Source organism: Chenopodium album, chromosome 3 (genome assembly GCF_948465745.1).
Source record: "Chenopodium album chromosome 3, dcCheAlbu1.1, whole genome shotgun sequence".
NCBI lineage: Eukaryota > Viridiplantae > Streptophyta > Magnoliopsida > Caryophyllales > Amaranthaceae > Chenopodium > Chenopodium album.
This window is the reverse complement of record NC_137836.1, coordinates 18499871-18637300: the sequence shown is the minus strand read 5'-3', so window position 1 is coordinate 18637300 and position 137430 is coordinate 18499871. Positions and strand designations below refer to the sequence as shown.

General features: G+C 39.0%; 3 protein-coding genes, 1 long non-coding RNA gene and 1 other non-coding gene across 5 annotated transcripts; 2 read left to right on the top strand and 3 right to left on the bottom strand.

Annotated features, from left to right (window-relative positions):
• The first annotated feature begins 14490 nt into the window (after nt 1-14490).
• LOC145624917 (uncharacterized) lies at nt 14491-15966 on the top strand. The gene is made up of 3 exons (XM_081678002.1): nt 14491-14895; nt 15136-15229; nt 15590-15966. Exons 1-3 carry the CDS (start codon nt 14491-14493, stop codon nt 15964-15966), a joined length of 876 nt encoding a protein of 291 aa, XP_081534128.1.
• Nucleotides 15967-70275: 54309 nt separating this feature from the next.
• Nucleotides 70276-90593, bottom strand: LOC145612305 (uncharacterized). The gene is made up of 3 exons (XR_014106570.1): nt 90463-90593; nt 71284-71382; nt 70276-70774 (listed from the first exon to the last, which is right to left on the bottom strand). It is a non-coding gene; the product is annotated as an uncharacterized LOC145612305 (long non-coding RNA).
• Nucleotides 90594-95949: 5356 nt separating this feature from the next.
• On the bottom strand, nt 95950-97404 carry LOC145624916 (uncharacterized). Its single transcript, XM_081678000.1, has one exon. It carries the CDS (start codon nt 97402-97404, stop codon nt 95950-95952), a length of 1455 nt encoding a protein of 484 aa, XP_081534126.1.
• Nucleotides 97405-97623: 219 nt separating this feature from the next.
• LOC145624915 (uncharacterized) lies at nt 97624-98595 on the bottom strand. Its single transcript, XM_081677999.1, has one exon. The coding sequence runs from the start codon at nt 98593-98595 to the stop codon at nt 97624-97626; it is 972 nt and encodes a 323-aa protein (XP_081534125.1).
• A 35456-nt stretch (nt 98596-134051) lies between these two features.
• On the top strand, nt 134052-134158 carry LOC145625861 (small nucleolar RNA R71). The gene has a single exon (XR_014110760.1). It is a non-coding gene; the product is annotated as a small nucleolar RNA R71 (small nucleolar RNA).
• The last annotated feature ends 3272 nt before the right edge of the window (nt 134159-137430 follow it).

Below are 137430 nucleotides of genomic sequence, written 5' to 3'. Positions count from 1 at the left end.
TTAAGGGCTCTGAATTGTGTGGCATCTTCCCGTGGTGACACGTGTCACCCTATAACTGGGCCACATGTCACTATGGGATTGGTCCACGTATACGAGGTATTTTTACCCTCAACAAGCCTCTACTCGATTCTTATAGTGAAAAGTGATTCCTGCGATCTCAAACGCATACAAACAAAAAATCAATTTGTTCCAATCTATTATTAAGCTAAATTGGTTTAATATTAATGCAACACATAATTTTAAAATATTGTGATCACTTGATTTAATAACAAGATTAAAAAGGAACCTAAACCGGTTGTCCAAATTATCTTATTAGGCGTGATTTTCAATTACATATTCCCTTTAAACATGCAATATAGTGATCATAAAAATAATAGAATAACATCAATATTGGAAGCAATTTAACAATAATATCATTAGTCAAATCGAATAATAAATAAACCTAATCATGATACTAGCAATATAAAAATAATAAGTAATTAAATTAATTAATTACTCACATTCCGCATGTTCCTTCTAATTGCTACATCATGAATAAATTGTTAGTAACTTCAATAAAAATATAAATTAAATTGAAACAATTAAATTAAATAAATATAAATTTGATTTGGTCCAAACCCTCAGTTAATTCTACCTTTTCATGCCTTGGTTTAAGTATAAAACTTTAGGTATTGTATGAACTCCTTGGAGTGCTTAAGGAAGAAATGATAGAATAGGGAGGTTAATGTTTAGGATAAAGAGGGAGAAAAGAATTATTTGATGACCAAACTTGTTGATGTTTGAAAAAAGGGGATATATGACCTCTATTTATAGAGAAAAAAGAAGGGTCGAAAAATTAAGATAAGATCCGAATTAAATCGGAATAAAACTCGATAGACAACAGTTTTTGCGGTTTTTGTTTTTATCATATCTTTTGATCCAGAAATTGGAATAAGATGAACAAGATATAGTTGGAAAGCTCTTGAAAGCTACTTTCTAACCCAATTATAATCAGATTAAAATATTTTATAAAACAAAAGATATAGCCGAAATAGTGAGACAGTGTCAGTTTTGGATAGAGTTTGACATTTTATTCATATCTTTTCCGTTATAGCTCGGAATTGATATTATAATATATCATTGGAAAGATAATTTCAAGGGATATACAACCATATAAAATTTGGATAAAAACTATGAGGCACGAAAATAATATCTGTCTATCTTTGAACGTCTTTCAATTCGAATAGAATTAGGACTTTCAAAAAAAGGAGTTTTATTCAATTTCAAACTATTTAATCTTATCTTTTCAAAAAGGATAATTAAGATCTTTTAGAAACTTATAGAAGCTTCCAATAATCCTAATTGGTTTAGGAATGGGATTAAAGCTTTTGGACCCTCCATATGATCATTGGGTCGTAGGTGAGGTGGGCTTAGGTTCGGTTTGGGCTCAACTTAATATTTTGGCCATAACTTATTCGTTATAACTCGGATTTAGGCTTATAATATATCGTTGGAAAACTATTTTAAAGCCCCATCCAACTATTTAATCATTGGACCCAGATAATGGACCAAAATAAACTGGATCAAACATTTTTATAAAAAGGACACGAAATGAATGATTTTAAAGGACACGAAATGAATTATTTTGGGTTTAAAGGCACGAAAAGAGGAAAATAAGTTATGGTTTGGGGAAATTGGCTAGGAATTGGGTTGGTTTTATGAAATGGAAATATGGATTTAAGCACTCCAAGATTAAATACTCAACCCGACCACTAATGGCGGTGAAAGGTTGTTCATCATCGAGTTTGGTTTTGGGGAGACATTTTTAGGTGTCTACACTAATATAAACTTTTTATAAATTTATAATTATTTACTAAAAGAAGTTAAAGGTCGGGACATTTTCGGGTCAGGTCAACTTCGGGTCTCGGGTCAACTTTGGGTCGGGTCGTTTCGGGTCTCGGGTCAACTTCAGGTCGGGTCATCTCGGGTCGGGTCATTTTGGGTAGGGTCATTTCGGGTTTTGGGTCAATTTCGGGTCACTGGTTTCGGGTCGATTTCGGGTCATGGGTTGGGTTATTCGGGTCGGGTTATCGGGTCTGGGTCAGGATTGCCAGGTCTTATGTAGCACCAGAAAGACTAGATGATGATGTTAGGTGTCCAGTCATTTTGCTCACAAAAGAAGAGAAGAAGGCAATGAGTAAACCCTGGAAGAGTACTTTTATAATTTGAATGTTTGATGAGAGCCTGGAATTCATGGGTCTCGTGAAATGTTTGAAAACGAATTGGTAATTGAAAGGTAATTTATCCCTTGCGTATATTGGATGCAAGTATTTTATTGCTAGATTCAACAATCAAGACAACTACAGTTATGTGCTTACCCAAGAACCATGGCTAATCGATGACAAGCATTTTAACAATTCGAAAATGGTTTACAAATTTCATCCCAAAAGAGGCATCTTTGAATGTTCTAACTACATGGGTAAGAATTCTAAACCTATCAGTGGAATATTTTGGTAAGGAAGTCCTGAAGAAAATTGTAGCAAAAATAGGAAAGTCATACGGGTTGATAAATCCACGGCTTTTGATGAACGAGGCCAATTCACTAGACTGAGTTTTGAGATTAACCTTACAAAATCGCTACTGTCAAAGCTTTGGCTAAAGGGTAGAATTTGGAGAATCTACTATGAAGGTATTAAGATGATTTGCTATAAATGTGGCAAGTTAGGCCATGTTGAAGATCAATGTGCATCGAAAAATCCTAATTATGATGACATGCTGGCTGTGGAGATGAATTCTCAAATTGACCAAAAGCATAGAGAAGAAACTCCAAAGCAAGCTCCCAACCCTGAAGAGGAACAAGACTATGGGTCTTGGATGTTGGTTAAGAAACTGATTCGAAGAGAAACCCGAGGCCATAAGGAGCCTAAAATACGGGAAAGATCCTATGCAAAGACAAAACAGGGGAAAATTAAGGAAACAAATAACAAGAAAGCTGGAGGTAGCGATGGAATTGATATCAGTTCCCGTTTTGAAGCCTTAAATCAATGAAATCCCAAAGCTGAAGATGTGGATGCTGTGCTAAATCTAGAAGATTTATCTTCAAAAGATATGATGACAACTACCAAATCTTTATCTTGAGTTAGGTGTGGAAATGATCAACTTAGGGGATAATTCTAAAAAAGTATCTCAAAATATTGTTGGAAAATATATCTAGTAGCAAAAAAATTATGTTTCCTATATTCTTGGGAAAAATAGCTAGGAAAAAAAAGATAATAATTTTGGTTAAAATAAAGCAGAGGTAATTTACCAAAAAAAAGTCATCCAAGTGACCCCACTCCAGAATAGTTTCGCAGCAAATTCAATTGTGGTTATTGAAGAGGGTTTCTCTACAAGGTCAAGAGATAGAAAGGAAAATAATCCTTTTGTTTTCCAAGATAAAAAATACAGAAGCCATTCAAAAGCAAGTAAACACAAAGGATTCTTCAGAGGCACTAAGCAAGCAATCAGATGGACCCCAATGTGACAATTATCGAATCGAGAGCAATATTGCTCAATATTCCACTATAGAAAATCCTTTGCATAGGATAAAGGATGGAGATGCCTTACTTGGGCATAAAGACCCTCTGATGAACGTGTTGGAAGTGAGGATGGAAATGTGATTCGAATTGGAGCCAGAACCATCAGAATTGATAATCGCTCTATTAATTCCAAATGAGGTTAGACGATTGATGCCCCTTATTTCGGATGCATATATGAGAACCTTAAAAACTATTCCTGTTTCAATGGTTGATACAATACCGAATTTGAATCATGATTTTCTACCTATTACTTGTATGGTATGGAACGTACAGGAAGCGGGTAGTAGACCTTTTATTTCTGTCCTTAAGGAATTAATTCTTACTCACAATCCAAATGTTCTAGCCCTAATTAAAACACACATGGAGGTTAACAAGCTGAAAATATTACCACTATACTTCGATTTGGAGGTCACACAAGGGTGGATGCACAAGGCTTCAGTGGTGGTGTAGGCGTCGTTCGAAGTGCACCTACGTAAAATCATGTGGTGAATATGCTTGACACTCATAGGAAGTTGGACTTGACATAATACGATTAGGGACAAAGAAAGTAGGGAGCTTCCAACAAGTTTTTAAGGAACTTGTAAACCGTTCACGGATCATTTAAGGCAACCACGAATAAGGGACAATGAAGGCAGCAATAATTGACCCGTGAAGGTTACACCCCATTCATAATCCATGAGATTACTAACTCCATATGGTTCGGAACCACAAAAGGAGGATCGGGGATGATGGTACAAAGTGAGTCATGGAGTCACATTCGCCCGTATTGGCCTCTACTCGATTCTTATAGTGAAAAGTGATTCCCACAATCTCAAAGGCATATAAACAAAATATTCAATTTTCTCCAAACTATTATTAAGCTAAATTGGTTTAATATTAATGCACCACATAATTCTAAAATATCGTGATCACTTGATTAACACAACAAGATTAAAAAGGAACTTAAACCGGTTGTCCAAATTATCTTATTAGGCGTGATTTTCAATTACATATTCCCTTTAACATGCAATATGGTGATCAATAAATATAATAATTGAATAAACATTAATATTGGAAGCAATTTAACAATAATAGATTTAGTCAAATCAAATAGTAATAATAACCCTAATCATGATACTATCAATATAAAATAATAAGAGTAATTAAGTGAATTAATTACTCACTTTCCACGTTTCCTTGAATTGCTACATCATGAATAAACTGTTAGTAACTTCAATAAAAATAAATCAAATTAAAACAATTAAATTAAAAGTAGAGTTGATTTTGTCCAAACCCTCAGTTAATTATACCTTTCACGCCTTGGTTTAAGGACGGAACCTCGGGTTAATTATGAACTCCTTGGAGTGCTTAGGGGAAGTATTATGAAAAAATAAGATGGCTAGTATTTAGGCTAAAGAGGGAGAAGAGAATGATTTGTGATCAAGCTTGTTGATGATTGAAAAAGGGGAGATAGGACCTCTATTCATAATTAAAATGAAGGGTCGAAGAATTAAGAAAAGATAAGAATTCGAATTGGAATAATACTCTTGCGATAGACAACAATTTTTGCGATTTTTGTTTTTATCATATCTTTAGGTCCAAAAATCGGAATAAGATAAATAATATATCGTTAGAAAGCTCTTGAATTCTAATTTCTAATACAATTAGAATCAGATTAAAATGTTTTTTTTATAATAAAAGATATGGTCGAAATAGTGAGACGGTGTCAGTTTTGGATAGAGTTTGGTATTTCAATCATATCTTTTTCGTTATAACTCGGAATTAATATTATAATATATCATTGCAAAGATAATTTCAAGGGATATCCAACCATATTGTATTTGGATAAAAACAATGAGGCACTAAAATCATATCTGGCTATCTTTGAACGTCTTTTAATTCGAATAGAATTTAGACTTTCAAAAAGAAAAGTTTTATAATTAAGATATTTTAGAAACTTATAGAAAATTCTAATTAATTCTAATTGGTTTAGGAATGGGATTAAATAATTTGGACCCTCCACATGATCATTGGGTCGTAGGTGAGGTGGGCTTATTTCGGTTTGGGCTCAGTTTAATATTTTGGTCATAACTTATTCGTTATAACTTGGATTTGGGCTTATAATATATCGTTGGAAAGATATTTTCAAGCCCCATCCAACTATTCAATCATTAGACCCAGATTATGGACCAAAATAAAATGGACTAAACATTTTTATAAAAAGGACACGAAATGAATGATTTTAAAGGACACAAAATGAATTATTTTGGGTTTAAAGGCACGAAAAGAGGTAAATAAGTTATGGTCTGGGGAAATGGGATAGAAATTGGGTTGGTTTATGAAATGGAAATATGGATTTAAGCACTCCAAGATTAAATACTCAACTCGACCAATAATGGCGGTGAAAGGTTGTTCATCATCGGGTTTGGTTTTGGGGAGACATTTTTTTGGTGTCTACAGGTGGTATCTGGATTTACTGGAGATCGGACTCGTGACGATTAAACCCATAATGAAGCACGGTTAATTTATCACTCTTGATGTTAAAAAGGTTGATTGTGATCCTTGATTCCTTGGTACTTTATGGCGGTATATGCTAATGGACCCGACTAAATGTCATGATTTATGGAGGGAACTCAAGCAGTTTGCTACACTCATAATATATAAACATTGGATGTTTTACGAGGATTTGAACGATATGAGGTTTGTGTGGGAAAGGAATACTAGTTATGCTGAAACAAATATACATTCTTCAAAATTTAATGAATGGGTAGAGGACATGGACTTGTTAGAAATTAAGTTCTCTGACTCCTCTCACACGTGGTCAAGAGGCACAAATGTTAATACTTGAAAGAATCCTCGCTTTGATAGAGCTTTATGCAATGGGGATTGGAGTCTCCGTTTTGCTAATGCTGCTATTAAACACTTACCGGCCACTCAATTTGATCATTGCCCCCTTTTGATCTCACCGAATGGTTTTTCTCCAATCTCAAGCATTAATAAACCTTTCAAATTTCAGGTAAACCTCTTAGTTAAAAAATGAAGAATTTCGTGAGTTTATGGAGAAAAAGAGGGATAAAACAGCCCCTATTATCCCACATTAAGAGCAACTATTCACTAATTTGCAAGAGTGGAACAAAAACACCTTCCATAACATCTTTAAAAAGAAGCGTCAACTCATGGAAAGACTAGCTGGGGCGCAACGAGCATTAGCTATTCAGCGTACGAGAGATCTTATTAAGTTAGAGTCACGCTTGACACAAGAATTGGATGAAATTTTGGAGCAAAAAGAAATTTTATGGTATCAATAAAAATCGCGTGTTGAATGGATACGGGATGGGGATATAAATACTACTTTTTTTTAATTAAATACTATTACTAGGCGTTGGAGGAACAAGATTAGTTCCATAAAGGAATCTGTTAAAGGTCAATGGTTGCATGATAAACAAGCAGTTCAAGGGAATATTTTGAACTACTTCATTCAAAACTTTGTTTCAAAAGGAACAACAAGAAAAGTTTGCTGCAAGACCTTCGGGTATGGTAGTTTCCCAGAGTTTACCTCTTGTGATTGGGCGCGATTAATGAGACCTTTCACTAAATGTGAAATTCAATTTGTGGCAAAAAATATGGGATCACTAAAGGCCTCGAATTCGGATGGCCACCAATCTTTATTTTTTCAAAAGCATTGGGATCTAGTAACAGAAAATGTACATAAGCTTGTGTTGGAGGTTCTTGAGGGTAAAGGTTTACCGGCAAATTTAAATAATACCTTTATTGTGTTGATTCCCAAAGTTGATCATCCGGAGCTAGCTAATTAATTTCGTCCTATTAGCCTTTGTAATGTAATTTACAAACTCATTACGAAAGCTATTGCTAATATGATAAAGCCTATGATGCCTCACTTGACTACTTGTACGTACCCAAACTAGTTTCATTTCTAGAAGGCAGATCACGGATAATATTGTAATTGTTCAGGAAGTAATTTATACAATGAAGAATAAACAAGGTAATATAGGATTCATGGTAGTCAAAATTGACTTCGAAAAAGCCTATGCTAGGCTTAGATGGGATTTCATCCATGATGCTTTGTATGAAATTTGCTTCCCGGAAAGATTGATTGAGGTGATTATGAAGTGTGTCACAACCTTGTTGATGAAAGTTTTATGGAATGGTGAACCGACTGCTTTTTACTCCAAGTAGAGTTATATGGCAAGGAGACCCCCCTCTCCTAGTATCTCTTTGTCCTTTGTATGGAGCACTTAAATCAGATTATTGAAGAATCAATTATTGCGGATAATTGGAATCCTATACAAGCTAGTAGAAATGGCCCACAACTTTACAATTTGTGCTCCACTGATGATATTATTTTATTTAGTGAAGCAGTGTTTCCAAGCCGAGAATATGAAGGAATGTTTGCAATGCTTTTATAATGCTTCACGGCAAAAAATTAGCTTTGCTAAATCAAGAGTCTATTTTTCTTAAAATATGAGTTCGGATTCCACGAGAGTTGTAAGCAATGCTTTGGGGATTCAAGAGGTCGATGACCTTGGGACTTACCTTGGTATGCCAATGCTTACGAGCAGAGTTACGAGGGCAACCTTTGGATACTTATATGATAGAATTGATAGATGATCAACTTGATGGATGTCGAAGTATCTTTCCGTAGCTGGCAGAATAACTCTTGCCAAATCCACTATCTCTACTATGGATTCATATGCAATGCAATCGACTAAATTACCGTGTAATGTTTGTGATAATATAGATAAAAGAACTAGAAGATTTGTTTGGGGTGGGGCTAAAAAGGGGAGAAAGATTCATTTACTTTAATGGGAATGTCTTCAAAAGCTAAAGGAACAAGGTGGACTAGACTTACGTTCCTCTAAGTAGACTAATTCAACCTTTCTTTTCAAATTGGGTTGGCATATGTTGACAAAACTGAACGCTTTATGGTCTAGGGTCCTCTATATATAGAAAGTATTGTAAAGGACGTTGTGATATGACATGCTCGAGTCTAAAGCAAACATGTCAAATGTATGATGGGGAATAACCGAAAATGATAAGATTTTGTGTAAAGGGGATCGAGAGTAGCAATAAGTAATGGAAATAATACCCTTTTTTGGGATCATAGGTGGGCTACAAGTAAACCTTTGAGAGAGATAGCTATTAGCAAACTTCCATAGGACCTAGATGGAGCTACTGTGGCTGAAATGTGGGATAGCTCGGTGTACACACCTGATTGTGTCTCCCCAAAATCCAAACCTAGTGATGAGTACTTTTCATGTCATTGAATATCAAATAAGGTAAAATGTTTAAGAGTCTCGTGAATTCTTCTATTTTCTAAAATGTTTTAACATAAATAATTCATTTTGTATTTCAAAAATCATTCATTTCGTATACTATTTATGAAAAATGTCTAATCTAATTTAGTTTGGTCCATAATATGAGTACAATAATTGTGCAGTTGGATATGGTTTGAAAAGAGCTTTCCAACGATATATTATAAGCCCAATTTTGAGTTATAATGAGGAAGTTATGGTCAAAATACTAAACTGGGCCTAAAATGGTTTTATGGACAACCTAATGATCATGTGAAGGATCCATTAATTATGATTGTATTCCTAAATTCATTAGGATTTATTTTATCATAGTCTTCTAGAATTATCTAGAAGGTTATATTGAGTTCTAAAGGGATTATGATTAATAATTATTATTGATAAAAGAATTCTACTTCGGATAAAACAAGTGTTTTAAAAGGATTAAATCTTATTCAATAAAAGATAAGGACGGACTCCTTTTTTACCGTTTCGATCGATTTTTCTCTATAAATAAGGTCGATTTTCCCCATTTTAAAAAAACCCACAATCATCATCTCTCTCTCTCTCTCTCTCTCTTGAGTTTTTCTAAGCCTTTCTACACCGTTTTACAAAATACACCATTCTTCATTCACGAGTCTTAGACACACCAAACCAAGCTCAAAGTTATCTTAGGCCTCGACATGAAAGGTTGATAAATCTGAGGGATTGATCCCAAATCCATATTTCAATTGATATTATTTCAATTGTTTGATTTAATATTGCTCTTGAAGTTACTAACGTGTGTATTGTTTTGATAGAAAGAAATACGAGACATCAAAGTAAGTAATTTAATTACTTAATTATTCTTTTGATGTAGAAATCATGCTTAGATTATTTTTTGTAATTCCTAGTATCATGTTAGGATGCCTTTATTGATTCCAAGTATCATGTTCAGATCCCTTTATTGATTCCTAGTATCATGTTAGGAGTAAATCTTAGCTTTGATCTTTAATATTTAGTGACATGCTAGGATTTGTTATTAATCTCGTGAGTATCATGCATAAGATCTTGCTAATATTATTATGCTTTGATGAGATTGTTATGATGATGATTGTTGTGTCAATATTATTATGTTGCTTGGTATATTATTGTTATTGCTTGATCACGCCCTCTTTTGTAGGTTAAAAGGGAATTTGTACTTAAAATCACGTTTAATAAGATAATTAATAATTTGAATTAGGCTAATATGATTTTAATTCAAGTGATCGCCAATAATAGATTTATTTGTGCATTAATAATCAACCAACATAAATTAAACAAGTTTAGGATTAATATATTAATTGTATGTTAATCGAAAAGCGCATATGAATATGAGAAGAACAAGGTAGAGGTCTATTTAGGGCGAGTTTAATCTCTTTTAGGTTGAATTTGTACTTTCATCCCCGAATATCCAGTCATAGTTCAGGACCACTATGGAGTTAGCGATCTCTGTGATCGTGAAGGGGTGTAACCTTCAACCCGTGAACGGCTTACAAGTTCCTAAAACTTGTTGGCGACACTTTTGCTCTAACTTCCTTCTCTTTGGACGCCACCATGCTTAAATGCATGATCACATTGGGCTCAAAGTTGATGCTCGAAATATTCCTTATAGTTTTTTGGCGACTCCACTAGGGAGGATTTCTATTTTAGTTCCTAAAATTTATTTTGGCAATTGATTTAGAATGAGTGGATGAGACTTGAAAGTTAAAACATTCTAAATATTCATGTGCGTAATTTGATTAGCATTATTGCATAAGCATAAAAAGGTCTGCAATTGAAAGACCATATATAATGCGTTAAAAACATAGGATTTTTACACGTAGGAAAATTGGAAAATATCTTTCACAACTAAAATCGAAAAAATACTACAAAAATCGGAAAACCCCGAGAACACAGAAAGCCGCCGAGGCATGTAGGAACTATTGCGAGACAACATGTTCCATCGCAGTGCGATGGCCTTGTCGCGATGAGATAGCTTTATCGCGGTGCGACAGAGCCATCTTCCCGCGATAGATACTGTTTTCTCGCGTCGAGTTCTTCCAATACTGAGCCAAAACCCGCCTTATTATTTTGACCGACTCGAGTACTGTTTGGCCGATTTTACTTTTTGAATGAATTTTTTCCTTCTAATCCGAAACCCATATGTGTTCAACATGTGGCTTTAGTCCTTGGGAATTCACGCTTCATCTACCTAATCAAACGCTCCGTGCAATGAAGGGTACATTCGGGTTTGTGAATTCGCCAAATCATGGAAGCAAGTTAAGCTTGAGGGGTCTCATCCATATGCGCCAACCCTTCCAAAGGTAAGGCTTCTGCGGGATGTATCCGAACTGATAACCATGGACCCTCTTTGACTACCATAATCCTTGAACTTTAGAGAGCTAGAGCCATGGTTAGGTTACAAACTCATTGCATCATATTGTGACTACTTGATTACTTGTGCATCCTTTGCTTGTGCATAACCTATGTGTGATTAAGCTAACCATTTGTTTGACTTGTGATTAATAATAAGTCTAAATAAATTGATTTGATGACTAAAAGACTTTGCTTAATTAATTAATAATTACTTAATTCGGATTATTAAAGTAATAATATTCGACTTAACATGACTTAGCACGACTTTAGGTTCACCCTTTTCAAGTGGAATACTGGAAACAGGTTCAAACTGAAGTTTAAATGTCGACGCGAAAGTTTGGCTTGTGATGCAAAATGTCAGGGCCCATCGCAATGCGATAGTGATATCGTGTTGCGACAGTGCCATTGGTCACGCGATGGTCCAGTATTCTGCTCAGGTTTTCGCTTCAAGTCTAATTTATTAATTAATTAGTAACCAAGGTCATAATTTAGTCGTTTATCGAGTCTAGTCACATGGTCATGACACGAGTCTTGAACATATCACTTACACTCACAAGTCTTCACACACTTTGTACTTGATTTTTCACACCATGACCATGTCTCAGGTTCATGCATGATTCGTCCTTTCGGTCATTCGAGTTGGGGGTCTATCTCATTTCGGAAATTTCTATAGCTTTACACATTCTTTCACATCACTTTCCATACATTACATACCTCACAACTTTCTTCTATAACACTTTCCACTTTCATCTTACATGCTTTCTCCATACATATCATTCCCCTCATACTCCACGATCTTTCCCCATCTATGCACGGCGAATTGAATTTGAGTCAAATAATTATGGGAAATTCTTTTTGAATGGGTAAACCTCTAATTTTTATTATTCTCAATGGTGAATTGTAAAAAAAGTTATTATCCTTGGTGAACTATATTTTAAAAAATTAAGTCATTGGTAACATTACTAATTGTAATTAGGATTTTATTAACCATGGTTAACTATTCTAAGTAAAAAAAGGTGTGATGTCTAAAATACCCCCATTTAATTTACCCTAACTACATATGTCAAATCATTTTAAACGCTCAGACTTCTCTTCATCTTCATTCTTCATCTTTCATCCTTCGACATTGATGATTGCTCATCTTCTCCAAAATTATAATTGAAATTTTGCATGAAAAATCTAGGTTTTTTTTTGCAACTTTGATCTGGGTTACTATTTGTAGTTGGTAGTGGTAATTAAACACAATTTGAGTGAAAATTGAAGATAGTGTGAGGGATTTTGTTCTTGAATTGCGGGTTCTAAAATTCGTGTTAGGGTAAGACGATCGACATCAAAGTTCGAGCTTTTTGGGAAAAATACCACCATTTAATTAGACTGAATTGAATTCAGGTATGTATTTTTGGGTAGTAAACATTTTCCTATGCTCTGTTTTTTTTTTATAAGTACAGCGGGGTTGAATATGAAATGATGTTGATGGTATGGGTTCATTTTATCTGATTGTTGATGGTAATTGTTAAAGTTCACCTTTTTCTTTGTTTAGGGTTCTGATTATTAGGTAATTCTTGTTTATTGTTGGACTGGTATGCTATTTTAGGGCAAATTCTTATACAACTATTTGTTGGATGTTCTTTGGTTTGATTGATGCAGAATGGTTGATAAAATTGTGCTACAAATTCAATATAGGGGTATTGATGTGTCTGTTCTGGTTGATGATGTTGACAAGGTTAACTTGATAGACCTTGTTGTAGAGTATTTGGAAAAATCTAAGGAGAATAATGTTGAAACACCCCAAACACCCATCTTTTTAGTATGTGGATAAAATGAGGCATGTTAAACTTGAAAGTGATGCTGATTTGATGAAGATGTTTGCAAATTTGCCTGATAAATTGGAGATATACATATGGGTTGGATGTGGTGTTAAAGATATAGTAAGCTTGTTGCAGCAGCAAGATCATTAATGGATGGAAAGCAACAAGTAGGTGAACCAGTAGCTAAGGCAGTAGTTGAACTAGTAGGTAAGTCAACAATTGAACCATAAGTTAGAAATAGGAAAAAACTCACACCTAGAAAGAAAAAACAACCTGAGATTGTGGAAGATGAAGTTGTTAGTCAGGATGATTTTGATAGACATGTCAAGGGATTAGGTAATTCAAACACCGTGACTAGACTTGAGATTCTAAATTATGACCCAGATGAAACTTGGGCTGAAAGGGAAGCAGAGTTGGCAGCAAACCCTCAACCTAAGGGTAGAGGGAGGGGGAGAGGGAATGAAAGAGGGAGAGGGAGATATTCTGAAACAGAGAGAGGGAGAGGGAGAGGGTCTGGCAGAGGGAGGGGAAGAGGGAATGCCTTAAAGACATGGTTCAACATTTCCCCTACTCCCTGGCAGAGTGACCAGCCTAACCAACAGATGAACCAGACCAAAGTAATGATCTAAATGCAAATGATTTTCAGATGCCCCATGACATCATCACACAAGACAGTCAAGCTCAACCACAAACCCAATCTTTGATTCCTCCCTTGCAAAACATAGGTGAGTTTGGGACTAAGCCTAATTCAGGTGAGGGTGATTCTTCTACATCTTCTAGAGTGTCAGCCTTTTTTCAAAAGAGATTACCTAGGACAACTGCTAAGAGAAAGAAGATTGTGATTAGCACCAGTCAAAGTGGAAGAGGGAGTGAACAACAACTAGGGGAACAAAATAGGATCAGGACTCTAGCTGTTAGCTTAAGTGAAGATGCTGTGGACACTGGTATACAACTATTTGATGATGAGGATGATAGTGAAGATGATGGCTCGTTCCCTACTACTAGGTTTGATGAAGAGTTGAGTGATGAGTCAGATGAGTTGAGTTTAGAGGATGAAGAAGACTTGCCTAAGGATGAGTATGGGCCTATGATTGAAGACAGCTATGACCCTTTTGAAGATGAGAAGTTTGAGTGTGAAAATGAACAAGACAATTATCTAACCAAGTTGTACAACAATGGAGAAGTTTATAAGGATGAGGGATTTGGGAAGATAGTTTTGAAGCCTGGCAGCTGTTCATGGATTAACAAAACCTCAAGGATGTGGTGAAGGATTAGTGCATTTAGTGTGGATTTGCAGTGGTTATTGACTTTGCCAGCAACAAGAGATATTTTTCTAGGTGTTCAGATGTGAACTGTGGGTGGAGATTGCATGCATCAGCGCTTCCAGATGGTACAACTTGGGCAATAAAAAAAATACAAAGCCTAGAGCATACTTGTCAAGGACTTGAGATAAGAAACAACATGGTGAATGTTAAGTGGGCAATGAGGGTTTTACTTGAAGACATCAGGGGAAACAATGATGTTCCAGCCAAGGCTCTGAATCAGTTGTTATGGAAAAGATATGGAGTTACCATGGCACAAAGCACCTTGTATAGGGTAAGGACAAAGACTTTAGTGGAAATTCATGGAGGCCATGATGTTTCCTACAAGGAATTGCCTAGATACTATGATGTTATCAAGGAGCTGAACCCTAACTCATTAGCTTTCTATGCATGGAACAATGTTAGTCCTGACAGACCTATGGTGTTCAGATCCATATTCATTGCATTTAAAGATGCACTTGATGAGCTGAGTGTTGAGTGCAGAAGTCTGATTGGTGTAGATGGAGCTCATCTAAAGGGCAACTATGGCGGGGTCTTACTTTCTGTAGTTGCTTAATAATGAAATATTTCCTATATCTTGGGCAATAGTTGGAGCAGAAGATACTACTAGCTAGAATTTTTTCATATATCACTTGAAAAATGCTCTACAACCAAGTGGCAGGGGTGATGATTGGGGCATCATTAGTGATAGGCAAAAGGTATATTGGTTATGCTATCTTATAAGTTACTTTAATTATAGTACACTATGCAATGTAAACCTAACACATGATGTTCATTTGTGCAGGGTATTGATCTTGCAATTTCTGAAATTTGGCCTAAAGTGGGCAGAAGGTTCTGCTGCAAGCACTTGATCAAGAATTTTAAGAAGGAATTTCCTGGTTTATTGATGTTTCAACTATTCTAGAAGGCTGCCGGAGCATACAATCCATTCACATTCAAAAAGGCAATAGAGGCATTGCAAAAGGCCAATCCCCTAGCTCTAGTTTGGCTCTCAAAGCTTGGACCACAATCAAGATGGTCAAAGCATGCCTTTAATCCAGTTGTGAAGTGTGATAGCAAGTTAGCAACAAATCTAACTTTGTTGAAAGCTTTAATGCCACCATGGGCATTGATAGATGCAGAACAGTACTAACTTTTCTTGAAGGTACTTCACTAGGCCCTACCTAATTTTAAGATTTAGTTTTATAGTAATTAAGAAAGCACTACAGCTAATTTGATGGCATAAAATTGTACTACAGGTATTAGAAGACTAACTATGGTTAGAATGGCAACCAGAAGGGAAGCATGTGAGAGCTGGAGAGATGATGTTTGCCCTAACATCATGAAAAGGCTGCAAGTGATTAGCCATGAATCAAGGACATGCAAGTGTTTGAAATCTGGAGATGGAGAATTTGAAGTGCTTGATGGAAAGTTTGTGCTTCCTGTCAACCTAAAGGGAAAAACCTGTGTGTGTAATGCTTGGCAACTGTCTGGATTGCTATGCAAACATGCTATGAGGGAAATATTGCATGACAATCATGACCCTAGGGCCTACATTAGTGAGTGGTACTCTGCCAACAGGTACAAACTGGCTTATGCCAACTCTATCAAGGCCATACCAGATGTGGAGCAATAGCCCGAAAGCAATTATCTAGATATTTCCCACCAGCAATGAAAAGAGGTATAGGCAGGCTTGCTAAGAACATGTGGAGGGAAGAGGGTGAGCAAGCAAAAGGGAAGAGGTTCAGAACTATAAGGTGTGGAAAATGCTAACAATTTGGGCATAACTCACAGATGTGCCAAGGTGGCTTGACAAGATAAGACAAGGCTGCCTTAGGTGAAAGCTCAACTGCTCAGCCCACAGAAAAGCAACCAAAAAAGCAGAGAAAAGGTGTATCAATGAGCCAACCACAACCAGCAAAAGTGGCATCATCTTCAAAACCATTAAAAGTCTCACCAAGGACAAGGAAAGCAAAAAGAGGTGTTTCAGCATCACAACCTGCATCTTAGTGTCTTAGGGAAATTTGTTCAAAACAGTGCATGTATTTTGAGAATGCTAAGCTAGTTATTTTGCTTATAAGTTAATTGTATGTGTCACACAGTCATATAGTGTGTGTTTTTGGACAACTTATGGATTAATGTAATCTTTTGCTTTTGACAATTCTCAATGAAATATAAAGCATTATTATTAAGTAAAGACATTGAAAAAACTCATACATTGTGCACAAAAGTAGTAATACTAATTTCATTCAACCATTTGCATAACAAAGTACATCAGTTTTAATTCATACTCCTAATACATTCCCATCGACATCAACATTCTAATTCACCATACTAATCCCAATCTAATTCATCATTTTGTAACAACAAATAACATTACAAAATACATAAACAAAGCCATCTTCACAATTAATTTAATGAAGTTTAGCAATTCATCCAGCCTTGAATTAACAGCAATAAGAGAACCTTGTCCAACCTCCAATTTGCCTCCAACCCTGATTATATCCTGCTCCTTCAACCAACAGAAAAAATCGAGTGCCCTGCACTTGTCAAATAGTCTTCTAGGGTTCTTTGTTGTCTCTTAAACCATCACTGCAACAACTTGGGGGGGGGGGGGTACACAATTGCAGCGCATATGCTTGACCCTAGCAATCCGATCGTCCATGGTGATTGGCTTGGAGAAAATCTTACTGTTCTTCATGATATCAAAGAGAATTTGGGGAAATTCGTGAAATTAGGGTTTGAATAAAAGGGGGAAATCGTGAAATAAGGGTTTGAATAAAAGGGGAAAATTGATTAGGGATATATAAGGATGAGGAAATCAATTTAGAGGGAAAATCTGATTTGTTAATAGAGTAAATTTGTTATTAGGTCAGTAGTCACCATGGTTAGGCTTAAAATCCTAATTACAATTAGTATTGTTACCAATGACTTAATTTTTTAAAATATAGTTCACCAAGGATAATAACTTTTTTTACAATTCACCATTGAGAATAATAAAAATTAGAGGTTTACCAAAGAGAATTTCCCAATATTTAACAATAAGTATCCATAACTTCCCCTTCCACAACACTTAGCCAAGGAGAGAAGGGCGTCTAATCAAGGACAATACTTTTGTTCAAGTATTACTCTTTGATAAACCGATTTGACAAAGAAAAAGGTTCATAATAATGGCCAGTGAAGAAGAAGTTTTTTTAGGAGATACCGGGGAAAACGCGTCAAGTCTAAAAGAGGACGTTCATAAACTACGAAATGTTATTGTCATGCTTAAATGTATGATCACAGTGGGGATCAAAGTTGGGTGTTTGAAATATTCCCTACACTCGGGCACCTGGAATCGGAATAAATTCGCTGATTTATTTGTAGGACATTAAATACTATAAGCACAATTACATAAATCACATTCATGATCATCTAAACACTAAGATCAATGCATAACACATAAAGAACAAATAATAATACCTTTGAAGCGTGAATCCACGTTCAATCGAGCAAGAACAACGAGAGATATAGAACCCCAAGTGTGATTCCTTTACTTAGTCCACGGGCACAGATTAAACCTCCACTAATGCTAGTTAGTTGTGATTGAATGCTTTATTCAACCTTCAATAGAGAAAAGAGAGACACGAACTAACCACGATCCACCACCACGAACACCACGAGCCACCAAGGGGGTGGCCGGCCTTACTAATAGGGAGAGGGAGGGGAGGGCAGTGAGAGTGAGAGAGGGATTAGGGTTTAAGACTTGGTTGCTTGAGTTACAATTAATTGACTTGTGAATTTTTATTTCAATCAAAGTCATGGATCTTATTTATTGATAATATCTATAAATAAGAGTTCATGTCAAGCCCAAACTCTTTATCCTAATCAATACTCTATCCCATCACTCCATATGGTATGTCATGATCTCATGAGGCCCGTGAATGGGCCTCTTACTTGTTTGACCCAATACCCTTGTTGTGTGACCTTATAGGAACCATTCTATTAGGCTTTGGACTATTTAACTATCCCAAAGATCATTTGCCATATCTATCACCAGACAATGACGACCCTATAGAATGAACTAATTATCTCCATAATAGTGATCCTTGATATATCTAGTAATTGCACTTATCGAAGACATAATTCCTTCAATCTCCCACTTGTTTGAGATTTGATAATATGATTTCATCTCAAGTCGTGATCATATTAATCTACAAATCTTTTCTTGAAATCTGAGTTAGAATTACAAAACAAATGATTATTGTGTAATCCATTTGAGCACGGCCATGCATTTTCTGAATTCTCCCTCTTTAAGAGGCCAAGAAACATTCCTAATTAAATAGGTAGACTCTATCCAATCTTGTGAAACCAAAGCTCCCACTCAATTCTTGAAGTAATCGGGAAACGTCCTTTATAGCCCCCTTTTATGACATGACGTTTGAATGTACCATAGTTAAGACAATTATTGAATGGAGTCAATGTTCCACTCATGTCAAAGGAATCCACTAATATATCAGGAAGCTCTATATTTGAACTTCAAAGTAGGTCTGTAGTTCGATCATGCATCATTCATTCATATGTATGTGATTGACCGAGCATTATCACTATGCCCGTATAGCCTATGAAACTGCGCTATCCAATCAATCTTACATGCTAGTCAATTTAATGAAATTATTTATGTCCAATTTAATGATTTCGAACTAGGAACTTAAATAAATAAATGGATTTTTTTCACCTGTGGGGTTTCATTCACCAGGTCATCAACCTGATGAGCCCATCAATCCATGATTATTTTGGACATTTTATTTAACATTAAAACCATAATTAAATAAGATAAATAATAAATTTCTAATTAAACTTAATTCTGCAAATGAATGTATTACATATGTAATAAGTTTTTCTCAAAAACAAATACAACTTAAATTACATCATTAGCTTCAATCTTGTAGCTCTAGCATGACTCTCACGCTTGGGCTACGAAAGGGGTTTAATAAGTGGATTAGTAATGTTCTTATCCGTATGAACTTTGCACATCTTGACATCTCCTCTGCAAACGATCTCTCCATTGAGATGATACTTCCTCTTAACATGTTTGGATTTGAAGTGTGACCTTAGCTCCTTTGATTGAGCAATGGAACCATTGTTGTCACAATATATACAACTCAATTCCTTCCTGAGCACGTACTTGGTACAATGTCAAACTATGTGAGGAATTTCTTAATCCAAACTGTTCCTTAGCTGCTTCAATGGCAGCCAAATACTCTGATTATGTCGTAGAGTCTGTGACAGTGCTTTCATTCGAACTCTTCCAGCTTATTGCTCCTCCATTCAGATAGAAAATGTACCCTAATCGGGATTTTAAGTCATCTATGTCTGTTTGGAAACTCGTATCCGTATATCCCTTGACTACAAACTCATCTTCGCCGCTATACACTAGATACATTCATTTAGTCCTTCTCAAGTATGTTCTTTGCAACTTTCCAGTGTGCTTCACTTGGATTTGCCTGAAATCTGCTACACATACTTAGAGCATATGCAACATCTGACCTTATACATATCATGGCATACATGATTGACCCTATTGCCAAAGAATAAGGTTTATCAACAATACGTCTCATCTCTTCTAGCGTTTTAGGGCACTGAGATTTACTGAGCGTAATGCCATGAGACATGGGCAGAAATCCTCTCTTAGAGTCTTTCATCGAAAACCTGTCAAGAACTTATCAATATAAGTCTCTTGACTTAGTCCAATCATCCTTCGAGATCTGTCTTGATGGATCTTGATTCCCAAAATATACTAAGCCTTACCCAAGCCTTTCATGGAGAAACAACTCTTCAACCATTCCTTGACTGACTCAAGCATTGGTATGTCATTTCCCATGAGTAGTATGTCATCTACAGACAAGACTAAGAAAAGCATGCTGCTCCCATTGGATTTCTTGTATACAAAAGGTTCCTCTTTGTAGACATCCACTTTTGGCCTTCTGTCCCGACAGGAAGTGCAATGACGATAAATAAAACCATCTTTGTGTTGGATCGAAGTGAAGAATGCTTATGGATGAATGGCTAAACCGCAAAGACACAAAAAGACTGGCCTAACCCAAAACAAATACAAAACAAGGTCCAATTAACTAAATTCGATCATAATTAGGCTTAAGCCCATGCTTAAGACCCAATAATGATGGATTTAGAGGCGCTTAGGTTAAATTTAATGCTGCCGTAGAAAAAGGCGTGCATCTCAATGAGTTGCACTGGCTTGGCACGCGCAACTAGTTCAATTATGCGTAACACCCAGCGCAACTTCTAGAGATGCGCTCGCGGAAGATTCAAAATTTTGTAAAAATATAAAATCGAATATTACCATAATACCGCGTGCAACACATTTAGTTGCGCGACAGATTTCTTAAAACCCTAATTGCACCCATTCCCTAAAATTGGTGCTTAATACGAGGCTTAAACACACAGAAATAAACCTAAAATCCTGGCAGGAGCTCTTATGAACTTGTGCTACCAAACCCTTTTGTCCTAAACACTCATTCCTCTTAATCTTTGGTACTATGATGGAGGTTCCCGAACAAAAAGAAGTCCATAAGTGTTCTAAACGGAGATCTAACAAAGAGAAGTGGTAAATTCCCGAGCACTTAGATAAATCACTGTAGACACCCATTTGTGTCTCCCCAAATGGAAATAAAATAACCCTTGACTTGCCTCTATACTCGTATTTAGGTTTGTTAAGTATTTATAAATTTAGTTTGACCGAGGGAAGATTAGATAACGACCTAGTTTTCCCCTCGTCAAAATGGCGCCGTTGCCGGGGAACGGTGTCTTTGTTTGAGTGTTTTTGATTGCTTGAGTCTAGGTCTTTGTGTATATTTTTACTTTTATTTGATTTTTGTTTGTTTTGTGAAAAAAAAATGGCATGTCTATCATTTCCTCAATATAGCAATGAGCCTTTTTGTGAATATTTCATTAGACTTGAGGGATTTTTGGACTATAATTGTTGTAATATTTGGGAGGCTTGTGAGATTTGTTATTTTGGTTTGAATGAGAAAACTAGGGATGAAGTTGAATGTATGCATAATGGTGAATTTAGAGCATTGTCAATTGATGATGCTTGGGATTTTTATGTGTTGTTTGCTAGGGATGTTTATGATAGGGGTAATCATGAGTCTAATATTGATATGCAATTTCTTGATTCTTCTAATATTAGCATGAATTTCCATGATATGTCACATGAGCCCTTAAGTGAACCTAGAACACATGATTTCAACTTTATTTCTCCTTTTGTTCATGATAATGAAGTGCAAGCTCAAGTTGATGCTAATGGTGTGTTTCAATATTCTTCATTATTTACCATGCCTTCTTGTGATGTTCTTCATTCCCTTAATGATGAATCTCATGTTATAAATTGTGCCCCCACTCCCCAATGTGATGTATATGCTCATGATCTTAATGTTGATTCTTCCTATATTGGTTGTACTTCTTCTTCTCTTGTTGAGCCTCAACCTTCTACATCTTTTGAATCTCTTGTTGATACATTTGAGTCTCAAATTAGGCGCATTGAGCTTGATAATGAGTTTGGGCCTAGTAAGGAGATGATTCTTAATTCTATGAGAGGTCAATTAGAGATAATGGAAAAGAATGAGGAGCGTATTGAGGAGGAAAAAAGAAGAGGGGAAGAGTTAGAAAGCAAATTGTCATCCTTGATGCTTGTTTGTGATAAATCCCAATTTAATGTGTGTGTTGAGGATGATGATGATGATTTTGAGCAATCAAGAGAGTGTGAGGATCCCATTGGTGAGCATTTGAGTGATGGTGAAGGAGTTGAGAATGAAAAGAGTGTTGATATTGAAATTTCTAACCCTCTTTCCCATCTTGATGAGTCTCATGTGCATGTTTGTGACTCTTCTATCCATGAGTATTTCGACTCGATTGAGGTTATGACCAATGCATTCTTTGAGAGTCAAAAGAAAACCCATAGCCTTTTAAATGAGTTCATTGAGGATGCTTCATGGGAGAGAGATGAGTTTGAAATGAATTTGCATCCATTCATGCATGGTTTTGAGACCTTAGGCTTTAAAGTTGTTGAGGGAGTTGTTGTTCATAGTTGTTATGGAGGGGATTATGTTGTTCCTCTTGGAGGTTGGATGTTTGAGGGAGATGGATATCATGAGTGTTCTTCTTTTGAGGACTCTATGATTGATTTCCATGCTCTTATTAGTGATTTGAGGCATGGTGGTGAGAAAAATTTCATTTGGGAGACTATAGCCCCTTTTCTCTTTTCTCATACCCCTTCTTCAAGAAGATTCAACCATATCCCTTACACTCCTATTTCCCTCTCTTCTTTTGTCAATGAGCCTATTGGGGACCCTATTGTCTATGATAATTTGAATGAAGCTCATTCGTCCCAAATTGAGGAAAAGGGTGATGTTGCCACCCAAAAATATTTTGAGGAGAGTTTGCCTTCTTTTTCTTCTTTTTCTTCTTTTTCTTTTTCTTCATATTTTGTTAAATTTTCTTTTGATTCTTCCTCTTCCTTTTCTTGGCATCTCTCTCCTCATTTGTGTGCACTATCCTTGTTGCACGTACTCTTCGCGTCATTTGCCTACCTTCTCTCCTATGAAATGTGTAGTAGTGCATTTGACAAGCTCTTGCGCGCGTTGAATTATTATTTTCTAGAGCGGTCAAGCTTGGACCTTAAGCAAGCCTTTCTCGGGAAGTAACCCGTGTTTTATTGCTTTCATTTTCTTTTCTTTTTAGAATAGATTTTATCTCATGGAAATGTTTGTGTTCCTTTTGCTAGGTACATGACTTGATATACTTTGGTGCTTCTATTTGGATCAAGAATCAAGGAAGATTGGCACCACATTTGCTAACATATAGAAGGCAAGATTCAATATTAGAGGTTGTTAGCTTTGAAAGGTTAAAATTGGGTCATTTGCGGTTATTTACACCCACCTAATATCCGGTAATATCCTTCCTTGCTCTTTCTCTAGTAGATGATGACTTGTTGGACATATGTTGGTTTGATTGGATTAACCTCCTTGTTTTTCCCCTCCCGTGGAATATTTGATTTAAGTTTGAGCATGTTGTCTCATTCAAGCTTGGGGGAGGGTATTCTATCATGTTTGGTGGAATGTTGATTCATATATGTCATGCACCTTTGTATATGCTTTTCCATGTTCTCATATTTTGAAAAAAACTCAAAAAAGATTTTTGTTTCTATCAAGGCAAAATTGCATTGTGTTTTATTTTGTTATTGCTTTGGACATAATAACATTTAGACTTGTATACTTGAATGCTTTTCTTCCTAAATGGTAGTGGTGTGCACGGTTTGAGATACGTTTGGTTGATTCTAGGATAAAGCATGCTAAGGTAGTTGTCTAGAACTAGGGGGATCATGAAACCGGATTTTACTTGTTTGTGGCATGTTGGTAGTTGCTCCCTATCTTCGATTTGACAACCTTAGTGAGTTTTTGCTACAATCATGTGAGATTTATATTTGTTCAAGCTTTCATCATATTCTTGCATGAGCGGCATGGGGTCCTTGACTTTGCAAGCCTAATCTATAAAGTTTGATGTATGATTCTTAAACCGAGACCGAGCTATCTAGGGAGGACAAAGGCACCTTTTTCGTGGTGGTATTTTTCATTTTTAGGTTAGTTTGATTCATATTTGTTTTTGGGTTTCCATTTGCCTTCTTGCAACCATTTGAGCCTTATACCTTCTTTTCAAGCCACATCTTTAGTTCTTTGGCCTTTTGTTTCATTTTCTTTCTATTCTTGGTTTTTTGTGAAGCAAATTGATCGCGTATGATGGAGTTTGTGGTGGATAAGTTGGAAATTTGGTTTTTATGAGTGCTAGTTTGTGATTAAGTCTTCTTTGTGAATAATGGCAAGTGTTTGAGTAAAAGCCGTCCTTAATCATAAAAGGCATGGACTAATAAATTGCATTATAGAAAAAGCCGTCAGAATTTAGCAAAAGGCGAGGACATTGCAAGTTTAAGTAAAAAAAAAAAGAAAAAAAAATTGAAAAAAGTGAAAATTCAAAAATATTTTGATGTATTCTTTTCTCCTTCTAAGCATTGAGGACAATGCTTCATTAAAGCTTGGGGGAGAAGCGTTTATGCTTTTTGTATATATTTCTTGTGAGTATAGCTTCAAATAAGCTTCGGGGTGTTGCTTTTGCTTGGTGATTTCTTGATCGTGTTGTTAAGGATTGATCACCCTTTTGCTTCACTTTTTAGGAAAACCTCCAAATTTTAAATTTTAGCCTACCTTCACCCTTTATGCCTTATGTTACAACCTTGGGGAAATACCTTTCGACCTAGAAAGTTGAGTCACTATTCGGGGGAGGGAATCATGGGTCATTGCCTAAGGAAAGGGGATGCGAAGTCAAGATGTCGAGTAGCCCAAAAATTTGATCTTTTTCCGTTTCCTTCGCGGAATCTATGAGATGCTCACTATGGGGAGATATGAGATTAGTAGGGGGAACGCGGTAAGACCGTTTGGGATGAAAGTGGAGTGTGATAACTAGTTCCTATGCTTAGCATTTTTATGTTTCAATCAACCTTAGGTATCTTATAGCGTGCACTCCCTTACTTGTTTAGAAAGATTTGCATTCATTGTGCTTGTACATTTGCAAAAGTCCTTTCATGAAGATTTGTTTGCTTTTCTTGTATTTTGTTTTCCTTTTCATGCTTTGCCTTGTTTGTATTATTATGAGAGTTATGGGTAAACTCTTAGGATACCCTTACGAGATCATCACTCGTCCTCTAGGGCGATCTAGGGGTTTAAATGGCTTGTCTTTAGTTGCTAAAATTGACCGTGATTCCTACGAAAGTGAGTTAGTGTATATTCCCATCTTCTCTAGTTTTCTCGTTTCTTTCTTTGCTTGAATAATGTCATCATTTTTCCCTTGGGTTGGATTTTGTTTTGCTCGAGGACGAGCAAAAGTTTAGCTTAGGGGAATTTGATCCGTGCCATTTATGGCACCTTTAGGCTATGTTTTCTTTATATTTCTATGCTCCTTTGTAGTCGTTTATGTCGTGTTTTTAGAGAATAATGCTCGATTCGCGTGTTTTTGTGTTAGTTTAGAGAAATGCATGCTTTTAATGGCTTTCTTATCATTTTATTCATTTCTCGGCTATTTCTCTTGCTTCTCCGTTTTTTTGTCTTGTTTTGTAGGTACGTCGCGGGCTATATGCATGGGAATTGAAAATAGCACCCACTAGGATCAATATGCACTTTTCGGAATTGAATTTGAGTTTGAACAAAGGAAAACGAAGAATTGCAAAGTATCAAATAGGACCTTTGTGCATTGTTTTAGTCATATCTCAAGTTCTAAAAATCAGATTAGGGTGATTCAAGTTGGGTTGGAAACTAGACTTAAAGAACTTTCCAATGATAGGTCGCATGCCTTCATACGATTCTTAGATCAGAAGTTACAGCCTTCTGAAGTTGGCCCTGGAAAACTGCCGCGGGCGCGGGCTACAGTACCCGCGGGCGCGGGGTTGCTGCAGCTCCAAAACTGCCGTATTTGGGCAGTAAGCACCCGCGGTTGTCCCGAGGGCCCCCCGAGGGCGCGGGCTTGGGCCGCGGGCGCGGCTATTGAGGTGTCCGTTCCCCTCCGCGGGCGTGGGTTTCTGGGTCTTTTACGATTTTAAGCTTCTTTTCTCCTTTTGTTTATATAGTTTTTGGTTTCCTTTATTATTCATTCACGTAATTCTTTAGTTTTAGTTTAGTTTTCTCTCTCTTAGGTTGAGAGCTTCTCTCTCTAGATTAGGCTAGATTAGGATTAGTTTTAGAGAGAGAAAGTGAGGAATTTCAATGGTGATTGAGAGATTGAAGATGCAAGTGTGACAATTGTGTTGGAGATCTTCTTAATTATCAATGAGCATTTCTAAACTCTATCTCATTCAATTGATTTGTTTAATTTGATGTTTGTTTGGTTTGATTTTGATATTTGATGTTTGATTAGAGTAATTGTTCTTGATATTTTGTTGATTCTTGTTCTCTATAGTTGATAGTTGATTTGATGATGTTGTTTGAGTAGTTGTTGGCTAGGAATTGGGTGAAACTTGTATGATTGATTAATTGTGATTAATTTTGGAATTGTGTTGATTAATTGTTGAGATTAAAGTGATTAATGAAGGTTTGCATGTGTGTAATTCAATTAGGCCTTGAGAATTATGCTAGATTGCATTGTAATTGCTAATGACACGAACAATTGATTTAGGGATTGCAATTGTCTATTAGTTTTGAATGTGATTCTCTTGATTTGTTATTCATAGTGAACCCTAGCTTAACAATTAGGAGATAGCTCTTTGATTCCAATTGGTTGCTCTTTTCATTAGTCCTCACAACCTTTGATTGGCATACTCTTCCAAGTTGTTGCAATTGACATGATTACTTGTTGATCCCCGTTCCTAGTGTTTTATTTCCTTGGTTACTTGTTTTGTTAGTTGTTAGTATTCTCTCTTACCTTCGTCTTCGACCTAGCTTAGGTGCATAATTGAAAGTGCTTGAACATTACCGTTCCTTTGGGTTCGACCCTTGACTTGCCTCTATACTCGTATTTAGGTTTGTTAAGTGTTTATAAATTTAGTTTGACCGAGGGAAGATTAGATAACGACCTAGTTTTCCCCTCGTCAGTAGGAGGGCACGAGTACGTATTAGTAGCCATCGATTACTTTACTAAGTGGATTGAGGCCGCTTCTTACGTGAATATCACTGTAAGGAGGGTAATCCCATCGTAAGGGGTACTCTCCTTAAATGACCTTGGCCACTTAAAAGCCTAGGACTTTACACTTGTTAAGGTGTAGTAGGATTTGAATTCCTGATTGTTTGAGGGACCTTGAATTAGAATCGATTCTATCGTCACGCTTTTTTATAAGAAACAAGTAGGAGTCACCAATGAGTTTTAGGAAAAACTCATAAACCTCGTTCATGCCTTTCTTCTATGTGGAGTTCATGGAATAATTAGCACAAATCATAAGTTTACCCATGCCCAAATTGGTCTATAAACCAGAAATGAGTTCGGGAGCGAGGGTACTAAGATAACGTTCCTTTTAGAGGGGAATCATCATCCTAGCCCTAGTACGGCCTCTATTAGCTCTTCCTTTTTCACAATTTCATCATCAAACAATATATGCAACGCGATACCTAAAACTATGTTAGTTGATTTTATTTACAAGCATTAATTCACGTAGGAATTACATTGCAAAGTCGTTATTCTTATTTAATAATATTCGTGAATAAATAAACAAGATTCGCCTTGGCTTAGGTGATCAACCAACAATTATTTAATTCAATTCTAGTCTTTATTTAACGCAAGATACTATGTGGAATTGATTAATTAATTATTTTAAAAGTGATCAAACAACACTAATTAATTAATTAAAGTCCTTTTAAACAAGAAAAATAAAGGTGATTTAACTAAGTGCTCGGAAATTTACCACTTCTCTTTGCTAAATCTCCGTTTAGAACACTTATGGACACCTTCTTGTTGGGGAACCTCCACCGTAGTAACAAAGTATCGAAAGGGTGAGTGTTTAGGACAAGAGGGCTAGGTTGCACAAGTTCACAAGTTATTTCGCCAGAGTTTTTAGGTTAATTTCTATCTGTTGAAGCCTCGGTTTAAGCTCATATATATAGAGAAGGATTAGTTTTAGGGTTTTAAGCTTTCTGCCGCAGGAGGTGTCGCGCGCAACAGATGAAGTTGTGCGCGGCAACCCAGCGCAAGTTATAGAGTTGCGCTGCTATGTGCAGCGCAACTATTGGTCTTGCGCATGGATTTATGATAAGATTCGATTTTATATTTTACGTATAATTTTCGAATAATTACAAATCTTCCGCAGTGCAACGCTAAAAGTTGCGTTGGGTGTCGCGCGCAACTGAAATAATTGCGCGCGGTAGCCTAACGCGACTTTGTGAGATGCGCGCGGCTTTTTCTGCGGCAGCACTAAGTTTTAACCTAGGCGCTCCTAAATCCATCATTGTTAGGGTTTAAGCACGGGCTTAAGTCTAATTATGATCGGGTTTATTTAATTGGACCTTTGTTTTAGCTTTTCTTTAATTTGGGCTAGTCTTTTGTGTTTTGTGGCTTAACCTGTTATCCATAAGTATTCTTCACTTTGATCCAACATGAAGATAGCTTTATTTATCGTCATTACACTTCCTGTCGGGACAGGAGGCCGAAAGTAGATGTCTACAGTTAGCCCCCAGTTTGATCGAGTCTAGAATAGACGATGATCAAAGTAGTCAAGGAAATAAATCCAAGACTCATTCTGCGAAGTTCTCTAAGGATAGAGAATCTTTTAGTAATGTTTAAGGATGTCAAAACAATCCTTGGTTCGCTAAGTGTTTAAAACAAGTAGCTATTAAGGCTAGAAAAAGTCCTTCCTAGTCTTAACGCGCTAAAGAATCTAGATTGATCCTTTGCAATCGTAGAACGCTCTTACAAGTAAAAGTATTCTGGGTGATGTCAGGTCATGAGAAGAAATCGATTTTAAAAGAATAAAAGGGGAGGATTTCCTCTCAATCGTGTCATCGTTGGTCTAAAGTCCCTCGATATGTCATTGAAACTTTAGCGTGACTTTAACAAAGTAAAAGATGAAAAAGGGGGTTTTCGGTATTCGAGCCGAAATGGTCCGGTATTCGAGTCGGACGTCCACAAGATAGAAATACATGTCTCAGGACTGGAGGCATATATCCAAATTCAGTGAGAGGGAAGAAAGTCAGCAACTCTCTCATCAGTTTTGTCCACAAGATGAGTACACATGTCTCAAGACTAGGGGCCTGTGACTACATAGGCGCGAAAACGTCTCGTCGCTTCTTTATACAAGGGGTGGATTCGACACCCTAACTGTCCGGTAAGTTTGTAAGCGCACTAACTACCGTATGTGCTCCCATTCAAGAAGTGCCTGTTCCTGAAGGTTCGGCGCGCCTGTCGACTCGTTAAGCTAACACCTACAGTAATTCTCTACCTATTAGTTCCGAGAGATAGATCTCGCAAAGCTTGGGCTGAGTGAAATTTTACGCATCACCTACGCCGTACAATTTTGGGCCGTACGATACGCCATTTACATTTTTACGCTGCATGAAAACGCCTTCCTTTTTGCTTCGCACGTAAAAAAAGAAGAAAACCCGGACATTTGTAGCGTCAGTACAGTAAAATGACAAACCTGTCTATGGGTGCTCTTACGTAAAGCACCACCACGGAATGTCTTAAGGCACTCTTACAAAAAACGTTCAAAACGTATGCTTGGGGAAGGCTCAAAGCACGGTGTGCATGCAATATGATGCAAAAAACTAACAAAAAAGAAAATAAACTACAATATGCAAAGCAATTAAAAAGACTTTGATGACTTGCGCGCCATTATGTCTAATAAAGAGCAAAACCGTTCAAAAAAATGATCAAACGGATCAAAATAAAAAATCCAGTCTTTCAGTGACTAATATCCGCGCGCAACTCAGAAGGTCGCGCTGGCCAGGAGCGCGCATCTTTCTGAGTTATGCTAGTATGTCACGCGCAACAGATTCTGTTGCGCACGACATTTATGTCAGTAAAATGAAATCGCTGGGCGCGATTTTTATTTCGCTCTTTCTTTCTCCTTCCTTCGCCATTTTCGACCCTTTCTCTCTCTAGGAAGCTTGGATTTTGTTTTTCAAAGCTAAAGGAATTAGATCTCATCCCTTATTTATATTTGCCATAATTCGTACATTCTTGGCTGAATTTGGGCGATTTTCGAACCGTTAAACCCCCAATTTTGAATATGGGGTTTTTTTATTTGACTTGTTTTCATGCATTTGTTTGTTTATCGTTGTGACATGTTTAAGCAATATATTGCAACAAATTTCATGTGAAGTGATAAAGCATTAATCCTTGTAGACACCCATTTGTGTCTCCCCAAAACCAAACCCAGTGATGAGTACCTTTCACGTCGAATCATAATCGAATGAAATGAAAGTGTGGAAAGTCTAGTGTTGCGGAAAATTTTATTTCTTTTCTCTTCTCTCTGTTTTTGAAAACTTATTTTAAGAAAACAGCCAATCTAGTTTGGTTGGTTCATGATATGGGTCCAATGGTAGTGTAGTTGGATGGGGCTTGCAAAGACCTTTCCAACGATATATTATAAGCCCAATTCCGATGAATATTGAGGAAATTATGGCCAATTTACTAATCTGGGCCCGGTTTGAGCTTTATGTACGGCCGAATGATCTTGGGGAGGGCCTAATATGATTTATCATTCCTAATGCAATTAGGAATGGTTTTAGTCTTCTAGATTCTTCTAGAAGGTTCTTTTCATTCCTAATTCAATTAGCATTGATAAATTGACTTTTGTTGGCTTTTTAGAGTTTTAATCAAAATCAAATAGCATTTTCGAGGAAATTATATTATTTTATCCTCCAGTACGGTAAACTTATCGGATTTTCGAAAACGCGTTGGAATCAGGCTTGGCGCCTAACCCCAGGCCTGGCGCTAGCCAAGAGCGCCTGGCGCTAGTGTTGGTGCCTGGCGCCAGCTACCCAGGGTTGGCGCCAGCCCTGTTTTCTAAGCGTCAGACTCTGTTTTGTTAAATTATCTTTTTTGGCTGATTTTCTCTATAAATATCGTATTAAAAACTCCGTTTTCATTCATCAACTAAAACCGATTCTCATTAATCATTCACCAATTATCATCATCTGCATTCATTCACCAATTGATTTCATTCATCTCTCTTTAAACATCCAATTCTTTTCTAAACTTTGTTTCCACATACAAAATTCCGCATTCACAAGATCTAGAAACACCTAGCCATTTTCGAAGTTGCCTTCGCACTAGACGTGAAAGGTTTAATTTCTGAGGGTTTGGTCCCAAATCTCTCTTTCAATTATTTAATTTAATTGTTTGTTTATTATTTTCCTTGAAGTTACTAACCTGTGTATTTTGTTATTAGAAAGAGGTACGAGGCATCAAAGTAAGTACTTTAATTGGTTTTAATTGATTTATGATGTAGAATTCATGTTTATATTGTTGTTATGATATTCCTAGTATCATGTCTAGGGTATTTTTAATATTAAATATGATTCCTGTGATGCTTCCTATGTTCTTCCTAATATTTATGATTGTTAGTATCATGTTAGGGCTAAAGATTTGATTTTTATTGCTTAGTGACATGCTAGGGTTTGTTATTAATCTTGTTAGTATCATGCCTAGGATCTTGCTATTTTTATTATGCTTTAACATGAACATGATTATGATTATAATTGTTATAATTTATGAGGATTATAAATATTATTATTATTATTTTGGTGATGATTATTTTATTTATGATTATTATTGTTATGATTTTATCATGATTATTATTATGTTGCTTGATATTTATTGTTATTGCTTGATCACACCTTTATGCATGTTTAAAGGGAATTGGTACTTGTAATCACGCTTAATAAGATAATTAATAATCTTGTTAGGGTTAATTTGATTATAATTTCAAGTGATCGCCAATAATAGATTTTTTTGTGCATTTAAATTCAACCAACATAGATTAAACAGGTTTAGGGTTAAACCTATTGATTGTATGTTAATCAGAAAGCGCACATGAATACGATCAGAATAAAGTAGAGGCCTATTATTAGGGCAGGTTCAATCTCTTTTAGGTTGGATTTGTACCTTCATCCCCGAACTCTTATTTGGTTCATGACCTTATGGAGTTGACGATCTCTTGGATCGTTAAGGGGTGTAACCTTCACCCCGTGAACGGTTTACAAGTTCCTTAAAAACTTGTTGGCGACTCTTTTGCTCTATCTTCTTCCCTTTTGCACGCTACCGTACTTTAGTGTATGATCACAGTGGGGTTCAAGCTAGTGGGATTAAAGCTTGAAATATTCCCTACAGTTTTTGGCGACTCCAATGGGGAGGATTTCTATTTTAAATCCTTAATTTGTTTCGGCAATGATTTAGAATGAGTGGATGAGACTAGAAAAGTTCTAAGTATTTCATGGGCGTAATTTTGATTAACATTATTGTCATATGCATAAAAAAGATCTCATTGGAAAGACCATCCGTAATGAGTTAAAAACATAGGATTTTACACGTAGGAAATTTGAGAAACGTCTTTCACAACTAGGACTGTAATAACACCGCGCGAAACTGGAAAATATTATCGAGCACAGAAAGCTGCTGAGGCATGTGGGAAGTAGCGTCAGAGGCCAGAGCTTGGCGCCAGCATTTTAGTCGTAGCGCCAGACGCCAGTATTGACGCCAGGCGCTACAGTTAAAAGCTGGCGCCAGTCTCTGATTGGTGGCACCAATTTCCCCCAATACCGAGCCAGAAATATGCGTTCTAATTTCGACCGGTTTTTCGTATTGTTTGCTCGATCCTACTTCCTGATTGAATTTTTTCTCACTTTTCTGAAACCCATATGTGTTCTACATATGGACATAATCCTCTGGGAATTCATGCCCCATCTACCCGATTGAACGCTCCGTGCAACAAAGGGTACATCCGAGATGTTGAATTCACCAAACCATGGAAGCGAGTTTTTTCTAAAATTTGCGGTGTCCCATCCACTCGCGCCAACCCTTCACGGTTAGGCTTCCGCGCGGTGCATCCGGACAATTAACCATGGACCCTCTTTGACTAAACCATATCCCGAACTTTAGAGAACTAGAGCCATGGTTAGGTTGCAAACGCATTGCATCATATTGTGCCTACTTGACTAATTGTGCATCATTTGTTGTGCATATATATTTTATGTTTCTCTTAACTGTTTGTGGACTTGTGTTGAGATTAAATAAATTAATGACTTAAAGAACTTTGCCTAATTAATTAATTAATTATTTAATTTGAGTCAATAAAGTCTAATATTTTAATCGGAATTGACCTAGTACGACTTTAGGCATACCCCAGTTGACTATTAACATCGAAAACAGTCCCAGACCGAAGCTCCACTATTGGCGCCAAGGTCTGAGCTGTAGCGCCACACGATGGAGTGTAGCGCCTGACGACAGCTATGTTGTCTGGCGCCAAGCTCCACAGTGTGACGCCAGTCCTGTCGCTTGGCCGACAGTTCGGATTATTGGTCGAGTCATCACCTAGGGTCTAATTAGTTAGTTTTCTGTTTAATTCGGTTAATTTTTGCTGTCAATAATGTTTAATTGAATCAATGATCGAGTTTAGGCACTAAGTCCCATGGTCTTACACAAGAGTCCAAGCATGTCACTTACACTCAACGCACACACCAATACACATACTTTGACCATGATTAAGTGAGTCTTGTGTGCGTGTTTTTCCGTCATTTTTTTAGGGGGGTAAGTTGGATATTAATCCTCCAATAAAAAAAAATAATACTTAGTTCCCTAAAAATATGTACATTATTTTTCCAAAAATATGCACCCTTTTCTTTTTTTTTTTCCCTTAAAATAAACCATAAAGTCAAGATGATTCGAGTCAAGTAATCAAAACGCAAAATGGTTTAATTTACAGCGCGTGGTCAAGAAAGGAAGGACGATTAATCAAAGATAACCTCTTTGTACAAGTCCAACTTTTCGACAAACCTATAGCTCGCAAGAGAAAAGCTAGGGTTATAATGGCAACTCAAGAAGAAGTTAATAATCTTAAGAACCAACTGGCTACTGTGACTGAGACACTGAAGATTCTTGCACTTAGGATCGATGATCCCGTGAAGCAACAACAAATGGACCTCATGCAAGAGAGTTTAAGCAAGTTGTCCAGCGACTACAAGTTTCAAGAGCTTACATCACAAGGGGTCTCGGTGGACAAGGATCTTCTTTCGCAGAAGTTCAACGCCAACGACATCCAAAAATTTAGAGCAATTGACAACCCTTACTTCCAATTAAGAGCATTTGAAACAATAATGAGTATCAAGGGTATCGATAAGAAGGTCTTCCCTTCTCTGTTCTCGCTATCTCTCGAGACCGTTTGCCAACAATGGTTCTTTTCTCTCGAGAAAGAAAAGACCTCTACCTGGGAGTCTATAGCAAACGCTTTCGTTGATAGGTACAAGTGCAACATTCAAGTCGAGACTGACCATAGAGAACTTGAAATCCTCAAACAGAAAGAGAATGAAGGCTTCACCTCTTTCTTTAACAAGTGGAGAGAAGCCTCAGCTAAAATGATTGAGGTGCCGAGCGAAAAAGAGTCTGTGAGACTGTTTATCAAGAATCTCCAAGAAAAATATTCCAAGCATCTTAAATATCAAAATAATCTTCATACCTTCAAGGCCGTTTATGACATTGGGATCAATATTGAAGATGACTTGGCTAAGTCAAAAGCTGCCAACAATAACTCCAACAGTGGCTGGAAAGGAAAGAAGAACGACAATCCTTCTTCTTCCAAAACCGCCCACTCAAATAATGTTAGCACCTTTAATTTAGGAGAAGTTCTTGCCATGAACAACCAAGGACAAAAGAAACCATTTAGGAGGAACTTCACTCCTATTGGCATGAGTTATGACACCGCATTTGATCGATTAAATGCAAAAGGTCTTATAAATCCTATTGGACCATTTGGGGACCCACCAGTTGAGAAGAGGTCAGTTAACTGGAACACCAATGCACACTGCAAGTATCACCAAGGTAGGGGCCATTCCACTGAAAGCTGTTGGAAGCTTAAGGAAGCTATCCAAGACCTAATCGACAATAACAAACTGTCGTTGCCCCCTACCAGTAAGAAGCCAAGCATCGACAATGCACCTCTAGCTCATACTCTAGCTATCTCCGATGAGGAAAACGAGGTTGACCCCTCCTCTCTCATTAAACATGTCAAAGAAATCTGTGCCATATAAAAAGAAGAGGAGACCTTTTTCGATGTCAAAGATAGCCTTCCAGAACCGGCAAATAAGGAAGATATACAATTGCTCACACTGTCTATGAAGGAGGCATCGCAATTACTACGTGAAGCTCTCAAAGTTATGAACGAACTCCATAAGAAATATGATGAGCTTCCACTTCCAAAAGAAGAACCTAAAAAATAATTCACACCAGTAAGAACGACTTATGAGGCAAAGTGCTTTCCCTTACAAGTCACTGAAAAACCCAAGAAGAGCAATATAATCTACACTCCAATTGGGATCCCATATGTGCAAATGTTCGAAATGCTCTCCGAGAGTGGCGAGGTCAAACCTCTCGAACCGAGACCATTCAAGTCATTAAAAAGGACAGATAGATATTACTGTCAGTATCATCAATCAGGGGGTCACACTATAGAAAACTGTTTCAAATTCAAGGATTTGGTACAGAAAATGATTGATGAAAAGAAACTAGTCCAAATTCAACAAGAAGAGGATACAACCATTAATGGAGTTTGGGACAGTGATGAAGAAGATGTCTATCTAAAGGACATAGTAGGACCTTCACCTTCTGTGTCATACACCACAGATGACATTTGGGCTGAAGAAGATTCATCAATAGACGTCCTCACAAGATCCGGGAGGATGCAACCTCCCGTTTCAACACAACCTATGCCCACCATACATCAAGTTCCCATACCTATCATCGAAGACAACGACATTGTTAAATAGTTTAAGAAGACAAAAGTTGAGATGAATGTGTGGAAACTTCTGGCAACATCTCGAGAACATAGGTTGGCTGTAATGAATGCCTTGGATAAAATTGGGATAGATTCTGACACTACTCCTGAGGGACTAGCCAACTTCCTCACAAGTGACCTTCCTAGTCCGATTAATTTGATCACCTTTTCTGACAAAGATTTACCCCCAGAAGGTGACAAACATTACAAGGTATTAAACCTCACGGTAGTCTGCAAAAGGATGAATGTTCCTATGACCCTTGTAGACAATGGATCGGCTATCAATGTCTGTCCACTTAGAACCGCGAGGATGCTCGGCATAAGGGATGAAGACCTAACTCCGTCCACACAAGGAATAAGAGCCTACGATAATACTCGTCGTCAAGCTCTTGGCAAGATTACCCTAAATGTAACGGCAGGAGCAATAGAACATGCTACTACTTTCCAAGGAGTGGACATCAAAGCTTCATTCAACTTATTGTTGGGACGCCCTTGGCTTCATGATCTAAAGGCCATCCCTTCATCTCTCCACCAACAAGTGAAGGCTATAGTTGGAGGAATTCCAATCACCATCGATGCTTCGCCTATGAGAATCAAATCCATAGAGAATCCAATTATTAATGTGGAGCACGACGAGGATGATAAAGACCTATGGGGCTTTAACGAAGAAGTCTCCTTAATCCAGGAGGATGAAAGGACATCTCTTTGCCATGACCCCCATTCCAACATGATTGTCAACGCCATGCTGAAGAAACAAGGACACTTTCCTGGAATGACTTTAGGAAAGAAGAAAGGAATAGCAAAACCGCTAGAGTCACCTGGCCTCCCTAAGTTAGATACTTTCGGACTTGGTTTCGAACCGACTCGGAAAGATCTCAAGCGAGCCCATGAAAAGTTGAAGGCGCGTAGGGACGCTCGCATTCAAAAGAAAGCAATTCCAATGGATCAGTACCCTCTTACGCTTAATGGTCAGTTCATGAAAGAAGGAGAGGACTATACATGCCATGAATTTCCCGAGCCATTTGTTGTAAACGGCATAAGACAACCTGGATTTGAGATTTTCTTGGATTGCTACTTCACTGATGAAATCCCAACTCCCGTCCATAAGGAGAAAACACCCCCATGCTTTAACTTTAACGTCATGGGATTACTGTTTGGGCGAGAAAAGAATGAGCCAACTTATGAAGAAGATAACTCCTCACTCATTCAAACGGTCCTACAAAGTGAAAGCTTCGACCCCTCGAAGCTAATTACTCCAACTGAAGGATCACTACATGGATGGCGCAAGACTATCAAAGTGACTACTCCAAGCGGAAGGAAGATATCAATCACGACAGGGCAGGGACCGATGTTTGAAGAGTCGTCTGAGTCAGAGTCTTTCCCTTTAGAGTCTTCTAAGTCTTTAGTAGTAACACCTCTCTCTCCTATTTCTTCTCCTAGGATAGTTAGTGATCCAGTCCCTGAGGGCATATCACTCTTTGATGTAATGATCTAAGAGTATAATAATATTTCTCATTCTCCTTACTTCTTGTGTTCTTCCCTAACCCAAGATGACGAGCATTGCTTAGCTAACGATGAAAAAGACAAAGAAATTATTAAAGCAATGGAAACACTCGAAGAGAAAACACCGGTAATTGAAGAAACTGAAACGGTTGATATCTCGAATGATTCAACCCATAAAAAAGAAGTCAAAATCGGATTAACATTGAATAAACAAGAAATAATCGATTTGATTAACTTACTTAAAGAATTTATCGATGTATTTGCTTGGTCATATGAGGATATGCCAGGCATTAATACAGAAATAGCTCAACACACTATACCACTAATTCCAGGAATGAAACCTGTAAAACAAAAGTTGCGTCGAATGAAACCCGACGTAGCACTTAAAATAAAAGAAGAAGTTCAAAAACAAATAAATGCAGGTTTCATCAAGGTATCCAAATACCCCGAATGGGTCGCCAACGTCGTCCCAGTTCCAAAGAAAGACGGAAGGGTAAGGATGTGTGTCGACTATCGAGATCTAAATAAGGCAAGTCCAAAGGACGACTTCCCTTTGCCACACATCGATATTCTGGTAGATAACACAGCAAATCACGCGCTTCTCTCGTTCATGGATGGGTATGCAGGTTACAACCAGATTCTCATGGCAGAATAAGACATGGAGAAAACAACCTTTATAACACCATGGGGCACTTACTGCTACACGGTAATGCCATTCGGGTTGAAAAACGCGGGTGCTACTTACCAACGTGCAGCAACTGCCTTACTCCATGACATGATGCACAAAGAAGTCGAAGTATATGTAGACGACATGATTGTAAAATCAAAAGACCGTCCAGGCCATCAAATAGCCTTAAGGAAATTTTTCGAAAGGCTAAGAAAGTATAACATGAGGTTGAACCCATCAAAATCATAAGCTCTAGAGGAATAGAGGTAGACCCAACCAAGATTAAAGCAATCATGTCAATGCCACCGCCCAAGACTGAGAAACAGATTCAAGGATTTATTGGCCGGTTGCAATACATAAGTAGGTTCATATCAAAACTGACGACGATATGTGAACCAATCTTCTAGAAGCTCAAGAAGAATGTACCAGTAATATGGGATGACGAGTGTCAAAAAGCCTTTGAAAAGATCAAAGCCTATCTCGCAAATCCTCCCGTATTAGCACCAGCACTTCCCGGAATACCTCTTAGGTTATATTTGACAGTTACCAAAGAGACAATGGGAGCCATGCTAGCACAAGAAGTAGAAGGCAAAGAGAACGCAATCTATTATCTAAGTAAAAAGATGCTCGAATACGAAATACGCTATACACCGCTCGAGAAATTGTGCCTCGCCTTGGTGTGGGCCACAACTAAGTTAAGACATTACATGTTGGTGCATACCGTTTTCGTAGTCTCCCGATTAGATCCACTCAAATATCTATTCGAGAAATCTACACTCAATGGACGCATATCAAGATGGATAGTCAATCTAGCCAAGTTCGATGTAAGGTTTATGCCACAAAAAGCTATTAAAGGATCCGTGGTGTCAGACTTTCTAGCAGATTTTCCAATAGTAGACTCGACGCCAATACAAGACAATGGATTTCCAGATGAAGACTTGATGGTCACTGAAGATGATACTTGGACCTTGTATTTCGACGGAGCCTCAAACCAAAAAGGATGTGGCGTCGGAGTGCTACTAGTATCACCTAAAGAAGAGCACGTTCCAATCTCAATAAAGCTTGATTTCGACGTTACCAACAATGCTGCTGAATATGAAGCATGCGTGGTAGGCCTTGAAACAGCTTTGGCATTGGGAGTAAAGAAGTTAAGGATATTCGGAGACTCTTCTTTGATCATCAATCAGATATCTAAAAGATGGAAAGTAAGGAGCGAAAGCCTAGCCCCTTACCAAACCTATTTGGAAACTCTTACCGATCAGTTAGAGAAGGTAGAATATACATATCTACCTAGAGAAGAAAACCAATTTGCTGATGCCTTGGTAAGATTAGCCTCAATGGTTAGGATTCCCACGGAAATCGAGCAAATGCCTCTAACTACCGAAAAAAGGCACAAACCAGCATACATCCAAGCTATAGAAGACGACGACTTAGTCCAAGAAGAAGAAGAAGAAGAAGAAGAACCGTGGTACACGGACATACTCAATTATGTCACCAATGGAGAATACCCTCCTCATGCTGACAAAAGAGCAAAGCGAGCGTTGAGACTTTTGGCTTCTCAATATGTACTCATAGACAACGAGCTACATAAAAGGGTACCTAAAGGTCGAGCTCTCTTATGTGTAGGAAAGATGGATGCACAAAGAGTAATGAGAATAGTTCACGAAGGAATCTGTGGCACTCATGTAAATGGCAAAATGTTAGTCTAGAAAATAATGCGAGAAGGATATTATTGGACTACAATGAATAGGGATTGCCATCAATACATAAAAAGATGCCCTAAGTGCCAAATTTACGCCAACTTACAACATGTCCCTCCATCTTTTCTCTACACCTACACATGGCCATGGCCATTCTCTACATGGGGAATTGACATCATTGGCAAGATCACTCCCCCAGGAACAGGAGGCCACGAGTTTATACTAGTAGCAATCGATTACTTTACAAAGTGGGTCAAAGCGCAATCATACGCTAAACTCACTGCAAAACATGTAGCACTCTTTATCGAAAGAAATATTATCTGTCGATATGGAGTCCCACATGAGATGATAAGTGACAACGGAACTCACTTTCAAGCCGAATGTAAAGAATTGCTACAAAAATACGGCATTCAACATCATCATTCTTCCCCTTATAGACCTCAAGCAAACGGAGCAGTCGAGGCAGCTAATAAAAATTTAAAGACTATCATCGAGAAAATAACTGAAAATTATAAGGATTGGCCTGACAAGCTTCACTTCGCATTGTGGGGTTATCGCACGTCAATTCGTACATCAACAGGAAATATGCCATTTTCCTTGGTATACGGAATGGATGCCGTACAACCTGTCGAATTAGAAATACCATCTCTACGCGTCGCGTTAGAGAGTAAACTCGATGAAGTCGAATGGACTAGGGCAAGATATGAAGAATTGATTCTACTCAACGAGAAACGACTAGAATCTCTACATCATACTCAGTGTTACCAAACTCGTATGGCTAGGAATTTTAATAAGAAGGTCAAGACAAGAAATATCAAAGCAAGAGATTTGGTATTAAAAGCGCTAAGGAAAAAAGTTTTAGACCCAAGGGAAAAATTTAGACCTAACTGATCTGGCCCTTACATTGTCAAGACAATCCTATCAGGAGGTGCAGCAAAACTAACTGATATGGATGGCAATGAATTCTCAAACATGACCAATCTTGACCAACTTAAGAAATACTACTCATAATTACTTGAGTAGGATACTTAAGAGAGCTACGTTCGGCCTAATTCCTTAAGAAAAGATACGTAGGCAACCCTTTACAGGTGCGACCACTTTATTTCTCAACATCTCCGCGTTCCAGAATTATTTAAAAATTCAACAGAACATCGGCGAATTGTTGGCGTCGCAGAACAGAACCTGGCGCCAGCCAGAAGTCATCAGCGCCAGTCGATGGAATTGGCGCCTGGCGCCAGACCTCAATTTCATGGCATAAAACTTGACAAACAAAGTGAATTGAGCATTATAAGTTTCGAATTTTCATGAAATTCGTGAATAAACATGCCAAGAATTCATAAAAACTGATGTGAGTTTGAAGAAAACTTACATAGATCAGGAAAATAGATGAAAAGAGCTTTTATTTGCAACAAATTTGAGCGAATTCGGTTGAGAAACAAGCAAGCAATGAGCAATTCAAGTTTCGGACTTCTTTCGAGCAGTTTTGCGACGAGTAGCCAGGAAAATGAAGAAGGAAAGGGGTATTTAAGGAAGTCCCCGTGTTGGCGCCAGGCCCTATGCATTGGCGTCACAAATTTTTCTTGGCGCCTGGCGCCAATATCAGCGCTTGACGCTAAGGCCAGTTGTGTGGCGCTGATGGTTTTTCAGCGACGCCAAAGCACCCAGCCACCTGATGAGGTTGAGCTAGCCTTCTACAACATATTTTTGGGTTCCTTGGTACGCCAGTTAGCCCCTCTAAGCAATTTGACATGATTTAGTAATCGGCTTGATTACATAAAGTGATCGACCTGATAAGAGATCGTCTCACTTAGCTTAAAGCGCCTAAGCATTGGCTCATTAGCAAAAGGCACCGACATATAGGTTTAAAAGCAAAAGAGCACCGACATATAGGTTCAAAAGAAAAAGAGCGCCGACGTACAGGCATAGCGGAAGCAAAGTTCAGGCGAACTTTTAAAGATCGATAGGCGTGGATCTTTGGTAATTTCCTTTGGAAAATTGTCGCATCAAACGAAGGTGACTTCAGGAGAAGATATCTTCGACAGCATTCCCTAGCTTGCGGAGAGTTGTCACAAAAAACTGGAGGTAATTTCGGGCAAAGTTGTCTCCGATCATATTCCCTTAAGCATGGAAGATGATCATAATGCGGATGGAGATTGTTTCAAGAGAAATAATCTTCGATGGTATTCCCTAGGATGTGGAATATTATCAGTGCGGATGAGGATTGTTTCAAGAGAAATAATCTTCGATGGTATTCCCTTGGACGTGGAATATTATCAATGCGGAGGAGGATCGTTTCAGGCGAAGCAATCTTCTAGTTGGAAGCAGTTACAGGCGTAGCGGTTTTCAAGCGGGATGACATTCTCTAGCTTGTAGGAGGTCATCAAAACAATCGGTTACTTTCTGAGACGTGTGCTAAACGGTGCAAGATACGCGTTTCTTAACTCTTTTATCTGTTTAACTAATGCTAGTTTTGCTGGTATCGGCGTTGCAAGATTGATTTAGGATCGTAGAACGTTCTGAGTCATTCTCCGTCCCTATCGATACTTTGACTTTTGTTTTCGAAACTTGCGTTTCTCCAAACTCAGTCAAAGTGGGGGCTTCTGTAGACACCCATTTGTGTCTCCCCAAAACCAAACCCAGTGATGAGTACCTTTCACGTCGAATCATAATCAAATTAAACGAAAGTGTGGAAAGTCTAGTGTTGCGGAAAGTTTTATTTCTTTTCTCTTCTCTCTGTTTTTGAAAACTTATTTTAAGAAAACAGCCAAAACTTATTTTAAGAAAACAGCCAATCTAGTTTGGTTGGTCCATGATATGGGTCTAATGGTAGTGTAGTTGGATGGGGCTTGCAAAGACCTTTCCAACGATATATTATAAGCCCAATTCCGATGAATATTGAGGAAATTATGGCCAATTTACTAAACTGGGCCCGGTTTGAGCCTTATATGCGGCCCAATGATCTAGAGGAGGGCCTAATATGATTTATCATTCTTAATGCAATTAGGAATGGTTTTAGTCTTCTAGATTCTTCTAGAAGGTTCTTTTCATTCCTAATTCAATTAGCATTGATAAATTGACTTTTGTTGACTTTTCAGAGTTTTAATCAAAATCAAATAGCATTTTCGAGGAAATTATATTATTTTATCCTCCAGTACGGTAAACTTATCGGATTTTCGAAAACGCGTTGGAATCAGGCTTGGCGCCTAACCCCAGGCCTTGGCGCCTAGAACCAGGCCTGGCTCCTGGCGCTAGTGTTGATGCCTAGCGCCAACTAGCCAGGGTTGGCGCCAGCCCTGTTTTCTGAGCGTCAGACTCTGTTTTGTTAAATGATCTTTTTTGGCTGATTTTCTCTATAAATATCGTATTAAAAACTTCGTTTTCATTCATCAACTAAAACCGATTCTCACTAATAATTCACCAATTATCATCATCTACATTCATTCACCAATTGATTTCATTTATCTCTCTTTAAACATCCAATTCTTTTCTAAACTTTGTAACCACATACAAAATTCCGCATTCACAAGATCTAGAAACACCTAGCCATTTTCGAAGTTGCCTTCGCCCTAGACGTGAAAGGTTTAATTTCTGAGGGTTTGGTCCCAAATCTCTCTTTCAATTATTTAATTGAATTGTTTGTTTATTATTTTCCTTGAAGTTACTAACGTGTGTATTTTGTTATTAGAAAGAGGTACGAGGCATCAAAGTAAGTACTTTAATTGGTTTTAATTGATTTATGATGTAGAATTCATGTTTATATTGTTGTTATGATATTCCTAGTATCATGTCTAGGGTATTTTTAATATTAAATATGATTCCTGTGATGCTTCCTGTGTTCTTCCTAATATTTATGACTGTTAGTATCATGTTAGGGCTAAAGATTTGATTTTTATTGCTTAGTGACATGCTAGGGTTTGTTATTAATCTTTTTAGTATCATGCCTAGGATCTTGCTATTTTTATTATGCTTTAACATGAACATGATTTTGATTATAATAGTTATAATTTATGATGATTATGAATATTATTATTATTATTTTGGTGATGATTATTTTATTTATGATTATTATTGTTATGATTTTATCATGATTATTATTATGTTGCTTGATATTTATTGTTATTGCTTGATCACACCTTTATGCATGTTTAAAGGGAATTGGTACTTGTAATCACGCTTAATAAGATAATTAATAATCTTGTTAGGGTTAATTTGATTATAATTTCAAGTGATCGCCAATAATAGATTTATTTGTGCATTTAAATTCAACCAACATAGATTAAACAGGTTTAGGGTTAAACCTATTGATTGTATGTTAATCAGAAAGCGCACATGAATACGATCAGAATAAAGTAGAGGCCTATTATTAGGGCAGGTTCAATCTCTTTTAGGTTGGATTTGTACCTTCATCCCCGAACTCTTATTTGGTTCATGACCTTATGGAGTTGACGATCTCTTGGATCGTTAAGGGGTGTAACCTTCACCTCGTGAACGGTTTACAAGTTCCTTAAAAACTTGTTGGCGACTCTTTTGCTCTATCTTCTTCCCTTTTGGACGCCACCGTACTTTAGTGTATGATCACAGTGGGGTTCAAGCTAGTGGGATTAAAGCTTGAAATATTCCCTACAATCCTGTATGAGCATGTCAAGCATATATGTGTTTTTTTTTTTTTTTTTTTTTTTCTAATTTTGACTTTGTGCTTGAACTTTATTTCTCTTTTGTTTTGCTCACATAGACTATACTTGTTAATTTTAATGTAAATTGAAGTGTTTAGAACAACAATTATGTATTAAAATTATAGATGAAATTTTGAACTTTTATAATAGCATGAATTTGTTCTTGCGACTCATGTTTATTTTTCATGCATAAGTTTCGAAATTGGTTTTATCAATGATAAAAATAACTGACGTTTATTATTGTTCACTTTTAAAACTGTGATTTCAAGATTTGCACAAAACTAGTTAGTTTAGGGAATTCTTGAAGACATCATCGAGCTAGAGTAGTTTAGCTATACTTTGGGTTTTGAGCCCCCATTTTATGTTATCGAATATTGTAGCCCCCAATGTTGGGTGACTTCGATTACTTGTTTGTTTTTAGTAATTAGACCCTTTCATGTTGCTTGAAATGGGTCTAGAAATCCTGTGTTTTGTCTTATTATGATAACAGCTGGGATCTTGGAAACTAATGTGTTTAAATCATTTTTTGACCATTCATAATTTTAACAAAGAAATTTGTTAAGTCTAGCAATATTGGTCATTCATTAGAACAAGTAAGCGGAAAAATGAAATGTTGTTCAAATTTTTCGTCTATTCTTGCTACATTCGAATTCTTTCTTTTAAGTTCAAATTTTGTCACTGTTTTTAATCTCGAGAAAGTAGATGTTATTCTCCTTGCGAAATTCCAATGTGTGCAACAATGGAGAATAATTTTAAATGAAGACTCCTTAATTTAGAATTTAGGAGTCTTTTGTTTACATTCTAACTCATTAAATTGTTTGTCTTATGTTAATAAAATGTCTTGATACAATTTTCATGATGAATGATTGAGTACTAAACTTTCGTATGAGCAATTATGTTTTATGCACCATGATTATGTTATTTTTGCTCTACACTAGTCATACTCTCTAATCTCTAGAGTAAATTGAAGTATTGGAACAACAATTATGCACTAAGATTAGTTTCTGAAGTTGGACTTGAAAATGACTTGAGTATGTAACATGTTTAATGGCCAAGTTTAACTGCAAACTTAGTTTTCAAAGGAACAACATGATTGTGATACATTTGAAAATTGTAAAGCTCGAGATCTACGTAAAACCTTTGTAGTTAGGCGATTCTCGAAAGCAGCTCGAATGGCATGAATATCTCATTTTGTTTTTATTTATTGATATTGGAGACCCCATGTCTCGGGTTATACGCATTCTTGCTATCTCACAAGTCTTGGAGCCCCCATTTTGGGGTAGTTCTAATGACTTGTTTAGGCCATCCATATAATCATGATATTGGGATGGACCTATATTTTTTTTTTTGTATATATGTCATTTTTTTTTTCATGTGCACATTACTACGAAAAATTTCGAGGGAGGGAAAGGGTTCCCGACTTACCCCCTTAAAAAAAATAAACAAACTCCAGAAAAGAAGGCAAAAAGAAGAAAAAGAAAAAAGAAAAATAAAAAGTAGGAAAATAAATAGAAAAATAAAAAGAAAAAGAAAGTAGGAAAACAATGGAAAAAAGAAAAAGAAAAAGAAAACAAGAAAATAAGAAAAGAAAATAAAAAGAAAATAAAAAAGTAGGCAAGAAAAGGGACACAAAGTGTTAGAAGGCAAGCGTATGATTCGTCTTAAGATCTCGTGAAGATTCCGCCATTACATGAGCCAAAATACGGAAATTAACCATAATTACATGCCGCGTCAGGGGAGTCGAGCGCATGTAATTTTGTCGCGCGCAACTCAGGAGTTGCACGCGCCACCTGTCAGTGAACTTTCCAATAAGCCGAATTTGCCGAAAATTTGCCACTCTTGGGTCTATACAAACGTGGTTTTGTGTTAGATTTTGATCATCTAGCATTCATTCGCTTAGTAGCATAAGAAATTAAAAAGAATTGATCTCTCTAAAATCTTATTCTCTCTCTCTTTTTTTTTTTTGAACAATGGTGAAGACGTTTGAACAACATTTGAAACAATGGGTTACTTCTCTTTCAACCGAGGATAAACTAGCTTTCAAAATTTATCACTTGGGCCCTTTATTGAATTATATGCAATTAGTGGTTAATTTTTATTTTCTTCATGCCGCCGTCAACCATTGGGACTCTAAACACCATCTTTTTTTGTTTAGAGGGGATGAAATTGTCCCCCTTTCTGGTGAGTTCGAGGCCTTGCTAGGCTTCCCTACAAACACTCTCCATGTGAGTTATTCGCCTACCTTGTCGGATCCCAAACCTATATTCCAAAGATTTTTTGGTTTGTCCGACAATGATATGACCAACATAGGAACTGAAGAAGGCGTGAATTTAATTTAATTTATTGAACATTTCGTCGCCCCTCGTGACAACATGACTAAACAACGCTTTAAAATTCGTGCTCTATGTTATTGTCTTGTTGTTAATTGTTTACTTAAGACAGGCAAAGAATACGGAGATTATTCAATGGTGTCCATAGTAGAGCAAATAGAGGGATGTCACTCACTCGCTCCTTTGGTATTGGCGGAAACCGTTTTGTGCTTGAATCTCCTTATAGGAGATCCTAACAAAATCGGTTTCACGGGAAGTCCACTCCTATTACACGTACATTTTTTTTCGGCGTTTATCAGCGCAAGTCAAGAAGTTGCGCTGGCATGACCAGCTCAATCTTCTGAGTTGCGCGCGGAGGGCGCGCGTAACTGATTAAGTTGCGCGCGCCACCTGCTCGTGTAATAAATCGCAAAATAAATAATTAATTTATTTATTTATTTCAGATTTGGCTCATGGAGCGTTTGCGAATTGTTGATTAGCCTCAAAACCTTGAGGCTAATGGAATAAAGACATTTCCTGGACGTCGAATCCCTTATAAGCATAAGAATGAAGAGGAATGGACGTCATTTTTCTGTCATGGAGTTCCTAACATACGTTTTGTGATTCCTTGGTGGAACATAAATAGTATGATTGGGAATAGTCTCAATTTCCCTTACATTAGGCTTTCAGGCCTATCTAGTACTACTTATATTTTTCCTTGTAGGGTGATGAGACAATACGGGATGAGGCAATATATTCCTCCGCAAGATTGTGATGCCCCTAAAGATGTGACTTTTAAACCCGAAAGGATTGCTCGTTGGATGGAATATTGGTAAAGTCTTCCTAAATGGGTAATACAAAATCCTCTTGTGATGAGACAATACGCAAAATCCTCCTATGAGTATCACATTATATTCCTTTTATAAGGCTTGGATGAATGCGGCAGATAAGGGTGAATTAAACAAGGCTCGATCTCAACTTCAAGCCGCCACCGCTCCCAATCCACCTAAGCCTTTGATGCATTCAACCACTACTACTCCTACTAGTGGTCAAAACAAAGGAGTGAGAAGAAAGTTAGACTTCTCATTCCCTAAGGCTCGTTCGAAGGAAAAAAGAAAGGCTCCTTCCAAACCCGTGCAACAAGGTGTGAAAACTAAACAACCTTCACCAAATACTCACAAGAAAGCTCCAATAGTCAAAGGGAAAGGAAAACAGGTTGCAAAGGCCCCAATCCCAAAATTGAAAAACAATGTTTGGGTGAAAAAGAAGAGTGTAGGGGAAAGCTCCAAGGTTTCTGAAAATGATGCAATGGAAACTACTCCTCCATCATTTATGACAATCGAGGACATAGTAAAACCTTAGAGTGTTACACAATTTTACCATTAGTTTTTTTTTTTCTAATAAAGTGTAATCACTACTATGTTTTTTTTTCTTTTTCCGTTTACTATCTAGTTCAATAATGTCTCACTTTTGAATTTTGAATGAAATAAAACGAGCTTCATATTTTTATATTTTGATATGACCAAATCATAGAGATTGCCTACGTATTCGCATTACAAAATTAGGTCTTTGCGTAGTTCTAATTTTTTTTATTATATTATTATGCTTTTTTATTTTATTTTTTCTTTAATCTCTTAGATAGAAATTAAATGAAAAAATTAATCAAACCTTGTTTAAAAGAATCAAATCAAAGTTTAATTTTATTTTCTGAGTATATGTTATATTTAAGAAACACCCTATTTTTATCGTAAGTAGAAATCGTAACTTCATTCAAACGCAAAAAATCGGGTTCGCAGTTCGTCATCAGGTGGCACGCGCAACAAAATTAGTTGTGCGTGACATCCGCGCGCAACTATTCCAGTTGCGCGTGACACCTGTGCTACGAATGTCTCGAAAAATTTATTTTAAAAATTCGTATTATTACCCCCCCAAGTGTGAAGATTTTTTAGTATTGTTCGAAAAAATTTGAACACTTAGAACGGTCTAAATTACCCCCCAAGTGTTATGTATTTTACCGTGTTATTCAGTAAAATGCATAACACTTAGAATCTTTCAATTGAATGCTAATTATAGTTGGTTGTATGAGTGAACGAGTTTAATCCAGATTTCATATGTAATCTTTCTTAAGGCGATCAATGTTTATTAATTGGCGAATTTCATCTCCTCCCATATCCATTAATCTGACGGCTCCTCCTGATAAGGTTTCAATTACGCGGTAGGGACCTATCCAATTAGGTTTGAATTTCCCTCTTGGATCTGTTGGTGGACCCCTAACCTCCTTTAGTACAAAGTCACCTTCTTTTATATTTCTAGGCTTTACCCTTTTATTAAAATGACGCGCAATGCACCTTTAGTAGACTTGTACATGATGCAAAGCTCTTAATCGTCGCTCATCGAGGAATAAAAGCTCTTCATACCTCGCTCTTACCCATTCAGCTTCCGGTAGCTTACTTTCAAGTACGATGCGTAGGGATGGTATTTCCAGTTCGACTAGTTGAACTGCGTCTATTCCGAAAACTAAGGAGTATGGAGTTACCCCTATTAATGCTCGTATAGATGTTCTATAACCCCATAATGCGAAGTGTAGTTTATTCGGCCAGTCTTTATAATTTTCCGCCATTTTCTTAATGATGATTGTGATATTTTTATTTGCCGACTCTACAGCTTCATTCATTTGAGGTCTGTATGGGGATGAGTAATGATGTTTTACTTTATAACGAGTTAAGAGGGTCTCAACTTCAGCTTTGAATTGAGATCCCTGATCACTAATTAGTTCATGTGGAACTCCATATCTACAAAATATGTTTCGTTCGAGAAACTTTGCGACATGTTAAGAAGTGATATTCACGTAAGAAGCAGCCTCAATCCACTTAGTAAAGTAATCAATGGCAACTAATACGTACTCGTGCCCTCCTGATCCTGTTGGAGAGACTTTGCCAATTATGTCAATTCCCCAAGTTGAAAAAGTCCAAGGGGAAGTGAGATTGTATAGTTCGGATGGTGGAAGGTGTTGTAAATTAGCGAACATTTGGCACTGCGGACATTTTTTTAACATATTGTATGCAATCATGTTCCATAGTGGACCAATAGTACCCTTGCCGTGAAATTATTTTTAAAAGCATTTTACCATTCATGTGAGGTCCATAAACACCTTTGTGAGTATTTTCCATAAGGCGTGTGGCTTCCAGTTGGCCTATACATAGTAAGCTTTGACCATTAGGTCCTTTTTTGCATAATTGACCATTTATTAGACCATATTGGGCCGCAAGTGTTCGTAAAGCTCGTTGGTCTTTCGATGAAGGATTTTTGGGATACGTGCCATGAGTAATATATTGGAGGATATGATCATACCAAGGATTGTCTCCTTCAATGTCATTTATTTCCTCTATTGCGTTACAATACGCTGGTTCTTCTCTTCTATCAACGCATAATGGCATCATATTTAAGTGATCTGGAATGTTAATCATTGAGGCTAATTTTGCTAGCGCATCGGCAAATTAATTGTCATCCCTTGGGAGATATTAAAAATCAATATGTTCAAAATGCTCGATGAGTTGCTCTAGGTGTGCTTGGTATAATATCATTGTGGAGTTCTTTATTTTCAATTTTTTTAATATATGATTTATAATCAAACTGGAGTCTCCATATACCTCTAATTTTGCACACCTATGCTAGCTACTGCTTTTAATCCAATAATGCACGCTTCACATTCTATGGCATTATTAGTAACCTCAAAGTCTAATTTAACAGAGATTGGAGTATGTGCTCCCTCTAGACTTATGAGTAACACTCCTACGCCACATCCTTTTTGATTGGACGCACCGTCGAAGTAAATTACCCATTTGTCATCTTGTGTCATGAGAATATCTTCATCCGGAAGATGAGTAGTTTTTGCATGACTTGTTTGAATTGGATGTTGTGCCAGGAAGTCGGAAATTACTTTTCCTTTCATTGATTTTTCAGGAATATATTTTAGCTCAAATTCAGCCAACATCACTAATCACTTAGATATCCTTCCTTGAATGGGTGGTTGTTCAAACAAATACTTTATCGGATTTTGTTGAGAAATCACATGAGTAGTGTGTGGTAACATATAATGTCATAACTTTTTGGTTGCCCACACTAATGCTAGGCTTGTCTTTTCCAAAGTGCTATATTTTGTTTCGTATTGGATGAATATTTTGCGCATATAATATATTGCACGTTCGACTTTTTCTACCCTCTTGTGCTAACATGGCGCCTGTGGCTGTGTCTGTAATTGTAATGTATAACCGAAGAGGTAGTTTGGGTACTGCTGGTGCTAAAATCGATGGACTTTTGAGATAATCTTTGATTTTCTCAAAGGCCTTTTGGCATTGATCGTCCCATTCATGTTTCTCCTCTTTTTTCAAATTTTTAAATGTTGGCTCACAAGTCATAGTCAATTTATTGATAAATCGACTAATGTATTGTAACTTGCCAAGGAATCCTCTAATTTCTTTTTCTGTTTGAGGGGGGAGGCATGTCAACAATTGCCTTTATTTTAGAGGGATCGATCTCGATGCCACGTGTGCTTACTTTATATCCGAGTAACTTACCAGAAGTGACTCCGAAGGCGCATTTTTGTGGGTTCAATCGCATTTTATATTCTTTTATGCGAGTGAAAAATTTGCGTAAAGCTTTTATGTGCCCCATTCTATCTTTGGACTTCACTATCATATCATCCACATACACTTCTGTTTCTTTATGTATCATATCATGCAAGAGACTCATGGCCGTTCTTTGGTATGTAGCTCCTGCATTTTTTATACCAAATGGCATAACCGTGTAGCAATACGTACCCCAGGGGTAATAAAGCATGTCATTTCTTCATTTTCTTTTGCCATTAAAATTTGGTTGTAACCTGCGTATCCATCCATAAAGGATAACATCGCATGTTCAGCCGTGTTATCTACCAATATATAAATATGTGGTAGAGGAAAATCGGTTTTAGGGCTAGCTTTATTAAGATCCCTAAAGTCGACACACATACGAACTCGTCCATCCTTTTTAGGGACTGGAACGATGTTAGCTACCCATTCTAGGTAATTACATACGCGAATAAATCCGGCGTCGAACTGTTTTTTGTACTTCTTCCTTTATTTTTAATGCGACATCAGGTTTCATTCGTCGAAGTTTTGGTTTTACTGGTTTAGAAGTAGGGTTCAAGGGAATGGTATGTTCCGCGATTTCCCTATCTATTTCAGGCATGTCCTTGTATGACCAAGCGAACACGTCTTCGAATTCTTTGAGCGTCGATATGTGGGTCGACCGCTCTTCCGGATTTAGAGTTAAGCCAATTTTGACTTCTCTCTTATTTTCGTTAGTTCATATATTAACTATTTCAGTTTCTTCAACAATAGGGTTCTTTTGTTCTCGTTCATTCATTAATTCAACCAATTTATTAATGTTATCATCTTCATTAGATTGATTGTTAGAGCATTTGAAAGATTAAAGAGAAGGCATATACTCGGAAATAGAGCTCATATTATTAAAATCAAAAGAGAGTACATCAAGAGAAGAATCCTTTTTGGGATCTTACTCCTTAGAACTAGAAAATAAAGACTCAGTAATGGCCACAAGGCTAGATTTTCAGCTTCCCTAGAGTCTACAATAGATTCATCATCCGATTCTTAAAACATCTTCCCTTCGCCTGTGACGATCTCCAATTTATCGCCTTTGTGATTGATCCATTTGAAAGATTTCCTCCATCCATGCTCAAAAGTTTCGTTTGAAGGGGTGATCAACGAGGTTGGGTCAAAGGCTTCATCTTGAATGGCGTTTTGATTGGTCATTGTTGCGACATGATTTTGCTCTAGTTCAAATAGCAAGTTAAATGCTTGCCCATCATAGCACCCTAGAGTTGGGTGTTTTGATTTAACGATACTAAGATCGTCATCCAAGAAGTAGCAATCATGAATATCTCAAATCCACGCTTCTTGATTCCTTCCAAAATTAAGGGTTCTGGAAAGTCGTAGCATGGGTAATCTTCTCCCTCCCTAATGAATTGTCCATTGAGGGTTTGTCGATAGGATGGGATTAAAGTGATTACCCCTTTCTTACTATTGTCTCTACCTGCTTTGTTTTTCGCATCGTGAGACTCCAATTCTTCTTTGGTTGGTTTATGTCCTAATCCAAAGGAGAAGCTTTTCTTTGGGATAGGAAGTAAGAGAGATTTCTTCATTCCTATTCCCAAAGGCATCCAAGGAAAGTAACTACTCTTGAGCAAGATGTTGTTTACTATCCGAGTGGAATATGGATCAAGCTTGAATGATTCTATCAAGTCTTCTTCCATTTCGATTGTGAAGATTGGCTCCATGGCAAATCCCCACATGTCCTCTTCATCATTATCATGGTTTATTTCTAAGAGTGATTGATCTTTATTGCTATTTTGAGTGGATAAGCATGTATAGTCATGGGAAGCCCTTGATAGTTCAACCTAATCATTTGATGAAGTGAGGATGGTATTGCACCAAGCTTGTGTATCCAAGGAGGTCCAAGTAAAAGGTTGAATGTAGGTTTTATGTCCATAACATGGAATTCAACCATCTTTTGAATTGGGCATGTGGTAATTGGTAGCTTAACAGTTCCACACACCGATCTTCTTGAATTATCATAGGCCCTTATGCTTTGTTTTGTTGATTGGAAATTTTTTTCTGGATTTAGGCCTAAGTATTTTGCCGTTCGTAATGGGCATACGTTTACAGCCGACCCATTGTCTACCAAAGTTAGAGGGATGTTGTATCCCTTACATCCCACAGTTAAGTATAACGCATTGTTGTGGGTAATGTCCTTTAAAGGCAAATCATCATTAGTGAAAATGATTGACTTGTCGGATTTCTCGCTAGTAAGCAAGCTAACGAGATCCTGAGGGGCTGTGTCCGTACTTACAGACAAAGCCGTTAGACCGTTCATGAGAGAATTCCTATGTTCTTTAGAAGTACTTAGGAGTTCCCAAATGCTAACATTCGCCTTGGATTAGCGAAGTTGTTTGACCAATGGATCTTCCACCTCAAATAGAGGTGGTATTGTATTTTGTGTTTGACCTTGAGTTTGATTTTATGTGGTTAAAGATCCATTTGGCGGTGGTGCTTGGTAGACTCGCCCAGAACGAATTTAATGATCTATCTCATTTAGGTTAGTCATAGGACTCATAAACCATGTGGTTAATGATCTATCTCATTTAGGTTAGTCATTTAGGTTAGTCATAGGTTAGTCATAGGACTCATAAACCATGTGGTTAAAGATCCATTTGGCGGTGGTGCTTGGTAGATGTGCCTCCATTTCAAGATGCTCCATGAGTTGTGCTTGATGCCATTGTTCATCCAAGGAGAGATTTGATAAGTCTTACGATTTCCCCAAGAAATGATCCCAATCAAGCGTTCCATTTGTTTCATTTTGCAAACAAGATAGAGGTGGGACAGCGGCATACTTAGAGACATATAAGTCTTGAAAGTCGTCATCCCATAGTCCACATACTTCATTAGTTGCCCCTATGAGTATTATGGATAGAGGTTCTCCTATGGGTGTGATATAGTCTAAAAAATTGAACGTGTCACTTCCCATATGGTCTTCCTCGATGTGAAACACCCCTAAGGGGGATGCATTATTGTTAGGTTTAGGCGTGGGAATTCTCCCATCGTCTACTAAATCTTGTATTTTGTGCTTTAAAACGTAGCAACGTTCAGTATCGTGTCCAACGCCTCTATGATAAGCACAATAAGCACTACCATTCCATTGAAGAAACCTCTTTTCTGGTGGAGTGGGTGGTGTTGGCCCTATTGGGGCAAGTAAGCCTTTTTCATTTAGTTTTTCTAGCAATTCTTTATAGCTTACAGGAAATGGAGTAAATTATCTTTCTTTTGTCCATCTTTTCCTAGGATCATCATATCGATTCGTGTTATTGTATTGCGTGGAAGTCGTAAATATGTCAATAAAGGATGGTGCATTATCATTCCCCTTCTTGTAGTTATTCTTAGGTTGATGATGATAATGAGGTTTGTTTGCTTTTTCCTTAGCAATATCATCTTCAATCCTAGTAGCCACAGAATAGACCTTTTGAAAAGTGTCTAGACCAAGGTAACGTAGATGTTTGTTGTACTTTTCATGACAATTGTCAATGAATTTATGTACTAACTCGAGTTCAGGAGGCCTTTGGGCAAGGTGGGCCGCCTTTTCTCGCCATCTACCATAGAATGCAAGGAAACCTTCATCGTCGCCTTGCTTAAGCATCTCAGGTTCCATAAAGTTGACTTGAACTCTACGTTACTCTCGTATTGGGTGATGAAAGCCGAAACTACATCTTCCCATGTTGCTTTAAATTTTGGATCTAGCCTATAATACCACTCTCTCGCGGTTGGGTCTAGTGATAAAGGGAAAGTCAAAGCATAAAGCTTAGGATCAACTCCCTTTAGTGCCATAGTGCCAGTAGAACACATTAAGTGATTTTGTGGATTATTGGTCACCTTAAATATTGGCAAGTCCATAGCTACGAACTTTTCTGGTAAAGCAAGTCCTGGGGGAGGAGCAAACTTTTATGCGTCAAAGTACTTGTTCCCCATTGTAGAACGAAGAACTAGCTTCTCTAACGCAGTGGTTCTCGTGGTGTTGCGTGGCTAAAGGGGGGAGAGAACGACTGGCTGTTTTTGGTGGTTTAAGGAGGTTTGTGGGCCGGTTTCCGGTGAGTTTGGAGGCTGGGGTTTGGGTTCCAGTGAGTTAGGGGGTGGCTGGCATTTTGGTTTTAGTTTTTTTTTTTGTTATTGTTTTGTAATTTTTTTTTTAATTTTGTTTGGACCTATCTCATGTGGACACGTGTCTAGGTAACTTGCAATACCAAGTTAGATTATATGTTCGGTGCAATAGAAATTAATACCCCATAAAGTTGGGAGTGATTGATAATAAACGAAACTTGGGATTAATTTGGGAGGACGAGGCAAAGTTCAGATTAATGGGAGCAATTTTTCCTGTAAGTTATTAAACAAAGTTTGATTAATTTTCATTCTATTTCTACATAAGAGGTTGAAGAAAACATATATAAAAAAAACATAATACAAACATTGCAAAGAACTACGCAAAGACCTAATTTTGTAATACGAATACATAGACAATCTTTATGATTCGGTCAAAAAAAAAAATATAGTTAAGCTCATTTTATTGCATTTGAAAAAAAAAACAAGAGGCATTGTTGAAGTAGATAATAAATTAAAAAAAAAACATAGTATTGATTACACTTTATTCGAATTAAACTAATGACATATTGTGTAACACTCTAAGGTTTTACTATATCCTCAATTGTCACAGTAGACGCAGGAACAGTTTCCATCGCAGTAGTTTAAGCAACCTTAGAGCTTTCTCCTTCATTCTTCTTTTTAACCCTAACATTGTTCTTCAATTTAGGAATTGGGGTCTTTGCAACTTGTTTTTATTTTCCTTTAACAATTGTTGGGGTCTTCTTGCGAGTATTTAGTGAAGGTTATTTAATCTTCACCCCTTGTTGCGCAGGTTTAGGAGGAGCCTTTCTCTTTGGTTCCTTTGAACGAGCCTTAGGAGAAGAGAAATCTAATTTTCTTCTCACTCCTTTTTTTTGGCCACTAGGAGGAGTAGTGGTGACCGAATACATTAAAGGTTTGGGTGGATTGCGAGCCGAGGCGACTTGATTTTGTGACCGAGCCCTGTTTAGTTCACCCTTGTCTGCCGCATTCATCCAAGCCTTGTAGAAGGAGGATAACACAATACTCGCATTAGGACTTTGTACTACCCATCTAGGGAGACTTGACTAATATTCCATCCAACAAGGGATCCGTTAGATTTAAAGTTTACATCTTTAGGGGCATCACAATCTTGAGGGGGGATAACTTGTTTCATTCCGTATTTTCTCATCACCCTACAAGGAAACATGTAAGTAGTACTAGATAGGCCTAAAAGCTTAACATAGGGACAATTAAAACTATTCCCAACCGTACTACTTATGTTCCACCAAGGAATCACAGAGCGTATGTTGGGAACCTCAAGACAGAAAAACGACGTCCATTCTTCTTCATTCTTGTGTTTGTAGAGAATTCAACGTCCAGGGAATGTTCTCACTCCATGAGCCTCAAAATTTTGTGGCTGTTCAACAATTCTCAAGAGCTCCATGAGCCAAATCTGAAAAAAAAAACGAAGAAAATTAATTTGCGACATTACACGAGTAGGTGGCGCTCGCATCAAAATTAGTTGCGCGTGCAATCCGCGCGCCTTAGAGAAGATTGCGCTGGTCAGGCCAGCGCAACATCCTAACTTGCGCTGGTCAGGCCAGCGCAACTTCCTAACTTGCCCTGCTTTACGACGAAAAAAAACGTACGTGTAATAGGAGTGGACTTCCCGTGAAACCATTCTCGTTAGGGTCTCCTCTAAGGCGATTCAAGCATAGAACGGTTTTCGCCAAAGCTAAAGGAGCAAGTGAATGACATCCCTCTATTTGCTTTACTATGGACACCATGGAATATTTGACAACAAGACAATAACATAAAGCACAAATTTTAAAACGTTGTTTAGTCAAGTTGTCACGAGGGGCGACGAAATGTTCAATAAATTGAATTAAATCCACGCCTTCTTCTTTTCCAATGTTAGCCATATAATTGTAACTCAAACAAAAAAATCTTTGAAAAACCTGTTTGGGATCTGACAAATTAGGGGAATATGTCACAGGGAGAGTATTTGAAGGGAAGCCTAGTAGAGCCTCAAACTCGCCAGGTAATGGGACAATCTCATCCCCTTTGAAAAGAAAGAGATGGTGGTTCGAGTCCCAATGATTGACAGCGGCATGGAGAAAATCAAAATATATAACTATTGCATATAACTCAATAGAGGGTCAAGGTGGTATATTTTGAAGACTAGTTTATCCTCAGTTGAAAGGGAAGTGACCCATTGCTCCAACCGTTGTTCAAAGGTTTTTGCCATTGATCAATGTGTAAAAAAAAAAGGAGAAGGGAAAGAAATTAGAGAGATTAATTCTTTTTAATTCTTTATAGCACTATTAAGCGAATGAATGCGAGATGATCAAAAGCCTACACAAAACCACGCTTAAATAGACCCAAGAGGGGCAAATTTTCGTCAATTTTGGCTCTAAGAAAAGTTCACCCGCGGGTGGCGCGCGCAACCAATTTACATGCGCGCGACAGCCGACATCCAGTTGCGCGCGTCTAGTCTGTCGTGACATGTCGTTTTGATTTATTTTCGTATTTTGAACTCCATAATAACGGAATGTTGACGAAATCTTATGAATAATCATACGCTTAAATTTGTTAACTCTTGTGTCCTTTTTTTATGCTTTATTTTATTTTATATTATTTTATTTTCATTTTCTTATTTTCTTTTTCTCTTTCTTTCTTTTTTTCTTTTTCCCTTCTTTTTTCACTTTCCTTTTCATGTCCTCTTTTATTTGTTCCTTTTTTCGTCATTTTTCGAGGGGGGGTGAGTCGAGAACCCTTTCCCTCCCTCGGGAAACTTCTTTCTTTACTAAAAAAAAAAAACAAAAAAAAACCATGGAAACAAAAGAAAAAATATAATGACATATATATAAAATGTGTGTTATATGTACGAAAAATATAATACAAAAAATTATAAATATATGTACATATGTTTCCAAAAAAAAAAATATAAAAGGAAGTCAGGATGCTCGGCGACTCCCGGACGGCTGCTATACATCCTGCAAAATCCAAGCAAAGATTAATACACAAACTGTGTAATAACTTTGATAAAAGAAAAAGAAATAAACTTAACGCAACCATCCGATGATCACGGCATGATAAAGCCACGAGGGCTCTCTGATAAGAAGCTCGGAAAGCACGTATAGTCCTCAGCATGTTGTTCACGGTCTCCCGCGATACCTGTTCCAAATACAAGGATAGTTAACGAACAAATATATATGAAAAAATAAATGTAAAAACAAATACATATACAAAATGAACATATACCTACTCAACCGTCTTAGGAACATACATTATGTCCTCCTCCTCCTCCACTGCTGGGAGAATCTCACGAATTACTGATCCAAAAGCATCAGCATACGTGACCTCCGTCGTTGGAGGTACCCAACCACCTAGCTCGACTCGCTAAAAATGCAATAAAAGAGTCAAGGTTCCGAAAATAAAAGAAAAATAAAAAGAACACATATGGTAAAATACTAACCAGAATAAAAGCTGGGAAAGGAGTCAGCCTAGATGCGATGAAAGCCTTGTAAGATGCATCCGGCAGCACCAGCTGCTCCGCTGCATAACCGAGGATAGCCTGAGCTCGATCCTCGGTAGACAGCAAGGCCGGACGCAACATTCGGATCGGAGGATCTGTAGGAACCATAAGCTCCTCGGATGAAAACTGCTAGAGAACACGCTTGCCTAAAAACCAAGCATCTATCCTCTAGAGGACTGGAAGTCCCTGATAATGGGCCCGGAAACGGTAACGAATCATGCCAGACTGGACAGCCTTAGGGACTCCGACGATCAAACTTCAAGGACGGAGATCGATCTACAAATACAGTCACATGAAAAATCATAAAAATAAATAAACAAAAATCGAAAAAAAGAGAAGATGCACATGTGGTTGAAATACTCACCAACGCACGAGTTGCCGAAAAGATCCTCTGGTGAAAGTCTCCGGCTGAAGTGGCTCGCCTCTTCTTAATCGTGACCAGTCGATGGTCAATAGGAAAACGAGCAGCTAGAGCATCCTGAGGGCTAAGAAAGGCAGGTACGAATATCCCCCAGCCTATAAAAAGTGAAAAATAATAAGAAAAAGAAAACAAAATGGCGATAAAAAGATAATTTAAAGGATAAGTACGCACCTCAAGGATACGACCATGCCATGTGAGGGAGATCCGAGGCACCTTAGAAGCTGTCGCGAAATCCATCACCATAGTCGCCTTTCCCATAGCTGTAAGCAAACAGGCATACGACACCTCGGCCCAACTCAAGTTACCTACCTGCCCCAAGTCACTGAGGTAAATAAGAAACCCACTGGCGAAACGCTCTCCCCGATCACTCAAGATAGTGACGGAAAGAACTTGATCAATGTATATCAGAGCCAGCTGCTCAAGTGTACACTACCGATCAACCTCGTCAGCCGACAACTCATCGGCAAGAACCGAGTACGGACAAGACTGGGCATACATGTGAAGGGCCGCCGCAAGACGGTCCTGTTTAGGGTAAAAACAACCCCAAAATGTAGTCCAATCCCGTAGTGACACGTGGCCCCGTTAAAGGGCGACACGTGTCCCTATGGGAAGATGACGTGTGTCAGATGCCCTAAAAGCACCTGAAATCAGCAAGAGAAAGGGCCCTTATTACATTAGGGCCCAAATCTCGAGGAACGTCATTGAAAGCCGAAAAGCGGCGCCCCCATGCGACACGTGGCACTCTCTGATTGCGCAGCCAATCATGTCACAGAATTTTAGGGTACAAACCCTAAAGGGGAACGCACTCCCACCCCTAAAAATACCCTTATTATTTATGATGGGAGGGGTGGATGGTGACATAAACTTAAAAAGAGCATTAAAGAGCTCCAACTTCTCTCTACTTTCTCTCTGTAAACATTCTGTTTCCCGATCTCTAACTTGATCATCGGAGGCGAATATTCCGGTAGAGGAATATTCGTTCATTTTGCAGGTGTCCGTGTCTCATTTCCTGAAGAGTGCGACCATTATCCTAGGAGATCACAAAAAACCCCAAAACATTTGGCGTCGTAGGTGGGATACTCATCCGTTATGGTAATAGACGGTTAGACACCTAATACCGGCCCTCGTCCAGGCGAGGAAGGCCATGTAGAGGACATAATCCCTAAAATCCTTACTAGCGATCCGCTAACCGCCTCATTTCAAGATGCCAATGACCCTCCTGTTATCGCAACCTCTCTGAAGGCCGCGCTCAACAAGCTCCGGAAGGAGTTTGAGAGCAACAAAGCCTCTACCTCTAGGCAGCCGCCCAGGAAGTAGGGGGAGAGGGCTCCAAAGAAAGCTCAAAACAAAGCGACTAATGCAACAGACGTTGGGAACACCCCATTTCGCCGACCGACTAAAAGGTCTCCAAGGGTGCCATGGACAAATTTCTCTGATCTGTTGGCGAAAACCCAGTCGGCTGGGGGGAGGAGTAGGCAGCCTCAAAGAGAAGAGCCTGATCCATTTAGACGGTGGAAGGATGCAAGGGATTATCTCCGGCATAAGCAGCGGGAACGTGTCGCTTACTCGGACACGGCTTCAAAAGAGAAGAGCCTGAGCCGTCTAGACGGTGGAAGGATGCAAGGGATTATCTCCGGCATAAGCAGCGGGAACGTGTCGCTTACTCGGACACGGCTTCAAAAGAGAAAAGCCTGAGTCGTCTAGACGGTGGAAGGATGCAAGGGATTATCTCCGGCATAAGCAGCAGGAACGTGCCGCTTACTCGGACACGGCTTCAACTCCAACAATGCCGGATGATTTCTCCAATCATTCTTTTTCCCAGCATAGCAATTCGGCCATCTCCAGTAGGAATCAAGCTGTGCGGACTCAAACCCACATTCTATTTCAACCGCCTCAGTATACGCCTCCTTAGGGTCTTAACGACATTCTGCAGCCGAGTCCCCAAGTCTTCGGACAATTTAGGCCGTTCGGTCAGACGTTCGGTCAGACACCTTATCTGGTCGGACATCCTGTGCAGCCTCAGCCAATTGATTGGCATATGCGGTTCCTGACTCTTGTAGATAAGTCGCCTCCGTTTTCGCAATATATTTTAACTGCTCCTCAGCCGCCGAAGGTGAAGAGTGTACTCGTGGGAGCCTATGATGGCACGGGCAACCTAGAGGAACACATCACCTCGTACATGAACCTAATGCACTTGCAAAGTGTAGATGAAGCTACATGGTGCAAATGCTTCCCGACCACCTTAAAAGGTGTGGCGCAGGATTGGTTCAATAGCCTTCCGGCCGGGTGCATTAATTGTTTTACCACCCTCAGTTTGCTGTTTGTAGGGAATTTCCCCTACAACATTCCACCAAGAAAAACAAGTCTCAACTTGTCAACAATTGTGCAAGGAAAAAATGAAGGACTACGCTGGTACGTCCAAAGATTTAACAAAGAAAAGGCCCAAATCCATAATCTTCCGGAGGAAATGGCATACTCTGAATTTCTCCAGGGATTAAGGCATAATGATTTTAAGTTTGACTTGGTAAGGAAAAAGATTTGGTCATACGCAGGTGTTTTGTGGGAAGCCGAAGCTTACATTGAGGCGGCGAACTTTTTTTCACTCACAAAATCAGAAGCCCCGACCAAGGGGCTGAACAACCTTCTCAGCAAGACTCGGTCGGCCGAAAGAAAGAATGAAACAAGAGGAGAGAAGTCTGGGTGGCCGACGGCCAGCAGGCTGGGTCAAAGAAAGTCAAGACGTACGAGCCCTAGTATGAGTTCAACAAGGACTGTTACTCCATCCTGATGGAAATCAAAGATAAGTTCGAGTTTGAAAAGCCCCGGCCACTGAGAGGCCCGGCTTAGTACAAGAACAAGATCAAGTACTGTCACTACCACAAAGATGTGGGTCATGACACGAACGATTACATCAACCTGAAGAGGTTGTTGGACAAGCTGGCCGAGAAGGGCATGTTGAATTCTTACGTATTGAAGTCCAAGTACACATACACACGGACATACAACACATCTGAGAAGAAACATAAAAATGATAAGAAAAAAGACAAGGAAGAGGATGGGAATAGCACTGATTCAGGCTTTGTGGCTATGATATCAGGAGGTTTCGCCTAAGGCGGCCCCACCATGAAAGGGATCAAGCAGGACGCCTAGAACTTGGGAAAGGTGATGCAAACGGATGCAGTAAAGGCTGAGCCCTTTCTGAAGTAACAATCAGTGAGGCTGACCGGGGTGAGGTCAAAGCCCTACACAATGATCCTATGGTATTCATTATGAAGATAGCCAACTTGAAGGTCGGACGAATATTGATTGATACGGGTAGCTCGACCGACATCATCAGCCTGGCCGCCCTGAGGAATCTAAGCTTCCTAGAGGATGCTCTTCAAGACATCACTCACCCGTTGGTAGGATTTGGGGGGAATGTTATCCACCCAGTTAGGCTGATAGACCTACCCGTCCTCTTTGGGCAAAAAGGGGAAGGAAGAGATATGGTTGTCCGTTTCCTGGTGGTGAAAGAGCTAACTGGATATAACGTTATCCTTGGCCGTCCCACGCTGAATACAGCTAAGGCAGTCATTGTACCTCATCTAATGCTGCTAAAGTTCGAGAGGACAGACGGTAAAATTGGAACGATCCAAGGAAGTCAGAAAATGGCTAAGGAATCACTACAAGAATCAGATCAAATAGCAACGTATCGGTTCCGACGGACCTAAAAATCCGTCGGAAAAATTGATATTTCCGACGAATTAAAAAATTCCGTCGGAAAATAAATCCGTCGGAATAATTGGATGTTTCGACGGAACCTTCCGTCGAAAAGGTCAATTCCGACGGAAAAATATTCCGTCGGGAATTTCCGACGGAAAAATCCATTGGAATTATAATTTAAAAAAAAAAGTATTTAAACCTCTAACCCTAATCCCCCCCTTTTATCCGCCCCTTTTTTTCTCACCTCTTTCCTCTCTTTCTCTCTCCTGCTGGTCCTCCTCATCTCCCTCCTTCTTTCCTTCCTTCTCTTTCTCTCTCCTCCTATTACTCCTATTCCTCCTCATCGGTCCGCCCTTTCTCTCCTTTCCTTTTTTTTAATTTCTTCTTCTATTACTTCTCTCCTCTTCCTTTTCATGTCCTCTTTCTTCTATCACCACCAACAACAACATCACTACCATCACCACCAACAACAACCAACATTGCCGCCATCAGCGCCACCAACAACACCACAACCACCGTGCAACAATAATGGCAACGCCCAACAACATGAATTGCAAAGCCACCGCGCAAGAATCGTGAATTAGATCTAGTTTTAATTTAGGTTACTTTGTAGATCTAGTTAATTTTTTATGTAATTGTAATGTTAATTTATCAATTTTATAGATAATTGTATAATTATATGTTTCCTTTAATTTTTGTTGTTTAATTGTCGTTTTTTTTTAATATTCTTATGAAATTCTTGTTAAATATGTAGATCTAGTGGTTTTGATTTATTTGTGTGGTATTTTTCGATTTAATTGTCTTTATTTTCATATTTTTGGGTTGATTTTCGATTATTGAGGTAAATTTTCGGCTTTTTTTTTGCGAAGTTTGGTGTTTTGGGGTTATTGTGTGCGTGTGCTAGTTTCGGTGTGCAGTGGGGTGGTGTCGGTTTGAGTGTGGTGGTGTGCAGTGGGGTGGTGTCGGTGCGAGTGTGGTGGTGTCGGTGTGAGTGTGGTGGTGTGCAGTGTGGTGGTGTCGGTGCGAGTGTGGTGGTGTCGGTGTGAGTGTGGTGGTGTGCAGTGGGGTGGTGTCGGTGTGAGTGTGATGGTGTGCGGTGGGGGCTGGTTGGGTGGGCTGGTGGTATGAGGTGGTAGCTGGTGGTGGGAGTTGGTGGTGCGGGCTTTTTATTTTGTTTTTTTTAAGAAATTTCCGACGGAATTTCCGTCGAAAAATTCTGACGGAATCGGATTCCGTCAAAAATTTTCGATGGACTTTTCCATACCAGAAAAACCTCTTTCGACGCTAAATTCCGTCGGAATTTCCGTCTGAAAAAGTGTCGATTTTCCTACGAATACCTTTCTGACGACACTTTTCGACGGAATTCCGTCGGAAACCCGGTTTCCGACGGGAAACATGGTGTTTTCGACAGAATTTTTTCGTTGGAATTAAGCTGTTTTCTAGTAGTGAATGTAATCAGTTGGCTGTTAAGCCTACCACACGCGGACCAAAATCATCCGAGCCAAAAGAAGAAGGAACCTCACTCCCAGCATACTAGGTCGACAAGAAGCGCAAGGCGGCCAAGATGGAGCAAGCCTAGCAGCTAATGACTATTGATCGGCCAGAAGAGTTAAGGCCCCAGGCAGCCGGCAGCTAAGAGGAAATACCAAATAGTGTTTGAGCGACTACATGCCAAAATATTGGTAAATGAAAACCGCTTATAATAACAGTGGTATTGTGAAATTAAGAAGAGGATAAAGAGTACATAATGAAATAGGTATTGTAAGGAAAAAAAAAAGGAAAATTTGTTCAAAAGGACCACTTAAGTCGTCTCTTTTGTTCAAAAGGACCTATTAAGAAAGTGCTTGACCCCGATCAACCAGGTCGGACGGTTAGTGTAGGCACTATAACTTTAGGTATGCTTGGGGATAAGTTAGTTTAGATGCTAAGAGAATTCAAAGATGTATTTGCATTCGAAGTTTGTGAGATGCCAGGAATAAGTCCTGACCTGGCCGTGCATAAGCTGGCCGTGAATCCGTTGATAAAACCTGTCCGTCAGAATAAAAGAAGTCATGGAGAGGAAAAGAATTAGGTGGCCGCGGCTGAGGTGAAGAAGCTGCCGGATGCCGGTTTCATTCGGCAATGTTATTACCCAGACTGGGTAGCTAATGTAGTTCTCGTGAAGAAGTCGAATGGGACTTCAAGAATGTGTGTGGATTACACAGGTCTGAACAAGGCATGCCCTAAGGATTGTTTTTCCTTGCCCAAAATTGACCGCCTGGTTGATTCAACGGTCGGGCATGCCCTGATGAGTTTCATGGACGCATACTCCGGATTCCATGAAATTCCCCTATGGGAAGAAGATAAAGATAAAACAGTGTTCGTGACTGAGCAGGGGTTGTACTGTTACAAAGTTATGCCATTCAACCTCAAGAATGCCCCTGCCACCTTTCAGTGACTTGTTAATACAGTCTTTAGAGATCAGCTCGGCCGGAATATGGAGGCGTACATCGATGACATGATTGTCAAGTCGAAAGAGCCGGCCGACCATTTGAAGGATCTGCGAGAAACTTTCACCGAACTCAGGCGGGATAAGATGATGTTAAATCCAAAGTAATGTGTCTTTGACTCTTTGGTGTTGAGTCCGGTAAATTTCTCGAATTTTTGATTTATCAACGCGAAATTGAGGTCAACCCTGAAAAAATTCAAGCCGTCCTGGACATGAAGTCACCAAGAACAATCAAAGAGGTGGAAAGGTTGACCGGCTTTTTAGCAGCACTTGGTAGATTTCTGTCATGGTCAGGGGATAAGTGCCATTATTTCTTTCAAAGCATCAAGAAGAAAGCCATGTTCGAGTGGACATAAGAGGTCTAGGAAGTGTTCGTACAGCTAAAAAGCCATCTGCATACATTGCCTCGGCTCGTCAGTCCACTCAAGAATGAGAAGTTATTCATTTATCTCGCCATCTTTGAACACTCGCTAAGTGTCGTCATGCTTACTGAAAGGGACAGCCACCAGATCCCATTCTATTTTATCAGTCATGTACTTCACAACGCCGAGCTTAAGTACCCCTCTATTGAAAAATTTGTCTTAGCATTGTATATGGCGTCAAAGAAGTTGCGGCCGTATTTCTTGGCACATTAAATTGCGGTCTACACAGACCAACCTCTGAAGAAGCCATTTACAACCTTAGAGGCCAGTGGTCGTATGCTTAAGTGGGCCTTGGAACTGAGAGGCTTTGACATTACGTTCGAGCCAAGAAAAGCAATCAAGGGGCAAGCCTTTGCGGATTTTTTGGCTGAGATGACTCGACCCGATCTTCAGCCGCCCGGAGACTAGATCTGTAAAGTGTTCGTGGATGGTAGCACAACAGCTATCGGGTGTGGCGCTGGTATCATATGTCACTCTCCTGAAGGAGATAAGTTTGAATATGCAATGAGATTTCAGTTCCAAGCTTCAAACAATGAAGCTGAGTATGAAGCCTTGTTGGCCGGCCGAAGAATGTGTAAGGCGGCCGGGGCAACCAAAGTTGAAGTTTGCTCGGACTCCTGGCTTATAGTCAGCCAAGTCAATGGTGGCTTCGAAGCAAGGGAGCCATCCATGATGAAATACATGCATATGGTTAAGGAAGATGCCGAGGGCCTAGAATATTTTTCTTTACGGCAGGTTCCTCATTCAAAAAATCATCAAGCGGACGCGCTCTCCAAGTTAGCTTCCTCGGCATCATGTGACACTCCTAGATCAGTGTTTTGGGAAGTAAAAGAGAAGACGAGTATTGATGCCGAGCCTATTTGGATCATAGATGGAAGTTCAACCTGGATGAACGGAATTATTTCCTACTTAAGGAATGGAATTCTTCCGGACGATCCTAAAGAGAGTTGGCTGTTGAAGAGGAGAGTGGCCTGGTTCGAGATGAAGAACGGGGAGTTATTCAAGAAGGCTTTTGTGAAGCCCTATCTTAAGTGTATTACCCCAGAGAGGGGGCATGATGTGTTGGATGACCTCCATCAGAGGCACTATGGTTCCCATATTGGAGGACGGGCCTTGGCAGAAAAAGCCACCCACTTGGGGTACTACTGGCCAAGCTTGAAGTCAGATGCCATGCAAATGGTGAAAAAGTGTGACAAGTGCCAGAAGTACGCGACCTTAATCTATCGGCCGGCTAACAACTTATCGGCCATAAGCAGTTCCCTCCCCTTAGCAAAATGGGGCATGGACACTTTAGGGTCGTACACTCCAGCGTCTGGCCAAAGACGTTATGTGCTGGTGGCCATGGACTATTTCACCAAATGGGTCGAAGCCGAGGCCATCGGGGGCATTAAGTGGACGGATGTGTCAACCTTCATATGGAAGAGTATAATTACTCGTTACAGAGTACCTCAGTCAATGGTGTTCGACAGTGGACTTCAGTTCGAAACGCGCCAGCTCAAGGAATGGTTAGGAGACCAGGGCATAACTCATTGTTTTGCTTCAGTCGGCCGACCACAAGCTAACGACCAACTTGAGGCCTACAACAAATTGATCTCAAATGGAATCAAGCCATACTGAATCAGGGAAGAAGTTAGAGATGGCACGTACCGTCTTGAAGCCATAGATGGCCTCTAAATCCCACGAACGTGGAACACTGATAATCTGAAAAAATATTATGTTTAAGTCTTTTCTTAGTATTTAACCAAAAAGCTGTATATACAGCTAGGTCTATCGACCGAGCAATGTAATTTTGACAAATTAATGAAAAGTCAAACATTGTTATCTTATTTTGCTGTTCTACTTATACTTATTTGCACTTTCATGGTTTAAGCTGAAATGTCGAGTGAAACCTGTAACTAGGTTGCTTGCAACAGAGTAACCCAGCCTATAAAGGCTAAACAAGATTGCTGAAGTGAGAAAGGTTACGAGATTGCTTGCAACATAGCAACCCGGTCGCTAAGGCAACCCAAAGAAAACGAAGAAGAAAAACTGACTTTAAGCCGCAGATATACGTCCGTCCCTCACATGGACGGACGGTAAAGGAAAGGTATCCCAAATTAGCCCAACGCAATTACCCCCCTTTAATGGGGCAAGGGCATACCTAGGCATCCTAGCCCAGCCAAACTTACAAAAATTTTAAGTTGAGATAATACTTGAAATTTCTTGAGTATGTCCGAGCGATAGTTTCAACGGACGACTCACACAATGCCCATTAAACGGCCGCATAATCTTTTGATTCGGCGTATCATCTTGTCCAAGGGCAATCATTACTATGATTTGATTAACTTGCAAGTAGTCATACCCTCTGAGGCATAAATACTACCAAGTTAATCAAACCAATCAGAATATGGACTAGGCGAACGCCGAATAAAGGGGCATACCCCCCCCCCCCATCGTAAGAAAACGCAAAAACATGCAAAAGTGCAAAAGTATGTAAAATTTTGCTAAGTACAAAATAGATAAAAAAAAAAGAGGTTGCATTAATTAAAAACTGCTCGAAAAAGCGGCATTTAAATATCTTACAAAAATCGCTCGAAAAAGGCGGCATTTAAATAAAATCAGAAAATGTTTAACAAAGGTAGAAAAATGAAAAGCTGAAATCATGGGACGGCCTGGGCTCTATGTAGCTAGGTCATGGCCTTGGACGGGCTCTTCGGAGGCAGGAAGGGACGCATCATCAGCATGCGTTTCTTTGCTTTCCTCCTCGCCTTCAGCTCTGTCCGCCACCTCTTCATTTTCCTCATCTTCTGAGGTAGTTGGCGTAAAGTCCAGCTCAGGAGAAGGCTGCCCGGCCTTCATAGCCTCTTCCCTGAGGCAGACGAAGTTGAGGCATTTGGTGAAGCGTTCCTGATAAAAGGCTGCCTCACCCTCGTCCACCATGAGCTCGAACGCCTCGAAGAAGTGGCTCTTCAACCTGTCCTCAGCACTCTGCTCGATGCGGACCACCTTGTCTGTGCTAGGGGGCCGAGGTGCCTTCAGCAGTTGGGTTAAGTCCTCGACGGACTTCTTTAAAGTTTCCACCTCGGCCCGTTGAGCATCGGCCTCATCCAAGGCCTCCTTCAAGTACTTTTGAGAGGCCTTGAACCCTTCCTTCTAGCGCTAGTCGTCCAGGACAACCTAATCTCTCTCTTGTCTCATGGCGTACCTAGCCACGGACTCTTGTTCAAGAGCCTTGCCCAGCTTCACCAGATCTTCAGCTTACCGCGCTTCCTTGTCGGACAGCGCGTTGATCTGGGTCTTGAAGTACCGACGCTGGACGGTCGTTTCCCCAGTAACGACATCCTGGGCCTTTTGAACCTTATCCCAAGCATGTTTCAGCTTCTCATTTTCTTTGTCCTTCCATTCGAGGAAGGTAGTCAGCCGCAGGAAGAGCTGAGTACAAGAGAAAACGAGTTAGCAAAATAAGAATGAAAAAATTGGCTAAGTATTAGAGTTGAGAAAGCTACCTCAGCACTGCAGTTGATCATTGGGCCGAGGAGGCCCTCATGAATTCCACGCAGCTTGTCTCGCTGCTCAGCAGGGACGGCCCTGGCCATGGCTTCCCTCATGGCCTTCCTGTCCGCCCCAGTAAGAGACTGGTCGGGCAGCTTCATATTCAGCTCCTCCGTAATATCTGCACGCGGGCGCAAACAGTTTAGTTTGAGTGAGCAGACTTTAAAAGAAACAGAGTGCAAAGTTGTTTAAACTGACCGTCTGAGAAGCTCGGAGGAGTAAGAGGGTTGAAGGTGAATGAAGGAGGCGGTCTAGGCTTGTCACCTTCCTCATCTGTCCGTCCATCTCAAGCCAATCAGATTTTTGGACTCTTTGGACGGGCGGAGTCACTTCGGGTCCGATCGGTTTTGCCGGGGTCAACTTACCCCTATCATCCGATTTCTCGGACTTATCATGGACCGGCGTGGCGGCCGGATCCACGGACTTGGAGGCCCCGCTATCACCCAGGCGGGGTTGTTCTCCTTTGGACTGCTTAGAAGCAGTCTGTGACGTAGTCTTGGCCGCGATGGTGGAAGTGGTCTTAGATGCGACCGTCTTCCTTTGCTTGGACGTCTTCCCGTCCTTGTCATTTTTTGCAGCCGAGGATGACTGCTTTCGTTTAGCCCTTGGGGTAGGAGTTGATAGCTGAAAAGAGCATGTAAAAGTTAGCAAAATATAAGTAGTGCCACTACTAGAAAAACATTTATTTGCAGCGGTAAAAAATCATTAATTTGCTGCGTTTTTTGGATGGCAGCAAACGCCATGGCAGCAAATCATGTGATTGATTTGCTGCGGCGACATCCGCTGCAAATCAATGCATTTATTTGCGGCGGATTTCTATTTCAACCCCCGTAAATAAATACATTCTACTAATAAAATAATAAATTATTTGCTGCGCTTTATGTGTAACACCCGCTGCTAATTAATAGTATTTTTAAAAAAAAAAAAAACCATTATTTGGTAATAAATAATTAATAAATCAAAATTTCGACAGCACCTCCTCTGTTTTTACGTGTAATATACCCATGAAGGACCTGTATTCCTCAACTTTATGAACAAAATACTTTAAATTAGCCCAAAATTAGATTACCACAATACATATGATAAATTGTATTGTACGATTCAATTTTCTACATACAAAAAATATCACTCCAAAACAAAAGTCAAAAAATATTGCCGCGAAACTATGATCACACGCAATAATTAGTGAAATATGATGCCCATATGTTCCGCACTTCTTCAATATCATCATCAGTGTAAGGATCTTCATTTAAAGACATGCAAACCTATGAACATGATAAAATATATATAGTAAGTCATCAAAGTAATTTTAATAACAATAATAATATCATAGTAGAGAGTTGCCCCCCTCCCCCCTGTCATATAACTAAGTTGTGTTCTAAGCCCCATCACACCCGAGCAGCCATGCTAGCTTTGATGCACAAAAACAAAGGATATCTTGATTAATGCCTCCTTAATATGTGGTACTAAGTATAATCCTAAATACCAACTGAAGCATCAAATAGATTATTACTTTAACAAAGGTTCAGTGGGCACATAAATTAGTTAGCAGATTGTCCTGAAAACAGGCTAGATTCAAAATAATGCAACTGTGATTTACCAAAAAAAATAAATAAATAAATAAATAAATGATGCAACTGTGAAGCTACTGTGAAAAAAAAAAACGCCTTTAATTTGTTGGATATCTTTATTTGGTTTAAATAAGGCTATATATAAATAGAAGATTCATTTTGAAGACATTAGTAATGATAAGAATGAAAGGTCATACTCATACCTCATCAATATCATTTGCTTCACCGTATTTGGAGAGTATGTCATACATGTATCTCATTGTGTAAAAGCCACACTCGGTACCACCTCTTTGTTGAGCACACTAAGTAAAATTCAACAAAAAAAAAAAAAACAGATTAAGGTGTATAATTGTTTTAAGGGTACTGTAGACACCTAAAAATGTCTCCCCAAAACCAAACCCGATGATAAATAACCTTTCACCGCCACTATTGGTCGGGTTTAGTATTTAATCCCGAGAGTGCTTAAAAAATCGTATTTTATTAAATTCATACTTTTGAACGGTCCATGGATTAGTCTTGTTGTTTGGTAAAAGCATAGTTTTAATTTCAGCCCAAACTTATTAATTAATTTTAAGCCCAAACCTTTTTTTTTTATTACTTATTTTTGGCCCAAACTCTTTATTTATTTTTATTTAATTATTTTCTTATTTTAGTCCGAATAATAAAAGCCAGAAAAAACCCGAAATTATCAATCGGCACTTAAAAAGCCGAAAGAAATTAGGGTTAGAAATGAATTTAGACGGAAAATGGACTGGAAGTTCCCGCGCCACGGCAGACTGCAACCGTGTCACGGGAATCCTTCCCGTCTGACGGTATGACTTCCCGTGACACTGGAGGTCTGCCGTGACACGGGACATTCCGTGTCCTTTCCGCGTAAACCCTTAACGCGTTTTTCATCCCGTTTTCTGAAAATTTCCCGCGTCACTCTAAAAGTGTACCGTGTCACGGGAACGTGTACCGTCTGACCGTGTCACGGTACAGTCTGACCGTGTCACGGGATACTTTTTTAGGGTTTTTATCATTTTAGGGTTCCGTGTGCTCCCTCAGCACATTTTCCCTATAAATACCCCCTCATTTCTGATGTACGGGGCACCAAGAATTTTATTATTTTATTTTCTCTCTTCTATGCTATTAACCTAAACACTAGCCTACCCTTTTCACTTCAAAATTCCTTCTTCAAGCACTCAAAGGAGTCCATATTTCACTCGAGGTTCTGTCCTTAAGCCAAGGCGTGAAAGGTAGAACTGTTTGAGGGTTTGGCCCCAAAAAAATCAACTTTATTTCATTTAATTTAATTTAGTTATTGTTTTATTATTTCCTTGAAGTTACTAACTCGTTTATTATTTTGTAGTTGCAAACAAACAGAATCAAAGTAAGGATCATGCTCCTTTTATTTTTATTATTTTTCTAACGATTTTATGTTGTTGGAATTGTGATTAATTTGGTTTTAATATTAATGTTTGTTCAATTATATTTTTATTGATCACCATATTGCATGTTTAAAGGGAATATGTAATTGAAAATCACGACTAATAAGATAATTTGGACAACCGGTTTAGGTTCCTTTTTAATCTTGTTGTTAATTCAAGTGATCACCAATATTTTAGAATTATGTGTGCATTAATATTAAACCAATTTAGTTAAATAATAGTTTGGAGCAAATTGAATTATTGTTTGTATGCCTTTGAGATCACAGGAATGTTTTTCAATATAAGAATCGAGTAGAGGCCAATACGGGCAAATGTGACTCCATGACTCACTTCGTACCATCATCCCCGATCCTCCTTTCGTGGTTCTGAACCATATGGAGTTAGTAATCTCATGGATTATGAATGGGGTGTAACCTTCACGGGTCAATCGTTGTTGCCTATCGTTGTCCCTTATCGTGGTTGCCTTTTTATGATCCGTGAACGGTTTACAAGTTCCTTAAAAACTTGTTGGCGGCTCCCTACTTTATTTGTCCCTAATCGTAATATCAATTCCCACTTCCTATGAGTGCCAAGCATATTCACAACATACTTTAACGTAGGCGCACTTCGAGCGACGCCTACAATTTGGCGACTCCACTGGGGCGGATTCTTAATTATTTATTGATTTGAGTGATCGATATTTAATTAAGATGAGTGGATGAGACTTGAAAGATTCTTGAAAAAATATTCCTGTGATTAATTTGGCATTTTTGCATCTGCATAGACGTTCTAACGTCACGTTCAGGTCTGTCCCGTGGGAAAAATTGGATAACTTGGTTGCGCGCAAAAGAAAAAGGGCACCAGTCAGATTTTCTGACTGCCGTGTCACGGTACAGTGCACCGTCTGACGGTGCACAGTACCGTGACACGGGAATTTCTGCCGTGTCACGGTAGTCCTAAAATCAGTCCGGTGGCTTATTTTATTTCCTCACAGTCGACTTCCTTCGATTTTTCTGAAAAAACGTATGTGTTCTACATGCGTCTTAGCCCCGGGGGATTTAAGCTCTATCGACCCAAAAACGCTCATGGCAATAAGGGTTCATCCGAGTTATTAAATCCACCCAAACCATGGAGTCGAGTTCGATTTCATCACGAACTCGCGGAGCCGCCCGTTGGCATACACCCTCAAGGGAGGCTGCCTTGCTAACGCGTCCAAACTCTTAACCATGGTACCCTTTTGACACCCAAATCTTGACCAATAGTTGAACATAGATCTTGACTCTAGGTTGCGAACTTTTTTACATCATCGTGCCTAAATGCTATGTGGTTGTTTGGTGCTAACCTTCATGTGTTTGCTCTTTTGTTTAACCCATGACCGAGGGTTTTTATTCTCACATAGTAATTAGTACGGACCTAAAATCGATTAAAATCTGAAAAAAAATCACAAAACTGACCTGGAACTACGCACCGTGTCACGGCATGTTCTGCCGCGCCACGGTGAACAGTGCCGTGACACGGGAAAGTCTACTGTCTGACGGTAGACTGCACCGTGTCACGACAGTCTTCACCGTGACACGGTGCCCAGGAAAGTGTCCTGACAGTCTGTTTCTCGATTTTTGTGCGAATGTTGTGTCCAGTTTTGTGTCATGTCTAGCTATACGGTCAAAACACGCGTCTATAACCTCACCTAATCACTCACATATCGTGTTCACACCCCTTTTTTTTTTTTTAGTCGTGCACCACTTTTTGACCGTATTTTAGGGAAGTCTTGTTTTTGTGTCGTTTTTTTTTCGGAGTAAGTCGGATGGTATCCTCCCATGTTTTTTTTAAAAAAAATAGAGTTTCAAAATTATAGATTTTTAATAAAATATTTTTTCCGGATAGGTTAAGGTTAAGTTTGGTCATTAAAGGTGTGTTTGTTTCGGTGTCACAGCACTTTGACAAGAAGCAGGGGTAGATTGTTGCGGTTCGAGTCCATACCTCAACAACCTCTTATACCAAAGAGGCGTACAAGGAAACCACCTCAATCATCTCCACAAGATCCATCTCCAGTCTACTTTCAACCAATGGCCACTAAGGAAGACCTTTGAGAACCTCAACAAGACAATCGAAAGATTGTCTGACATGATGCAGACACTCACCACTAGAGTCAGCACTGTAGAGCAAGACAATCAAAACAATGTCACTACTGCTGCAACGGACAAGATTAAGGAACAGATGAGCAAGATTTCTGAAGAGTTCACTTATGTGGAACAGCCTGTCACCTCTTCGTCCATAAGAGAGAAGCTTCCTGAGAAGTTTTCCACTGCTGACATTCCCAAATTCAAGCCTACTGATAATCCGCCTTTCCATTTGAAGGCTTTTTCTGCAACTATGGCCCTTAAGGGAGTAGATGTGACACTCTTCCCTACGGTGTTTCCTCTTTCCTTAGAGCATGCCTATCAACAGTGGTTCTATTCTTTGGAATCCAAGCATGTCGCGACCTGGGAGGATGTTGCTGAAAGCTTTATGAATCGGTACAAGTGTAACATCCAGGCTAAGACTTATGAACGTGAACTCTCCATTCTCAAACAGAAAGAGAATGAAGGCTTCACCACTAACTTAAGTAGGTGGAGAGAAACAGTTGCGCTCTTGGTGGATCCTCCCAAGGAGAAGGAAATGGTTCGCTTGTTCGTTGCCAATCTGAGTCATAAGTACAAGCAACACTTGAAGTTTCTTCCTCTAAGTACCTTTGAAGCTGTATACGATATTGGAATCAATATCGAAGATGAACTAATGAAGTCTGTTGGTAGCAACAATAACAACAGCACTTGGAAAAACAAGAAGAACGACACTCCTTCTTCTTCGTATTCTAAGCCCAATAATGCTACCAACAATATCAACATCAATGATGTGCTGGCCCTTAATGCTCCTCCTCAAAGATTCTAAAGGCAAAGGAGGGTTTATACACCTTTGGGAATGACTTATGATGCTGCTTATGACCGTTTGCATGGTCAGGGACTGATTATGCCAATCGGACCATTTCCAGAACCTCGACCTGAGAATAGGACCGCTAGCTATGACCCCAATGCTTATTGCAAGTTTCATCAAGGCAAGGGTCATAACACTGAGAAGTGTTGGAGGCTGAAAGATGCAATCCAAGACCTGATTGATGCTAACCAACTTCCTGTCCCTCCAGGGGGCAAGAAGCCCAACATTCAAACAGGTCCTCTTTCTGATGCTTTGGCTATCATGGGAGATGAATTCTCCTTTAATCCGTCAATACTCATTCAACCAGTGAATGAACCTCTGCCGGAAGTTGTATTTATCTCAAGTACTGAAGAAGTGAATGTGATCTGGGATAGTGATGATGAAGACGTCTATCTCAAAGACATAGCCTGTTCATCTCTTGGCACCAGAGAAGATGTTTGGGGGGACTTTGAGGTCAAGGTTCTCACCAGAAGTAGACGGTTGCAACAACCTAACCCACTTTCACCTCCACCACAATCACATCCGATAGTTGATCCCATCGACCCTGTGAACAGCGATGTGGTCAAACAACTGCAAAAGACCAAGGTGGAGATGAATGTATGGAAGCTTTTGGCCACTTCCCACGAGAATCGAAAGGTTGTGATGAATGCTCTGGTGAAAATAGGAGTCGATGATGACATGACTCCTCAAGGATTGGTCAACTTTCTCACTACTGAGCTGCCAAGTACTAGCAATCGGATTTCCTTTTCTGATAAGGATCTACCCCCGGAAGGGGACCAACATAATAAGGCCTTACACCTCACTGTAGTGTGTAGGCAAATGAATGTTCCCATGAGCCTGGTTAATAATGGCTTTGCAATCAATGTGTGCCCACTCCGTACTGCAAAGAAGTTGGGTATAAAGAATGAAGAATTGACTCCCTCCACTCAAGGGATTCGAGCTTACGATAATACTCGCCGTCAAGCCGTGGGTACTATCATATTGAATATAACTACTGGGGCCATTGAACGTCGCACCAAATTTTAGGTGGTGGACATTAAGGCCTCTTTCAATCTGTTGTTAGGACGCCCTTGGCTTCATGAGCTAAAGGCGATTCCGTCATCGCTTCACCAGAAAGTGAAAGCCATAGTTGGAGGGGTTCCGATTACTATCGATGCTTCCCCTATGCGCATTCAAGTTATTGATACTCCTATCGTCCATGTTGAACATGACGAAGAAGATGAAGATCTTTGGGGGTTTTCACTAGATGATGTTCTCGTGATCGAAGAGGAGGAAAAGTGCCATCTCGACTTCGATCCCTATTCAAACACCAGTATCAATGCCATTCTGAAGAAGCAAGGTCACTTCCCTGGAATGACCCTTGGGCTCAAGAAGAAAATGGCTAAATCTTGGGACCATCCTGGTGCGCTCAAGAAGGATACTTTCGGCTTGGGATTCAAGCCAACAAAAGAAGATTTGAAACGAAGCTGCATTGAAAATGAAGGCTCGCAACAACGCTCGAATCACGAAGACGGAAATGGCCATCGATCCATATCCGTTCACCCTCAATGGCCAGTACATCAAAGAAGGGGAAGACTTCCCATGCTATGAATTCCCTGAACCATTTTTCCATAATGGGATCCGTGAACCGGGATTCGAAGTGTTCCTCGATTGTGAATTCATCGATGAAGACGAAGAGCTCTCCACAGCCGAGAAGCCAGTTAGCCTGAACTGTGATGATCTGGGAATCAGCCTTCTTTTTGGAATGGAGAAAAATGAATCCAAGTCGGTCTGCAATGATAACTCCGAGCTCGTTCAAGCTGTCATAGCAAACAAGGATTTTGACCCCTCCGAGTTAATTGTCCAAGCTGACAACATTTCAAGGGGATAGCGCAAGACATTGAGGATCACTACGCCGAGTGGAGAGAAGTTGGAAATAACCGCTGGCGAGGGTCCTATGTTTGATGAGTCTGAGTCGTCTGGGTCCGAGTCCGAGTCTGAGTCTAAGTCTGTAGACGATTCCTTAGAGTTTGAGGCCGACCCTCTTTCTACTATAGAATTCAACCCTGAGTCTCTTGTTGAGTCCTCTCTTTCTAGTCCTAATAATTCTGGTGAGGTCGCAGCTGACCTTGCCTCTCTTGATGTATTAGCCAGTGAATTCAATAAAATGAGTACCTTTGCTTACGATGCGTGCCATTCCCCTAGCCCAGATCAATATTGCTTTGCTAATGATAAAAATGACAAAGAAATAATAAAAGCAATGGAAGAACACGAAAATAAAACAGCAGTTATTGAAGATACAGAAACAGTTAACATTTCCAATGATACGACTGTTAAAGACGTAAAAATTGGATTAACACTAAGTCAAGATGAACGCAAAGAGCTAATTAATTTGCTTAGTGAATTTGTTGATGTATTTGCTTGGTCATACCAAGATATGCCAGGAATTGACAGGGATATAGCTCAGCATACGATACCCCTCATTCCAGGTATGAAGCCTGTCAAACAAAAGCTGCGCCGAATGAAACCAGATGTTGCTCTCAAAATCAAGGAAGAAATCAGGAAGCAATTGGCCGCAGGTTTCATCAGAGTATCCAAGTATCCGGAATGGATAGCAAATGTGGTTCCAGTTCCAAAGCAGGATGGAAGGGTCAGAATGTGTGTTGATTACAGGGATCTCAATAAAGCAAGCCCAAAAGATGGGTTCCCTCTACCTCACATTGACATTCTGGTCGATAATACAGCAAACCATGCACTCCTGTCATTCATGGATGGTTACGCCGGATATAACCAGGTATTGATGGACGAAGAAGACATGGATAAAACCGCATTCATCACGCAATGGGGTACATATTACTATACGGTAATGCCATTCGGGTTGAAAAACGCGGGTGCCACCTACCAAAGAGCAGCTACAACATTGTTACATGACATGATGCACAAAGAGGTGGAGGTCTATGTCGATGATATGATTGTTAAGTCTAAAAATCGCCCAGGCCATATTGTTGCACTTCGCAAGTTTTTTGAAAGACTCCGTAAATACAACATGAGATTAAATCCAGCAAAATGTGCCTTCGGAGTCACGTCAGGCAAATTACTTGGATATGTGATCAGTTCTCGAGTAATTGAAATAGATCCTTCAAAAGTAAAAGCGATCATGGACATGCCACCACCCAAAAATGAGAAGGAGATTCGAGGCTTCATTGGAAGGTTGCAGTATATAAGTAGGTTCATATCAAAGCTCACAGCGATATGTGAACCTATATTCAAGAAGCTTAAGAAGAATGTCCCAGTCACATGGGATGATGATTGCCAAAAGGCTTTCGACAAAATCAAAGAGTATTTGGCAAACCCACCCGTGCTAGCGCCAGCAATACCTGACTTTCCTCTTCGACTCTACCTTACGGTCACAAGAGAAACGATGGGGGCAATGCTAGCATAAGAAATCGAAAGCAAGGAGAATGCAATCTATTACTTGAGCAAGAAACTTCAAGGATATGAGACGCGATACACACCACTTGAGAAGTTGTGTCTCGCACTTGTATGGGCCGCACAGAAACTAAGACATTACATGCTCACTCATACAGTGCATGTCGTGTCCAAGATGGATCCTCTCAAATACTTGTTCGAGAAAGCAACACTCAACGGCAGATTATCAAGGTGGATAGTCAATCTGGCTCAATTTGACTTGAGATTTGCTCGTATCACCCAATGAAGAGCACATCCCAATTTCCATGAAGTTCGACTTTGATGTCACCAATAATGCCGCAGAATATGAAGCATGCATTTTGGGGTTAGAAACAGCTGTCGATTTGGGAATTAAGAAACTCAGAATCTACGGTGATTCTTCACTAATCATTAACCAAATCTCCAAGAGATGGAAAGTGAGAAGTGAAAGTCTCGCTACGTATCAAGCTCATTTAGAAACTCTCACGGAGCAACTAGATGAAGTGGAGTATACGTATTTGCCAAGAGAAGAAAACCAGTTCGCCGACGCACTAGCTAAATTAGCATCAATGGTGCGAATTCCAACTGATACAATCAGAATGCCACTGACCATAGAAAGAAGATATGAGCCGGCTTATGTTCATGCACTTGACGACGAACAAGAACCACAAGAAGATGAAGAGCCATGGTATACGGGCATCCTTAATTATGTGACAAGAGGAGAATACCCTCCTAATACTGATAAAAGGGCACGCCGTGCTTTGAGGCTCCTGGCCTCACAGTATGTGCTCATCAGGGGAGAACTCCACAAGAGAACTGCAATGGGAAGAAATCTCTTATGTATAGCCAAGAAAGAAGCACAAAAAACCATGGAGAACCTTCATGCTGGTATATGTGGAACACACATGAATGCAAAGATGTTAGTCCAAAAGATTCAACGACAAGGTTACTATTGGACTACTATGGAGAGAGATTGTCACGAATACATCAAGAAATGTATGAAGTGTCAAGTCTACGCAAACTTACAGCATGTTCCACCTTCACTTCTCTACACGTATACTTCTCCATGGCCTTTCTCCACTTGGGGCATTGACATCATTGGAAAAATAACACCACCAGGACAAGGGGGCATGAATTCATTCTCGTAGCAATCGACTACTTCACCAAATGGGTCGAGGCTGCCTCATATGCCAAGCTGACGGCAAAACACGTAGCTCAATTCATTGAGAAAAATATCATATGTCGCTATGGGGTACCACATGAGATGATCAGTGATAATGGAACACATTTCCAAGCCGAATGCGCGGAATTATTACAGAAATATCATATCAAACATCACCGATCATCACCTTACAGACCACAAACAAACGGGGCAGTTGAATCGGCCAACAAAAATGTGAAAACTATCATCGAAAAGATGACAGAAAATTACAAGGATTGGCCAAGTAAGCTACATTACGCCCTTTGGGGTTATCGAACCTCTGTTCGTACATCGACAGGGGCTACCCCTTTCTCTTTGGTCTATGGAGTTGAAGTTGTACAACCAATCGAGCTCGAAATACCTTCTCTTCGAATCGCATTGGAAAGCCAACTAGATGAAGTCGACTGGATTAGAGCAAGATACGACGAACTGGTCTTGCTTGATGAAAAACGCTTGGCAGCTTTGCATCATGTCCAAACCTACCAACAGCGTATGGCACGACATTTTAATAAAAAAGTCAAGACCAGAAATATCAAAGAGGGTGACCTAGTGCTTAAGGCAATTCGTAAAAATGTGTTAGATCCAAGAGGAAAATTCAGACCGAACTGGTCAGGCCCGTACATTGTTAAAGCCATCCTGTCTGGCGGAGCGGCACAATTGGTAGACATGGACGGTAACGGCTTCCATAATTTAACCAACTTGGATTAACTCAAGAAATTCTATGCCTAGTCGCATGGGTTCATGACCCAATAGAGCTACGTTTGGCCCGATTCCTTTTTAGGATACGTAGGCAACCCCTCAAGGGGGCCCGGCCACTTTAAAATAAAAAAAAAATCCGCCCTCTGTTGATCAAATATGCGTGTCGGTTCAGCATTGCGTCACGGCCAAAAAAAAAAAAAAGGAAAATTGCCGCGACACGGGACATTAACCGTGACACGGTGGACCTGAACGAAAAAAGGAGGAAGGAAAATTCCCGTGACACGGGAATTTATCCCGTCTGACGGGAGAAGTTCCTGTGCCACGTCACCTTCTGTCGGCGAAAAAAAAATAAAAATAAAATAAAAATAAAATAAAATTGCCGTGACGCGGGAATTTGTACCGTGACACGGTGGAATTTCAGTTTTTCCGTTTTATTTTTGGAATATTGGCGCATTCGTTGCGAATTCATTGTTCGAGTTTTTATTTTCATTCTTCCATTGCGTCCGACTCCTTGACTCGGATAAATAAATAATAAATAAAAGTCATTGTAATTTTTATTTTTAAGGCTGAAATAAATGTGCTATTATTAAAATAAATGCGACTACAAGTATTGGCATCATATGCCTTATTTTAAATAAAAATCATAAATCATAAAAAGCAAAGCACTATTGATCTAATCTCTCTTCTCTTTAGGAACATCCTTCTCTTGCTCAATTAGGTCGGCCTTCACCATTAATGTGTCTTTTGTAGCCCGAACCGTCACACCCCTAGTCGAACTTTCACCCCTTTCACCTTTCTTGAACTTTTTCGGTTGTTTCTCCCTATACACCATCTTTTCTTTACCCTTTCCTTTCACATAGTTCTTCTTTCTTGGCATCATAGGAGTCTTAAACTCAATTCCTTGTGTTCTCGGACCTAGACGATCTTTAGGAGGAGCTTTCTTATTTCCAAGACGACTCTTCACATCAGACTTCCGTGATCCGAATCGTTCCCTCCTACTTCTAGGGTTCAACCATGCCTTATATGCACTAGATAAAGGAGGAGGAGCCTGGTCACTTGCAGAAACGGTCCACAAAGGTCTTCCAATCCAATAAGCCTCGTACTTGTGAACGTTACTTTCATGCAACGATACTTCACGAGGACTATCGTTATAGCGTGGAATTACTTGTTCAAGTCCATACTGCCGCATCAGTCGAGAGGGACAGTAAAAGGTCAGTTTGGAGATACTAGGAACACGACAATATGGAGTTTCATTCGTGCCAACCATCCTAGTAAGCCTCCACCAAGGCACCACCCAACGAATGGAAAATTCCCTCTTTGCAAAGAAATTTTTCCAATCTTCATACGACATGTTCGTAGAGTAATTCTTTTTCCTACGGACTAGGTCGTTAGGGCCATATTTTTCAATATCGTCGGGGGCTTCAAATAATTCCAAACGCTCCATCAACCAAATCTGCAAAAAAAAAAAAAAAAAAAAAAAAAATAATAATAATAATAATAATAAAAAAAAAATAGTCAAAAAAAAATAAAATAAAAAAATATATATTTGCAGATTCCCGTGACACGGCAGTTTTAACCGTGTCACGGCAAACACCCACCGTGACACGGTGCCTGTTTTGTGTCACGGGGGCTATTCGGAGCGTGTTTTTACCTACAGTAGTACCAGAGAGCCCTTCCTGATGGCTTTTTGGTCAGCTTTTGCCTCGTCAAGACCACGAAATGTTTCTCCAAGGCACGTCGGCATAGGAGATCTTCCGGATTCGACATGCTCAAGCACAGACGCTAGACACGCATGTCCTACCCTACCGTTTGCAAATAAGAGCTTGCTAAACATGCAAAAAATATATGCCCTTCTACGATACACATGATAAGACTCAGAGATAGGGCGGTTAAAATATAAATTAGCAAGTTTTTCTAAGTCTACTTCATTACCACAAACAATTCTATTTAAATCTGGATCTGTTAGATTCAGATGGCGTTCAAAATCTTGGTAATAATGTTCACGTAAGGTAGGCATGGAAATAAGATTTCTAGCAAGAAATCCAAAGATTGCACCAAATTCCTCCGGTAGAGGACAGATTTCATCATAATCAAATTTGAAACACTGTGTTTCTGGACTCCAATAATCTAATGCTGCCCTAAGAAAATCATGTTCAATAGCTACGTGTCGCAGGGCTAGCAAACCCCTGACATGAAATAATTCTAACTCTCTTTTTTCAGCATTGGTCAAAGAATAAGACCAGTCGCGCAATGTATTATCAAAGTTCTGAGACATGATTATTGAAATATGAAATTCTAAATTATTTTATGTTTCGTAATTATGCATATCATGAATAATCTAGTCTTATTTTATAGCAAAAGCACTCGAAACTGCCCAGAATTTATCTTTTCATAAGTGTAAAACACACCGCTGAATAATAGGCGTCCCGTGACACGGGAAGTTCCACCGTGCCACAGGAGCTTTTGCCGTGACACGGCAAGCTCTGCCGTGACACGGTACACAGTGTCGTGTCACGACACTTTACGCGTTTTCTTTTTTTCAGTTTTTCCCGTATCTATCCGGATTTTTTTATAATATTTTATCTTCACCGTTTATTTTTTAGTTTTTTCTGAGAGTTTTATTTCTAATAATATTCTCACCTTTTATATTCTTATTTTTATCTTTATTTTATTTATTTTAAGATTTTATTTCTTTATCACATTATTTATATTTTGTTTTTTTTTTTTAATTTTTTTTTTATTTTGGGGAAGGTAATTTCATTTATTTTATTTCTTTATCATTTTATTTTTGGAAAAGGTAATTTTTATTTATTTTATTTCTTTATCATTTTATTTTTATTTTTATTTCTTTTCTTTTGGAAAAAGTAATTTTATTTTGCTTGTCTTTTTATTTCCTTTTCTTTTGGGGAAGGTCGGTACCCTCCATTACTCCACTTATGTTTTTTCGTCGTGTCGTTAATAAATACACAATCACACACAAGGAGTCTCAAACACACACTAACACACAATAATAAATACACAAACCGTAAATAATGTACAAAGAGTCGTAATACATAAATATGTCAAGTGTCATCATAGTATGTACAAACAAAAACCCTCGGTCAAAAGTCCCTAGAGCCAGAATCAGTCTCGTCTCCACCCTGTGCATACGGTCCACCCTGTGCATATGGGAACGGCGAACCAAAGAGTCCCTCCACCATGCGAGTACGGGGAGTAGCGTCCCTACTAGTCCCTGTAGCCCCAGCAGTAGCCAAGCTCAAGGCAGGACCCGTCCAGCCGGAAAACGGAGTAGACTGGCCCAAAGACACTGGAATCGTCGGTGAAGGCATCGTCCCATACATCGGAACCGAGAACAAGCCCGACAGCGGTGGAGGAATCCCAGATAATGGAGCTGAAAATGAACCAGGATCTAAAGGAGTCAGAACAGACCCAAACTCAGGCTGTGGAGGCTGTGAAAACGACTGTCGCTGCCCCTGACTCTGGCCCGGAAAGCGCTGGGAAGACTGACCCTGCTGCCACTGAGCCTCCTGAAATGGCTAGGTAGTCTTAAACTCTCGTTGAAAAAGAGAACGCCGGTGAGCCTCAGGAGATCGTCTACCACGACCAAGCTCCTCCTCGTCCGAGCCTCTGGGCCTCGAGCGCGAGCGGGACCTCCTTCGCTCCTGAAAGATACAAAATCAAAAGGTGTCAACAATGCAAAATAAAACAAAATGGTAGAAATGAAAAAAATAAGTGATACCTCAAGAACGTCGCTAGAGCTCCGACAACTCGCACCACGCCGAAGCTTGATGATGCAATACTTCAGGGCGTCCACCAGCTTCATGAATCCCATCATCTCCGGGCGGTTAGGCTGAGGATAAAACAAAGAAAAGTCAGTAACAAGCAGTATTAAAAGGGTGGATAATGCGTCGAAGAAAACTCACCGGCTCAAAGACCTCGGGCAGAGACTCCTGCGCCTGTCTATAACCCTTTGGCGCGTCAGCAATATGGTCCTCCGTGATACCAATCGGCCCTGGATAGCGGACAGACTGAGGAGGAATCTCGATCCTCCCCACAGGGCGGATGGTCGTTTGAAAATATGATCGAATAATCAAGTTATTCGACTATTTAAAACAGAGACTAGTAAAGAAGATCCTCAAAAGAAATCATACCTCAGGAAGACGGGGTGGAGGAGCAAGAGAGGGAAGCAAGTCCCGCGCATAATCACTCTCCATGTGAACAAGCTCCTGCTATGGAAGAGTATAGCGCTCTCCCCTGTTGATCAACTCTCTAATCAAGCGGGAGTCCAGCATCGACTCTGGTGGAGATGAGGGCACCACAAAGCGATCGCCGCTATGCTGACGGACGACTCGCTCCCCCAAATACCAGACAAAGCGTCCGGTACCAACCAAAATGGTACGGTACACTGAAAGACGCAGGGCCTCAGGTAGATCAGTCCTCCCGGCCCAAGGACGATACTGGACATCAATGGGAACCTGGAAACCATAAAAAGTTGGCGTGAAACAACGGAAACAACATCAGAAGGAAAAAACGCAACAAAACTAGTCCTTACGCCAATAGAAGAGGTGCCTCGGCGTAGTAGCCCAAGCAGTGCAGGGACGGACTCCACCCGCGACTCTCCTCGATCACGCCAGCTGGCCCCGACAGGGAAGTCATGGACCGCTCCACCTCGCCGGTGAGGAGCCAAGCCTGCGAAGTACTCGTAGAACCATAGCTGCAATGAAAAGTAATCTTTAGCACATGAGTCGAACAAGCTAAAGTGAAATAAAAAGGGAAAAGATCATCACCTCTACGACCCTCCACATACCATAGACGGTGATGGGAGACTCGTCATTCAGCTGCCGACAACCGTGGCGTAGCGACAAAAGGAGATCCGCGTACCCAAGACTGGCCCAGCTATAGGATCCTATCTCATGGATCCTGGCCAAAGAAGGGAGGTAGCGAAGGAGTACGCGTGAAATCCTATCAGGAGAAAGGGTCATAGAGATCAGGATCAGGATGAAGATTCACACCCGCTGCTCAGCCGTCGTATCCTCCATCTCGAATCCGCGAGCTAGAACTGAAGCCAGCTCAGATCGTCCACTCCTAGGACCACCTCGAGACACTGGTCGGGTCCTGATGTGCTGAACAATCGGACCCAACAAATCAGCTGCCTCAGCCGATCCCCAAGATAGATCTGACATCTAGCCTACAGCCCGGTCGGTGAAGCGCAGCCCGCTAATCATGCTGAAGTCCAGGGGGGTCACCGTCATCTCCCCCCAAGCAAAGTGAAAGGTGTTGGTAGTATCCCAGAAATACTCCAACAATGCGCGAACGACTGTCGGCCCGCAACCCCGGGGGCTGCGAAACCCTACAACCGACGCGTAGAAATCTACCAAGCCAGCCGATTCCCATAGGGCGCTCGTAGCAGGATCCCTCGTAATGACCTGGAGAAGTCGAGGGATCAAATCGCCGGCTCCGCAACCATGTTGGCGAAGCGTGCCATTGACTACGCCGGAGATTGGGCGATGAGAGACATGGTTTTCACGGCAGAAAACCAACTGGTCCGGAGTCCACGGAGGTGGAACCCACCTACCCCTACTCGTAGAAGTCCGAGGCTCGGACTCTAAGACGTCGTCATCCATGCCCTCAGGGACAGTGGGAGTGTCCTCCCGAAAAGCCCGACGCTGGTCGTGGGTAGAAAGATCGCAATCTCGTCGTCTAGGCATGCTATTATCAAAATCTAAATGTTTAGCATCATTTCCTAAACATTTAATTCAAGTTGCATATTTATAAAAATAAAAATAAAAATACTTAGCATCATTTCCTAAGTTATTTAATTTTTTGAATTATATGCTAAATTTTTACCTCCAGGCTAAAAATTGGCAAAATTATGGTATTTAGTTTCTCCATGACAAACTAATACTACAGTTCTCCTAGCCGCATGATACTATGTTCTCCATGACAATATAGTACATATGCAAAATATGAATCAACACATCATTTCACAAGATTCACCACCATTTTTTCACCATTTCAAGAGCAAAACCTGAACATTATTTCACAAAGTAGCACCCAAAAATGGTGATTTGCTCAATTCTCCATCAAATCATGCAATTTTTGTCTCAAATTTCTCACAAACACACATACATACATATACAAGTAAAATCATGGCAACAATTTCAACATAAAACCTCAAAATCAAAAATCCCCAAATTGATTTTTAAGGGTTTTTTTTCATGAAATTACTTATGTGAAGCAAATTCAAGACAAAAATCAAAGGAAACTTACATGGATGCTTGTAGAGGGTCGAAAATGAGAAAGATGGCAAGAAGTTACAGGAAAATCGGTGAAAATTCGAACTCCAAAAGCTCGAAAAAGCTCCGGCCACCAGCGGACCGCCGCGACACGGTCAGCACAATCCGTGACACGGCAAAGCTGTCCCGTGTCACGGTACGCTCAAAACGCGACGGAGCTCCAATGACCCCGACGGCAGCTCCGGCGGAAGGCAGCAACAGCAACAGCAGCAGTGAACAACAGCAGCAACAAACCGCAGCAAAAATAAAAAAAAAAAGAAAAAATAGATCTGCAAAACCGCCGTGTCACGGTTGCAGTTACCGTGTCACGGTGAGCTTGGACGGCCGGCGGTTTTCCTTAAACGTGGCGCGGCGTGGCGTTTGTGTAAAGCAAGAAGTGAAAATGGAGAAATATAGAAAGGAGATGAGAAATGGCGAAAATGTGAAGCAAAAATGTGAATTTAAAGCAAAAAGTAACCGTGCAACGGACCCCGTTCCCCGTGCCACGGTTACCGTTATTGTGTAACGGTACAATTTGAAGTGGCGCGCTGATTCACGTTGACCAATTCAAACAACAAAATAAAAAAAGGGGGGAAAACGTTCCCGTGACACGGGATTCTTTCCCGCCTGACGGGAGTTATTCCCGTGTCACGGCGATCCTGTGACGTGGCGCGACAATCCTTTTACGTGGCGCGGCAATTCTGCACATTGTCAACGAATATTCCTGGCGTTTTTTACTAGTTTAACTGATTTTTCGAGGTTATTGAGCGGTTATTTTTCGCTAGAATCACGCAGAAAATTCTAACTGATACTTAAAGGGGACTAAAATTACCATTTTACCCCTGGCAGGCGTCAAAGTCTATTTTTCGGCATTTTAAGCACTTAATATGGTCGGATAATCGGCTTAAAATTGTGAATCATCTGCGGCCCACGTTTGGGGATAATCGAATCATCATACACTTACCAATTTCAGCAATCGTCGGCTTTCCTAAGGCTTGGAAAACGTTATCGGTGGATTTTTCTTCAAGTATAGAAAACCGCCAAGTCGGCTTTCCTCAGGCTTGGAAAGCGTTGTTGGTGGATTTTTCTTCAAGTATAGAAAACCGCCAAGTCGGCTTTCCTCGGGCATGGAAAGCATTGTCGGTGGATTTTTTCTTCAAGTATAGAAAACCGCCAAGTCGGCTTTCCTCAGGCTTGGAAAACGTTATCGGTGGATTTTTTCTTCAAGCATAGATAACCACAAAATTCCTTTGTCGGCTTTCCTCAAGCATGGAAGGCATTATCGGTGGAATTCTTCAAGCATAGAATGACACCAAATTCGTTCGTCGACTTTCCTCAGGCATGGAAAGTATTATCCGGTAGCTTTCTTCAGGCTTAGAAAACTACCAAACTCTTCAGTCGGCTTTCCTCAAGCATGTAAAGCGTTTCAACAAATGTCACTCGGTGGATTCCTTCAAGCTTAGGAAGCTGCCAAATTCGTTTGTCACCGATACACTGGTGTCAGATACGTATTCTATCCCTTTACTCTTTTATCTGTGGAATTAACATTTTTCTGCAGGTACCGGCGTATGCAGAGTGATTTAGGATCGCAGAACGTCTTAAATCATTCTCCGTCCCTATCGGCTACTTTGACTATCGTTTTCGAAACTGACGTTTCTACAAACTCAGTCAAAGTGGGGGCTTCTGTAGACACCTAAAAATGTCTCCCCAAAACCAAACCCGATGATAAATAACCTTTCACCGCCACTATTGGTCGGGTTTAGTATTTAATCCCGAGAGTGCTTAAAAAATCATATTTTATTAAATTCATACTTTTGAACGGTCCATAGATTAGTCTTGTTGTTTGTTAAAAGCATAGTTTTAATTTCAGCCCAAACTTATTAATTAATTTTAAGCCCAAGCCTTTTTTTTATTTTATTACTTATTTTTGGCCCAAACTCTTTATTTATTTTTATTTAATTATTTTCTTATTTTAGTCCGAATAATAAAAGCCAGAAAAGGCCCAAAATTATCAATCGGCACTTAAAAAGCCGAAAGAAATTAGGGTTAGAAATGAATTTAGACGGAAAATGGACTGGAAGTTCCCGCGCCACGGCAGACTGCCACCGTGTCACGGGAATCCTTCCCGTCTGACGGTAGGACTTCCCGTGACACGGGAGGTCTGCCGTGACACGGGACATTCCGTGTCCTTTCCGCGTAAACCCTTAACGCGTTTTTCATCCCGTTTTCTGAAAATTTCCCGCGTCACTCTAAAAGTGTACCGTGTTACGGTACAGTCTGACCGTGTCACGGGATACTTTTTTAGGGTTTTTATCATTTTAGGGTTCCGTGTGCTCCCTCAGCACATTTTCCCTATAAATACCCCCTCATTTCTGATGTACGGGGCACCAAGAATTTTATTATTTTATTTTCTCTCTTCTATGCTATTAACCTAAACACTAGCCTACCCTTTTCACTTCAAAATTCCTTCTTCAAGCACTCAAAGGAGTCCATATTTCACTCGAGGTTTTGTCCTTAAGCCAAGGCGTGAAAGGTAGAACTGTTTGAGGGTTTGGCCCCAAAAAAATCAACTTTATTTCATTTAATTTAATTTAGTTATTGTTTTATTATTTCCTTGAAGTTACTAACTCGTTTATTATTTTGTAGTTGCAAACAAACAGAATCAAAGTAAGGATCATGCTCCTTTTATTTTTTTTATTTTTCTAACGATTTTATGTTGTTGGAATTGTGATTAATTTGGTTTTAATATTAATGTTTGTTCAATTATATTTTTATTGATCACCATATTGCATGTTTAAAGGGAATATGTAATTGAAAATCACGACTAATAAGATAATTTGGACAACCGGTTTAGGTTCCTTTTTAATCTTGTTGTTAATTCAAGTGATCACCAATATTTTAGAATTATGTGTGCATTAATATTAAACCAATTTAGTTAAATAATAGTTTGGAGCAAATTGAATTATTGTTTGTATGCCTTTGAGATCACAGGAATGTTTTTCAATATAAGAATCGAGTAGAGGCCAATACGGGCAAATGTGACTCCATGACTCACTTCGTACCATCATCCCCGATCCTCCTTTCGTGGTTCTGAACCATATGGAGTTAGTAATCTCATGATTATGATTGGGGTGTAACCTTCACGGGTCAATCGTTGTTGCCTATCGTTGTCCCTTATCGTGGTTGCCTTTTTATGATCCGTGAACGGTTTACAAGTTCCTTAAAAACTTGTTGGCGGCTCCCTACTTTATTTGTCCCTAATCGTAATGTCAATTCCCACTTCCTATGAGTGCCAAGCATATTCACAACATGCTTTAACGTAGGCGCACTTCGAGCGACGCCTACAGGTACCAGAATAGATTCCATTCATACGATATCATCTAAAACATACTATTTACTTACCTTCACAAGTTTCCATAGAGGTTCTTTTCTATTCACACGGTTTCCATTTAGCTTAAACCTCGTGAATAAACTCTTCATTTTCATTACAAAGGTAGAATTATAAGTATATTACTTGTTGCATATGTCTTACATATAATGTATATATAGAAACAAGAAACAATAAAATAGACTTACAAGCTCATAATAGTCTTCATTTTAACATTTCTCCTTGTCGTGGTTGGTCGAGCAGAGTCAAATTGATAAATAGTGCAAGTAGGTACACAGATTACCAAAAGCATCCAATGTTCCCTACGCCAAAAGGTAAGAATGTAAAATTCATCACATGTATGTATACTTAAGGGGTACACAATATGGAACTTTGTTACTACGTACTTACTCTTGAAAAATTGGTGTCATAATGAATTTTGCCCCATTTTCAACTGATTTGCTTACTGCTTTGAAGATATAGTCATGAATATCATGCAAGCTCTTACGGATTCTGGTTTCACAAGTTTGCTCTGGACACAACCACCCAATCGCAAAAGCTTTGTCTTTTGATTTCAAATCTTGTTGAAGTAATCTAGATATACAAAATCAACTTAATGTTATGATAACAGGGAGGTGCATATAAACGCAAAATTTGTAATCACTATGACACAATGGCTTGCTTATTACCTCATGAATACTTGAATAATTGATATGTTCAGCTTCGCTCCTCTTAAGAACTGAGAGACATCCTCCTTATTTACCCATGCAATCCCATCTTTTTCAAAATGAAATACAGTGTGATCTAATATTATAGCAATGGGTTCCCCATCTGCCAAGGAGTCGAAAAATGTTGCCAGCCACTGACAATTCGGGGTAAGAGATTCCATCAACATTTGAGAAACAAGTACGGTTCTTTGGGTGGCCTCTCCAGAGCGTAAGTCATTGCTTGCGATCTCTGGTGATAACGGCTTGAGTTTCTTTGGTTGGAGTGATTCCTAAAATGTGTAATGTAAATTAAGTTACTTAATTTAATAAGGGTTTGAAAATGTTGATTTGCTAAAGTAATTTCAGCTTTCAGTTAGTTAATTTATTAAGGGTCTGGATAAAAAAAATTAGAAGTATGTTAGACATGAAAACTTACCTCAGTCTGGAATTTTATCAATGACAACGGCCATTGTACAAATGTATTAATCCCATGTTGTAACACTTCGATCTCAAACGTCGGGATAGGAACGGGAAGTGGTAGACCATATAACTCCTCATGTATAGTATGAATTTCCACCTTCACATGACCAAGTAAGATGGCCATAAGATGAACCAATTCATTCTGAACAGGTGGATAAGCAGTAGCACTCCCCACGTCATATATCGATAATGTTTCAGGATCCTTTAGAAGTAAATTACATAAAGTCTTACCCTACAATTTAATTAAACATAGTAAGTCAATTTCTACCTACAACCAAGAATGTTAAGTATTAAGTTCATTGCAAAAGTATTAAATCAACAAGTAATTAATAGTAGTTACCTGGAGGTCGAGTGGCAGAAGCTCGTTTTGCTTTGATGGTGAAGTAGAAGGCACACTGGTACTAGTATCTTGCCCCGGTTTATAGGTAGTATCATTAGGCAACCTGAAACCCATGTCAAGTAAGTGTGAAGACATTTTGTCCCTCATGATTGCATCAAACTCCTCTTTCAACTCTTGGCGAAGTTCATTTTTTAAAGCTTCTCGTTCTTCAGTTGAAGTTCTAGTTTGGCAACACTTGGTCCTTCCTACTTCCTTGCCAAATGCCTTCTTGATCCCGACGTTAACGCCTCCAAAACCTCTTGCATGACCCGTATGATCTGGCTTCTGCCCAAAGTCCATGAATAATGCATCCTTGTTTCGGTGTGGATTAAATTCTCCTTTTTCTTGCTTCTCTCGATAGTTAAGCTGTGTAAATTAAAAATAAATTATAAAGCCTTAATAAAACTTATCAAAAACAGGCACGGAAAATAAAAAAATAAAAAAATTATACTTACATATGCATCAGCCACTTCCTTAATTTTGGGGTTCGGGATGTATCTTTTACCAGTTGCCTTGTCCTTCCTATGCATTGCACATATCCAATCATCACCTCGATTGATTTCAATGGTAATTTCTTTGGTTTTTTCCTTGCATGATTTCGACGATGTGGATTTGCGAGACAGATAAAAACCCTCCTTAATCCAAATCTTTCTGCTGTCCTCGTAGTTTCTCTGCCCTATACCATGATGATGAATATTCATACTCGCACTCTTCTAGGCCTTCTCTCTCTTTGCCTAATCATGAATTTTGTTTTGGTTAAATTCAAAACTTTATTTATTAAATTGCCAATAAATTAAAGGAAAAATTAGAAAAAATAATCCCAACTTTGTCTAATTTACGTAGAATAATCCCAACTTTCGTTAATACTGGAATAATCCGAACTTTGGGGGGTCTTCTTTTTCTTCAATCCCAAATACCGGTTACTGGTTGAATAGTTTTTTTCTTTTTTTCTTTTTGTTAAAGTGACACGTGTCAATTATTAATTGGTTAAAAAATATATAAAAAAAAAACAAAAAATAACCAAAATTAAAAAAAGAAAAAACCACCCACCCAAAACCCCAACAACCCTAAACGTCCGGCAACCCGCCAGCCCAACCACCTCCCTTGTCGCCGGTCGTCTCTCCCCCACCACCAGGCACCATCCCAGCCTCTAGGGTTGCCGCTCCGACCAAACCACCATCCCCTCCCCGAAACTCCCATGCCACCACTAGCCGCACTCCCGAAAACCCCAAAAACCCCTTCCCCCACCATCAAAAAATCCGTCTAAACCAGCAGCCCCACTCGAAACCCCTCTAACCACTTTGCCCACTCTGGAAAACCACCAAAAATCCCTTCCTCCACCATCGAAAACCTAAGCCGCTAGGGTTTTTTACGGTGAGAAATAGGCTGTTGGGGTTTTCGGGAGTGGGCAAGGTGGTTTTAAAGGGAGTTTCGACTGGAAAATTAGGGAATTGTGGGTGGAAGTGGGTCGCAACTCCGGCACAGGGCGTTAGGGGGGAAAGCGGCGCACAGTTGGGGCAGGGGAAGGGAGGTGGTTGCGTGGCCGGCGGTGGCAGGTTGTGGTGGGGGTGGGGGTTACAGTTGTCAGGTAGGGGAATTAAGGGTTTTTTGTTTTTTTTTTAATTTTTTTTTTAATTTTTCTTATTTTTAGACAAATTGTAACTTGACACGTGGCACATAACCTGTTACAACAGGTCATTGACTTTTGTTGACCGGTTTGGGATTGAAGAAAAAGAAGACCCCCCAAAGTTCGGATTATTCCAGTATTAACGAAAGTTGGGATTATTCTACGTAAATTAGACAAAGTTAGGATTATTTTTTTCTAATTTTTCCTAAATTAAAATAATGATATTACCTTTGCTGCATCGGACATCTTTGTTTTTTTAAATAATTTCCAATCTCCTTCCTTTATGTGTCTGTAAAGTTGGTATGGCTCGCGACCTTCCTCTTGTTTGGACTTTTTTCGTGTGAAAATTATCCATCCAGACACTAGTTTAGCTTTAAAATCTCCAAATCTCTTAACTACTGCACTTAAAAACACCTTTTTTTATCTCTGGATCATCAGGTATATGGAATTGGGCCTGTTAGGAATAATAATATAAGTGGAGAAACACATCAGTTAATCATTTACATAAAGTTATTCACATTTGCAGTATAATAGCAGCCCCATTTGCATAATTCAGAGGTGACAATAGTAAATTTTAGATAACTAGTTAAGAAAAGGTGATAGCTTTTGATTTAGAGTTACCTGTGTCTCTTGCCACAAAGTATTCTTTAAACCTTCACTGACAGTAGTACCCCATTCCCAATTGATGTTCAGCTTGCGTATACACAAGCCAAGCTGTTGACCATACTTAAACCTCCATTTCCCAGTTGGACGCAAGAAACGATCAAATTCAAGGTGCATGGGTTCATTCACTCTTAAACCTCTAGTCGGACATCTTCCTTTACCAGTGCCACGACCTCTTCTTGTACACATCCCTTTATTAGCATTTTTCACAGCTAGATGGGTCGTATTTGCAGTAAAAGGTGTTGCAATTGTCATATCAACATCAGACATAGAAGCTGCATCAGCCATCCTTTCATAATTATCAAACATTTGCTCTAATTCATCATTAGCAATGTCCTCTGGTTCACCCTTATCAACCTCTACTTCAACATCACACTCGGGATCACTCTCAGATTTATCAGACAACTCTTTGTCATCATCAGCTTCCCTATCACCATCAAATTCAGCATTACAGGCCATGATCCTTAACCTACAAGTGTACAAAAATAATCAGAAACACCTCACAACATTATAGGTAAGAAATTGGAAATACAAGATAAGTTATTTTTGAGGAATTGTATGTGGCTGAGATTAGCCTCCAATTCCTTTTTACTGTCAAACATATGTTGTGAAATTCATATTTTGTGCTTGAAACTAACTCATCAGGATTAGTGTTAGAATAATTTTTTTTTAAAAAATCACTAAAACTGGTAGAGAAGTAAGATAATCCAAATGCAGAGATCTGCTATACCAATTTGAAATACATAGTAACTGAAGTACACAATAACTACAATACAGAAACAAGAAGAATTGTCAACGACACTAAAATACACAAAATAACATCTGAAGTACTTAATAACTACATTACAGAAACAATAAGAACTGTCACTGGCACTAAAATACACAAAATAGCAACTGAAGTAATAATGCTCTATGATCAACAGGAACTAATCATTAAGTTTCTTCGACAGTAATCCCTTCTTGGTGATCTACGCGCATATAATTAGTGTCAACATCTAGTCCTTCTGGTATATGACAATCTGGAATTGAGAATGGTGGCGTGTCATCAAACTTATCATACTCTTCTTCATCATCTACATCACCTATCCCTAGAATGTATCTCTTCCCTTGAACAACAACATACAATTCATTGTCAACGATGTCACTTACGTAGAACACTTGTTTAGCTTGTGATGCTAATATAAATGGCTCTGCAGTGTCACGGAAACGACTCTTGTTAACTAAAGTGTAATTGAATGGTCCATCCTTTTTCACACCACGTCGCCCTTTATCAGACCACTTGCATTGAAATAGTGGAACTTTATATTCTGTGTAATTAAGCTCCCAAATTTCCTGGATTACTCCGTAGTATGATAAGGTCGCATCAATGGGGGACTTATCCTTGGCACTTGCAAATTCTCTGGAAGAAGCAACAACCGTAACACCACTATTTTGCACGGTCCTTGACTTTTTATCTTGGCGTTCAGTGTAGAAACTATATCCATTGATGTCATACCCTTCAGAAGAGAGTATAGTTTCTTGAGGACCATATGCTAACCATTTGATCATTTCAGAGACGATGTTTCCTGTTTCAGACAACTCATGCATCACTTCATCACGAAACCAATCAACAAAAAGGCGATTATGTACTAACATTAGGGCCCTTTCACCTTTGGAAGGATTTTTTTTATCTCAACTCACTCATATGCTTGTCAAGGTAAGGATGAACCTCCGTAACATGATGTAATACAAAGAGGTGAGCTTGCATATACTTGTCTGGAGGGGCGAATATATCTTTACCACCAACTGTACCCTTACCATCAAGCCTCCCTTCATGTCGAGATTTTGGGAGTCCAATAGGCTGTGCTCTAGACACAAACTCAGCAATAAAGTTACCAACCTCCTCTGCCACCGTCCCTTGAACAATACAAGCTTCCGGTCGAGCTGGATTCCTCACCTTATGTTGCATGGATCCCATATGTCTTTCAAATGGGTAAGCCCATCTCATAAAGACCGGACCACAAAGCTTAATCTCTCGAACTAGATGAATGACCAAATGAACCATTATGTCAAAGAAGGAAGGGGGGAAATACATTTCAAATTGACACAATGTTACGATGACCTCTGATTGCAAACTATCTAACTTTTTCGGATCAAGCACCTTATTGCATATAGTATTGAAAAATGAAAAAAGTCTCGTGATGGCATCTCTAACATGCTTACGCAATATCCCACGAATAGCAATCGGCAAGAACACTTGCATCATGACATGACAATCATGGGATTTCATGCCAACCAATTTCAAGTCGGTCTTGGAGACGAGTCTTTTAATGTTGGATGAATATCCACTAGGAACCTTTATGTCATAAAGGCATTCACAGAATTTCCTCTTCTCCTCTCGAGACAATGTATAACAAGCGGGAGGCAAATACGATGAGGTGCCCTTTCCTTTCCTTGCATTTTCCTTAATCACGGGCCATAACTCTGGTCGAATCTTCATTTCCATCATATCTTTGCGAACCTTTACCCCATCTTTTATCTTGTTTGGAATGTTAAACAATGTACCGAGGATGGCATCACACACATTCTTTTCTATATGCATGACATCCAAACAATGTCTAACAGGTAAATGTTGCCAATATTCAAGCTTCCAAAACACTGACTCCTCCTTCCAAATGACCTCGGGATCGGTGGCTTTATTCGGTTTCCCAAACACCGTTTCAATACCTCTAACTCGATCATAAACTTCTGTTCCCAATAATGGCCTACGAGCTATCCCCTCTTCTACCTTACCATTAAATACAGCTTTTTTCTTTCGGTAAGGATGCTTCCTATCAAAGAACTTTCGAGTAGCTCTATATACATACTTCCCAGAATTTGGCAAATAGGTAGATTCTGTATTGTCATCACATATTGGACATGCCTTCTTTCCCTTGATCTTATACCCTGATAGATTACCATAAGCTGGAAAGTCATTGGTTGTACAAAAGAGCATAGCTCGCAAAGTAAAAGATTCATTACAATGAGCATAAAAAACCGAGATTCCTTCGTCCCACATTTTTTTCACATCATCGATGAGTGGAGCAATGTAGACATCAATATCGTTTCCGGGCTGCTTGGGACCTGATATCAGCAACGGCATCATCATATATTTCCGCTTCATACATAACCAAGGAGGAAGGTTATAAATAACCAAGAGAACTGGCCATGTGCTGTGTTGTGTGCTCAAACTACCAAATGGATTCATTCCATCCGTACATAGGGCAAGCCTAAGATTCCTTTCTTCTTTGCCAAATTCTGGAAATTGATTATCAATAAGAGCCCATTGTGGAGAATCTGTCGGGTGTCTTAGAAGTCCATCTTACTTCCTACGATCAGCATGCCATCTTAAATTTTTTGCATCATTCTTTATTGAAAACAATCGCCGAAACCTTGGCATTATAGGCATATACCAAAGCACTTTGGCAGAAGGGCCTTTACTTCCCTCCCCGGATTGAACTCCATCGGGAAACTTGTAACGAGACTTATGGCATCGAGGACAATTATCCAAATGTGCAAATTCGTTTCGATACAATACACAATCATTCGGAAAAGCATCTATTTTCTCATACTCCAAACCAAACGGGCACATCAACTTCTTGGCATAGTAGGTCAACTTAGGCAATTCATGACCCTTCGGAACCATATCTTGCATCGTTTCCAGCAAGGATGTAAAGCTTGTATCAGACCAACCATGCTTTGATTTCAAGTTGAATAAGGTTAGCACGGCGGATAACTTGCTATATGCAGTACATCCAGGGTATAATTGCTTCTCAGCTGCTTCAGACAATTTCTCAAATAAATGAGGTCGTTCATCAAAATCATGTTGAGCCCCCTTTATCATTTCTTCTATATTGTCTTCCTCATTGTCATACTCCTCATCAACATAAACCTCATCAAAGTCATTACCCTCATCTAGTTCAGACCCATTATCTCCTAAACCAACAATTTCATCATCATGAACATGTGGATGTTCAAGTTCAAGTTCGAGTTCGGCATTAGATTGCACATATCGGTCATGCATTGAATGTAATGTAGAATTTCCCCTGAACACTCCACTCTCACCGTTCCATAACCAATCATGATATTGTTGCCGAAATCCACGTCGAATAATGTGGTCCCTAAGTGTGGTGATATTATGCACCCTTTCAACATTTTGGCAATCAACGCAAGGACAATAAAATTCATCATCCTCTATGCTAGATTGATGATCTAAAGCACATTTGCAAAATTCCTCTACCCCACTCAAGAACTCGATCGAATTTCGTGGACCATACATCCAACTTCGATCCATTTCAATAAACCAACCACTACAAACACAATATTTTTGAAGAAGTAATATGTTAAAACATGGGAACTAATTCATCATATTTCAAACATAACCACAAGTAAGTTTCAAATGGACATATAAGCTTATGCAATCTTTACCAAACATAACATTTATTTTTAAGAAGCATATAATTAATACATAATACAAAGCCACTTGCAATAACCATATCATAGAAATAGTAGCTCACCAAGAATTATAATAAATATGTGCATGACCAATACAAACTTATAAAGAAAAATATGAAAGGAAAGATAACGTACCAAAGTCACAATTAAAGGTGGTTGGTGCCAAGCTAGCAAGGACAAAAGTGATCATATGTTTGGCCTTCACTTCTCATTTGTTCAACAAACTTCCTAGTGAAAAAATGCATTAGCATAAAAATGTTACCAAGTACACTAAATCATCATTTAAAATAAATTAACTACGAGCATTGAGTCTTGAACTAATACCTTGGAAATGTTTTTAAGAGATAATTAATAATTCTCCAGAGGTTTCAAGGTACGCAGTAATATCATCATCACTGTCACAGATAAAATGCAGTAATCAAGGGAATACACCAATAACAGGGAGAGGCAAAACTGATGCTTTGAAGTTGGGCAATATATTATGCCTAATATTCTGCTGAAGACTATATCCCTGTTGTGATACATTGACCCTTAAAGGCAATGACTTTACTCAACTCCCTCTTTCATTATTCATACATTATAATACATACACCAGATACATCCTAATCATAAGCAAACTCAATTCATGAAATCAATGGAGCAATAAAATGGGTTCCTAATATTCTCAATCACCAATGCAACAGTTCACTAAGCAAATCTAAATTCACACGCAAACCCAGTTCATTGAATCAACAGATTTAAATGGGTATCAAAATTGTCTAACAAAAAATTACCAAATTCACATAAGCAGCAAATCGATAAAAATTATAACCAAGAACAAGCTAGCTTAGATTAAGGAAATTCATTAAAAAAATACTAAAAAACCCAGAAGCAGCAAATGAGCAAATTCATGCATAAAAAAAAAATCAGAACAGCCTAGAAGCAACAAATTAATAAAAATAAAAACCTAGAACAAGCTGCATTGAGCAAATTCACCACAAATTCGAACAACCCAGAAGCAATAAGTTGATAAAATTAAAACCTAGAACAAGGTAGAAAGCTAATTCACGAAAAAATTAACCCAATTAACCCAACAATTGTGAATTTGACGAAAAAATGAGACTTTTTTTTGCTTCAATGATTCGTTTTTTCTAGCTTCAATAAACCCAACAATTGTGAAATTGACAGTCGATGAAAATACTACGAGTAACTCAAATTGATACTCGTTGATTTACAAAAAAAAAAAATTAATTAAAAAGTATTTACCTGATTAGGGTTTCGTCCTACAATTCGACAGTGAGGCTGCGGCGGCCGTTTGTAGAGACTGAGGCGGAGGAACGGTCGGCGATGGTTGTGGAAAGTGAGGTGGCGGAGAGTGAGGTGGTGGATTTTGAAGCAAGAACTTTTTTTTTTTTTTTTTTTTTTTTTTTTTTTTTACAGAAGAAGCAAGCAGAACGTGAGGGAGGGAGGAGTGAAATGAATTAGGGGCTAAGGGCGGGTAAGGATGAAAGGGTTTAGTGTAAGGGGGAAAATATTGATTTGCTGCTTATTCTTTAAAAAAACCCCTGTAAATTAATAGTTTTGATTTATGTACATTTAAAACCCCTTTTAACTTGCAGCGTTTTAACAAAAATGCAGCAAATTAATAACAGCAAATAAATATTTTTCTAGTAGTGTGCAATGCATTAGTGTCCGTGTGGAGCTGGGAAGGAGGTCCCTTCCATCATGCCAACACGGACGCAAAATTACGTCCGTGAGAATTCAAAAAGGAGGGCTTTCTCAACATACCAACACGGACGAAAAGATACGTCCGCGTGATGTTAGGATGTATGTTCCTCCCAATACTCTAACACGGACGAAAAGGAGACATGGAGGAGGAAAGAGATGTTTTTACCTCCTTTGTTTGCTCGTACAACTTTTGACGAGCTTTGTAGCGAGCCAAGTCGATATCCGACATGTTCACCTCCCCCTTTTGTTCCGGATCCAGCATCCTGAATGCCTCAGCTGTAAAAATAAAAAGAGAAGAAGAAAGTGTTAGAAAATTTTTCAACTGGAAAAACTATGCACGTACAAAAAATATGTATGTCCAAGCGTCCACCTCGGGACAAGTTCTTGTACATGCCGTAGGCCGACATGAACGTAGGGTTCCGAAGCCAACTGGTTAGAGGGACCCAGTTACACGGAACGCGCTCAGTTTTGCCGTCCTTCTTCACTCTTTTGACTTTGAAGCAGTCAAGCTAATTCTCTTGGCTGGGGTGGACGGGTGGTTTATCAGGCTTGTGATCCCCGCGTCCAAGCTGAATCGGCTCAACGTTAAACCGATCCATCCGCAAATTGAACTCGACTTCCCTAGTTTTGATGCGGTAGAATCGGTGCTTACAATCACGCCATTTTGAGACGCGGTCAACCACCACCATGTAGTCTCTGTTGGAGCTCAGAATAAACCAACTGTCCGTGTCTGCGTCCAGCTTGGTCATTGAGTGCATCTCACAGAAGACCGCAAAGTCCGGCTTGAAGCCCTTACAGATGCACGTCACCAAGTACCCAAATACGTTCAACTAGCTATTCGGCATTAGCTGGAAGAGAGCGATGTCATACTCGTCCAAAATAGTACGGACGAAAGGGTGGAGAGGAAAGCGCAGTCCAACGTCCAAGGCTGCCCTATAGACGCTGAAGGCCCTTTGGCGCGGCCTCTCAGCCTCCCAGGTAGCCACATCATGTGACTTCCTCGGAGGCTGAATCTTAAATCCCTCCCCAAGGTGGAGGAATGCCTTATATGTTTTAAACTTGTCGTTTAGGTAGCCTAAGGCCGTGCTACCCACCGTACATGCGTACGGATCTTTGAAGTTATCAATATTGACGACGGCCTCCTCGGTCGCCGCCTCACCTTCGTCTGTCTCACCCTCGGCCGCCTTCTCAACTTCTTCCTCTTCCTCTTGGTGAGGAGCGCTCCCAAACTCAGAGGACAACACTCTATCCAGATCTGCTGCCTCGGCCGAGCTGCGGCCCCTAGAGCTATGGCCGCCTCTGGTTGAGGGAAAGTCTTTAGGAATTAACGGGCTTTTACCCTTATCTTTGGCAGTGGCCTCCTTATTTCCTGTAGGAGGGGCACTGCGAGGAGGCAGGTCGGACAGTTCATTGATCGAAATCCCCATTCTTGGTCTGTCCGACCTGCTATATTGGAGATGGGGTTGAGAAGGAGATGGGAAGGACGGATCAGCGTCCGCCCAAGAAGAGGAAGGAGGTCCTGTTGGGGTTTGGTGATTCCGACTCACCGCGGAAACAACCCCGACCCAAAGAACCACTCGCAATTAATAAAACCATAAAGCATAACAAATAAATATAAAAGGATAAAATCAAAATTTACCTTTGAAGCGTGCTTCACCCTCAAAGTCGGGCTCTTACTTGAAAGCTTTAAGCTCCGAAAATACGCGAGCCTCCTACGGAAATCCACCCGCAAAAACTACTAGCGACTTTTAGGTCCGTTACCTCAAGGTTAGCGAGGTCCGATCAAAACCTGAGTATTATATGAGTTTAAGAGTTTTTGCTAATGCAATGCTCTATTGAACTCCTACTCAAGCACTCTTCCTAAAAACCCAAGATGGGTATTTATAGGCAAAAGGGAGAGTGGGAACTTCTATCCCATCAGTGTGGGAGTCATGAAATTCCACAATTTATTTTAAAGCTAAATTAAAATAAATAAGCAAACTAATAATAAATCTACAAGTGGCACTATCATACGTAAAGGGTGGTGAGGACCACATGGAGAGTAGGGGACCATACTTGCTCCCCACTCAATACTCTCCTTGTGCCACATGTCCCTCACCCCACTTGCTTCCATATGCTCCCACTTGCTTCCCCTAGTACTCGGCCCTATGGCCCAGCTGCAGCCCAGCCGAGAGCCCAGCCTCGCACTTGATGTTGAGGGCTGCTGCTATGGCTAGCAAGCCACGCACACAAGTGCGGGCTGCTGGCCCTTGCATGCGTTGCTAGCTGTTGCTAGTGATGGTGCGCTAGCACGCACCTGGCGGCCATGCATGGCTCGGCTTGGTGCGCTTTCGAGCCACCTATGCTAGGACATTTTTTCCCCTAGCACTCGGATGCTCGGGGCACTCCGATGCTAGGGGTATTTTGGGAATATGGTCGATTTATTATTATTTTGCGCGTCTCGTCATTTACTATTTTTGACTCGACTTCCGACACTAGGTTTCGACGCTCTAAGCTCGAATCGCTGACGTCTAAATATTTAATACTTGGGCGATGAATTAATTTCTTCCGAATTAATTCGTCGAGTCGGTTCGTTTACTTCTAAGGGTGTGACCCGAAGGGTTCAGTCAAGATTTAGCTGTAATATGAATTATGCATTAATATTACTCATAAGAAGCGACCTCCACCTAGGCATTCCAGTCACTTGACCTTACTGAATATATTAGCTTTCTAATAATTCTAAACCCACTAATGAAATAGTACACTTGTTCGAAGGACACCATTCCTTTCAATCTCCCACTTGTCCTTCCGGACAAGTGCGCATTTAGTGTACACCCTTTTTCCTATGTCGCTTAATGTCTCTTCATGAACTATAAGGTAAGATTATTTTGTCATCCTTATTATATCCAGAAGTGTTTCTCGATTCCGAGTCCGATTGTCAATAAACAAATGATTTCTAAAATCCATCCGAGCACGGCCATGCATTTTCAGAGTCTCGCTCTACGAGAGGCCTTGTATACAACAAAGACATCTTCCCTATTTTATTAAGGGGACATTCCCAGTCTTGTAATGTAGTTCCTCTTACTGAGAGGACCTAGCCACCCGAGTGTTGCCATTATAATCCCCTATTACGGCAGACGTTTGACAACATCAAAGCAGACTAGTACTCAAACAAGAGAACTCACAATACTCATGGTCGAGGAAATAGGTTCTGATAGCCATATTGAGAAGTATACTTATGACGTTTTTAATCTCTTAAAGTATTCTCATAGGTTGATCTAGTATGGTTCTAAACCAATACCTGTGCAAATGATTTATGACATTCATGTCCTCGTAGCACAAGAAACGGTGCTATAAATCAGACTACACACTAATATCAATTGGTCATTAATCTTCCATCGTTTAAATGACCTCGATTAGGGATAATTTTCGATTATAATATTCAACGTTCACTTAATAGATGTTTCCTTACCTAGACTGGTCTTGATACCCTATTTTGAATATTCCAAGAATAGAATGGACTCATTATTTAATCCTAAACCACAATTAAATAGCAAACGGAGTGATAAAACTTGAATGGTTCATCTTATGATAAATGGTTTTTCCAAATGTTTTAAGAGTATCACTCTTTATAAAACATTATAGAAATCACACCCATATCTAATATGCTTGATTTCTTTCATGCAATTGTGAATGTTGTCGTTCACTCATTGCATAGGTTTAGTTATAATTACTTTGCTAATCTTAGCATCTTCATTACTGATCACTTTCATAATAAGATGATAAAATTAGAGAGTGTCATGGATTATATGTGATTTAGGATTTATTGTTCAAGTGATGGCTCCCACTCATTTTCATGATTGAGACCTTCAACTTGACAACCTACAATCATTAATGTTTAGCAACAAACTTTCCATAGAATATCTTCTTTATTATCGCCATTAAGGCAACAATATTCTCAATAGATATTTTAGTAGACTTCCTGATGATGCTTTGCTTGGGTTTCATTCCAAACGGCTGACAATGATTTGGGATACCCTAATAACTTGTGATCATGGAAATTTTCCTTAAATTCCTGCACATTACACATGGATCCACGTCCATGTTACCATTCTAAAGCCACGACTTATTGTTAGCTCGTGCTTATAAATGACTTCCTTGTTAAGGATCTAATCCTTGTTAAGGTTTGTGCTTGCAACATCAATTCTCAAATTGTATTTGTTTCCACAAGTCAAGAACTCATCCTGTTACTTATCCAAGTACTTTGGATGTTCTTGGCCATAATCTAACGATCTATTACATAGATTCAGATTGATTGGTAATACATACATACTTCAGATGCTCTAAGCAAGTAAGTCGTGCGACGATTTCATATTCCATCGTACATGATGGATTAAATTGCAGAGTAATTCTCAATCTTATTCCATCAATTTGTCATTTTAGCTCATTCACTTTCAGTGAGTCTTTGCTAAACAGTTTGATGTGTGTTATGGTTGAAAGTCTCTATTAGAGTCTTTCATGTTTGACTTAGTATTTAGCCTAGCTTATATTTAGTTCAAACATTTACTTAGTTTTTTACATACGGGTCGAAAGTCTTTCAAAGTCCTTCAATTCATGTTTAACACAATAAACTCCTTTACACGTTCAAACATTTTATTAAGTCTATATAATAGAACTTAATACCCAATACGTACTAAGTATTGTCTTTTTCTTGGTCCATTGTCGAAAATACTTTCAAATCTAAGCATTTAGCATTTGATAGTTATTTCACAATAGAGTTTGTAAACTTCTCGTTGGACCTTTACTTTTTCTCCCACTAAACTTCTTATTCATGAGAATTTATATGTTTCTCCATAAGTCAATCCTCTTATTAACTTTATGAGAAAACACGTTCCAATTCCTATATGCAATGCTTCCTTTAATCCCATGATAGATTCCTTGAGCTTGCTTTCAAATCTAGCATTATTAAGATTTTCAAAACCCTTAAACTATTCCATAGTCACTTTCGAAATCCTATTTTGGGAAGGCGGTTTTGGTATCTATTTTGCCATATTTCATATGAGAAATTTTGCTTAAACAATCACGAAAAGACTTTAGCATTCCGATTGGTTGAATAGGTTTTTATTAAAATCAACTCCGTGAATTTAATTGTATCCTTTTTATCCAATCTAGCTATGTATGTATATACATTTCCACATTTGTTAGTTTTCTCCTTGAAAACTTATTTGCAATCGATGGGTCTTTCACCCTTTATACAAATTAATCAAGTTTCAAACATGGTTATCAAACATGGAGTCTATCTCGGATTTTTATGCCCTCTAACCATTATTCGTAATTTGGATTTGTCGTAGCTATCTTACAAGACATTATTCCTTTACTATCTAATAGTAAATAGTATGCATGTAAGTCTTAGGTTTATTTCTAACTTAATAGAAAATTTATAGGATTCAGCCCAAGCCTTCGGTGAATTCTATACCTATACGGGGTTATTGCATCAAACACTGAGTTTTAAAGCGCTTCCAAAGCCCTTTGATATTCTTAATCTTACTCCAACTTTTCAAAAAATTTTGGTGGTCATCGAGTTCATTTTCCTCCCACTTGTAGATTTGGAAACGTGTTACTTTCCAGATAGATACCACTTAGAGCAACAAACACTATGTTCTCAATTTGGTTGTGGAGGTAATGCCCATGGTCTCACGTGAATGCTTACAAAGAGACATGTATATTGTCTTTAGGTAAAAGTTTGTTGTGAAACAAACAGTTAGCTCCCACTTGAGCTATCTTAGCCTTTAATGAGCCATTAAGCTTCCACTTAACCACCTAGCTCTTGCTAAGCTAGTGAGCTCCCATTGAGTCACTTAGCTCCCACTGAGCCAATGAACTCCCACTGTGGCTAAGAGTTATAAGAATATACTTGAAAAGACATTTAGAAGATAATTCTATCCATAACTAAATATGGCGTCCTTTCTTAGCTTCGACATTTTTTTTAGTGTAACATTAGTCCTTCGTGCAAATATTAAGAACTTTATAGGAAGGGATGTGATCCATCATTGTTCGAGTCATTTTTAAATGGCATTAAGGTCTCCTTGAAGTCACATTATGTTCTTTGTGGAGTTATTTATGAAAATTTAATTTCATAACTTTGTGATGGTCACGCTTGGATCAAGCAAATATCGCTCAATCTAATCTAGACGTTTTGATATCTTGCCAAGTCGATTCTGTAATTTATTGAACTCTTGAACTATTCAAGGTCTAGTTTGTTCACATTTGATTAATATAGCCATATTCTTTCAAATTCTTTGTGAGTCGTTGAAGTAAATGAATCCTCTTTAGCTTTCGGAGTCAATTGTCTATACCAAGAACAATAGCTCTTTACTTTGTCGGTTTTAAGAAGTAAGACTTGCTTGTCTTAGAACGATTTTGAATCGATCAACTATCAAAAGCGTATCCAATAGAGCCTTGAGTACGTTCTTGTCGATGTGACATTGCTAAAGATGTTCGGAACGCAAATCATGCCCATGAATTTGAGCTTTTACTAGTTTATCATGTTAAGATAATGTTTGTTTATAATTAAGCATTCTTAACTCATGGTTTAGACAACCATGCCATTAAAATAAATTTGCAACTATTTCTCATTGCTTTGAATGTGAGTCTTTCCGTGTGTAAACGGATCAATTGCTGATTATGGAACACAATAACTATTTATTTGTTCCAGCCTTAGCTTAAAGGTCTTTAAAAAAAGCATATGTCCTTACAACTGATGTAGAACCACTTGCTTCATTCTTAGCTTGTAAGTCGATAACTTAGATTATCTTTAATAGTTTGAGGTCACTTTCAAAGTGGAACACTCAAGAAATATCCGATACTTTTGAAGATAATGAATTGCTAAGTTAACTACAATAACATGAACTCATGGGTTGAAATGGAATCTTATTCCTTTTCTTCGTTCCTTGTTTCCTATATTTCTTATCATACTTTATCTCATAATATTTTAAGAACCATTTCTTTAATAGTCTTTGACTTTTATACTTTGTTAGGAATAATTAAGCATCTAATGCGCCGTAAAACAAAGTTCCATCTTTTCCTTTAATTCACACTTGAATTACTACATCAATGAGTCCTACTCGTTTATGTATTAAGCGAAAAGATATGTTGGTTGTCAATATTGATAATTTAATTTTGCAACTCAATACTTCATGTTTTATCAAAACTACCTAGTATTTTGAATACATGATGTCCAACCGTCCTTTCGGACTTTGTTATAAAAGTCATTTATGAGAATTGTATTTTAGAAATGCTTTACTTTTCTTTGAGAACCATTCTCAAAGATTTCCTTTACCAATCATGGAAAGCAATACAGTTTGATTTGGAATTCTACAAATATAAGTGCAAAGTATAACCATTTATCAAGTAAATAACATAATAAGTTTGAAAATTAAAAGGTATTCATGAAAATCTTCAATCTTATTAAACGTCTTATCCACGCAGTAAAATTGTCCCCATTAGGCTAGAATAAGTCGATTCCAAGATCCAAAGAAACAAAGAAACAAAGAGTGGTTAAGTATGCTTTGGCTTGTCTTAACACTCAATCTCATAAGGTAAGCAACTCTTTGCTAATGGCTCCAAGCCACTCTTGGTTGAATAAATCGTGACATCTAATGCTCTCTCAACAATTTATTCATTTTGCCACGACATGTTAGGACTCCATCACTCATATCATTGAGTACAACCAAAACCAACTTGCATACCCGGTATGCCTTACGTTCCTTGGAGATGTAGTGATGCCTCGCTTTGGCGTAGCCCACCACTACCCTCGTTCGGTTGGTAAGTGTTGTTTTGGAATGGCAAGTTATACTCAATATATAGGGACCTAGGGTTTCTATGTTGGTTGATTTAAGTGAACTTAATTAATCATCACAACATTCGAAATCCTAAACATGCATCTAACATATATAATTCATATACATAAACAAATATATATCGAAAAAAATAAATATAGATGCATTTGGCAACTAGCATGACCCCTTGAGATCTTCAAATCTTCAAAAGGTCTTCATTTGCAACTTCATGGCTTCGTCTTCCAAGACTTGACCAAAATAAATGCAACTACTAGTATCTACGATTAGGACTAATCTAAATATTAAGGTACAAAAATACTCAATGGTTCGCAGACCGTATTTAGATTTACAAAAATACATGACAGATCACAGCCCGTATTTTCTATCATAATCGGGCACACTAGTTGCCATTTCATAAAAAACTGTGAGAGAATATACATTCCATTCATCCATTCACTATCTGTGAATGGCCCATGCATTTTACAACGATAAACAAGTAACAATGCATAAACACGCGAGAACTAGTAACTAATCTAGGTGTTTAATCCAATTAACACGCCTAATTAATACTAGTCAAAGTTGTTTTAACCGATTATGTAATTGACGTAATTAATAATTGAAGCTCCCACTAAATTCCGCATCCATCTTAATTAATCCTATTAATTAAGCCGGTAAAACCTAAAATTTGTCAAAATAAATTTTGCCTATGCCGCTCAAAAAACCGAGGCCTAGTCTCCAAAATTTATTAAAATAATTAAAACCAAATTAGACTAATAAAATAATTAAAACGGCAAAATAAGCAAACACGAAGCCAACCGTACTCAAGTGGTTCACGCGCTACATACGTGTCACATGAAAGTCAAGGTTGTCTAACAACCCTGCACTATACGGCTTACCGCACATAGCACTAGCTAGGTACACCCTAGTAGTGTTTGCTACGCGTTACAAGGTGCTAGACATAAGGCCACGGCTGCTTGCCCCTTACACCAAAACACCAAGCACATACATGCACTAAACGCTCGCACACCCCACGCACATGGCCGCACGCATCGAGCATTCCCTTGGCAGCCACATGCGGGCTGCTATGTAGCCCGGCTAGCCAAGGGAGGCTTTGCCTCGATTTGTGTGCCATAGCCTCGGGATTTTAATCCCAAATTTCGCGTGACAATTTATTAATTTTAAATTAATTTTAGAACTAATTTTCGTGAGCAGAATTGAAAATTTCAACAAGTCTAACTTAAATAAAAAAATCATCCAAGTGCATGTAACCAAAATTAATTCCAACAACCATTCTTTAATAAAATTGGTTTAACTTGGTGCAACAAAAATAAGAGGACAATTACTCACTATCAATTTAATTAATTGAAATTAATCTTGAGTTTTTGACAAAATAAAAGGGAGTTGGAAAAATGAACATAAGTTCAATAAAGATTCCAACTTTAATACTTGTGAATCCTTGAAAAAATTATATCTTCCAATATGAAGATAAATAAATTTCTATCACAAGTTTCAAACTTTATGATTCCAATCAACTAAAAAATGATTAAATCAACAAAGTTCAACAAAAATTCATGGAATTTAGTAACTCAAAGTTTCAATCACTTAACATAATTAAAGATTGAATCTTTAGTACTTGGAAGCCTCAAAGAACAACAATTTCACGCTTAATGCAATTAGTTTGCAATTATGTGAAAAATAAAACCAAGCTTTCAAACACAAGTTACCACCAAGTAATTATGCCTAAAGAGGTTAAAATACATATAAAATATGTATTGAACCAATTACATAACTACCATAAATATGCAATTAATTTTCAAGGTTAGAAAGACTTAAAATTTTTCGTTAAAACAAAAAATTCCTCGAAAAGTGCATTTCTGGTCGTTTTTTAGCTAAAAAACGAGTCCTAAAAGGAAAAACCATTTCCAAAACGCCTTTTCCACCAAAAATTCACTATATTTGGGTCGAAATCTGGGTTCAGGCTGATGATAGCTTTAATACGAGGTTAAAATATATAAAACGAGCTACTAATCTAATTAGCAACTCTAAACCAGAAAAATTATGCCATAAAAAAACACCTTAAAAAATATTATGATTTTAAAAATAAACGAGCGAGGCTTCGATACCGCTGTTGGGGTTTGGTGAGTCTGACTCACCGCGGAAACAACCCCGACCCAAAGAACCACTCAGAATTAATAAAACCATAAAACATAACAAATAAACATAAAAGGATAAAATCGGAATTTACCTTTGAAGCGTGCTTCGCCCTCAAAGTCGGGCTCTTACTTGAAAGCTTTAAGCTCCGAAAATATGCGAGCCTCCTACGCAAATCCACCCGCAAAAACTACTAGCGACTTTTAGGTCCGTTACCTCGAGGTTAGCGAGGTCCGATCAAAACCCGAGTATTATATGAGTTTAAGAGTTTTTGCTAATGCAATGCTCTATTGAACTCCTACTCAAGCACTCTTTCCAAAAACCCAAGATGGGTATTTATAGGCAAGAGGGAGAGTGGGAATTTCTATCCCATTAATGTGGGAGTCATGAAATTCCACAATTTATTTTAAAGCTAAATTAAAATAAATAAGCAAACTAATAATAAATCTATAAGTGGCACCATCATATGTAAAGGGTGGTGAGGACCACATGAAGAGTAGGGGACCATACTTGCTCCCCACTCAATACTCTCCTTGTGCCACATGTCCCTCACCCCACTTGCTTCCATATGCTCCCACTTTCTTTCCCTAGTACTCGGCCCTATGGCCCAGCCGCAGCCCAGCCGAGAGCCCAGCCCCGCACTTGATGTTGTGGGCTGCTGCTATGGCTAGCAAGCAACGCACACAAGTGCGGGCTGTTGGCCCTTGCGTGCGCTGCTAGCTGTTGCTAGCGATGGTGCGCTAGCACGCACCAGCCGGCCATGCATGGATCGGCTTGGTGCGCTTTCTAGCCACCTATGCTAGGACATTTTTTCCCATAGCACTCGGATGCTCGGGGCACTCCGATGCTAGGGGTATTTTGGGAATATGGTCGATTTATTATTATTTTGCGTGTGTCGTCATTTACTATTTTGGACTCGACTTCCGACGCTAGGTTTCGACGCTCTAAGCTCGAAATTCTGACGTCTAAATATTTAATACTCGGGCGACAAATTAATTTCTTCCGAATTAATTCATCGAGTCGGTTCGTTTACTGCTAAGGGTGTGACCCGAAGGGTTCGGTCAAGATTAAGCTGTAATATTAATTATGCATTAATATTACTAATCGGAAGCGGCCTCTACCTAGGCATTCCGATCACTGGACCTTACTGAATATATTAGATTTCTAATAATTCTAAACCCACTAACGGAATAGTACACATGATTCGAAGGGCACCATTCCTTTCAGGTCCTTCACGAGATAGCAACTCGGCCTCATTCATGACCGAGTCGGCATACTGGGGGAACCTTAGTTCCGGAGTTCGCCTGGATGTTCCCAACACAGAAAAAACGACTTGAGCTCTTTAGCGTTCCTCTAAAGAAGAAGTAACCTCCACGGCCGATTGATGAGTTCCCGTGGAGGTGGTTGTCCGGGTAGTAGACCCGGTCTCAACGTCAGTGCTATTTGGGTCATAAGGGACCCTAGGATTCACCAGACTGTTGTCTGGATTTCTGGCCGCATGACGATCATGCGTGTGCATTGTTCTTGCCATGTTCGACTGCAGGGACAGAGAAGAATAGGTGGAGGTGAGTTGGTACGCACTACAAATGGACCCACTCCATGAAGGAGACAACTCGTCTCCTTCCACTCTAAACTCCTCAGTCCCAGGCGAACGACCGGCCTCATGAGGAGAAACGGACGAAGCCGAGTGTAGAGCCAGATTTAAAATATATATATATATATATATAATAAAAACAAAGGTAAAGGAAAAGAAAGTAGGCGGCCTACCTCTGTACGTGTTGAAAACCTGTCAAGTTCTTGAAGGTCTTGAAGATTGACCGGAAAACTCAAAAATGTCCGGAAAACTCAAACTACGCGGCAGAGCTCTTGAAGATTAAGGGGAAATCACTTTCTCTCTCTAGAAATGCTATGACTTCTCTCTAGAATTCTCGAGATTGTAAAGTGCCAAAATGAAGTCAAACTCCTCATATTTATAGGCAAAATGGTAAAACCATCTTTCCCGCCCAAGAGTTTGAACGGTTACTTTTTGAAAAAGTTAACCTAGAGTTCAAAAAGCCGTTACGAGGGATCCATCAATTTGGATGAAAAAAGAGACGGATGACTAACACCGCGTCCAAATAGATGGCTAAGTTAACGGAATTAAAATTTCCATCTCAAAAGACCTAGCATCCGCACTTTCTTCCAAAATCCCAGGTGGGAAGATCTGGCCGCCTAATTTCTGGACCTTAATAGTCTGGGAAAAATTCCATGCGAACAAGACACGACTTTTGGTCTAAAAAGTGTCCGCCCCTTCAATTAGCGGACATGATCTGTCCGCCCCTACATACAAGCTCAAGTCTCCGCATACTCGGACGCATTAAGACGAGTAGAGGATCAGAGGAGGCGGCCTATAAGCGTATGAGCAACCCCCTCTGAGGGGCAAATGTTTAGGGTAAAAATAACCCCAAAAATGTGGTCCAATCCCGTAGTGACACGTGGCCCAGTTAAAGGGAGACACATGTCCCTATGGGAAGATGACGCGTGTCAGATGCCCTAAAAAGCACCTGAAATAAGCAAGAGAAAGGGCCCTTATTACATCAGGGCCCAAATCCCGAGGAACATCATTGAAAGCCACAAAGTAGTGCCCCCATGCGACACGTGGCATTCTCTGATTGCGCACCCAATCATGTCACAGAATTTTAGGGTACAAACCCTAAAGGGGCACACACTCCCACCACTATAAATACTCCAATAATTTATGATGGGAGGGGTGGATGGTGACATAACCTTAAAAAGAGAATTAAAGAGCTCCAACTTCTCTTTACTTTCTCTCTCTAAACTTTCTGTTTCCCGATCTCTAACTTGATCGTTGGAGGCAAATATTCCGGTAAAGGAATATTCATTCATTTTGTTGGTGTCCGTGTCTCATTGCCTGAAGAGCGTGACCAGTATCTCAGGAGATCACAAAAAACCCCGAAACAGGTCCCCCACGAGGTCACGCAGTCTCTCTTCTGACACCTTAACGACCTCCATAGCTACGGGCTCACCTCCAAAAGGAAAACCCGTAATCATAGAGAAATCGTAAGGGGTAACCGTCATCTCTCCCCATAGAAAGTGAAAAGTGTTGGTGGGAGCTGATCCCCGAAAGCTCCACAATCCCCGAAAACTCCAACAATCCACGAAGGAAAGCCAACAAAGCAGGCTAACTCGATAAATCCCGAAGAGCCGCCAATTGGGAGCTGATCCCCGAAAGCTCCACAATCCCCTTTACCACCTCGAGTAAACTCTCAAAATGACCTCGCGGATCACCAGAGTCGTATAGGAAAATGCTAGGCTCACTCTAAAAAAAGAAAGGCACAAAAGAGAGTAAAAAACTTGTTTCGGAGAAAAAAAAAAGAAATACAAAAAGGGGCGCAAAAGACTCACAATGCCGCGCCAACCCTAATCAAGACGTGATGTTTTGGGTCCCATTTAAGGACCCTAGTGTCCTAGTTGGGAGGAGCCTCCCAAACCACATCCTCCTGGCGACAACGATCAGCTCCGACGCGTCGCTCTTGAACTTCCTCAAAAGGACGGGTCACCCTCTTTCGAGGGCAAACCGCCTCGTTAGGCACAGGATCTCTTATAACCTCCTCAGCATCGACAAATGGAGGCGAATCCATGCTATGAATAGATAAAGTTTTTTTATTAGTTTTTTTTTTCTTCTAAACTAAGCTAATATACATGTTTTGGACCCATTTCGGCAGCATAACGGCTGCCGAAAGGGCAAAACACAAAACTCAAATTCCACCTGTAGACACCCATTTGTGTCTCCCCAAAACCAAACCAGGTGATGAATACCTTTCACGTCAAATCATAATTGAATGAAGTGAAAGTGTGAAACGTTTAGTGTTGCGGTTGGTTTTTATTAAAATTCTCTTCTTTCTCTCTATTTTCGAAAACCTATTTTATGAAAATAGCCAATAAAGTTTAGTTTGGTCATTGACAAGGGTCCAATAATAGTGTGGTTGGATTAGGATCGAAAAGAGCTTTCCAACGATATATTATAAGCCCAATTCCGATGAATAATGAGGAAGTTATGGCCAAATTACTAAACTGGGCCCGGTTTGATCTTTATATGCGGACCAATGATCTAGAGGAGGGCCTATTATGAATTATCATTCCTAATAAAATTAGGATTAACTATAGTCTTCTAGAATCTTCTAGAAGGTTCTTTTGAATCCTAATGTGATTAGCATTGATAATTGAGTTTTATGAGTTTTATTTGGAATAAAGGAAGTGTTTTGATTGAAATTGCGGTTTTACTCCTCGTACAGACTTTTACGCTTAATTTTATTAAAAAATAGAAAATGTGTGGAAAATTGATATTCTTCTTAAAACCTCGATTCTTTTTTATTATATTTCGGATTATTTTCGTTATAAATAGCGTCCTTAAATCTCCGTTTTTAATTACCAACTCTCATCAAGAAATTCTTGATATTCTCTCTCTCTCTCTTTTTCTAAACCAACTTTTTACAAACAAAATTCCGCGCTCACAAGATCTAGACACACCTAGTACAATTCGAAGTTGCCTTCTCCCTAGACGTGAAAGGTTTGATTTCTAAGGGTTTGGTCCCAAATCTCTATTTCAATTATTTAATTTAATTGCATTGATTTTATATTTTTCTTGAAGTTGCTAATGTGTGTATTTTGTTATTAGAAAGAGATATGAGGCATCCAAGTAAGTATTTACTATTTTAATTGATATTATGATTTAGAAATCATGTTAGGATGTTTTTCCTAGTATCATGTTAGGATGCTTTTCTTAGTATGATGTTTAGGGTGACAACAATAAGTTCCTTATATCAATTATGATTTCTATGATACTTCCTATTTTCTTTCTTAATAGCATGTTAGTATCATGTTAGGGTTAAAGCTTTGATTTTTATTGTTTAGTGACATGCTAGGGTTTGTTATTAATCTTGTTAGTATCATGCCTAGGATCTTGCTATTATTATGCTTTATTTTTTAACATGAATATGATTATTTTAATTATGGTTATTATTATTTGGGTTATGATTATGATGATGATTATTATTTTGAGTATGATTATGTTGCTTGATGTTATTGCTTGATCACGCCTTTTATGCATGTTTAAAGGGAATTTCTACTTGTAATCACGCTTAATAATGATAGTTTTATTTGTGCATTTAATATTCAACCAACATAGATAAACAGGTTTAGGGCTAAACCTATTGATTTCATGTTAGTCAGAAAGCGCACATGAATACGAGAAGAATAAAGCAGAGGCCTATTATTAGGGCAGGTTCTTTCTCTTTTAGATTGGATTTGTACCTTCATCCCCGAACTTCCAGTCTTGGTTACAGACCTATTGGAGTTAACGATCTATTGGATTATTAAGGGGTATAACCTTCACCCTGTGAACGGTTTACAAGTTCCTAAAACTTGTTGGCGACTCTTTTGCTCTAGCTTCCTTCCCTTTGGACGCCACCATGATTAAGTGTATGATCACAGTGGGGTTCAAGTTTGGGGTAATGCTTGAAATATTCCCTACACCACCCATGCTAGGGGTCTACGATACCTGCAGTTAAACTTAGTAAATGGGGGCTTCTAACACCAAAAAAAGCCATCCTATACCAGTTTCAACTAAGCATTCAAGGGATTATGTTTCAAAATATCAAAGAATCAACTATGCCTAGACGAATAATAGTAACAATAATGTAATTATCATCTACCAAACAATCTTGAAGTTTGAACATGGCAAAAATAAGCTAAGTATACACTTCGCGCCAATTTTCGGATTCAAAATTTTCAAAACATTATTTACGAAGATATAACTAGTTCTAATACTATAGTTACTTCATAATCAACAAGTATAGCCAAAATGAGCAAGCAAAATAACAGGAAACAAACCAAATTCGAAGAAAAGTGCAAAAAACGTACTCGAACGAAGAAATGCTCATACAGGTTCAATACTTAGCCATTTTTCATGAAATTTGTTGCAAAACACTCCTTAAACATAGCACAATAACATGGAGCAAACAATTTCAAGATTAATGAAAACCCCCAAATTCGAAAATTGGGGTTTAATGATTCAAAAAACACCCAAATTCCGTCAGAAACAAATGAATTTAAACAATAAACTTACATTGGATTGTGGCAAATGTGAATTCAGGGTGAGATCTACTTCCTTTGGCTTCAAAAATTGCAAAAAACTGAGCTTTTTAGAGAGAGAGAGAAGAACGAAAATGGTGAAGGAAGAAGAAGAAGAGTGCAAAATGAAAATCATGCTCAGCGATTTCTTTTTGCTGACTTAAATGTCGCGTGCAACAAAAACTGTTGCGGGTGACAGACTAACGCAACTCAGAATGATGCGCGCGCCTGGCCAGCGTGACCCAGTGAGTTGCACGCTGATATTGATCACTAAAATCACCGGTATCTAGATTTTGATCCGATTGATTATTTTCCAACGGTTTTTGCTCGTTATTAGACGTAATGGCGCGCAAATTATCAAAATATTTTTAAATTGCTTTGCATTTTGTAGTTTTTTTTCTTCTTTGATAGTTTTTTGCATCATTTTGCATGCACACTATGCTTTGTGCCTTCCCTAAGCATACGTATTGAATGTTTTACGTAGTGGTGCTTTACGTAAAAGCTCCTATAGACAGGTTCTCCATTTTACTGTACTGATGTTATAAATGTTTGAGTTTTCTTCTTTATTCACGTCCACAGCAAAAAGGAAGGCGTCATCATGCAGCGTAAAAATGTAAGGCTTTATCATACAGCGTAAAATTGTATGGCGTAAGTGTTGCGTAAAATTTCACTTCTTCCCTAGCTCTGCGAGATCTACCTCTTAGAACAAAAAGGTAGAGAATTACTTTTCTTTAGGCGTTAGCTCATGAGTTGACACGCACGCCAAACCATTGAGGAACAGACACTTCTTGATTGGAAGCAAATACGGTAGTTAGTGCTCTTACTAGCTTACCGGATAGTTAGGGTGTCGTCCACCCCCTGTATAAAGAGTGATGAGACGATATCGCACCTATGAAGCCACGTGCCCCCAGTCTTGAGACATGTGTACTCATCTTGTTGACAAAACTGCTGAGAGAGTTGCCGATTTTCTTCTCTCTCACTTGATTTGGATATATGCCTCCGGTCCAGAGACATGTATTTCTATCTTGTGGACATCAAGTATTGCGTTTTGACAAGAGAATTGTCAAGAACTCTATTTCGGCTGCGAAAGCCAAAAGGCTGCGAAAGCCGAAACATTCTTTTTATCATCTTTTCAAATTGTTAAAATCAGGCTAAAGTTTCAATGACGTATCGAGGGACTTTAGACCAACGATGAAATTATTGGGAGGAATCATCCCCTTTTAATCCTTTTTAAACCGATCTCTTCTCATAACATGACATCACCCAAAACACCTTTACTTGTAAAAGCGTTCTACAAATGCAAAGGATTAATCTAGATTCTTTTGCGCGTTAAGAAGTAGAAAATACTTTTTCTAGCCTTAATAGTTACTTGTTTCAAACACTTAGCGAATCAAGGATCTTTTCGACATCCTTAACATTTCTGAAAGATTCTCTATTCTTTGAGAACTTTCGCATAATAAATCTCGGATTTATTCCTTGGGCTATTTTGATCCTTGTCTCGATAAAAGTGGGGGCTAACTGTAAACATCTACTTTTGGCATCCTGTCCCAACAGGAAGTGCAATGACGATAAATAAAACCATCTTCGTGTTAGATCAAAGTAAAGAATGCTTATGGATGACTAGCTAAACCGTAAAGACACAAAAAGACTGGCCTAACCCAAAACTAATACAAAACAAGGTCTAATTAACTAAACCCAATCATAATTAGGCTTAAGCCAGTGCTTAAGACCTAATAATGACATATTTAGAGACGCCTACATTAAATTTAATGTTGCCGTAGAAAAATCCGTGCGCATCTCAATGATTCGCGCTGGTCTGGCGTGCGCAACAAATTCAGTTGCGCGCAACACCCAGCGCAACTTCTAGAGATACGCTCGCGGAAGATTCAGAATTTTGTAAAAATATAAAATCGAATCTTACCATAATACCGCGCGCAAGACATTCAGTCGCGCTGCTTATAGTAACGTAACTAAATTACTTGCGCTGGGATGCCGGCATGCCGCGCACAACTCATCAAAATGCGCGTGACACCTGCTATGGAAGATTGCTTAAAACCCTGATTGCACCCATTCCCTATAAATAGGGGCTTAATACGAGGCTTAAACACACAAAAATTAACCTAAAATCCTGGCAAGAACTCTTGTGAACTTGTGCTACCAAACCCTCTTGTCCTAAACACTCACCCCTCTTAATATTTGGTACTACAGTGGAGGTTCTCGAACAAGAAGGAGTCCATAAGTGTTCTAAACAGAGAACTAGCAAAGAGAAGTGGTAAATTCTCGAGCACTTAGAAAAATCACATTTACTTTTCTCGTTTAAAAGAACTTTAATCAATAAAATAGTGTTGTTTGACCACTTTAAAAGGATATTTAATTAATCAATTCCACATAGTATCTTGTGTTAAATAAGATTAGAATTGAATAATTAATTGGTTGATTGATCACCTAAGCCAAGGCGAATCTTGTTTACCTTTTCTCCTTTCACAAATTTTAATTAAATAAAGAATAACGAATTTGCAATGTAATTCCTACGTGATTAATGCTTGTAAATAAAATCAACTAACTTAGTTTTAGGTATCACGTTGCATATATTGTTTGGTGATGAAATTGTAACAAAGGAAGAGTTAGTAGAGGCCTCACTAGGGCTAGAATAGCGAATCTCCTTTAAAGGGAACGTTATTTTAGTACCCTCGCTCCCGAACTCATTTCTGGTTTATGTAGACCAATTTCGGCATGGGTGAACTTACGATTTGTGCTAATTATCCCATGAACTCCACATGGGAGAAAGGCATGAACAAGGTTTATGGATTTTCCCAAAACTCATTGGAAACTCCTACTTGTTTCTTACAAAAATGCGTGATGATAGAATCAATTCTAGTTCATGGTCCCCCAAATAGTCAGGAATTCAAATCCTAATACACCTTAAAAAGTGTAAAGTCCTAGGATTTTAAATGGCCATGGTCGTCTAAGGAAGGACCCTCTATGATGGGAACACCCTCCTTACACTCTTCACTCTTGAGAAAATCAAACTGTTTGATTGCCTCATCAAATTGAAGGTTCCAACTCCTCGATGCTTGCTTCAATCCATAGATAGAACTCTGAAGCTTGCATATCTTTCCAGGATTTTCTAGATCTTCAAAACCCTCAGGTTGTGTCATATACACTTCCTCCATCAAGAACCCATTCAAGAAGGCGGTTTTGAAGCCCATTAGCCAGATTTTATAGTTGAAAAATGCAGGAATCGCTAGAAGAATCTGAATTAACTTAAGCACAGCTACAAGGGAAAACGTTTCACCATAGTCAATACCATGAATCTGTTTATACCCTTTTGCAACCAGTCTTTCTTTGTGATGTAGGAATTTCCATCCTTGTTTGTTTTAATCTTGTAGACCCACTTGCAACCGATAGGTTTTACCCCATTAGGCAAGCCTACCAGGGTCCACACAGCATTTTCAGACATCGATTCTATTTCGGACTTCATGGCCTCAAGCCATTTATCTGAGTTGGGGATCGCCAAAGCATTCTTGTAGGTTTTAGGTTCCTCATTCTCCAATAAGATTTCGGAATCCTCGGTTAACAGAACCTCAAAAAACTGTTTGTTTCTGATTCTGGTAGACCTACGTGGGGTATGTAGGAGAAACAATAGAAATATTCTCTCCAAATGTTTGAAGATTTTGGCAAGAATTAGATTCAAGTGGGACGATAGGAGTCTTGCTTGTCAAATTAGCTTGCTCCGGCACATGATTTGTGGAATTAGCCGATTCATGCACCCTCGTCTCTGATGTGGTGTTATCCACATCCATTTGTTGCTCGTCTCGAATTTCTTCGAGAACCACTTTACTTCCACTTAACTTTGTAGAAAGAAATTATTTTTCTAGAAAGACACCATCGTGATCAACAAACACTTTGTTATCTGCACAATTTTAGAAGTAATACCCTTTTTTTTTGGGATAACCCACGAAGAAACACTAGTCTGATTTAGGGCCTAGTTTATCGCCTTGTAAAAGTTTTTCATAGACTTCACAACCCCAAAAATTGAGATAAGACAACTTTAGAACTTTTCCAGTCCATAACTCATATGGTGTGTTCTAAGTCAAGTTGTAGTGCTTAACATTGTTAATGTTGTGCGGAAACTGCAAAGAAGTGAGGCTAACAAGGAAATGGAGCTAAAGGGTGTACTAGAAGTGTTCAAGTGACCAAGAAAGCTTCATATTTTTAATTTATGATTATTTTATGATGATTTTAGACTTATTTCCAGTTTTGATGAGACAATATTTCGGTTTTCTTGTTTGAATGCTGATTTGGTTTTTACTTGGCTTGGACAAGTGTTGATCCGGCCATGACCAAGGAAATAAATAGTTTTCATTTTGCTAGATATGAGTTGATTTTGTTTTATGACATTGATATAAGTAGATCACAAAAGCAAATTTAGATGATTTAAACTAAACTTACTTATAACAAAGTAAGGTTAGGTCAGATAAAGCATTTTCTCATCCAAAATAACAAAAGGATGGACTCTTATTCTAATTTGATTATGAATCACTTGAGAATTAAAAGTCATGCTTGTAAGGTAAGATGACCAAATTGCTTTTTAGTTGAAAGGGTGAAGGAGATAATGACCTTTTGGAACTCATACATATGATGTGTGTGGACCAATAAGTTCAAGAATTAGCAAGAGATTTAACTATTTCATTGCTTTTACTAAAGATTTAAGTAAATATGTTGATAATTACTTAATGAAGTGAAGATTGGAATCATTGAAATGTTCAATATTCTAGAGTAAAATGTAAAATCAGTTTGAGATAAACAAATTAACACCACAATATGATTGTTGTGATAAACATTTAACTCAAAATTAAAGATCATCTAAAGGAAATTGTTGAATTAATTCACAATCTAGAAACACTACAATGAAAAATGTGTGTTAGAAATAAGGAATCAAACTTTGCTTGCCATGGTTCGATCCTAGAATGACTTTAATGATTTACAAATATCGTTTTGAGGATATATATTACAACAACAATTGCGAACAAACTAAACTAAACTCAACCAAAGCAATTTAAAAGACGTCATAAGAGTTATAAATTGGAAATGTTCCAAAAGTTTTCTTTTCTAAACAGGATTAAAGTTTATGGAATCGATGTAAAATTTTTACAAACATGACATAATAAACCCTAAATCAGACAAATAATTCTTCGTGGGTTTTCCCATGGAAACTAAGAGGTATTATTTGTACAATCGTGTGGATAACAAAATGTTTGTTGCTCACGATAGTGTCATTATAGAAAGAAATCTCTCTACAAAGCCAAGTGGGAGTGAAGTTAGATCTCGATGAGATTCAAGACGAGCAACAAATGGATGTGGTTAACACTACATTAGAGACGAGGGCATATGAAATCAGCTAATTTGATAAATCATAAGTCGAAGCAAGCTAATTCAACTAGCGAGACTTCTATCGTCCCACTTGAATGAAAGGCTTCAAAAAGTTGAAGAGAATAATTCTATTGTTTTTCACACCTATCGTAGGTTACTTAGGATCAAAACAAATAGTTTGTTGAGATTCTGAGAAAAGTGTGGATTCTAAAATTTTCCTATTTGAATGGTTAAAAAGAACCCATAGCCTATACTATAAGCATACTTTGGGTAAGTTCCAACTCAGAAAGTGGCTTAAGGCCATGAAATCTAAAATGGACTCCATGTCTGTAAAGATGTGTTAGTCCATGATAGCCTTACAAATTGGGTTAAACCTATTAGATGTGTAAGCCTATTCGGATTCTTCTAGTGATTGCTGATTTCGATTACGAAGTTCAGCATTGGATATCAAAATCACCTTCTTGAAATGTTCTTGATGAAGGATATGTATATGATACAACCTAAGGGTTTTGAAATCCAAATATCATAGAAAGTTTTGCAAACTTTAGAAATTCATTTATGGATTGAAGTAAGCATCAGGGAGTTGGAACATTCGTTTTTTATTAGGCAATCAAACAGTTTGATTTCCTTAAATAACAAAAAGAAATCTTGTAGAGACAAGAATTTTAGTGGGAGCAATTGGCCTTCTTAGTCTTGTCTGTAGATGACATACAGTTCATATGAAATGACACATTAATGCTTGAATAACTCAAGCAGTGGTTAAGGAGTTGTTTCTATATGAAAGACTTAGGAGATGTTAAGTATATATTGGGAATCAAGATCCATGAAATGAATCTTGAATAATGATTGGACAACATTGAGAGACTTATTTTGATAAAGTTCTTGACAAGTTCATGAAGCAAGACTCTAAAAGAGGATGTCCTCCCATGTTTCATGGTATTACGCTTAAAAAAAAACTTAGTGCCTTTAAAATCTAGTAGAGTTGACTTGTATGGATAGTACGTGTACCTTATGCTTCTACAAAAGGGTCTATTATATGTGCCATGATATGCACAAAGCAAGATGTTACATATGACTTGTGCATGTGTAGCATGTTTTAAGTAAATTCAGAATAAGCATACTGAAAGTTACCAAGAGCAAATCCTTGAGTACTTGAGAAGGATTAAGGGAATGTTTCTAGTTTGTGATGGTAAAAGTGAACAAGTTGTCAAAAGATTATACAAATGCAAGTTTCCAAAGAGGCAAAATGACTTTAGATGTTGATCTAGATTCATTTTGTGTCTGAATGGAGAAGGACAATAAGCTTGAAGAGTTCAAAGCACAACACTGTTGTATACTCAATATCAGAATATGTATTTTAGCTACAGTAAGAGTAGTTAAGAGGAAGTGTGGATCAAATTGTCTGTGACTAAAAGGACACCTTTGCCAAAACAAAGGAGCTAGGGTCACATCACAAATCCAAACAAATAGATATGAGATATCACCTCATTTATGGAGATCAATGACAAGTGAGATGTCGTGATTTGCAGAGTTTTATCATGAGTGAGAATATCATTCATTAAACCCCTTCCATAGACTAAAGTATAAAATTCATAGTAAAGTCTTGGATTATAGCAAGTTATATAATTCAAGTTGTGTATGTTTTGAGAAAACATATTACATAAGGAATGCATATATTTGCAGAAATTTTTAATTCTCTTATTTAATTATGGTTTTGTAAATAAAATAAAATGTCCAAAATATTTATGAATTGATGGGCTCATCAGGTTGATGACTTGGTGTATGAAACCCCACAGGTGAACAAAATTCATATATTATTTAAGTTCCTTGTTCGCAATCATTAAAGTGAACATAAATGATTTCAATAAATGGTCTAGCATGTAAGATTGATTGGATAGCGCAATTTCATGGGCGATAGGGGCATAGTTATGCTCGATCAATCACTTGGATATACATTAATGATGCATGATCGAACTATTGACCTACTTTGAAGTTCAAGTATAGAGCTTCCGAATATATTAGTGGATTCCTTTAACATGAGTGGAACATTGACTCAATTCAATGATTGATTTGACTGTGGTACATTCAAACGTCTACCTAGAGGGGAGCAAAAATTCCGGGTATCCGGAATTGGAACCGGAATCGGTTAGGAACCGGCGGGTCCACAGTTGGAATTGGACCCGGTGGTTCCAATTCCAGGTAATAAATTAAGGACCCGATTATAACCAATTCAAACTCATATTTCAAGAAACGATTGTAGATTAATATGATCTTGACACGTGATGCAATCATATTATGAAATCAACACACATTGATTTAAGGAATTTGAATATTGCACACTTGTCTCAGACAAGTGGGAGATTAAAGGATTTATGTCTTCATCCTGTGCAATTACTAGATATATAAATGGATCAAATTATGGATATAATCAAGTTCGTACATTTGAGTCGTCGTTATATCATAGCTAGAGGTACTAACGATCTTTGGACTAGTAAAATAGATCAAAGCCCAATTGGACGGATCCTATAGGGTCACACAAAGGGTCTAGATCGAGCACGAGAGGACAAGGCCCTTGATGGGCCTCATCCCCTATAGTGGCCGGCCATGTAGAGGTTTTAGAGAGGTTTCGGGCTTCCTAACCTAGTCTAATTATAATACGATTATAAGTAGACTAGGTGCCTAGGTAATTTTACAGAAATGTTTTACTGTTAAGTTGAAACCCTAATTAGCAAACACATACGAAACCAGTTTCTCTCAAAACTCCTCTCTCTCTTACGACACTCTCTCTCCTCGGCGCCAGTTGTGGTGGTGGTTCGTGATGGTCGGTTAGTCCATTAAAGGTGGTGATCGCGGTTTTCCTTTTTCACTCGATCAATCTAATATTAGTGGACGACTCGTTCGAATCCGGTGGACTAAGTAGAGGAGCAACGCTTGGGACTCTATTCTCTCCCTGATTTGCCTGTCAATTTGCTACGTGGAATTCACTCTTCAAAGGTATGATTATGTGTCTTGTGTGTTTTGCATGCGATCTTGAGATTAGGTGCTTTATGAATATGATTCATGTTTTTCCGCTTTATAGTACCTATAAACTCTTTCAAAAATTCCCACCCATAAGTTCGCAAGTACACATCACTGTCACAGTCTAATTAGTAGTACGTATTTCTCGTGTTTTCTGCCTTACAAAAAATATATCCCAACTTAGATGGCTTATATACCAACTATTGCTAAGATATCCAATATCGTATATAGTATCAACTTTTTGGTATATAGTGTCCACTTTTTGGTACTGAACTATAACCAATGGAAAGTTTAATTATGAAAATTAAGTTTTGAAATTTAACCATTTTATTTTGGTGATTAAGACTACACTTGGTAGGGAGGACTCGTGTTGGATCCCCCACAACAACAATTGGAAGGGGACTGGAACCTAGCCACCCAGAAATGATCCCCAAATTTGAATTACCCCAAAGGGTGAATAAGTTGGAACACCAAAAAAAAAGAGTCTAATATCAAGGTTCACTCGTTAAAACTAAAGAAGTAGTGTCGGGAAAAAAAAATTAAACAATACTATTGAGTTTTTTAGTATCAAAAACATTTTCCGATACTAAATTTTCTGATACTAAAGACCTCTTTTCTAGTAGTGTATGATGAAAAAAAATTAAAATAGAAAGTATGAGTTAGCAAATAAGTTAACAACACCCTGGTGCAAAATATAAAATTCTTTTTATTTAATTAAATATGCTTTGTAAATGGGAAGACACGAGCCCCCACGTGTTATCATGACTGAATAGATGATGTATGTGACTATGTGGTGCCATGTCATACGTTTATTATAACTCATTAAGCCAAAAAAAATAAAAAAAAAATAAAAATTGTTAGCATTAATGTTCGAACCTATGACCTCGTTGAGGTAAATATTGCTCTTTACATACAAGTTAAATACTATATCTTGTTCTAGAGTATTAGGGGGGTTTCCCCTCGAGTTACTAGTTTCAAATATTTATAAGCTTGTTAACGTAAAACAAACAAATAGGGAAGCTTTCCCAAAAGAAATAAATCAAATTAGATTGCTCAAAGAAACGAGTAGATAAACATATGACAAAAGATACAAATGCATTCCATTAATGAAATGATAGAGTCGAGTCTATAATTGTACAAGTTAAAGGAGAGGTTACCTCCATGGTCGTACAATTAGAAAAGACGAACGATCTTCAATACATGCTATGTGATAAACCACATTATTGCTTGGCTATTAAAAGAGATGAAATCCTTGTTGTTGAGTTATGACAGGGTAAAGTTGTATCCCCTAATCAAAAGTAATACCTAATTCCTCTAACTAATGTAGATAGGGAAGTAGGGTCGAATCCACAGAGAAACGAGTCTTTCTATTCCTAATTAACTAATATAATCTAGATTATTAGGTAACCAATATTTATATGTGAATAATAAACTAAACTACGGAGATCAAGAATAAGGGGAAAACAATATATAAAAGGATCTAAGGCATAGGTTCACCAATAAATAATATTCCAGGGTAAAACATAGTAATCAATCATTGACATTGCATAAATAACACGATTAACAGGCCTTCGCAATTTATTAATCAACATAGGTCTAACAGGCTTTCGCAATTTACTAGATCTAAGTTCTTATTGAAAATAGCCTTTAATATCAAATCAACATCTGCTCGATTCATCAATTTAATATTGCCATACTTTTACAAGCCGCAATTGTAAAACGTTAAAACAATTTAATAAGAAAATATCATGCAATACCAATAATCAATAATAGTCAATCATGATTGCATCAATTAACCAGATTGTAAAGGGCTTTCGCTACGTATTACAATCACACAATTAATTTACCGGTATTAAATCTCATCTCTCGAATCTCGACTTGACCATTTATAAATTAATCTGCCTATTGAAACTAGACCTAAACATTAATTCTCATCTGTCGAATCTCGAATCAATGTTTTCAAACTCATGCATAAAAGATCAGGCCTAATCTAGTCACTGAGCATTAAATCAATCAATAGGAAATTAATCTAGCATTGATAATTAACAACAACAATTTACCCCTTCATATTATTTATGGATCCCCATAAACCCTAGAAATAAAACTACTCACACATAATTGAATCTAAACTAATCAAAATAATAAAGCAAGACATGATAAAAAAAATAAAGTAAATAACTAAGATTAAGAGAAGAGAAATCGTTACCAAAATAAATCTGGAATTAAGAGTAGAATTAAGAACAAAGGTTTAAGAGAAAAGAAATCTAAGAGTATAATTAAGAGAGTAAAGAAAAAGTAAAAAGGAGAAGAAGAGGTCCTCAAATCGTATTACGGAGGAGTATTTATACTCCGTACAAAAATCCTAAACTAAAACAAATTAAAACGACGTTAAACGTCTCCTAAGAAATACACGCGCCCGATCAGGTGAGGCACCGCCCGATCGGGCGCGCCTTTTTGCTCATATAAATAATCTCGCGCCCGGCCGGGCGCGTCACCGGGCGCCAGCCAAAGCTTCTCCCGCCCGGCCGGGCGCGCCTCCGGGCGCCAGCCTTTTTGGCCGGGCGGCTCATTTGGGCCACTATTTGGACTTCGATTGGGCTCCAACTCTTCGGGCCAATCTGGGTTTCCTCTTCCGGTCTTGAATACTCGGTTCAAATGCCCCGGTATCACCTATACCGAGCCCTTAATCACCGGTTCGATGGCTGTAACCGGCCCTGGGCTATAAACTCTGGTCGTGCTTCTCCAATGCTCGTGATTGCTCCAAAATAACTCGGGAAAATACTCCAAATGCAAAAATCCCAGCAAAAGTCAACCAAATCTACGAAAACACTAGAAAACACCAATTAGTAATAAAAGTGGCTCTAAAGAGCCAAAAACACTACTAATTATGACCGAGGGACGGGGGGTAAAATACTATATAAAATAGACACATCAAACTCCCCCAAGCCAAACCTTTGCTTGTCCCTAAGCAAAGATCTCATCAATGAATCAATAAATATACTTCACCCCAAAAAGTAAAAATCAAACACAAACGATTCAGGGTAAATCAAATAAACATACTTCAAAGTCAACCAATCAAATCCATCCAATTACCTTTCTTCCCTAACAATTGTCAAATAGAGCAAACCACAAGAGCATATAGAATTCAAGACTAGTGCTCACATACTCAACTCTCATTTTTGCGGCGGGTAAAAGATGTACTCGATCGCTCACCATCCAACCCCTTTATGTGAACAATGCCCTCCCAACTCACACTCTCGTGTGTATAAAACAATGGACGCTCAATCCTACTAGTCGACTCGAAATATGTCAAATCATAACTTGCATTGATAAGCAACACTTTCACATTCATACAATTCTATGCACAAAGGTCAGAAGGTCTTTAAAGCTTGTAATGTAAGGCTAGGGTAAAGGGTAGGATAAATTTGGGAATAAGCGAGAGAAAAGCTATGCTTAAAGGAGCCATATCCTAATAAAATCCATGATCATAATAACTAGTGATCATACATCTCCTACATAACCAACCCTAACATCAACCAAATATACTCCAGTCATAATACATAATCCCAACTCTTACTCATAAGATATAATAATGAAGAAATAGAGTGAATAAACAAACTTTATTTCCAAACTTGAATATTTTTTCATTGAAACTCACTTTTTTTTCTTGAACAACCTCCAACTGGAACATTTGAACATTTTTTTCTTTTGAAGTTCACTTATTTTTTCAATTTTTTTTTTCTTTGAACTTCTCTTTCTTTTTTCTCATAACATCATGCTTTATTTTATTGAAGAAAATATAACTCTCAAACTCATCAGAAAAATAAACATGATAAAAAAACAAAACAACTTCTCAATAACCCACCCAAATTGTGCAAATAATAAGCACTACAAACTCCCTCACCTCACTCACTAATAGCTCCCCCAAGCCAAGCTTGGGACTAGTAACCAATGGGGCAAAACAGGCTTGTAATGTGGCTAATAAAACAACAAAAAGTCAAGGCAACAACATGGGTAGCAAGAAGGGAACAAATGTATCTACAATCATCTGGAGGCAACCTCAAAGAACAAATGCCTTCATCCTCCTCAATGTGCATAACAATGAATCATATAAACATTACTTATAGTTGCAAACCAATACCTCAAATTCATTGACATACCAGGAACTATGGAACTATCACACATTCCTTACCAAATCAACTAGTCAAGCACTATATTCACAAGTAGTAGGACAAAATTGACGCATGTAAAGGTTTCAAGGCAATCAAACATCAAATCATGATCAACTAATCCACAATGCCTATAATCAAATACCAAGAATCAAAACAATTTTCTCAAGTAAGGGGAACAGGGAAGCATAATTTATAATTCATTATAACGTATTTTTGAATTTTTTTTATTTTTCAATTTTTTTGTATTTTTGTATATATAAGAAAGCAATAAAACTAACCTAGAAAGCAGGAAATCAAACCTAAGAAAACACACCAAAAATAAAAGAAAAGAGAAAAAGAAATATACCAAACCAAAATCTCCCCCAAGCCAGAATCAGACAATGTCCTCATTGGCTCGGGAACTAGCCCAGCATAGCTAGTCCTGATCATCCTCATCCATCGAGCCGAAACTCGCACCTCCACTGCCACCTGCACCACCTGCACCAGAAGAGCTACCACCAAAATAATCAGCGTGAAAACTCCCTCCCCCCGCCGGTCCCCCGAAAAGAATGTCATGGGCGTACCCGAAGAAAGACGAATAGTAAGTGTAAATACCACGGGCAGTGGGATCCCTATCGTATCCCTGGGCTGGAGGCTGAAACCAGTCAGGGTGAATAGCGTCGTCACGAATGTTGCCCTGACGAGCATAATCATCGTACATAGGGTAGAGGGCTCTACCCTGGTTCCTCTCTAGGTACCCTAACCTCTGGTCTAGGGAGCCTACCGTCCTCCTAAGGTCAGTATGGGAATGCTCGATACGTCCTAGCGCCTAACCTATACTCTGAAGATCCCAAACTGGGTCAGAGTCAACATGAGGGACGGAGTGGGACATACGAGGTGGAGAGAAAGCCACCTCGAGCTGAGGCTGGGGTGGTGGAACTGGTGGTGGTGGTGCCTGCCCCCTAGCGTTGGCAACTAAAACATCATAAGTGTAAGAAGGTTGCCTTCGGGGGAAGGCGGTCAAGTCAGGACTAGGTAGGGGAAAAATGGGCAAAGGTTGCTCGCTCCCAGTCCGAATACACCAAAAGGGTGTCTGCTCGCTATCCGGTGTAACCCACCCCACATCCTCAAAATACCTAGCATTCATGTAGGTATCTGGTCCACAATTGGTCACCTGGTGGGGTCCGTCTACTACAAAACCGGCCTTTTTCACCGCTATTCGAGTGATAAGGCCACCTAAACGGATAGGGGTCTTGGAAGTGGTACTGGCTATGGCATGCCTACTCAAATGGTGAACTATAAACCTACCTATGTTCAATTTCCCGTACCCGTACACATAATGTCCTATGACAGCTAGTTCGTTAGATTGAGCGTTATGAGGCTCGGCCCTACCTAAAAAACACAAACCCGCAAATCTTTGCCAGATTTTTGGGACAGGGTGGTGAATAGGTTTGGTACTAGCATGTTGGGGGTCGGGGGTAGGCAAACCAGTCAAAGCATAATATAAGTCACCCATTTTATAGTCTGCATGCCACTGGTGAGATAATTTAGAATTTAATTCAAAAATTTTACAAAATTCTACAAAAGTTAAACTAATATTTCTATTATTTAACCTGAAAAATAAATTTGTCCCATTTCTACTACTAACAACATGAAAAGTAAACAGGAATTCACAAGTAATTTCTCGGTATGTAGGATAGTGCATGTCAAAAAAATTTCTCATGCCATTCAAAAATCATTTTACAAAATCATACAAACCAAATGATTCTAGGGTAGGGCGGTGTAACCACCGAGAAGGAATTACCTCACGACCGATTAAGTGCTCTAGCCGTTCCTTTTGCTCTCGGCTCACAATCCGGATCGTCGGCCAGTACGGGAGTTGCAAGTCCGGGTCGTATTCCTCCCTCGAACTGGAGCTCCTACCAAAAATGGACCTAGCCCTCTTTGAAGCCATGTTTAAGAAATGGGTTTGAAAATTTATTGAATTAAAACTGAAAAATTTTTATATGAAAGTGTAGAGGATGAAGAGAGGATCACAAATATGTAAAGAGTTTTGAATTTGGGTAAGAAATGGAGGAGAAATCTTAGAGAGAAGGTAGAGAGAATTTGAGTTTTAGAGAGAGAAAGTAATGGAGAAAGAAGAAAGAAAGAAGAAAAAGTTAGCGGATGCCATTCGCGCCCAGTCGGGCGGTGGGTCGCCCGGTCGGGCGATCTGGGTTATTTCGCATGCTGGTTCTCGCGCCCGGTCGGGTGGCCTTCGCCCGGTCGGGCCATCTAATTCACCCAAATTTCGTACCCTTTCGCGCCCGGTCGGGAGCCTTTCGCCCGGTCGGACGATCTAAAGATGCGATTTCTTCAAACTCCCGCGCCCGGTCTAGCGCCCTTCGCCCGATCGGGCGATCTGTAGGCCAAAAATTTCGCCCTTCTAGCGCCCGGTCGGGCGAGGCTTGCCCGATCGGGCGGACAAATTAGTCCGTATACGACGAATTTCGCGCCCGGTCGTACGCCACTCGCCCGATCGGGCGAAATTACTTATTTCCAGATCCTTGCTCTCGCGCCCGATCGGGCGAGATTCGCCCGGTCGGGCCCGAGACTAAATCGGCGAAATATTATTTTTCCTCTTTTCTCCAAAATTTGGCTAACTCTTTTCCTTCAAACCTGTACAAACACTCATAAAACTCATTAAATTCCCTCATCTCTCCTCCCATAAGAAAAAGAAAAGAAAAACTAGCCTAAAAAGCATTAAAAATACGGGTTGCCTCCCGCAAAGCGCTGGTTTATCTAGGTCCCGCACGACCCTGTTACCAAGTACAATATCTAGGACCCTTGGCCTAACGCTTGATCGGGTGGTTTCTCACCCGGTCTAGCGGTGTTCAGGCTGCGATGCGGCTTCCTGACATACCCTGTGGGACGCCAGATCACCTTATCTGGTGGATCCTCCTTGACTTGGATTGGGGGGTCTTCAATGCTACGCACTAAAAATCCTCTTTCGATCGGAGGTTGCTTCAAATTGTCATTGCGTTCAAAGCTTGCAACTCGATCTGGCGGAACACTTACCGTAGGCTAGATTTGCACAACTTGCTCGATCGGTTCCACCTGTTCATCCTCGAAACCAAGACCAACATTGTAGATTGCTCTTTCTATTGCATCAACTTCCTTCTTCCATTTGTCTATCTCATCTGAAAAGGATGCAACACAAGATACCGCCTCCAAGGGATCTTTTTCAAGAGCTTGGGGCTTGTTAGAATAATTTACAACCACATTAACACTGAAACATTTCTCCTCAGTCATGGAGCTTTTAGGGGCATTATTCAGATTAAAAACAACTCTATCATCCCCTACTGATAATGTTAACTTACCACTTCTTACATCTATGACTGCTCCTGCAGTGTTAAGGAATGGTCTACCCAAAATAATTGGGGTTTGCATATCCTCAGCCATATCAAGAACAACGAAATCTACAGGTATATAAAATTTACCTACTCTAATGGGGACATCCTCTAAAACACCTAAGGGGTATTTGAAAGAACAGTCGGCCATTTGTAGAGTTATATTGGTAGCTTTTAATTTACTCATATTCAACTTAGAACACACAGATAATGGCATGACGCTAACACTTGCACCCAAATCACATAATGCATTATCAATCAAGAGATTGCTAATATGACAAGGGATGGAAAAACTACCCGGATCTTTTAGTTTAGGTGGAGACTTATTTTGAAGTACGGCACTACACTCTACAGTGAAAGCTACTGTCTCTACCTCACTGATAGACCTTTTCCTCGTCAATATTTCTTTCATAAATTTTGCATATGAGGGGATTGGTGTGATTAATTCAATAAAGGGAACTGTTACCTTCAAATCTTTTACCACCTCCAGGAACTTACCAAATTGTTTATCCAAGTTTGTCTTCAATTGACGATTGGGGAATGGAAGTTTGATAATTGGCTTTGGAGCATTATTACTCTTGTCTGGAGTAGCCACCTTCTTTGGAGTTGTACCCTGCAATGTAGAATTAGATATGTTAGTATTATCTTTTAGCCCTGCAGGGCTATCAACTACATTGTTTGGTTTAACGGAATTAAGATTAGCATTATTTAATCAAACAAGTTCATCAACTCTGAGCATAGAGGGCCCTTCATAGTTTGAACCACTCCTTAGAGTAATTGCAAATGCTTGATCCGTAGGCCGGGTTGGCTGCGCCGGCAGAGCTCCCTGTTGGCGGGCTTGTAGAGTAGCAGAGAGTTGCGCAATTTGATTATCTACAATTTTATTTTGCGCTAGAATTTGATCAATTGTCGCATCTCTACTCTCCATGTGCTTTTGCATATTAACCAACATTGCTCTAATTTCCGCCATAAAAGGGTCGGAAGATGAGGGGGTTTGTTGTGGTTGGTTATTCTGGCTAGCATTGGGATGATAATATTTCTGCTGCTGTGGCGCCTGTGGTTATTGTGGTGGTGGATTTTGAACATAAGTGCTCCGGTAGGAAAGGTATGGATGATTCCGATACCCAGGATTGTAGGTGTTGGAGTATGGGTTATTCTGCCTATAAGCTTGGAAGGCATTAACTTGCTCCACGGAACTCCTGCAATCTTGCTCCCAATGACCTACAATACCACAATTTTCACAGAAGGCCTCATTAGAATTATTATTAATTGCAAAAACATTAGCTACATTAGCAGTGCTCAGATTATCTAATTTTTGGCAAATAGAGGTTAGTTGAGCTTGCAAAAAAGGATACAGAGTCGACACTATGCTTCCCCTTGTTAGTAAATCCTCTAGGATTCCCATATTGGGAATTGTGTATCGCCATGTCTTCAATAACCTGACCTGCATCATCAACATTAAGATTCATAAATCTCCCACTAGCTGCAGAGTCTAAAATTATTCTAGAGGAATTTCCAATGCCGTTATAAAAGGCTTGGATTAACTGCCATTGCGCTAAATTATGGTGAGGGAATTCTCTTTGTAAGTCCTTGAACCTCTCCCAAGCCTCATATAAAGATTCATCGGCTTCTTGGGCAAAGTTCTGGATCGCACTCCGTAGTACTGCTGTTCTCTCTGCAGGATAATACTTGTTATAGAACTTCAAAACAAGAGTTTCCCAGTCAGTTATACCAAGTGTAGTTCTATTTAAGCCATTAAACCATAATTTAGCTTTTCCAGTTAAAGAGAAGGGAAATAGAATCTCCCTGATTTGGTCTTGAGTGACCCCGGCTTGCCTGATGGTGTTGCAATATTGACAATAGTCGGCAATGTGAAGATTCGGGTCTTCACCCTTGGCTCCACTGAATTGCTTCCTCTCTATCATCGTTATAAATTGAGGTTTAATTTCAAATTGAACCCCATCAAGAGCCGGAGTAGGGGTGAGATGTGGAAAATCCGTCAGCTTTGGTTGCGAATAATCACTAAGCTTCTTTGGAGCCGTCATCTCTTATTCTGCATCTGATGATGTCTCTGAATCGCTAGAACCAGTTGGAGGATTTCGGTGATTATTGTTATTATCACCACAATCCGCCAGGATTTGCTTGTAGAGATTTTTCTGTCTATGGAAGGAACGTTCGATCTCAGGATCGAATGGGATGTAACCTGATCTGGAACACCTGGGCATAAACAAAAACTAGAAGCAAATGTGAGATTTGTCTCAGAGAACTAACGCTCTCTGAGACAAAAGGGAAATAATCTAGACTACAAAAACAATCAGAAATAAAAATAAAACCGTCTCCCCGGCAACGGCGCCAAATTTTGACAGAGTAAAGTCGTATCCCCTAATCAAAAGTAATACCTAAATCCTCTAACTAATGTAGATAGGGAAGTAGGGTCGAATCCACAGAGTAACGAGTCTTTCTATTCCTAATTAACTAATATAATCTAGATTATTAGGTAACCAATATTTATATGTGAATAATAAACTAAACTACGGAGATCAAGAATAAGGGAAAAACAATATATAAAAGGATCTAAGGCATAGGTTCACCAATAAATAATATTCCAGGGTAAAACATAGTAATCAATCATTGACATTGCATAAATAACACGATTAACAGGCTTTCGCAATTTATTAATCAACATAGGTCTAACAGGCTTTCGCAATTTACTAGATCTAAGTTCTTATTGAAAATAACCTTTAATATCAAATCAACATCTGCTCGATTCATCAATTTAATATTGCCATACTTTTACAAGCCGCAATTGTAAAATGTTAAAACAATTCAATAAGAAATTATCATGCAATACCAATAATCAATAATAGTCAATCATCAATGCATCAATTAACCAAATTGTAAAGGGCTTTCGCTACGTATTACAATCACACGATTAATTTATCGGTAGTAAATCTCATCTCTCGAATCTCGACTTAACCATTTATAAATTAATCTGCCTATTGAAACTAGACCTAAACATTAATTCTCATCTGTCGAATCTCGAATCAATGTTGTCAAACTCATGCATAAAAGATCAGGCCTAACCTAGTCACAGAGCATTGAATCAATCAATAGGAAATTAATCTAGCATTGATAATTAACAACAACAATTTACCCCTTCATATTATTTATGGATCCCCATAAACCCTAGAAATAAAACTACTCACACATAATTGAATCTAAACTAATCAAAGTAATAAAGCAAGACATGATAAAAAGAATAAAGTAAATAACTAAGATTAAGAGAAGAGAAATCGTTACCAAAATAAATCTGGAATTAAGAGTAGAATTAAGAACAAAGGTTTAAGAGAAAAGAAATCTAAGAGTATAATTAAGAGAGTAAAGAAAAAGTAAAAAGGAGAAGAAGAGGTCCTCAAATCGTATTACGGAGGAGTATTTATACTCTGTACAAAAATCCTAAACTAAAACAAATTAAAACGACATTAAACGTCTCCTAAGAAATACACGCGCCCGATCGGGCGCGCCTTTTTGCTCATATTAATAATCTCGCGCCTGGCCGGGCGTGTCACCGGGCGCCAGCCAAAGCTTCTCCCGCCCGGCCAGGCGCGCCTCTGGGCACCAGCCTTTTTGGCCGGGCGGCTCATTTGGGCCACTATTTGGACTTCGATTAGGCTCCAAGTCTTCGGGCCAATTTGGGTTTCCTCTTCCGGTCTTGAATACTCAGTCCAAATGCCCCGGTATCACCTATACCGAGCCCTTAATCACCGGTTCGATGGCTCTAACCGGCCCTGGGCTATAAACTCTGGTCGTGCTTCTCCAATGCTCGTGATTGCTCCATAATAACTCGGGAAAATACTCCAAAAGCATAAATCCCTGCAAAAGTCAACCAAATCTACGAAAACACTAGAAAACACCAATTAGTAATAAAAGTGGCTCTAAAGAGCCAAAAACACTACTAATTATGACCGAGGGACGGGGGGTAAAATACTATATAAAATAGACACGTCAAGTTATTTGCTAATGTCCTTTTAGGGAAAAGTATTGGCACATAGCATCTATACGTTTTAGAAACATATAGGATGACAAAATGTTCCACTACAACCTAATAAGTGACATGTGGTAGTGTAGGGAATATTTCAAGCATTAATCCCTAGCTTGAACCCCACTATGATTATACACTAAAGTACGGTGGCGTCCAAAGGGAAAGAAGATAGAGCAAAAGAGTCGCCAACAAGTTTTTTAAGGAACTTGTAAACCGTTCACGAGGTGAAGGTTACACCCCTTAACGATCCAAGAGATCGTCAACTCCATAAGGTCTTGAACCAAATAGGGTTCGGGGATGAAGGTACAAATCCAACCTAAAAGAGATTGAACATGCCCTAATAATAAGCCTCTACTTTATTCTGATCGTATTCATGTGCGCTTTTTGACTAACATGCAATCAATAGGATCAACCCTAAACCTGTTTATCTATGTTGGTTGAATATTAATGCACAAATAAACTATTATTGGCGATCACTTGAATTATAATCAAAATTAAGCCTAACAAGATTATTAATTATCTTATTAAGCGTGATTACAAGTACCAATTCCCTTTAAACATGCATAAAAGGCGTGATCAAGCAATAAAAATAAATATAATCAAGCAACATAATAGTCATCATAATAATAACAACTATTATAAGAATAATAATTATAATCATAGAAATAAACATGTTCATGTTAAAGCATAATAATAATAGCAAGATCCTAGGCATGATTAAATTAAAACTATCCGCAACACTAAACTTTCCACACTTTCACTTCATTTGATTATGATTCGATGCGAAAGGTACTCATCACTGGGTTTGGTTTTGGAGAGACACAAATGGGTGTCTACAGAAGCCCCCACTTTGACTGAGTTTGGAGAAACGCATGTTTCGAAAACAAAAGTCAA

What these genes read in the sequence shown, in the direction of transcription:
- LOC145624917 (XM_081678002.1), top strand. Translation starts at nt 14,491, where the DNA reads ATGGTGAATGTTAAGTGGGCAATGAGGGTTTTACTTGAAGACATCAGG. An exon ending in ATGGCGGGGTCTTACTTTCT is followed by an intron (nt 14,896 to 15,135) that starts GTAGTTGCTTAA and finishes TCATTTGTGCAG; the next exon opens with GGTATTGATCTTGCAATTTC. An exon ending in TTTTAAGAAGGAATTTCCTG is followed by an intron (nt 15,230 to 15,589) that starts GTTTATTGATGT and finishes ATTGTACTACAG; the next exon opens with GTATTAGAAGACTAACTATG.
- LOC145624916 (XM_081678000.1), bottom strand. Translation starts at nt 97,404, where the DNA reads ATGCCGTTGCTGATATCAGGTCCCAAGCAGCCCGGAAACGATATTGAT.
- LOC145624915 (XM_081677999.1), bottom strand. Translation starts at nt 98,595, where the DNA reads ATGGATCGAAGTTGGATGTATGGTCCACGAAATTCGATCGAGTTCTTG.